The sequence below is a fragment of the Pithys albifrons genome, chromosome Z (genome assembly GCF_047495875.1).
Source record: "Pithys albifrons albifrons isolate INPA30051 chromosome Z, PitAlb_v1, whole genome shotgun sequence".
In the NCBI taxonomy this organism is placed as follows: domain Eukaryota; kingdom Metazoa; phylum Chordata; class Aves; order Passeriformes; family Thamnophilidae; genus Pithys; species Pithys albifrons.
This window is the reverse complement of record NC_092497.1, coordinates 74,174,218-74,318,396: the sequence shown is the minus strand read 5'-3', so window position 1 is coordinate 74,318,396 and position 144,179 is coordinate 74,174,218. Positions and strand designations below refer to the sequence as shown.

The 144,179-nt window shown below is 38.2% G+C and overlaps 1 protein-coding gene and 1 pseudogene across 7 annotated transcripts; both read left to right on the top strand.

Annotated features, from left to right (window-relative positions):
• The first annotated feature begins 28,640 nt into the window (after positions 1 to 28,640).
• LOC139685125 (5S ribosomal RNA) lies at positions 28,641 to 28,756 on the top strand (annotated as a pseudogene).
• A 3,138-nt stretch (positions 28,757 to 31,894) lies between these two features.
• LOC139684612 (transducin-like enhancer protein 1) lies at positions 31,895 to 108,262 on the top strand. Of its 7 annotated transcripts, none has more exons than XM_071580730.1 (22): positions 31,895 to 31,970; positions 32,082 to 32,398; positions 32,506 to 32,908; positions 33,536 to 33,636; positions 35,383 to 35,446; positions 35,540 to 35,584; positions 55,526 to 55,588; positions 56,484 to 56,558; positions 76,532 to 76,733; positions 77,436 to 77,452; positions 85,158 to 85,274; positions 87,994 to 88,047; positions 89,610 to 89,762; positions 90,579 to 90,723; positions 91,437 to 91,627; positions 93,009 to 93,085; positions 99,599 to 99,848; positions 101,518 to 101,765; positions 104,021 to 104,168; positions 104,557 to 104,707; positions 105,144 to 105,220; positions 105,379 to 108,262. In XM_071580730.1, the coding sequence occupies exons 3-22, from the start codon at positions 32,885 to 32,887 to the stop codon at positions 105,484 to 105,486; spliced, it is 2,310 nt and encodes a 769-aa protein (XP_071436831.1). In that variant the 5' UTR covers positions 31,895 to 31,970; positions 32,082 to 32,398; positions 32,506 to 32,884; the 3' UTR covers positions 105,487 to 108,262. The 7 variants fall into 7 exon arrangements, with proteins under 7 accessions (XP_071436831.1, XP_071436830.1, XP_071436828.1 ...); XM_071580729.1 differs by having other exon boundaries at positions 76,529 to 76,733; XM_071580727.1 differs by having other exon boundaries at positions 56,484 to 56,588; positions 76,529 to 76,733.
• The last annotated feature ends 35,917 nt before the right edge of the window (positions 108,263 to 144,179 follow it).

Here is a 144,179-nt window from a genome sequence, read left to right as displayed (position 1 = left end):
CACTGTGCAGGCTGGAAGGGCACACCCACGTGGGGAGAGCCCTTCCCAAACCTTCGTTTGCGAAGCCGAGCCACAACACACGTATACTATGATTCAATATATTCTTCTGATTAAAACTCCTAAATTTCAAAGCTGTGGTGATTTTGGGGGAGGCCCTTCTTTTCTGGTCCGTATAAATATCCTAGTTTTCTTCTAAACTAAGACACCTTCTGATGTCAGAGACAGCATGCCTTTGGAAAGCTACTTCTCCTGCCATCACACCTGCTGTGGTTCTTTAAAGTCTAAAGCTCAACAAGTTTGAGTAGCATGCCTGTTTTACAACTTGCCCCTAAGGCACTGGACTGTGGTTCTATAGACAGCTTGATTTGCGTATCTTGTAGTATTGTGAAACAACAGTCTGGAAGCCTTAGAAAACCCATCAGCTCAGCAGAAACCTTGGAGACCTCAAGAATGAAGGCTTGGACTTTTGATCATGTGGTTTCCATGCTTCCTTGCAGAACTGAACACTAAATCTCTTCTGTCTTCATGTTTGCTACACAGAATATTTTGATTTATTAAGAATTAGTGTATTTTTATGGGTTATTTACACAGTCATGTTTGAGTTTGTGCCATTTTTTTAAATAACTATGTTACTTTTCAGAAATTGAACTCTGTGTGGTTGTTTTGAGATTTAGCTTTTATTTTTGAAAAATTTCCAGAGATAGAAATGCTAATTTTTAACAGTACATTTGTAGTTGTTTGACTCAGTGTGACTGCACTGTTAAGTAACGTTGATTTCTTTCAGTATCATAACAATCAGATCTTGTTCGGTATTCTCATGAAGGCCAGAAATGGGAATGGATGCTTACCTGTAACTAGTTTCCCTCTTTGCTTACTACATATGGGATGAAGGAAGATCCATAATTTTACCTTAGTGTGAAAGCCAAACTTTATTTGGAGAATTACACCTGGAAATTATACCAAGGTTAAAGACATCAGTCCATGGGGAAATCTGCCCTGTAAAGCCTACTTAGCTGCACAGGCTGACATAAAATTAAAAAACACACTCTCATTATAAAAGTGGTTTATCAGAGAATTGGAGAGGGGATATATGTTTAGACCTTTATATTTACCATGTACATCACACAGTCTTGCTGTATCTAACAGAAGTATGCTAGGATAAAAACCATGACTGACAGCCAGCACCTCTAAAACAAAGCAAGTTGAAAACCTATTAGTCATTATAGAAATGCTCTTTGTATGAAGTAGTGTGATAATAGGAAAGAAAATTAAGGTCTTCACAACTTTTACCATATTTTATTCCTACTTCCAAGACCAAGCGTTTTGAATGCTCTAAACCCAAACATTTATATAGATACAGTAAAAATAAATAGAACCCTAACAAAAGACTGTGTTTTAAGAAGAAGGCTAAGAGAAAACCACAGGTAGCAGATATCACTCCTGGCTGTTTAGTGACCCGTTGAAGGCAACTAATATATCTAAGGATAAAAGGGTGTAAGAACTAAGTGCAGAAGTGTTAGGTCATTTCTCCAGCTCCGTTGACTGTATCCAGAAGCTTTCTCTCCTTTGCATCAGCACATTGGTGTATTACAATGGGTAGGGCAATCACGACCTGCAAAGTATGAAGCAGTGACAAGCAGAGAAATTGTAGCTGGAACTGAATTGATGCAGTGTCATCACTTCCTTGCAGCACAGCCTGTGGCTATTCAAGTTATCTTGCAAGACATCATATTGTGGTATGTTGGTACAACACATCTTTGATGGCACTGGTTCTCTTTGCATGTCTTACTATTTAAGGATTTCAAGATACCAGAGACTTTTTGCCTGAAAAGTACAAAAATAGTACTTATTTTACTGTTTTTCTCTATCCTATATTTATTCACATTCCAATAACTGAAATTTGGAGAGTTCTTATTAAATTCCCAGTATGTCTGAACTGCATCCTCACCACAACGTTAACATAAAAATTATCAGGCAGGGCACCTGATTCTTCCTCTTTCCCATAAATGTCCATATAAAAGACATATGGTATAAATTAAACAATATTTCATGTTCTGAAATATATATACATATATATAGATGCACACATATATTCATTATAAGAATATATTTTCTATATTGTATATACATATTACATATATATAAACATTTTTTTATAAAATATCCTTAATTTTTTTGGAAAATGGACTTTTCAAAACAGAATACCAGGCTTTGTCAATTGTTTTAGCTTTTAAAGTAGAGCACCAGCAATGTAAAAAATTTCCCCCTTTCAAGGTCACCAAATAGGCACTTTCAAACAGCACACATAGTAATTATGCAATGAATAAAATGTAAATTCAAAGCAAGCATCTCCATTGATATCAGAAATGGTGGTGAATACTACTTAGGACCTACCCGAGCAATTGAGAAAACCATGAACTATGCCACTACTTTTCAAGTATTTTTCTGCAGGCTAGCCTTGAACTCCCAGCATACTATTTATTGTTAGGCTCTATTTTCATTTTATTAACTGTATTTCTGCTACTGAAGTCAGTGAGTTCCAGTGTTCTCAATGGATGGGAATCATGCTGCTTGGGTGCTAGTTTAATGGTAGTCTTTTCAGTTATCTAAACAAATTCCTTTGGAGCTGTAGGTCAGAACTTTTTGAAGGTGTCTAGATTCCTAAAAATATGGTAGGAATAACCATATCCTAGAGAGATCCTGTAGCAATGGGAGTACTCTGTCCAACAAGTCTATAGATAAGCCAGTTTCCCATGTTTACCTTACAGCTGACACAAAGAAGAAATTGTAGGTTGTCATTTCTCTCACCCTAAGACTTTCTTTTCCTTTTTTCTCTTCCCCCCTTCCCCATTCTCCCCCCCCCCCGCCCCCCCATCCACCTCAATAATTCAGATGAATCATGTTTTAGAAGTGACAGCTTCATTCCGTTGACCCTCAGAGGTTCCTTGCTAAGACACAGACACTGCTGCTGTAAGGTATCTGGGTGAAATGTATTTCATTCACTGCTTGTTTGCATCTCTTGATATAAAAGAAAATCTACAAATCATCCCACTGTGCTTACATACTCATAAATTCTGAGTATTCATGTACTTGGAAAAATTGTTGCTACCCTCCAGAGTTCCCAATTAGACTATTATCTGAATCAACATAGTGATGTTCAAAGTTTAAAATGTATTTTAGCAACCTATAAACACATTCTTGACATATGCTTCAAAAAACCTTTCCTAGCAGACCCTAATGTAAAAGGGCATTTGTAAAAAGACATACTGTGTTATTAAAAAGAAATATATCTCCCAAATGAAAACACAAATTGGAAAAGAAGTCATCAAAATAAAATTGGATCACATTTTGTCTCTTTTTGAAATGTGGCCAGACTAAACCATTAAGTGTGGATCTCATTGCACAAAGTCTGCAGAATTCAACCACTAAGCCACTACACCAAGACTGTTGTGCCAAAGAAAACATATCAAAACCAGTTATGGTCAATAAAATCTCAAAATCAAATGAATGTTCTCCATGTTTAAAACACTTCCTGATGTCAGGGAAAATACATGCTTTTTTCTTAGATATAGGAAAGTCTTTCAGTATTCATCTAGTAATTGAAAAAACCCAAAGCCGCAATTCAAGATAGAAAAAAGGAAAAGTAATCCTTTATCCAGCTTAATAAATTTTTAGTGAGTAAATTTGCATCAATTAAGATACTCACAGGTTTAAGGTTTACTGTTGTGAGCCCAGAAGCTCCTTCATTTCTGGTGAAACTTGAACGCAGGGATGCAGGAATTATGAGAATTATTACTAAACAGTTGCATGAATATACACACACACACACACACACACACACACACACACACACACACACATATATATATATATATATATGTGAAGTATGTGAAATAAATATATATATATATATATATATATATATGTATATATATATTTGTGTAAGGAGAAGCCATATAGGCTCATGTTTGAGAAAGGAATCAGGTAATCTTCATGTGGCATGATTTCTCAAAAATAAGGAGAGGTAAAGAAATACTGCTAATTATTTTTTTTCCTGAAGTATATTTGTACATTTAATGACTCAGACAGTCCTAGAAAATTTGAAAAGGAGCAGAAACTCTTGGATCTGTTATTATCTCCCTTTTGTATGTGGAGGGAAAACAATTCAAATTGCTTTCAGAACAAACAATCACTTGAGCATTTTTCTGTAAACTTCCATCACTCTATATTAGGTGGTTTTGTGATCTAATTTGTCATCTGATCATAACTTCACCATCTCTTAGCACTGTATTCTAAATTTTAAATGACTGGAATATTTCTTTTGATTCCTCAGTGAAGGGAGCTGGGTGTAAATCAGCCCTCTCAGGAACCCATAGGTATTGCAGGTTTTTTAAATCCAGTTCTTGCCCCATTATTCAAATGTAATAAGTTCCTTGCTGTTACATTAAACATTGTAAATAATTTTAGTTCTTTTATAGTAATTGGAAAAGTGTGCAATTTTTTTGCTTAATATTGCATATGTAAATACAGGTTAATTGAAATTGCCAACTAATAAATGTTCCTAATATAATATCCATAACCCCAGGTTACTTCATACAAATATTTGGTCACATATGAGATATCTGAATTAAATTTTGCTTTGAATTAAATAAAAATATTATTGACTTCATTTTATTGAATTAGGCTTAAAATGTCATACTACACATTGGAAAAGTGAATGAATTCATGCAGCAAGATTAGAGCAACTATGAATACTAGAACATGCATACTTGTATTGCTCTTCTTCAGTCTTATTAACAATTTATACTATAAAAATTATCTCTCTATAGGAAAATTTGTGATTAGTAGTTAATGTCAAAACAAAATCATATTTTTATGTCAATGTTCCTAAGTGTGTCTCTTTTTCAGTGACTGTCTGGTGCATTGAAAGTTATGTCCTCAGTTTGCTCATGGTATATTGCTGCTCACAGTTTTTAACAAGCAGCAGGTGCAACATGGGACACATATAGTAAATTTGCTAGTCAAAATAAGAATTTTTTAAAAGTAAAAACATAACCTCGTGAAAAATGTAAGCAACCTTTTGTATACCATTGTTTCATGGCAATATCAGGCAACTTTAACGGTAACTACAAAAAGCCCCTAACACTAAACACTAAATGTGCACTAGTGCTACAGTCAGCCTTTCTGACTGAACCACTGCCTGCGGGCTGTGTGATGGGTAACTGCTGGTGTCTTTCTCTGAACTGACAGCCCCAGGTGACTGAGGTCAGGCAGAATTTTCATAAAAGTACTAGCTAAAATACCTGGACTAATGAGACATTAACCAGCCTGCTGAAATGGAGAATAGGGTCATGGGGGAATTAAACAGAACAAAACAAAAAAGTATAAAGCAGAGTCATATTTGTCATATTTGTCTCAATAGAGTGCTATTTATAAAGCTGAAGGACTGCTGTGACATCACTTTATGCATTGTTCCCCTACTGTTTCTCATGGCAAAGTAGCCTGCTAATGTATTGAAGGGTAATAGAGATCCTACAGTATTAATGTAATTACCAGAAAAAAATTAAACGTTTTGCTACTGATCTTGAAAGCACAGACATCTGTGAATCAAGAGCATATGCTTTTATGCAGTATTTGGTGGGTAGATACTTTTAGTGAACGAGTCTTTGATGTCTGCACTGGGATGTAAACCATGGTTGGCTGTGAGTTTGCAATGGCACAATGTTTCTGGTCATACATCCACTGTTTCTGGTCATAATTGGTCATCCAGTATTTCTGGTCATACATCTTCTCCATAGCCATCAACAAAGTGGTGAAGAAGTTGTATGTGATATCGCTTTTCTCTGAGACAGTTTCTATACCTGTATTATCTGAATTGGAAGTACTTCTTGCTCTCAGGCCACATAAAAGATTAGACTTATGTCTGTAATGGCATGGGGGTTATCTGTGTACACAAATTTTTTTTCATGTCCTTCCCAAACAGCCTGACTTTTTCCTTTAAGATGTCAGCAATCTGCCAAGAGATAAAGACTTGGCCAAGGCAACTTTGGTTAGCAAATTAGTCAGCACGTGTTTCCTCTGTGTATGCTATTGGCTTATTTATGTTTAATTAACAAGTATTTTAGGTCTGTTGCAGGGGACAATGGTTATCTAGTGAAGGCTTATTTATTGGCACCATATGGTATTCTGATGAATAATTATCAGAATAACTACAATGAAGCATTTAAAAGAACTTGTTCAGTTCAAACTTTTGGAATACCAAAAATGTTTTTCAGATATCTGCACAGTTCTTATTTCTTTGAAAACAGATCTGGTCCTTCTTTTCAGCATGTTATGATCTAAGGAGATGGGAGGTGGGAAGAAACTGTCATAATATTACATGATTTAAAAAATAAAACCAAACCAAACCAAACCAAACCCCTAGCATAAAAACCAACAGATGTGTCTGCAAGAATATGTAATAATATTATTTTAAAAAAATACTAGAATTTCTTCTTTGTATCCTAACACAGTTGTGTATGCCCTACACTTTACAGTGACAACCAAAGAAGTAGGATCTCCATTTCAAATGACATAGAAATTTAGCATAAACTTTGAGTAACTTGTAAAGTAGGACACAATTGGAAATGTATACAGCTGATGGACTCTATACAACCACAGATACTAACACTAGTTAAAAGGATTTGCCACTAAAATATATATAATTAAAAAAATGGGCACATCCCACATCATAAAAGACACTGGTCTGAGCAAACAGAGACTGTGCAATATAATGCTTTTTAATGGGATTGAACAGTAAAAGCACCAAATTCAGGACAATGGTTTGCCATTAAATTTAATTGTCTGATCCAAAGTTGATGTGACTGCATTTCTGTCTGGATTTTAGCTCATTGGTATTTTAACTATCTCCAAATAAAAATCTTTATTCTTTCATGGAATTATCTTGAATTTTGCTGAAAACAATGGAAGTGGGTACTTTTCATCAAAGCTCTTTTCTTTTATTACATCTTTGAATTTTGCTCTCAAGACTGTACTTGCAAACCGGAAATGGAAAAAATAGTCACACCAGTACTAGCACTCTTGTGGCATTAAGTGGCATACGAATTAAATTTACAGGCTTCTGAGGATCTTGCCTTATAAATGGAAATTACCAGGAGAAAACTTTCATTCTGACTTAGTCTTCTCACCATCAACACCATCTCTAATATTACTGAGGGGACTCTACAACATGCCCTTTCTCATACCTCACAGAAAAAATGATAGCTCTCTCCTTGGGTTGGCAAAGTTTGTGGTCTGTCTCTGTGGCTGTGAGGCACAGGCAAATCTTGGCATGCCATCCATAACTATACAACTAAATTTACTTGCCTTTGTTTTCACAAACTTCAACTTTCTGACTAGCCACAGCTTAGGTATGGTGCCAGCACCTTTCCCTCTTAATCATTAAAATTTTCATATACCACTTTCCCTAAGATCACATTGACAGTCCTGTACTACCGCAGAAGGTATCATACTTCTGAGTTTACTTTTAAGAGACTTATAGAAAATCTGGTCAGCCTCATATGCATATCCATGTTTGAAAAACTGAAGTTAAATCTTCCCACAATGAAAAATGCTTGTAGCTTGTTTCATGCTAGTTGGACTTGAAATTCATCACCAACACTATTCTTACATCTAATTTGAGCATGATTTAATACAATGACGTTAAATGAAGCTGTATCTTCAGATTATATTTTGCTATTGATTCAGGCTCCTAAAGGGGACATTTTTTATTTGTCCCGTTGAATAGTTTTTTCAGAATTGCTCTTTGATTTTGCTACACAAATACAGAATATTGCAGGTCATCTTTCCTAGAAATAAAGAAAAGTCTTCAAGAGGTTTTTAAATGCCAAAATCTTTTCCCTTCATTCACCCAATATTATTTTAAACATAATAATATCCAAGTGACATAAACATTTGTTTGCCTATAAGAAATGGCATACTTACAAAGATAGATTTTTGGATGCCAGAAAAAGGAAAATGATTGTTGCTGTTTTGCGAGGTGAGCAGTCAAGATTCAATTCCCAGCTGTACCCATCGAGTTGCCTATAATTTTTTCACTTGGATCAATAGAAGTGTTCCCATACATCTTCTACTTAATTGTTTCAGGTAGCTTCCACACACAAAAAGCAGCTTGTATGCGTGGAGTTTAGCAAAGTTAAAATGGAGTTCAAAGTAGTAACAAAAACAATTGAGTACTTCAGATAACCAGCAAATATCCCTAGGAGGTAATTAATAAACACAAATTTTGACCGTGAAAAACATGCTGTATTCTTAAATTGTGAGTTCTTTCCTTTCATTTTGCAGAACATAATAATAAATTCCTAGCAGATGAAACTAGTGCTAGGTTCTCCTTCAAAGGGAATAGTTGTGTGGTTTTGTTGGTTTTGTGTTTGGTGGTTTTTTTTCTGCTTGTTCTTTACATTGTTTCTCTTCTTTACAAATAATCCCACTAAAATTAGAGCAGCTATTTAAAGTTAATATTTTCATTCAACATGGGGAAGGGTAACAAAACTGGCCCAGGACATAGTCTACCATACTGTTATGTGACTCCCAAGAGCTAAACATTATCAAATATTAAAATGCACTTATAAATGACTGTCCTGGTTCTGGCCAAGACAGGGTTAATTTTTACAGTATCCAGGAGAGGACATGGCCTGGACCCGAAGGTTATTCTATACCACTTCACATCATTACCAGTGGCAGGGAGAAGGAGAAGGGTCCCTTCCAGTTGAGTAAGCACGATGGACAGAGTTGGGCAATACTGGTTTTTGAGCAATCACATGTGATTTTTTTTGCCTATCTTGTACACTTTGTCATTGATAGTGTAGCTTTTACAGGTTTTTTCTTTTCTTCTCATCTCATTGCTCTTTCCAGTAAATTGTTCCTATCTTAACCTGTGATCTTCACCTTTTGTGCCAATCATTATTCTCTTCATTCACCCACAAGGAGGAGGGGGAAAACGGAATCGGAGGGAGTGGGCAAGCAACGAGTGGTTTCAGTGGTAACACTAAACCGGGGAATACAATTCCTAAACCACAATAACAACAAATAAGATGTATCAATTTTAAGGGACTGTATTGTTCAGGTTGCTGGCAATAGACAAATATACTACCAGTTTAAAGATTGCCGGTTCAAGTGTAGAATGTCATAGGATCAGAAGTCCTATATGAATACTACTGTGAAAGTATTTTATCAGTATGTCATTTATGAAGAAATGTCACAAATCCGCTAAGCCATTGGTATTTAGCCAAGACTGGATGAAAACTGACGGAATTTCAGCTTCTTGTTCTGAGAAAATACTATAAAATACTTAGGGTTGGTAAAAGCTCACAAAACTGATTTTTATAATGCTGGAAATATGCTTTCAAGAGGAAAAAGTGGAGTTATTTTCTACTAATTGGAACACTATTACTTAGATGCAGTATGTAGGGCAGAGTTGATTTAAAAACTACCTGTTAGTGCCTTAATAATTCACATGAAGCTTACATATTCAGGGCAAATGCAGCCCTAATACAGCCCCAAAGAAGTCAGTGATACTTATAGAGGTTGAAATGTACCTAGGACTTTTTTTTTTAGTCCACTTCAAGGAAAGCAAGGTAGAAAGAAATACATATAAAAATTATACTTGGAAACAACAATATACCAACATTAAAGTGGAAATTCTGTTTTTCAAAAAAATAAAGAAGCTCCAAGTCAGGCTTCTCACTGTAAGCATGATGATGTCCCTTATCATTTCTGAAGTTTGTGACTGTTTTAATGAGTTATATTTGTCTAATATATACACTGAGTGAAGTTTCATAACTTAATAGTTGACAAGGAAAAAAAGTTGTTCCTTACTACCCTATAACCTCAGGGACAATGTGTTACACAGGTCTTTTAGGTGTGCTGGAACAAAGAAGCTAAAAATAAACTATCCTCACATGAGAATATGTTTGAGTTCAAGATGAACCATTTCCCTGGAGAGTATTCTGACAATTCCGTGCAATTGAAATGTTGCTAGGCTGGAAAAAAAAAAGGGAAAGAAATTCTACTCTTTCTCTCTCCCCTCTATTCCTTTGATGCGCTTAAGAGACTCTGGCTTTCCCAGCTATCAAAGGAAAAGGTAATGTCCTAGACTGCAGGTGTAGATGCACCTTGTGAGAAATACACATGTCCCATGTCTACAGTCCCATGCCTAAACAGTGGACTGAGATAGAAATTAAGACATCACATCTCCTGAAATTTGCTTTTATCCCAGTTTGAACAGCTGTTTTGCTTTAGGGGTCTCCATGGACCTCACCCTTCACATATGCTGTACTTAGCCTGAATGCATAACACAAAACTGCACAGTTGTCATGGAATATGAGGGCCTAAACCCCAGTTGTCAAAGTCCTAAACCCCCACATGAACTACAACCTCAGCTCAGAGCATGGTAATATCTCTGCCCAATTCAATAAAGGATCAGACTGCAGGATGGGTAAGAGATTAGTTTCACCTGAAACAGGAGAAAGTGTAACTAAAAAATATTGGAACAATTTTTAAATTCAGAAGGCTCTTTAAAACATCCTCCTTCCTAGTCTTCAAAATCCCTGTAATTGTGGCCTTCTCTTAACACTAAGCACTACATTGCACAGAGCCAAGACTAGCCTTGTCATAGAGAAAAATAACTATCTGGCAATGCTGGTACAGTGTAACAGTGTACTACTTAGAAAAGAAACAGTGCATTTCAATTATGGATAATTAGTCTCATATATAATGCCATTACTGTGTTTTAAAGTAACTTTAATTATTGTCACTTTCCCTAGGAGAATCAATAACATTTCTCCTTAAAAATTGGGTGATGACAAAATTGGAGGCATGTGTGCAATGACATTTAAATTTTTTCTGTCTGTTCAAAAGTCTCCTCACTTGCAGAAAATGATAAAAAAGTATCTCGTATCTGCCAGGAATTCTTTCCCAGGTGTCAGATTTCTGATTCAGAGCAGTATTTCCATTTGCCACTCCTCTTCTGAACCTGTCATGCAACAAGAAAAGCACTATTGTTTATATGACCCTGATAGGCTGACATATAAACAGAAATGAAAATTATGATGTTCAGTCTCCCGCTCATTGCCAGAATGCCCCTATAATGAAACTATTCAGACTGAGCATTTAAAGTAGGAGTTTACTCTGTATGTCGTCTATGAGACTACCCTCGCATTTCCACTAACATAAAGTGACTTTCAAAAGTTGTTTTAAACAGGAATAAAATTAGGAAACTAATTTCCTTCTGCACACTGAGAGAAATCAAAGCTACACAAGAGAAAAACCTCCTCAACATTCTTAAAGTAGTTCTTGTCAATGGCCAAACAATGCAAAAGCATATATGTGCCAATAAAAAAAAGAATTACTGAAAGGGTAATTTATGGTATTATTCATCAGATAGTATACTGTCCATCAGTCAGCAATGAAGGTAGATCAGATTTCATTTATCTGTTAGAAGAGAAAACATCTTCTAGGTGGGAAGAATGTAAAGTCTAATTGCAGATTTTCTGAGGCAGGGTGTGGCCTGTGTTTTCTTTTTGTTGTGTGTATCACAAAGGGATCCAAAGCCTCACTTGTGGTCAGTCAATACAATAAAGAGATGTTAATGACTTTGTGTGAAAGGCACATAGAAGCACAATAACATACCACAGATTCTGCAGCATAAAATGTTTATCATCCTTGTAGGAATGCCATTTTTTTTTTACAGCACTAAACAGCGTCTATTTTTAGAAAACAACAAGAGAAACCCATGATGCAGAACATAGTAATGTTGACAAAATTTGCACAACCACTGTGAATTAAAATGTGAGCAATTTCAGTATAAATTAATATAGGTAAAAACCATGAAAAATGGTTGCATGTAATGAAAATGGCAAACATGATGGTCTAGTAATAATCTTCAAAGACAAGCCAAAATTGAGTTGCAACATTAAAAGGAAAAGTATTTTTAAAAATCTGACTAGGAAAAAATATTTAAGGTAAAGATGAGCCTCATCAGGAATAATTTATTTATTAAATTTTTATTCCAAATTGATTAATCTTACAGCTTCAAAGACTTTCTTTTTCTTTTAAGTTGAAAAACTTACTTTAAAGATCAATCAAAACTCAACTGTAATATAACAAAATGAAGTCCCATGCTATAAAAGTGATACTCAGAACTGAAACATGCATGCAGGCACTTTGTTTAACTATTAAATATAGAATTCTCAAAACAGACAATTTAATCTTATTATTTGTGTAAAGTTTCTCTACTATGTGACAGAAGTGGAAGCAGGGGACTGGATTTAGTGATTCAGGCAGTCCCTTTCCACCATTTTCACCTTCCAACCTTTCTCATTTCCTATTCCCTCACCTCACCTCTCCTCGTCCTCCCTATCTCCCTCTTTCTCATTTTCTCTCTCTCTCCACCCCTGGGGTGAGTAGAGCATCACGCCTGACAGTTCAGGAAGGCTTTGGATGATAGTCTCAGGCACATGGTGTGACTCCTGAGGATGGTCCTGTGTAGGGCAAAGGGTTGGACTTGGTGATTGTATTGGGAATTGTAAGTGTTGACATTTTGGTCTGTGTTTTTGCTCATGCCACCTGCAAAAAGGTTTACGCTTTTCCTGACAAGTTTTAGGGAGTAAAAGCTGATAGACTTAAGGCTTCATCCTTGAAGACAGAGTTTATGTAAACTAAAGTTATTTGGATCTCTCCTATTGGTTGACAGCCTTTGGAGGAGAGCTGAGGGAGAGAGAGCAAGGAGAAAGAAAGAGCAGAGCCTGAGACCTCTACCTGGACAGTGCTGGCCACACCTCCCTAGGTAGATGTTACCAGCAGGCTTAATAAAGGCGCGAGAAGACTTGTGCCATGGGGGTTGGGTGGCTTTTTCCCAAAAAACACAGTCAGGACACCTGCTGTCTGCCTGCACCTAAAGGATGCAGTCCTTGCCTTCAGGGGAGCATCCTGAGTTGGTGAGACAACCTTACAGGAGTAACCTCTTGGTGAGTGGGGTGCTTACACATTTGGGCTTACTGCTTTAATCTGTTTTTCTTCTTTCTCTCCCTTCTCTTTGGGTTCCCACTATTTGGTCAGTTCTGTTAATAAAGATACTGTGCTTTTTTGAACTCTTAATGGTGCTCAGCCTCACTTTTCCAGCAACTGTAGAACCCACCCTGTTACAGTGATCCTTGTGGTTCCATTCCAACTCAACATACTCTGTGATTCTTACAACAAATCTGTGAAATATAAACAGAGATATTATTACTAATAAAAAGCTTTGAGCAGCAAGGAAGTTAATTTATTTCCCATGAAGACAGGGTTTCTTAAAAACAATGTTTACAAATAGAAGTGGATTACCGGAAAGGAGAGACAGGTAATTGTTTTTTTTAGTGATAAATATTAATTACTTCTTTGTTTCCAAGGGAGTTTCACACACGCTCTAAAAGCTGAATGGCATGTAAGGTGAAATCCAAGATGAAAAAGATAGAAAAGCTGCTTGTTGATTTTAAACTTAGTGGAGAAAACAAAGAGATAATGGAGCCATGGGCTGGCATCAGACATGCATGATGAAGGAATATTAGTCATGTAAACAAGTGAACCTGAAAGGATTAATAAAATAAATTATACCCTAGTTATCATGATCTGAAAATCTGAAAAAAATTATTCTATTGAAACAGCACAACACAGTTCCACAAAGGATAAAACTTGACAGTCTAGCTAATAAAACAGATTCTTACAGGTAAGTTACTGGTTAAAAAACAATGGAGCCGATGCTCCTGGTTTTGCAGTGGCAAACATCTCCCTGCTTGCCTACTTGCAGACATCTCTTTTTTGATTGATATATTATGATTTTCCTTGCATTAATCAAGTATTTCGGGCCAGAAATTTTAGGCACAAACCTTCCAAATTATCTACTTTTCATAGTCATAAGACCTGTGCTCCAGACCCTTCACTAGCTCTGTTGCTCTTCTCTGGAGCCACTCCAGCACCTCAATGAATTTCTTGTCATGAGGGGCCCAAAACTGAACAGAGAATTCATGATGTGGCCTCAGCAGTGTCAAAAGAAAGGTGATGATGCCTTCCCTAGTGCTGTTGGCTACACTATGTCTCATACGAGCCAAGAACCTCCTAACAGTGGCCTTAGTCCATCAATCCATTCTGTCTTGGAGCCTTCCTTTCTCCAGCAGATCAATACTCCCACCTGACTTGCTGTCATCTGTGACCTGAATGAGAGGGCATTCAATCATCTTGGTTAGTAGTCCCAGTGTTACAGATCTACCACATGAAAAGAAGGCTGTTTTTCTGCCAGCCACGTACCTCAGCACAGGTCCTGTGACTTTTTGCTGCTCCTGGGTATTCCCCAGAAGTATGAAAAATTTCACTATTATTTGTTACTTTCATGATGGACCTGAAACTTCCCTGTTGTATTCCTACTTTTTGAGGCCTGGCTACATGGTCTGCCTTTGGAACTTGCCTGACTCTTCTGCACAAACACTTCTAGGTCTTTTTAAGAAGGTGCTGGCATCTGTCATACTCCGAGTCAGACTAAGTCACAAAATGATAGAATCATTAAGGTTGGAAGAGAGCCCCAAGATCAGCAGGTCCAATTTTTGACCAAATACCATGTTAACCAAGCCACAGCACTAAGTGCCAGTGTTTCTTGAACACTTGTAGGGATGGTGACTCTTCTTCTACCGGACAGCTTTCCATTCACTTTGCCTGTAGTGCTGCATGGAGTGTTGTGACCAAAGTGAATGTCTTAGTTTGAGGGAAACCAAAATGTTTACCAAAACCAGAGGATTCCTCCTCAATAATCACATCATCCCTTATTAATTTTTTTAAAAAACCCAAACTTTTAATTAGAAAATGTATATATGTATATATAGAGGGAGATATAACTATAAACAGACCAGACCAAACTACTTCCCTAGCATGAAAAAAAAAAAAAAACAACAAACCAAACAACCTCCAAAAACTGGTAGGTTCCTTCTGGTGCAATTATATTTATGGACAGTGTCAGTGTCACACCTCAGCTGGCTGTGAGGTGAGTTCTCAGTCTTTTCCCAGCGAGGTAGAGACAAGGGGGTGTATGACTTATGTGGTGCAGGGTGGAGCCTTCCCTGAGGGGGAAGAGCAGACTCTGTCTCTTTATCCTTTGTTCAAAAGAAGGAAATGCTGGGAGTTGAGGAGTGGTGGTAATTCCCAGAAATTTCTTGCAGTTGAAGTTGGTCCCCAGGAAAAAAAGGTCTGTAGTGTGTCCCAAAGCAGCTGTGACCCTCCTCTCTCTCTGAAGCTCAGGGTGCCCAGAGATAAAGGGGGGGAAGATAAAGAGCAGAGCCAGAAGGAGCTCTCAGCAGCTTAGTAAACAGTGGCTCTCTTCCAGCAGCTGCCCAAAATGGAGTGAAGCCAGCACACAGGGAAAAGCCTCTCCCCCTCCCAGGTGCATTAAGTCTGTTTTCTCACCTTGTCCCACCATTCATTTGGAACCTAGAGCCATCAACCACTCCTTTGTTCTCAGTCCCGCCACTTCAACTCCCAAAACCTTTGTGTTGGTAGGGTGGGAAAAAATCCCTGAAGGAACCCTTTGACACTGAAGAACCCAGCACTTTGCCTTGTTGAACTTCATACAATTGGCCTTGTCCCATCAATCCAGCCTGTCCAGATCCCTCTGCAAAGCCTTCTGACGCTCCAGCAGACCAACATTCCCACCCAGCATGATGACATCTGCAAACTCACTGAGGGTGCCCTTGGATTCTTTTGTTGAGGTCATTGAGAATGATATTAAACAGGACTGGCCCCAACACTAAGCCCTGGGACTTCACACTGGTGACTAACCACCAGCTGGATGTAACTCCATTCACCACCACTCTCTGGGCCAGCCATCCAGCTAGTTTTTACTTAGCAAAGAGTGCACTTATTCAAGACATGGGAAGCCAGCTTCTCCATGAGAATGTTGTGGGAGACACAACAGAAGGCTTTACGCAAGTGTAGATAGGCAACATTCACAGCCTTTCCCTTGTCTACTAGGCAGGAATACAGCATGCTACTTAAGAAACATGGTGTGCTCTCTCATAAATACCTTACTTTACTCTTTCTTTTGTTGCTTCTTAATGCTTTGCTCTTCTTATAATAATAAGAAAGACCTTTTTGACAAGTTGTTATGGCTTGAGCTGGCAAAACGCCAACTGCCAACTGCCAACTGCCAACTGCCTAGTATCCAGTCAAAAGACACAAGTTTAAAACAAGTGGGCCTTCTTTTCAACTGGAAACTTTGAACAATGGCAAAGAATCCTTCAAGGAGATATGGAAGATACAGAAGTAACCTAAGATTCCAATACAAATATTTATTTCCAGACAACTTAGCTCAAGAAATGCAGCATATATTTCAACAGTTAATGTCCTTCTTCAGCTACTGCACTGAAGAACTTACAGTTTTTCTGTTCTACTAAGTAATTTCTGGGTATTTCTACATATTGATGTGTACCAATGGGGCTTGCATGCAATGAACACCAGATGACTCAAAGGTATATAAAAAGTGTCTGAAAAGTTTACCAGACCATTTTAATAAAAAATATTTTCCTTTAGGAAAAGAGGTGTTTTAAAACATATTTTTTTATTTGTAAGTACTTTCAATTACAAAATGTGCATATCTGCTGATAGGTATAGTGGAAATGTGGTATAAAGGAGCAGTGAAATTACAAGATGTAGAAATTCAATGTCTCTTCTTTTAGGCAATTTGGATGCACCTGCATTTCTATAACAAGCCATTTGAGTTTGTTGGTTTATTTTTAATTAAAATAGTCAAAATAGCTTATTTCTGAAAGACAATTTATGGTCGCAGGAATAATATACCAGGAAGTACAGTCAACATTATTGAATATTGAAAGACATGACCATTTGTTGACCAACCTACTAATTCCAGTTAAGACTACTACAAAAAGTCTCTGTCCTGAGAAACTATCATCTGTGATTGACAGAGGGAAGGGTTTTTTTCCATTAGAAAGAGCCAGACTTCCTTAGGGACAGACTTGGCCATTGCTTTTCCTCACTACACTGCATTTTAGAATTTAAATGAAGGCCACTTTGTAGAGGTTCTACAGAGTATCTTGGTAGATAGAGTACTGTAGAAGTGAAAGATAATTGAATATGATTTCCACCACATAACAGCAACTCACGGCCTTAGGGTTTTTTTATTTAAGCAAGGCTTATTAATTTTCACTAAGATACATCACAGGTCTGAAAAACCTGAGTCAAGACTTGTGGAATGGATAATATGAAAAAGCTATAAATTCCAAAAATTCCTTTTGTTACATACTTTAGGACCTGAACAATAGCACAAAGAAAATCAAAATCACATTAAATGAGCTTATATTATCTCAAACATACATATAAACCTATAGGAATGACTGTGACTAGCAGTTTATGAGAAAACTCAAGACAGCTGATTTAAAATGTAGATTGATTGATTGTTTTCTTACTTTTCACAGTTTTATCACTCAAGTATAGGTAAAAGAGAGCTTTTTAGTATCCATACACCAAGCCATGCATTCTGTATAGAAATGTCTGCTTATATTCCCCAGACAGCTATGACTTCCAACAAATAATTGTTTTAGAGTTGTTTTTGTCTAAAGATCAGGATAAACTCCACCGGAAAGAAGATATGGCTTACGACCACACATTATCAATGTAGCATGGGGCTGTTAGCATGAAATCTGTTTGTCTGTTGTCTGTTGATGTGGCTCCTTTCCTTTGGAGTTAACTGCAGCTGTACTAGATCTGCATGTTTAAGAGCACAAAGCTGTCATCCATGTTGCCCAGAGTTCTTCTCATATTGGCTTAGTTGCCAAATCTCTGGGTAAACCAGATGTCTTTTACTATTTCTTCAGTTGCATTTCTTTTCTATCAAGAATTTCTGTGTAAGATCTCAAAGCAATTATTTAACAAAAACAAATAACCAAAAGGAAAAGACATGAGGTATCTTCATGATTACTCATCCCAAATTTTTCATGAAGTAGAAGGAAATTGTGGCAGTACACAAGAACCTGCACAGAACCATTCTAAATGAACAGCACTGGCATGCAGTTACCAGGTGAAAGTATCCAGAAGGGAATCACTGGCAGCGTTCCTTGAAAGGGAAAGTTGATGCTATTCTCTTTCAAAAAGGCAACCTTCTCATCTTGCTGTTAGACCATTTGGGTATGCCTATATTTTGTAGAGAGTTAAGACAAGATTCACAATGGCTGCTGTTAGTCCTTTTTCATGGCACATTATCCTGTTGTGCTAGTGCCATTCCAGCAGTTTGCATGATCAATAAAATAAGATTGCTGTTACTGTATTTCAGCAGCTGAAAATGCCAAAGAAAAATACAACCAAATGAAAAGTTCAATATTTTGACTCATTTTTTTCCAGTGGAGTTCTAAGTGTGCTCTTTGAAAATTATTTTAATGTAACATTATCACCCAGTCACATTTCTTCAGTTCTTCAAGTTTGTTTTTTAGTTATAGCAGCAAGTTCACCATTGCAGTTGAACTACCTCACTTTTACTCAACAAGGGAAGTCAGTGTACTGTAAAATTACATGGAAACACAAAATATTCTTCCTTATAGAAATGCTTCAAGACTAGTATGCACCAGGCTACCAAGTACATGGCTAATAATGAGCTCCAAATGAGGTAGCATGGAACCTGGAAGTGACCTAACTGTGACCACTAATTGCAAAAGAGGTGTATGCCTCTTTACTGCATTTTAGCAAGCTTCTTATTCCGTTCCGAGTCTTTTTTGCTTACAACTGATAGGAGCATAGACCCATATATTTTGAAGCAGAATTTTAAATACCATTTGTGAAAAACAGTTTGGTCATATGAATCTTTGTTTCTGTCCCTTAAAAGCACACCTTTGATGACAAGAAAGAAAAATATAAATAAGTATTACTTATTTTTAGTGTTCTTAAACCTGTCCTCTGTTACTACAAAGATGATACAATAATCAGGAAAGTGAAGCTAAAACCTAGCCACTTCACAAAATCCTCCAAAGCAGTTATTAAAAAACAAAACAAAACAAAACAAAACAAAAAATCCCAACCAAACAAAAAAACTTTAGAAGTAGTATTCGGGTTTTTTAAGCCAATATGTTTACTGTATTCTAGTTGAAACAGATGCAGCCCCAAATTTAAATTCTATGTGGTTCCTTTTGGTAAAAACAAAAAGGATAAGTCCCAATTTTTTTATTGTAATTGCTTCCCTTTAATGACCTTCAACACTTACCGATGTTCTAGCTAGAATCCTGATACTTCATTTCCAAACTACAGACTTACAGTCTTCTTCCTTTTGAACTAAAAGGAGAATTCTTTTAGCAGTAAGCTGTGTCGGGACCTGTAAGTTCTTACTGAACTGGAAACAACCACTAGAGACATAACCAGCCCCATCTTTACTGACGGACACCCCTCAGTCCTTCAGATACCCATGGATAAAAGGCTGGGTTTACAAGTAGCAGGGAAATGACTGGGCCCAGCCTATATGCAACAAAGTGATTAATAACTGTATTTGACTACATTTTTTTCTTAAATAGCTCTTGCACATCAATATTCAGCAGATTTACATAAAAGATTAGTTTTACGTGGTAACACGACAGACTCTTTGAGCTAGACTAATAAAAATTTTTAATTAGAATATTTTTAATATAAGAAAAGAGTTATTTGATTAATTTTTTCCTTGCTTCACAGTAACATTTTTACTTCCCTTTAAAATTAACGGGATAGACATAAAGCCAAACTCTTTTTTCCAATCTGAAATTACAAGACTGGATGAAACAGGGTTTCACATTTGTGGTTGTATTTACCCTAAAATGTAAGGGTGTTAATTAGTATGGAAAAGAATAAATACATAAAAATAAACAAAACCAACAAAAACCCCCAAAGAGTAATTACTTTGTGGAACCAAACCAATACCACTATACACATGAAAAAGCACAGAAACCTCTGAACTGACTGACTCCAGTGAAAGCCAGAGGATTACATCACAGTAGAAGTTTTTGGACTTCCCTAATGAAGCACTGACTCTTCCATTTTGTTTTACAGCAGATAGAGAGCAAGATGTAACCCCTGAGTATGTCTTCCTGTGATCTCCTGCAGCCTTGCAAGACACTTCTTCTGCCCTCTTACCAGTACACAGCAAGAACAATGTAAATGGGAAAGGAGGGAATGGAGTTTGGAGCAGGAAAAGTATCATTCATTTTAAAAACAGTATTGGGAGCATTTTAAATTAACAGAGAAAATACAGCCATATCATAATTCCATATAAATTCTAACATATCATTCTTCATTATACAAAAATCTCAGTCTTGTCCTGAGTACTGCAGTCACTATGCTCTTGGCTATGAGGCCCAGTGTGTATCATACATGAGATAGCTACAAGGTCTTACAGTTTACCCTTTGTACACAGGCAACACCTGTTCTCATGCTTTCCTTTAACCAGACTCAAGCATGAAGTTAGGTTCACAGCTTGCTTGCTTCCTGTCTATAAATGTCATGTCAGCCTTCGATCTAATAAGCTAAAGGACAAAGTATATATATCATCTAGAATATCCTTTTCACCAAAACACAATCAAATACTTTTTATAATTTCTTCTATTCCACATATATTGATCACAAATCCCAGTGGCTTTCCATCTCCACAATCACAATGCACCTTTTGATTTGTGATGTATTTTCTTGTGTGAATGCATGTGAGAGTGCACACTTGTGTACATGGATGAAGAGAAAAAGTGGAACAAGAGTCTCATATTTAAAAACTAAATGCTAAAGTGAATGCTAACACCGATCTGAATGAACATTAGAACCTGAAAAATTGAGAGACTGACTTGAAAGAAAAAAAAACAACAAAAACTTTAAAGGACAACTTTAAATCAGTTAATATGTTAGCACTTTTACTGCTGAGTTTTCATTTAATAAAATCAGAATCTTTAATGAAAAGGAAGAAATATATTTTGTCTTACTTTTGTATAAAACTTTCATGAAAAAAGATATAGGATCTTATATGTTGCAAGAAGAATGTTAAGATCTTTTGGACTCTTAATTAGAGAATTATCTTGAGGAGCTTTTTTCCTCCTAAGCTATATACAGATACTTATGATTTAATTGAAATTATTCTTGTATTTATTTTGTGGTAAAAGCTACATTATTATGTGCAGGTGAGTGTCCTTTTCTGCTCAGCTGCTCTTAGAGAAAGCTGGGAATAACACATATATATTTTGCTATTATTTCATATGTACAGAATATTTCTAAAATTGTACTTTTCAGAAAACTTGGGTAAGCATTAACATTCCCTTTTTCATTCAAGCAACAATTTGCAACTGATACATCCTATTCACAAGTGGGAAACTAAGTCACATACTAGAAAGAAAATGAAGGTCAGTCAGATTCTTAAGGCAGTACAGTCTCTTCCATAAACGAATAAATCTTCCTGGCTTTGGCCAGAAGCTAATAATCATTTTTTTTGTAATAATCTCCCACTTATTAAGAAAATCTCCAATTAGGCACAAGACATCAAGCAATGGTTTCTCAAATGTTTTCAATGAAACAAATAATAATCCAATAAAGCAAATATCTGAAGCAGCATTTAAATTAAACTCTGTTTTTCACCTCTCATGTTTTTTAAATACTTATGCTGATAAATGCGGTCTTCACCTCTACTGGAGATTTACTGTGGATGTCTTGAAATGACATAACAAAGTTCCAGGGGACTACCAATATAATCAGCAGATTGATTTGAAGATTTATGTTTTTAAGGTTCCACTACATTAAAAATTCTGTGGAACAAAAAAACCAAAAACAAAACAAAAAAACCCCCAACCCAACAAAAAAAACCCCAACACAGAAACTAAACAAGAAAATAAAAGAACAACCCCCCCCAAACCCCTAAAGTAGGTGACAGAAGGCTATCTTGAGAACGAAGTATTTTTTTCTGAACTCAAGAGCTTCTGATAAAATATTTTCTAGTACTGTATTACAGATAAACTATGCTCTAGCACTTCTCTGTGCAAGTAAGTAAACAAGTCCCAGATGTTCTTCACAGGAAAAAGAAGGCATTCATGCAGAGCAGCAAAATTACAAAAGACCTTAAAATAAGAAAGACAAAAGGAACAAATATTCCCTAAAGTAAAATTCTACACCCAGCAACATTTCTGCAGTTGTCTAGCTTTCTTGAGAAGAAAATTTTGCTTGACAATTAGGTTTAACATAGGTGATTCTGGTTGGTTGCTTTTCTCTTCAACAAAAAGGAAAACTCTCAGTATATTTTAGGGCAATCAGTGTATATATATTAGGGCAATCATGTACTAAACATGTCAGGTACTCAGGATGAAATCCGACCTCATCTGAAGTGAATGAGATCTGTTGGATGCATAGAGCAAGATACCTACACAGTTGATATCTCTGTAGTTAGCCCTGTACATAATGCATTGAGTCTCTCATACTTCATGACTAAGGGGGCAGTTTGACTTACACTGTTACACAAGGTAGGGATGATACGTGCAGCAGAGAAAAGAAGACCAGGTTTATGGCTCTGCTGCAACTGGCAGCTCACATTCAAGGGAAATCATTGGAAGACAACCACCCCTATGCAATACTTTATAAATGACCTGTTCTTCTCCTAGGGTCTTCTGCAAGGTCTCTCACAGCTTGCAATAGAAGTAAGTCAGGAAACATGCTTCTCTTTCCTATTGTTTTTAAATGTAGGAGCAAAATATACCAGGCTTCATTGAGAAATTTGCATGTGGGGAGTTTTGTGCAATTGAAGTTGTCTTGTGGTTTGGCTGACTAGTTTGGAGAAAAACAACCAACATTCAGAAATTATTTAAAAACATATGGGACCTTGTCTGCACCATCTGACCAGTTCAGCAGGAGCCTTATGTGAACCACTTAAAGAAAACCACTTAAACACACCTTTTTCTCTTTCCGTAGAGCGAGAGGGGAGGGAAAAGGAGGGGGAGGGAAGGGGAGGGAAGAGAAGGGAAGAGAAAGGGAGGGGAGGGAAGGGAAGGGAAGGGAAGAGAAGGGGAGGGGAGGGAAGGGAAGGGAAGGGGAGGGAAGGGGAGGGGAGGGGAGGGAAGGAAAGGGGAGGGAAGGGAAGGGGAGGGGAGGTGAGGGGAGGGGAGGGGAGGGCTGGGGAGGGGAGAGGAGGGGGGAGGGGAGAGGAGCACTGGTAAAAGTCCTCTTGTATTGGCCCACCTTCAGAAGATGTGTCATTTAACTTTTTCACTAAAGTGAAACACCTTAATTCAAAAGCAAAATACTGACATTCAGCTGTTTTCTGTCCATACAGGCTCTATGAGAATATTTAATCCAATGCATAATAATGCTAAATGGTGCATATGCACATTTGTGTGCCTTGCGCTGCTTACTCTGTTTTGGGGGGATTTGCATGGATGAGATTTGCAAACTATTTTAGGCATAGACATTCTCCTGAGCTATGTTCTAGTATCACGCAACATCAAGATTTTCTTTTGCCTGGGTGCTACTTAACTCAGAGAACTGAGCACCTAAGTGTGCATAAGCTCATTAATAGACAGTAAAGCTACACCAGAAAATGTGAGAGGCTGTATAGAAAAAGTCTTACTACAAACTGTTGAATTTATAATGGTAAATTATAGATATTTTCAATACTTTTGAGCTCAGATGGGAAATCAGTCTTGTGCAAAAGACACACACAAACCCAACCAAACAAAAAACCCTTAAAAATCCCAAAACAATGTAACACAACATCCTTCCTCTGCCCCACCCTGCCCCTACCATCCCCTCTGCACCAAACCAATTCCGTTTTTCAACAGTTCACCTATAAGGTACTCATTAGATCTCATTTTCCCTAAAAATGTAGTTTCAGTGACCTTGACTGATTTTTCCTCAGCAGCCACTATTATTCTTAACTCTTCATTATGTTTTCTAACTGCTAAATATTCAAATATTTGGACTACTGGTCATGGTTACTCTACTATCTGTTCAATCATGATGTCGTTTTCTGCCGTAGAAGGTTTATTGGCATTTTGTAGGGAGTAAGTGGAACTGAATGGTATGGATCTACTTTTCCTCTTCTTCACACCAATTTTCTACTACATGATGCCACCATTTACAAACATACTAGCATATGAGAATAGAGAGACAGTTGACAGACATACCTTTTTGATGGGATGCTTCATGTGGATGTTCACTTGAGGAATGAGTAGATGATCTATATTAGTGACAATTCTATATGTATGTCAAACTGTGGAATTTATTATACCATATTTTGGAGAATGGATATGCTCTATTAATAATCACAGTCATCATTACATGTTAGCCCTTCAGGATATAAACTGAGAAACCTGCACTGAAAGTATTGGAAGGGCAATATTAAATAGGAGAACAGAGAAGTGGATAGTGTGGGATGACTCAGTTAATTATTTTCTTTTTATACTGGGAGCAATTGTAACTGTATACAATCTTACCTGAGGTTCAGTGGCATTTTTCTAAGGAAATTTCCACGTTAGTTAAGAATTGCATCACACTAGTAATGAAATGTTCCCTCCTTGTTTAATTCCTTTCTGTCTCCCTAGTTCTCTTCCCCATGACTATCCCTGTCCAGCAAATTCTTTCACATAACCTCTCCACTTCCCATTGCATCCTAAAGGACCTACTGGTAAATCCATTTCCTCAAGAATATGGGATCCTAGCGCTCTTATGGGATGGGGAAAGTTGGAAACAGACTTAGTGCCTTTCTGCCACCAGTGCTGAAAAAGCATCTCTGCAGATCTTGCGGCTGTAGCATGCCAGTGCATTACAGCATCCACATCATGAAGAGACAGCAGAACAGCACAATCTGCTCTCATCTAGACCCTACCAGACTGAAATCTGAGGTCTGGAGTAGAAAGTTGGTATAAGAACATCTTACATGGTGAATATAACCTTATTGTAGACAAGAACCTCTTTTGAAGGACTGAGAGGCAGAAGAATTACAGAGAGAAACAGCTGCCAAACTCCAGGCAATTTTCAGTTGAACCTGCTTCTTACTAGCTGACAGGGAGTCGTGGTTCTGCGCACAGTATTTCTGTACCATTTCTGTACTTTAAAGATTCCTCAAGGCTATTGCTGTCATACACAGAGAACAGATATTAGGGCAAAAGGATAAGGATTCATATACCTCAGCAGCAGCAAGCAAGTTACTGTTCCTAAGGCTGAAATGTCAGTGCACTTAGAGCTACCTCTCCTTCTCAATCCCTTTCTTTCTACAATGAAACTTCCTTCAGCCAGTTCAACAAATGCTCTGGAAGCAACTTTTCTACAAGACCACTTTCCTCAATTCTGTTTCCTTGTGGTTTTAAGTCCAAGGATCTTTGGCGATCTGCAAACTCTATGTACTGTTATTGCCATCTTAGGAGGAAAAAAAATTGGAAAGTCTACAAATCCCGTCAAAAAACAATATATACAGAACCAAAACAGGATGGAAAAGTTTTAATATTTTGCAAGGGAAGGAAAAATAGTGTACCACACCTAGTCCACTGAACTGAAATTGTTAACCACACTTCTGTGACACCCTCCCTTTTTAGGTATCTCCCAAAAAGGCGGATAAAACTTGTACACATGCATGGCTTCATTGGTAAAAACACAGGTGCTTTGCGTATGCACATCACATATAACATACTATTCTGTATGTGTGGCCCTTATCTGGTCAATTCTGTTACAAAGATATGCTTTTTCAAGGAAGTACTGTCACGGACTTCAAAGAGACTATTTCCAGGAGTAAAACTTTGTCATGTATGGGATGACAGGATCAGGGAGCTGGTACAAGCATGCAAACCCCATTTACTGTACAAAATATATACACATTTCTCCTTTTGCTGTCACCTCCTGCAGTGGAGGCCTCCTTCTTCTACAGACTGAAGTGTGACATCCTAGTAGGCGATCATTGTTAGAAAGGTCAGTGAAGTTGCCAAGAATCCTTTGAAAGGTAACATTGCACCTAGAAGGTTATCAAGCCAGAGTCATGAAGTCTACAACAATTTCTCTGACAATATTGCAGGTAATATATCTGACCTCTTTTTGGACTTAAAAAACACAGAGGATTAGAGCTCTTCTGCACTTCTTTCCCACTTCTGTCATCCATGCATACACTTTCCCCAAGCTTTGTCTTGAAGTATCCTGCAGAAGTAGTGAAGTTGAGAAAGAGCTCCTTTAACTACAAGTAGCACAGTAATGAATTCAAGTACACTCATTTATCATAAAGGGCTTCCCCATCTGTCTCTAAAGTATGCTCAAAAATGCTCTGTATTTAATAACATGAATGCTGAGAATTTAACACATTTCAGTTTTAAGCACTCCATTTTGGCTAGCCTTTTGTGAGATTGTACAACTGCATTTTGAGTGAAGGAGCAGATTTGGCAGGGGAGGGAGGGAGTGTGTGTGTGAGGGGGTATGTGCATGCGCACGTGCATGTGTGTGGTCTCTTCCTAATTTATTTGCACTTCAACCCACTGGGATCAAGCTGCAATCCCTGTAGGCAAAAGAAGATTAGGGAAAGTGACTGACTGTTTTTTCCCAGACACAGAAGGGAAAGCGACTTCTCAAGTACTGCAAGTTCTTCTGGCCACTGTACAAATTGTTCCTTAGTATGGAGAGTTTCCAAAAGACCTAATTAGCAACTCGCTACAAACATTTCTTTGCATTAGCTAATGATCCGGCTACACTTGTAAGCAAACAGTACCAACATATTTAATCAATGCAGAAAAACCAAGAGAATGCCTATTAAACATCTGGATGTAATTTTCTACTTAGAACAAAATGAAAACATATGCAGGTTTCTTTGATTTATGCCTCAACAAAGAAATTGTCGACAAAAAACCACACTGGCCAGTCAATGTGTCATTTTCATAAAGCCATTCTTCAAAAGTTCCCAGTTTAATTTGGTTGGTTCCCTGCAATTTCTAATTTTACCATACTGTGAGAAAACAAAAGGGATTCTTTAGAACTGATTTTATTTTGAGGTTTTACTGCTACACAGTTTGCTACTGACTCTTTTTTTTTTTTTTCAACTCAGGGATTTTTTAAGTTTTAAAGAATACAGGAATGGAATACAGTCAGGATGGTAAAATGGCCTAGTGCAAATTTTTGAACATTCTTCCCTACAAGGAAAGCTACTAATTAAAAAGAAATCAAGTTACAAAGAGAGTATGCAATGGCTATTAGCCAAAAGACAGCAAATAATTACAAATGTAATTGCTTTACCCTGCTCACATAATTTGCACTTCATAAATAAAAAAATATTTTGAAATTGATATTGTTTTGAATGCCCTCAAAATAATTATTTTTCTTTCAGTTGTATAGCTAGTCCCTGTTATACCACATGTACTATATAATTCAGGTATTATTTTTTCCCTCTATTTTACCTGTGCCATACTGGCATTAAAAAAACCAAACCCAAACCCAAGCCAAAAGCAAAACCAATCAACCAAAAAACCCACAGAACACAAAATCAAAACAAACCTAAACAGCACATACCCCCCCACTCCCATCATATATGCATGTTTCTTTTTCAGTTGAAAATCCAATGAACTCTCAATCTAAAACTTTGAAAGCATAAAATATACTGAATTCTAGAACTGTTTTCTCCATGGACTTGATCTCACTATATATGTAATAGAACAGCAGGAAAGATCACATATTTGCTAAATTTATATTATCCACCTGCAGCTAACTCCTAATGATTAACATTATCAGCATTTCTGTTATATGTGTGTCTTTGGTTAAGCTGGCAAAATGCCAACTGCCCAATTCAGAGTCAGCTTCCCTCCCACTGGCCAAGAAATAGGAGAAGGGAAAAAAACCTAGAAACTCAAACCAGTTTATGCTTAAACTAACTACATATATTTATGCAGAAAAGAGAAAATTAAAAGGAATCTACAATATAACACACAAGTTAGAAATAACAAGAAATAACTTCCCACTCCCCAGTGAACACAAATCCCAGCATTCTAACTAAAAATCACTCTAGAGAACTCAATTCCCCAGAGACAGACCCAAGCAGAGAGAGACTAAGAACAAACATTTTACTTCCCTAAGATAACATGGTCGTGAGTTGGTGCTGGACCTAGGCCTCCCATCCCTCCTGGGATGGCACAGTGTGTCTTCCTGGGACCACAGTTGAAGCAAATGACCAAGCCACTTCCAGACTGACTCTTACACTTGATGTCGGAATATGGTATGGAATACTGTTGGCCGGGAGAAGTCAGCTGTCAGCTAGCCCAGCCCCTCAAGTCAGCCGACAGTCCCAGGCCTATCCTGAAATCTAAAGCTTAGATTTAGGCCTACTTAGCTAAACTCATAACAATGTGCCAGTTTTCAAGAAGTTAAAAAATGTTGCTTGTAAATAGTACTGTGAACAGTGAAGGAAAAAAAACCCAAAACGCTACATTAAACAGAACATCGTACAATACATGATTTCCCTAATGAACAGATGCTACATCTGAAAACCTTTCAGTATATTCAACCTACATTTTGGACCCAGTAATGCTTTTTTTTTACACTCAAAGATCCAACTACTTCCAGAGTGAGTTTTCAGGACACAGCCAATGTAGGCACTTTGCTATACGAGGTACTAAGGCCATACCACCCTGATGCCTGATCCCATCAGATCTCGGAAGCTCAGCAGGGTTAGCGCCGGTTAGTACTTGGATGGGAGACCTCCTGGGAATACCAGGGGCTGTAGGTTCTAGTCCTGAGGACTTCATTGTCACCGTCCAAGCTCGCTCTGCAGTGGCAGATGAACCTGAGGAGTTAAAGGGTGGGGCCAGTTCTGTGCACGCTGTGCCTCACCTGAAAAAAAATCCACTGTGCAGGCTGGAAGGGCACACCCACGTGGGGAGAGCCCTTCCCAAATCTGCGTTTGTGAAGCCCAGCCATGATATACAAGTTAGGAACACCACACTAAAATGTTTAAAGTAAGAAACAACTGATTAAAAAAACCAGAGTTAAATGAATGTTTAGACAGAATGGTTGAGGGGGTTAATACTGAGGGCAATTTTTTATTGTATTTTTAGAACATGAGACAGAGGTTTAAAACCAATTATTTTTAATCCAGTTTGAGAAGTGTGTGGAGATGTACAATGTGGCATATACTGGCATATACAGATATATCTTGGCATAACAATCTGGTATAAAATGTTACCTTGATTTGAACACAGCTCTTTAGAATATGCTTAGCCATGTTTTGCCCTGCCTTTCTGTGGTGTAAATAGTGAGTATTGTCATGGAATGAGGACGTTCAGCTTTCTGGAATTAATCCAGATTTATACCCCTCTAACAAAAATGAATTTCTTATGATCTAGTCAGCCAATGATGATAAATATCAGATCATGTTGTTATCATATATTACATTATATACTACATTTATTGCATTATATTATTTATCGTATCATATTGTTTTTATACTATATAATGTCAGCAGCTCTAGTTTGAAAAAAAATTCACATCTGCTTCTGCTTTCACAACTCTTCTGTCTCAATTACAATGGATAAGATTCAAAATGCCTTTAAATATCTGATTATAGAATCTAAGTAGGTTAAAACCATTTGTTAATAAAAAACCAGGGTAACAAAGCTTTTTCTTTCTGTTAAATCATGTCTTGGACATTTTAGTGTTGACAAATACAGGTTAGAAGACACTTCAAGTTTCATGTAGGTGAGCAATTTAAAAAAAAAAAGCTTTTGTTTATGTTCAAAAACACAGTGTTGTTTTAATGTCATATCTGTCATATCTCATTAACAACTTGTGCCAGCAGGTTAAGAAGAGTACAGGGAAAGTTAGGTAAGTGTCATATTATTACAGAGTCCATAGCTACTAGGTACACACATAAAGTATATAATTATAGCTTGCATTTTTATGGCAGCTTTAATCTGAAGATCCAAGTACTTTAATAAGCACTAGGTAATGAAGCTTTCCATTGCCATGAACAGAGAGGTGAGTTGGCTTGTCCAAGACAACAAGGGAAGAGCTCAGAACAGAATGCAAGATTTTTAGCTTAGCTTTGCAGGTGGAACACCAGACAAGTTTACACTTCTATCCTGGGAATGACAATCTGTCAAAGGTCACTATCAAAGGTATTTTGCCTCGTCCCTTAAAAAAACATTAAAAGCCTACATATTTATCTGTGTGTTCCCAAAAAGGTATGCACATATCATCATACATATAAACACAAACACACACACATATGTACACCCATAGGTACAAACACCATTACATGTACACATTTACATGCACACCCGAGTTATGCACAGAGACATAAATGCTTCAATGCTCACTGTCAAAACTCTGCAGTCCCGGAATAAAGTCCAAACTTTTCACTGTAGAAGACTGAGGTAATTGAATTTTCTTTTGTTGTTTCTATGTCAAACTGGGAACACTGTAGTATGGAAATTATCACTCTGAATGAGCAATATACCTGGATATTTCAAAACATCAATTTTCCTATCAAATTTTAAACACAGACTGACTCTTTCTTTAAGATACAATTATAAGTAACCTGTATCTAGCAAACATAAGTGGACAATTGTAAGAAAATGCAGATTATAACATTACCCTTACGGTGCTTAAATGATGTGATTCAAGATTTTAAGATCACCTGTTAGGTAGCTCACAGGTTACATACTAACAACACAAGTGCCTCTTAAGGCACTGTTTTAAGTCCATAGGTATCGCACTTCAATGCAGAATTCTGCTATGAATACGGTTCTCACTAACAGAGGATATGTTTTGAAGTTTACTTTCCACTGCAAGCTGTGTCACCATTTGTCATCTCCTCAACAATCACAGACGGTCTGTGGAATTTGTTCGACCCTCATCTATCTTAAGTGGGCCCATAAAGCATTTACAACAGCAAAGTTCTTGACAGCTTTCCTTTAGCAGGCCCCTCTTAAAAGAAGCCAGAAGGCCAACTTCCGTCCGATCAGAGGGTCTTTTTCCCCAGCGCAGCATCTGGCGTGCCCCGAGCCACCCAAGCACGCGTAAGGGTTTATTCTTCCTCTCGGCGTTTTCCGCGGCGCCCTCAGCAGGTGCCACAGCACCGCCGCAGCCACCGAAGGAACGAGGCGTGGCCGGGAGCCCGTGTCAGGGGCAGCGCGGGTTCCCGGGGCAGCTCAGCCTCTTGCCTGAGCGGACTGGACGCCGCTTCCCTGCGCTCCGCTCGCTCCCACGGCGGCAGCTCCAGCGCCGGGCGAGGCAGGGCGCGCAGGCGCGGCGCGCACGACCCGGCGGCAGCCCCGCCCGCGCGGGAGGGCCCACGTTACTTTGATGGACGGCTCGGCCCCTGCGCTCCGCTTCCCGCCGCGCGCCCGCCCCGCGCGCTCCCATTGGCCAGCTCGGGGCGCTCCCGCCGCGCCGCCAGAAAGCGGTGCCCAGCCAAAGCCGACCGACGGCGGTACTCCGGTTCTCGCCATTGGTCCGTGGGACGGCGGCGTCACGGCCCCACGTTGGCGACGAGGCCGACGATTGGGCAGGTGCCCCCCGCGCGGCGGCGTGGGCGGGGCCGCGCGGCTGGTTAGCCGGCGGAGTGTGAAACCGCGTGCTAATGCAAGCAGCGGGGGCAGCGCTTCGGTCCCCTCGCCCCGGCCGCGCTCCGCGCCCGCCGAGCGCCAGGCCGCGCCTCGGCTTCCCCTCTGCCCTGGGCCGGCCAGAAGGGCACGGCGAAAAGGAAACCGGTGGCGTTGTCGTCCTCTCGGGTTCGGATTTTTCAGCCGGGTCGGCGAGAAGCAGCGGGGCTGCGCGGAGGAGGAGGAGGGTGAAGGATGAGGATGCTGCTGCCGCTGATGTTGCCGCGATGTGCCGCGCTGGTGGGGCTCCAGTAAGACTCACGGCTTCCAGATGCATTGCCGCCCGAAGGAGGCTGCAGTGGTGCCATTACACGAAGGAGCTTCCCGTCTGATTTAGCCGTAATACGGACGCTTTCATTTCATTATTTTTCTTTTCCTCCTGCCCGGGCTGGTTGCTTGGACGGTCGGGCCAGCGGGCATCTTGAGGGTTTGTTTTTCCTTTTGTCCTAGGGACTTCTCGGCAACGAACGGGAGAGCCTGTGCTGCGTGTGTGGTATCCTTTCCTCTGCCCTCCAGCGTTTCGTGCATGTTCTATTGGAGCTGCTCCGATCGGGGACGGCTGTGCAGAGCCACCGCCCGCCCCCTTCCTCCACCTCCTGCCTCCCTCCCTTTTTCATCACTCCGTGTAGTGCCGATGACTTGGCCCTTGCGTCGACGCCCGGGAGCAGCGCGTCTCTCCCTGGAGACTTTCTCGAGCCCCCTTGGCTTGCGACGGTCCCACCACTGACACTGCGTCCCGCTTCCTCCGGCTGGATTCTCCCCTTTTGGTAAGAGGCAGAAGTAGTGACAGGAGTCGCCTCCACTCCTCGGTTTCCGGCTTTACAGTCGCATCGGCCACTTGCGAGTGCGTGACGGGGATTATTTGCCTCCGCAGTGGAGTAGCTGCGGCCCACCCTGTGCCCCGTCGGGTCCCGTCCCGGCGCGCCCAGGCGTTGCGGGCGCGGCCTGCCGGTCGAAGAGCCGCCGAAAGGGTGCAGAGCAGTGGTGACTGTCCCGAACGCGGCTCGTCCACCTCTCCCGGCCACCCCCAGACTTCCCGGGAACGAAGACAACAAAGGACGTCGCGGCCAGAGGATGTTTCCGCGGCGGGGGCACTGAGCGGCACCTCGCTCCGCTCCTGCCCGCGGAGGCGGAGGGAAGGCGGCCAGCGGGTATCCCCGGTCGGGTATCCTCGGCCTACCGGCCGTGAAGACAGGGCAGGCGGGGGTCTGCCCCGAGAACCGCGCTGCGAGGAAGCCGCCGCGGCCGGAACCATGTTCCCCCAGAGCCGACACCCTGTAAGTACGGCCCAGGCCGCCGCACCGCGGATCGGCGGCGCGGGGCGAGGGCCGGGCAGTCCGGGGCGCACGCTCGGCTCCCTAGTCCGGCTGGAGGTGGGGGTTTGTGTGAAAGGCGTCCTCAGAAGTTTATCTCGTCCCGAGAGGAGCGGCGCATCCTGCCTGAGGGAGCGTCCGGAGACGGGACGTGCCCCCTCCCCTTCTCCTTTCGTGGGCAATTTACTTGTCTTGGGAACGGCGGCGGCACTCACCGCCGGGTCGGGCAGCATCCATCTCCCGAAGGCAGCCCCCGGGATGGGGCTGGCTGTGCCTCCGCGGAGGAGGCCGACGGGGAGGAGCGGGCACGCCCCGCTGTCGCGTAGACGGCGGCGGCAGGAGCGGGTGGGTCGGATTGGGAGGGGCTCCTGGAGCGCGTTTAAACTCGGCTCCTCTCCCACACCCCCGCAGATTAGGGACGGGAAGGTGGGTAACAAGTGTACAGCGACCCGGGGCGTGGGCGAGCCGGGCGCTCCTGCTCCATCCCTTCGGTCGGGCCGCGGTGGGCAGCGCCACCCTCTCCTCGCCGCGGGGCGGCCGCGCCGTGGCTGAACGTGCGTCTCTCTCCCGTGCCGGCCGCCACTTCTCCAGACACCGCACCAGGCTGCGGGACAGCCTTTCAAATTCACTATCCCGGAGTCGCTGGACCGCATCAAGGAAGAGTTCCAGTTCCTCCAGGCGCAGTACCACAGGTGAGCGCCGACGGGCCGCCATGGGACTAGGGGTTACCGCCCCGTCCCCGGCCGGGCGCGGGAGCTGCACCGAGCGGGCGCGGCCAGGCGGTGGCGTCGCGGCTGAGCCTCGCCGAGGGGTCCGGGCGGGCCGGTGGCGGGCGGTGCGGTGTCGGGGGACACCGCGGGACGGGGCGTGCAGGCCAAGGTAGCGCTGCCCGGGTAGCTGCTGAAGGGCGGTATTTTCGAAGCTGAAGTGGTTCAGCACCTGTATGCACTTAAATAAAACCCCAAACAACTTAGTATTTGTTAGGGATTTGTATATGAAGAGATCTTTCCAGTGTATCGGGAGAAGACCTGTTCAAATTCTGTGGAACGTCATGTTAAGGTGGCTACTTCTCATGTTCAGCACCTGTATGCACTTAAAAAAAACCCAAACGACTTAGTATTTGTTAGGGATTTGTGTATGAAGAGATCTTTCCGGTGTATCAGGAGAAGACCTGTGCAAATTCTGTGGCACATCATGTTAAGGTGGCTACTTCTCATGTTTGCTCATTTGTGTGTGGTGTTAATGCAAAGAGTACCGCCAGCGTCTCCTGCTTTAAAATGCTAGGGAGGATTGTTAAAGTACACAAGTACTTTGAGTAGTTACACGAAGTTCACGTGAAACCATGGAAGCCGTGGGATGCGCTCCTCCTTGCTGTGCTGGCCTCCAGAAATTCTTGGGGGGTGTGTACTTGCTTCTGAGATCTCTTCAGAGATAGAGGGTACCGGTTCTTTCATTCCCTCGGCTACCGGCGTTAAGAGGCATTAATCTTCCTGAAGTTTGTACTTATGTGCACCTGCAATATTGGTAGATAAGTAAAAGCTTCGCAGGTTTCCTAGTTAGAAATTGCATGGTTTTGATTAGACTTTTTTACCCTTTACCTACGATACTGTAGTCTTACCAAAATTCATTAACTTTTTAAAGGCATAATTATGTAAGAAATTATGTAAATTTTAAGCATTCGATATCACAATTGTGAGTGAAAAATGCTGGCTTGCATGCAAACTGTTCCATAGGATGCTCATTAGTATCAGAAAAAAAAAACAGACAACAAACCAAAAACACCAGAACAATCCAAACCCTAAATCAGTTTGACAGAAAACAAGGGAATGTTGAGGCTCTCAGTGAAAGTAGTCAGAATTATATTGCTGTTTGTGATGAGACGTGCAAATGCCAAATGCAACTTATTTTTGTTTATGAAAACAAAAATAGAAAAGAAACTTTCTAGTAAATAATAGGCAGAGTTACTGAATTCCAAGTTGTGGGCAAGGTAGCATTTGTTAGAGTGTACTTAAGGTAAGAATTATACTCAAGTTGTAACTGTAAAAGTGAATGGTGTTACTTGGCAGTAATTTAATAAACGGTGTGTACACATAAATGCCTCTATCTTACTAGTTTTACTCCTGGAAAGTACTTTGGAGAAATTCAGATCCCATTGTACTTGAAAGTTGTAGCACTTAGTAGCAGCTCTTTGTCAAAGCATGAAAAATGGATATGTTTAGGTTCTGAACGCAGTTTGGGCCTCCTATAGCACCCATGAAATGCCTTTTCAATTTCTTCTGCAGCTGTTGTATTTAAAGTATAATTTAAGTTTTTTTCTCTGTGTTGCAAGTTAGTTTATGAAGTTTTTTTAATTCGTGGCTTCTGTCAAAATACAAGTAGAATGGGTAGATGTGAAAACAAATGACAGGAGTTACATTGAAGTATGATCTGTTTTGTAGCCTTAAATTGGAATGTGAGAAACTGGCAAGCGAAAAGACAGAAATGCAGAGGCATTATGTAATGGTAAGTATATTTGTTTTATATTTATTTCAGTTAATATCTCCTAATACAATGGAAGTCAGAATAAGAAAATTATGTATTCTCATTTATTTGCAGTATTATGAAATGTCGTATGGATTAAACATTGAAATGCACAAACAGGTAAGGCATTTTGTTTTCTAAACCACAAAATCTGCAGTTTGTCTGGTGCATTTAAATGTAACTGTGCAGTTTATGTTCAGATGATTGAACATGTCTGAACATATGAACATAAGTGTGAATCAATAACCTAATTTGTAGCCGTGATAAGTAAAGCTTGACCTATCTCTTCTCAAATGTGGTGTAGAATAAGCAACAAGGCCTTTTTGGTATTGGTCCTGAAAGACATTGGCATAAGTAGAAAAGGTCTTGTGTCTGTGGTTTTAAAAATATAATTCAGTACTTTACAAATTTAGGGATTTTTGGGGAAGAGCGGAGTTGTTTTTCTTTATTTAGTGGTAGAGGCTCTGATTTGTAGAACTGATTTTATGCCTGTGTAGCTATGTAGCAATAGCTGCTCAAATCTCAAATGAAGAGATTATTGTCTTGGAAAGCTCTAGTTATGACTACAAGTTTGCAAGTTCCCATAAAATTCACACTTTTGGCCACTGTAGTGGTGAATAAAAAGAGTATTGAACTGGAACAAGACACTAAGGACCTCATAAGAGAAAAAAAGCTAAATGATTGCTCAGCCCAGAGGACCCTCAATTGAGTAGTCATTGTCTGCCAATAAAGCATTAATGGCAGTGTGTAAGTATTCTGTAGATATGCTGACATTCACTTTTTCATCAAGATGCTAGTACAATAAGTCTTTCAGAAATCGATGGCCTCTTAAAAAAATTATCATTAGATGAAGTTGCACAGTTGGACACATTTCAAAGTGCAACAATACAATTCTTTCTTGGTGCATATGTGCTATTTCATCTAAAACTCTTGTTTCATTAAATTAAAGAGCATGGCTGACCGGCGAGGGCACAGTGAAGAAATTGATTAGTTCAGGCTTCAGATCTTCAGTATATTCAAAGACACCCATTAAGCAAGTGAATTACAGAGTTGAATTTTGCTTTTGTAACTCTTCACTCATTGATTTTTTTGTTTTGTTTTCCCCTAAAAATATTATATTTGAAAAGGTTGCATTGTAATTTCAAGATAACTTTCTGTTTGCAAAGCAGAGTAGATATGATTTTGATTTTTAGAAGTATACTTTTTTCAATCCAAAATGCTATTAAAAAAGAAGTATCATGACGTCTTTTTTTTTCCTTTTTTTCTAGAAGTAATGCGCCGAATAGATAGATGGAGCAGCTAGCACAGTGTTTTGCTTGGTTCTCTGTTGTAGCTTAAGTCATTTTTCTTTGTCTTGTGTTTTAGAAGAATGTAAATTTTTCTTTGTGGTGACTTTTCCTGGTTTTGTGATTTGGAGTTTTTTTTCTTGGATTTATTCTTTTTAGCAACTTCTTGGCACACAGTAACCTGTGAAAAAGCCAACATCTGTATAGGAAGCTCATTTCCTGCAAAATGGATGATATTTTCAGAAGATGTTTGAAGAGAATTTGTGACTTCAGTCAGTGTAGTAGGAATTAAATTTAGATAAAATCAATTAATCCAACAAGATTAAAGTGTGTGAGAAATGAGGTTTCCACTTTAACCTTAACATATGTGTATTGTAAGGGTTTAATGTTCTGTATGTACAGCAGCTATAATTATGTACCCATTAGACAGTGATACTTCAAAAGCTTCTAAGATTTATGACAGCATTATACCTATAGTTCTCAATGGGGAGAGGAATGCATGCTTGCTCTATGTATGCTATTAAGAAAAGAATAATCTTTTGAATGCATAAGGACATTTCTGTGTCTATGAGTCTCAGATACCATTCTTTTACATGTTAAGTAGTTCTAATTTTTGATAAAAGTATCACCTTTATGTTAAAGATTTGATTTAGATACCTGCAGTGAGTGTGCCAAATGATGTTGCAGTTCAGTGTGTAGGTGGTCTTAGATTACAGAAAACAAAAAAAAGCCCAACAATGACATTCTTCTGAATTTCCACCACATAAGTTCTGAGGAGGCTTTTGACAGATAGTAATCATAATTCTTATTAACTGGTGAGGTCTACCCCCAAGGGTGTAGCCAGGCTCAAATTGATGCTTTTTGCTGGCTGATCACCAGCATGGCCTAAGTGCTCATTATGTTGTAGACAGGGCCTTTGGAGCTCTCATTACGGTTGACAGGAATTCTCTCTAGGGGAAAACTGGGCATTAGCTAGACTCCTGACAGGCTGAAATTATTCCTGCTTTATGGCTTATAACCAAATGCTAGCAAGGCATCATCAGGGGACACAAAAAATTGTCATTTCTGACAACATCTTTGTTACTGGAAAGTGCAGTGATGAGGAAACTTTTCTCTGAACAGGCTTTAACATTTTTAAGGCTTGCCTCCTATTTGGATGTTGCATTTGCTCTGTGTGAAGCCCTTCAGACTCTTTGGGCTGCTGTTTGCAAAACAAAAAATTACACTGCAGCAGTGTTTATTTGTGGAGTGTAGTGTGCATATCACTGTTAAGATAAAGTCACTTATATACAATGAAGTAGTTGCAGTCAGCCTGCATATAAATGAAAAGGTTGAGTTCTTGTACTGGTACAGTTGTATCAGCCATTCCATCTTCATTTAATCTAGTAATCTATTATAATTTGACTAAAATAGGGTTAATCAGCACCTGAACATGGCTATAAACAGATTTAACTGCAATTAACTTTCCACGCACAAACAGCGGTACAGCTGTACTGTACTGAGCTTTCAACTTGACTATGTTGCATTTAAGTCCAGAAATGGCCATGGTAAAGGCTTCCCTCACTACTTCTAGCTTTGGCACTTTGTGATGTTTAATTGCATAACTGGGTGCTTAAATCGAGGTGCTGTTGCATTTCAACCTATTGGCTGAAGTGTTCAGAAAATAATCTTTCGTACATATTTGTGGCGGTTTTGTATTTGGTTTTGTTTGTTTCCTTCCATCTTCCTTCTTTGTGGGGTTTTTAAATCCCTTAATTAAGCATTTCAAGTGTGATTTCTTAGGAGGATTGATCTATGTGGACACTTCTACTGTTTTCTTAAAAATTATTTTAAAGTGAATATTTACTGACTAATTGTTGCATTCCTGAAACAGAAACAAGCAGCTGAGGATGTATTTAATTAAATGTAGGTTGATTTAGATATTGTTTTCACATGCATCAAGAAAGAAGAATGAGTAAGAATGTTTTGTGTAGTCTTAAGTTTCTTTTCAGTGTTACACTGTCCAGGTGAAATTTTCCCCACTGTGACATCTGTGGTAGACAAAGCAATGAACTACTATTGCCAAGATGTAGAGTTGGTTTGATGTTAAAAAATGCTGCTGTACTTAGTGTTGCTGCCCTTGGCTCTTAGGGCAGTGCATCTTAATTTTCACCAGCTCTGCCTACATTTTCTGTCACAAGTCAAAAGTTTTCCTGTGCATTTAATACCCAAGTTATTTAGGTGTGCAAGATAATCTTCTGTTCATTGGCAGGCAGCCAAAGAAAAAATAATTCGTCAGGTCTGAACCAACCGACAGACTTATAATCTTTTACGGTGTCTGGGTTTCTGCTATCCCAACAGTTACAGAAGGGTTTCCTGCTCTTTGGGTGGATTATTTTGATCTCTCTGACCTGCCTGGAGTCAAACCTGTCATTCAGTACCTTGCCAGTTGTAGAAAAGTACACAAACTCCAAAGCTGCATTGTGTTGATCAAATGTACAAGAGTTAAATGTCTGGTTTAGCCTGGGCTGTTTTGTGGAATCATTTCTAATACTTTACATCAAAGGATAGAATGTTCTAATGATAGCTCATTAGAACATTGGTCTTCAGGAGTGGGTTAAATAGGAGGGAATTAAGGAGCTTAGTTATCTCTCTACAGCTTCTGAGTAGGATGGCTGTGCTGCTGAAAGGGATTTAATGATAAATTAAATTTTCTTTTTTTCTACTATGGTTTAATTATTGGAATGAAAAAGTCTTTAAGGTTTTGGTGATGTGCAGTGAATGTTTCAAGAGCCTTTTACAGTTGGCATGACCACATAAGACATGCAAAAACTGGTTTTATTTTGAAGAAACAATGATAGGGTTGATTGTGACACCATATTTTTCACTCAAAAAATTGTACTTATTCTACAAATATTTGTTTTCTAATGAATACAGTCTTGCCAGATGTGTAGCCATTTCAACCACTAGAGTTGCCAGTTTGAAAAGGAGGAAAGGTTAGAGTAATGATATCAACTTTTTGGACTTTTGAACCATGTTTCAAGCTCAAGGCCAGCATTATTTTTAAGGAATTATCTGACAGATTGAGGGCACTGTGAAATAAATTTCCATGCAGCTTTTAAATACTCATGTTGTCAGACACCATCTATTATGCCAACTCCATTGTATATATATGCCAATTACATTGTATACAATGTAATTTGAAAGTGTATCACTGTGTAAACACTGTACATATGTTAAGTACTGTATGATCATCTCTCACTTGACATGGTCTACTAGATTTCAGGTTCCTCAGTGAAGCCACCAGAGGAGAGAGAAAAGGGATTCCTACCAGATACATTGTTAAACTTCCTTTGCTTTCCTATAACTTGTATTGCCACGTTTGTTGATACACTTCGTGTATGGGTTCAAGTGGAGGGAAGCAAAAATAAAGTTCTGGTAATTTTTGGGTAGGAAGAACAGTGAGAGAGATGATGCTGTGTGAATGTGCAGTAGCCTTCTGTCACAACAGAATCTGTGGGGAAAGCTTAACAGTTTTCTTCCTTCTGCTGGTTTTTATGTCAAATCAAGTGAAGCATTTGAACTGCCTTTCTTTCCTCTCTCTATTTAAGTTTTTGTAGCAAAATGATACAATTTAAGTGTCTCCTGTGCAAAAATGGAAGATAGGATCTTTTAGATTTCATAGATACCTATTGGCACACAGTAAAAGCCTTTAAAACAATTTTGGGTTAATTGTTGCTTATCAGAAGACTGCACAGTACTTGTTACTTGTAATAGGTTTGAATAGAACTAATGAGATTATCTTTCCATTTAGGGCAAGATTTAGGAATATATAATGGTAATTATGTCAAACACTACTATCTTCATCTTCTGCATCACACTTATTAGTTGGACTCTGAGTGGTGTTATTTGAACAATAGTAGTTGCTCACATAGTTCTGTTCAGAAAAAAGGAAAAAGAAAGGATGACAGGGAGAATTCAAGATTTTTTCAGTCTTTATATGTCAACACAGCTAGTTAAACAGATTAGTCCTTGTGATTACTTACGCCATGACTTTTAAAGTTCTTCCAAATTGGTCCCATGTTCAACCTGAACTGGCATCCTGTGTTCTAGTGAGCATCAAATTTGTATCTTGAATGTTTTTATAGAGGTAATATTGTGTGACATCTCAGGGTTACACTTTCCAGTGTTTTACCTACCCTTATTGTGAAGGATTTTATCCATCACTGGCTGGTAATTTGCCTTTCTGCACTGGTGACCGTTGCTTGCCTTTTGTTCTTCTATTGTGCACTTCTAAGAAGCTGACTTAGTCTTCTCCATAATCACCTCTTTGTCAGCAATGAGATCTCCACTCCTCTTAATCCTTCTCTTGAAGCTAATCAAGTCTAACTTCTACCTGGTACAATGTGTGCTCTGATTGCCAGATGGTCTTACTGGTGTCACCTAATGACTTGGTCCACTTTCGCAACATCTTCTTGCCAAACAAGGGGAACAGAAAGGGGAATTATTTCAGTCAGCCAGTTGGTTACAGTGATAGTACTGCATCCTACTACTGTAGTCTTCATTAGCAGGCGGAGGTGGGCCTGATGTGTATTCAACTTGTTCTCCAGTACACCTGTGCCTTCTTCTGCAAAACTGCTTTCTAGTGTGTTTCCACCCTTTCTGTTCTGTTGTGGGAAGAAGTTTATCCCAGATGTAGCACAAACCACAGTCAGCCTTCGTTTGCTTTAAATCTGGTTTGTACTATCTTTATTTGATGGCCCCTGGTTCTCGGAACAGAAGCTGCTGATGCCTAGCTGCATTTTCAATGAAGTTGAAATGTAACACATCCTGTAACCCATCTGTTTTGACTCCTTTTCAGGTTTGGCAGGCCCAGTCTAAACAGTTGTGTAACTTTCCTTGATGATCTTCCTTGTTTTTCCTCTCAACCTTTTTAATTTTTAACTTGGTCTTTGTAAATGAGTGGACTAGAACTATGTGTAGGTGCAGCCTAACAATATTTATAACATATTTCTATTTCCTGGATTTTTTTTGTTTGTTCATTTTCTTATTTTTTTTATTTTCTTCTTCTATAAAGTTTCCAAGTTTTTGCTTTTGAATGCCATGAAATGATGAACTGCTGGAGTTGCCTTCTGCATTTGATTTCTTGCTCCTGAATGATAATTGTAAGCTCAGAAGCCATCATTTTACATGCCTGGTGATGTCTACTCCAAGCATGTATAAATTTATATACAATTCTTTTAATTGCCAATTTAGACTTTGCAGGTATCTTTGTAGTTCTTCAGCCATTGTTTTTATTTTCTTATGGAATAGAGTGCTGTATTTCTATTTCCTTGTAGCCTTTGTATTTTCTTTCTTTCTAGTTCTTTTATGGAGCAAGTTTTCTTCCTCACTGCTTGCTGTCTTTTCCAGGCTGCACTGCTGATCATATTAAGAGATTGCAGCAAAGGTCCCTGTGAAATTTCACCAGTGAACTGTTTCTGGCATAGTGCTGAAGGTGATTGAAAGGTAGATTAGAGCTTGCTGCAATTGAGTTTAATCTTAACCAAACTCTAGTTTAAGTCAGGTTAGGCTTAAAAATCAGTTATTTCATGAGGTGGTCTCTTTAACAGAGAAAGGCCTAGTGCTCCACAGATTTGGGTACTTAAAAAAACAACCAATCAAAAAAACCCCCAAACCAACAAAATAAAAACTTAAAATACTATGAACTTATGAAATAATGCTATAAACATTTTTCCACTCCAATTTCAATTGAAAATATTGTGATTATATTTCCAAGGTAGATTATTCAATATTGTTTCCCTAAGTTTATATGGATCTTGACACAGCATCAGGGTGGGCTGTTTGTGTTTCCTTGGTTTAAGTGTTAAGTATTATTTCAGTTATTGGCAAGCCTAGTTATAAAATACACTTTCAAGAAGAGGAAAATCAGTTTAAGAAATTAATCCATTTTTTAGGTTTCACTGAACTTTTTATAATGATGGTATTCTGTGGCTAAAGAGAAACTGCAGGGCATTTACGAAAAGTTTGATACTAATTGGGAATTGGCCAAATTGCTCCCACCTTTTCTTTACATTCTTCAGATGTGTGAAGAAATTAGCACTGATGATTAAATTAAAGAATAAAATTCTTTAAAGAGTGTGGGGTAAACTTTGTGTCAGGGCTGCTTATCTGAAAATATTTTGTAATTTTTACATGGTCTGAAAAGCTGACTATCCTTTTTGGCTATGTGATAACAAAGTGGAAAACTGGGGTTAATTTGTGTTTTACTGTAAGACTTCTTAGTTGATTTGTGGGTTTGGATTTTTTTCCTCCCTCTTCTCCAGCAGCATGGATTTTTTTTTTTCTGTTCAGTCTTTTTACTCTTGAAATTCCTCTTGAAGCTTTTTGATGTTCGTGTAAACAGTTGGTCAAAGCAACTTACTTGTAAGGTGACCAGTCAGTGTATTGACAAGAACAGACACAATAGAAAACTGTGTTAGGAGTTAAGCCGTTGGGATTTGCAGTAAATATATTACAGAACACAAGTGAATTGCTGATACTGCTTGTTTAGCTGTTTGCAAGGGCAATGGTAGTATGGATTTTTGAATTAGAAGGGAAGGACTGTTCTTTCTCTTGTGCTGGAACATCTAGTTTATGGCTGAGGATAAAATTGATTCAGAGAACAAAATGCTGCCGTCTGTATTTGTGCCATTTTAAAGCCTTCTATAGATTAGCAAGCAAAAACAAAAGATAGCTTTCAGTTTTGGTGAAGGGAGGAGTAAGAATGGGTATGCTTGTTCAGCTGCATCTTGATTGGGTATTAAGTCTATGAGGGGACCTGCTTTTTTTAGGTCAAGAAAAAGAAAGGACATCTGAAACTTGGGTGGGTTTTATGATGTGTGGAAATCTGGCTATTTATGAATTTGTTTCCTAAGTGTTCTAAATCTCCTGAATTGCTGTGCTTTCTGCTTCATGATTTGATGATCTCAACTTTAGGTATTGAAACTTGAATTAAGTCCCTGAGGGGAAGGGATAAAAACTCAAAAATTTCTTGGGGAAAAATAACTTACAGAAAGATCGTTCTTTTGACTGTTGCCACAATAGTTTGCATTTACAACAAAGTTCATTTTGTTGAAAGAAAAAAAAGCTAAAACTTTTATTGCTGTGCAAGTGTGAGTTTGGGTGTAAAATTCAGAATTTCTGTTTTTCTACCTGGTTATAAGGTTTCCAGCCATTACTTTGCAGATAACTAGCTGTGGCCTCAAATGGTAAACATAATTTGCCAGCTAAGCAAAAGCAAAATATTCAACAATGTGATGCATTTCAATTGTTTCTTTGAACTGAAATATGAGCTGTAGAGTCACATCGCTAGAAAGGACTTATGCCTCCGTGTTCTCCTAGCAGGATCGGCAATATCAGTGTCATTGCTGATAGGGTGCTTGTACGATCTTTTAGCAAAGACTTAACAGTAGTGGCAAGTTCTTCAGGTAGCAGATTGCTTTTATGTTCTTGCTGTTGAAGTGCTTTGTCAGTTACAACTTCAGTCTTTTCTGTTGCAGCTTCAGCTCTTTGCTATGCATTTTCTTCACCCAGAAAAAGGAGAACAAATCATTCCCCTGCCTTCCAGAACCATGTTGCACACCTCTAAGGTCGAGTGTTCATTCTCTGAATGTTGTTGCCCACCTGAAGTACAGTGCAGTACTCCAGGGGAGGAAGTGCAGTGGTGAATAGCACAGAAGGTTTGCTTAGTGTATGGCTTACTGCAGTGGTAATCTTTTTTGCAACAGTTTATTAATGACTTATGTTTGACTTTGTTGCACTGTGACCAAAAGATTTGTCCAAAGGCCCATTATTTCCTTTTCCTTTATGTTCCTGTCTAGATATGCTGTGGACCTTTATCCCTATTCTTTTGTAAGGGGGGTACTTTTAATTTAGATGATCAGTGGAGCATAGAAGAGTGGGAAAGTATGTGCTGGGAAACTAGGCAGAGTAGTATACAAAGTAACTGTATAACACTAGATGTTCTTCATTATCAAGGCCATGTTCCTATCTGACTTGGCTACATGCGTGGGAACACAATGGTGAAGGTTGTACGAGGGGGTGGGAAGCTAATCATGGGAGGAAGAATAGGTGGGCAGGGGTCTTATGACCACTACTCAACAGGCAAGCATGCGCAGATGGTTGCCACTTATGTAATTAATAGGAGGCAGTGTTTGGCTGCCTCTCAGGCATCACCTTACACTGCGTACTGGCCCTACACAGTATAATGGACCGCTGATAAATAGGAACACTGGGAGTGGGGGAGCTGAGCAACACCCATCCTTCCACCAAGCCCGTGTTAGCTCCTCGGGAACGCCCACTAAGCATGGATGGCGTCCAGCTTCTGCCATCCTGGTAGTCCTGGCCTGTCTGCTCAAGTAAGCCAGAGATAGGAAGCAACTGCTGCAGCATCAACTGTATTTCAACTATACTGTATCCTTTTGTATCCTTTAATTAAATTTTTAAGTATTTTATTCTTTCTATTCTCTTTTGTATGGCGTATTAAGTAATTTATCCTTTTTAATTCTCTTTTGCTAGTTCTTATTGCAATAAATGCTGCTTTTGGTATTTTAAGACACTGACTACCTTTATTCCGGACATGTATCCAAAATGAACTGTTATACCTTTTTACTTTGCAGGCCATTTTTCCATTCACTGCAAAGTGAGTTCTGGAGTTATTCTCCAGCATAGTCTGTCTTTCTCAGCTTGAAACTCTGCAAATTAAGGATTAGGGTAAAGGAAGAGATTTTTATGCTTGTTAGTAGGAAATACTGAAAAATACTGAACCTATCATGCATGCAGAACTTCTTAATTTGCAGAAGAATTTATCCATACATGGTTTAATAATCAAGCAGTTTTGTCCTTGGTAGCATGAAGGTTTAGATGAGCTGTGCTGTTAGTGTTGCTCCTGACAGTGCTATGAGTGTCAAATTCTTATTGAAGATGTTAACATCATCTGCTTCCTTTTCCATTATTACTTCACCTTTTTTTGGCTTTGCATAATTTTGGTATTTACTACTGAAAAATACTTCTGAGCTGTGGTTTATATTTCTGTTTCACTTAAATCTTTATGAGTAAGAGGCTTTCTTTTTAATGCCTCAAATTTGGTGAATAGTAATTAAGCTTGAGTATCTCTGCTATTTCATTTGATGTGTTCTGCCTGTGAGGCACAGCTAGGCTCTTTTATAGATTCCAGTCCTCTTGATTTTTGAGGTTCCACAAGGTGTCCACCAGCTCCTCAGTCTTCACTAATGTGCTCTTTGTATTTTATCAGACCTAGCCATTATGAAGATGTTTTATTTGGAACCCTCTCACCTGTTCTTTTGCTGTTTAAGCTGCATGCAAAAAAAATACTGACTTTCTGGCTTTCTTGGTGTCCCTTGACCATATCTTTCCTTTTCTAATCGAGGGAATCAAACCTTTGACTATTACAACATGTAGGGCAGAAGCTTTGCTATAGCTGTTTGTTACTAGTGGCATATATGTGCTTGTGCTGTATATGTTTCTGCTGCCTCACTGGACCTGGTTTCCACTTCATGTATTCTTTCCTGTTTGTATGAAGTCAGTGCAGAATTAGAGGTTTGGTCTCTTTGCACAATTCTAGCCCTCCCATTTTTCCTCAGTCCCTTTTACATTCTCAGATATAGTAACTGTCATCCATGTCCTTAGTATTGTATCAAAAAGAGAATGTCCTTTCTGCATAATGTCATTTTATCTCCCTCCTCAGTAACAGGTCCTGTAAAGCTTATCTTACCCTAATGATCTTTCCTTCTCTCCAGTTTTTCTGGCTTTATATTCTTTCCTCCTTTCATGATCATTATATAAACTCTGCAGTGGTTGCAGTCTTAATTTTTTTTTTCTATTTCAACAGTTTCAATCAGCTCATATCTATTAGAATGGAATTTAGATGGAGTCTGCTATTTTTTCTATTCTATAAATAAACCACACAAAGCCAAAACTAAAAAAACCCAAACAACAAAAAACCCAAACCAAAACAAACAAAAAAAACCAAACAAGAACAAAAATTAAGTGAGTGAGAAACTTATGTCATGTTCCTGAAGTTTTGGTGAAAGCTTTGCAAACCTTTTTCCCACGTGGTAAAAATATCCATTATTTTCACCTTCCTTCCAAATCCCATGTGGTGGGTGGCTGCTGCTAGTTGCTATCAAAGGAGTTTTCAATCCTCTTAACTTGTTAATCATTAGTGTTCACCTGATGGCACCTAAAACATTTATATGAACACTTTTTTAAGGCCTTAAATTGTTTTTTTTCTTGTTAGATTTTTGTAACTGAGAAGAAAATGTGGTAGTTATTGAAAAATGGGGAAATTACCTTTCGGATACAATAGCACATGTGACTGAACAAGTAAGCATAATTTGGTAGTTATATATCAAGTCCTGGTTGATTTCCTGCTCCCCTTATTTTAGGACTTTGCCTTAATGTATCTCTTTTGTTGCATGGCATCCTTATTGTTCTAGTGAAGTCCTGATCCTAGTTCTACTATGGTCTTATTTGAATGTTGATAAGGGCTGAGTCCTGACTAGTTGTTTTGTTATTGACTTGCATACTGGAAACGTATGTACTTGGTTTGAGAAACTTTATGCTCTAGTTTTTAGAAACTCTCTGGTTTCAGGTGCTTCTGCTAGATAAGAACTTGGACTTTCTATTGCCATCCCAGTAAAATAGCTCAATGTGGCAAGTGCTGAAAGGATATAGGCAGAAATTAGAATATGACTTGTGGCAGTGAGAGAAAAATAGGAAGTAGTTTTAAAATAATGTTCTAAACTAAATGAAGAGTCAGTCAACAGGGCTCTTTTCTGATAGGAGTGCAGATATACTGCTTTTTATGCCTCCTTTCAACTTCTGTTCTCTTTGTTTCATTGGTATTGTGTAGTGCAGTGTTTCTCAGTTGCCCAGAATAAATGAAGTTCCTAATGTCCTCAAGGGTAGTAGTGCAAAGTGTGCTGGATAATTTTGGAGACCCCTGCATCTAGATCATGGTAATAGCACATAGGAGTGTAATCCTGTGAGAAGAGGGGAACTCATCTGATAGCTTATTGTTTCTCCCAAAACTTTCTGCTTCTGTCTTGGTTCTCCTGGTGCTTTGGACTGCTCTTGTATTGGATAGATGTCTACTGCAAGTCTAGTTAACTTGCTGATGTAGCGTCTTCTAAGCTGACCCTTTCCCACCTTTTTATAGTAATTAGTTTTCTTCCTGACTAGTTGCTGAGTTGTTGGATAAGTCTCCAAATGTCTTCAGTGTGGTTCAGAGAAAGTGTGCTTCTGAAAGCAACGGTGGCAAAGACCTCTTCTGGATTGGAGTCAGCCACTGACTCACTCAGTAGCTCATGGAATCTAAATGAAGCTGGGGACTGTGTGTGCTGGAAAACAGCTTGAAAGTAATACAAAAGTGTGTGCTTACTTCAGAGATTTAAATACTTCTGTATATATTGAAAGGTAGCTGAGCATGGAACTAAGCAATGAAACTAAAACTTGGATAAATGCACCTCTTGTAGTTGAGAGCACTTGAGCAAGATGGGCTGAATTTGGGTTAAAGGAGAAATGTGGTAACTGTCCTGTTTAGCCAAGTTTAAGAAGAGACTTGACATAGTGAAGATATGTGAAAGGAGCACTTTGACATCCTGACAACAGAATCTTTGTTGCCAGTTGGCTTTCTTTCAACAGAATTTACAGCTGTAAATGGCACGGGCAGTACAGTGGTTCATTGAAAGTTACACACAGCCTCTCTCTATTATTATGGAACATTGAAATTAGACATCTGAAATATATCCAGTCACTTGAATGAAATCCAAACCTATAGAAGATATTTGGCAAGTGTAGCTGTTGTCTTGTGCATCATATGTAGCTTAGAATGTGACCTTTCTGTAATTTAAATTCACATTTAAGAAGATCTGATAAATGCAGTTTAGGTACTGAATTAAAACCCAGTTAATTTCACTTTGGAAACTACCATTCTGTGGCTTTATTGTTTTGAGTTTTTATTCTGTTTATATTTCTGCTACTTCTACCTCTCTCCATTTCCACTTGTAATATGGTGGTGTTTTGTGTTTTATCATTGCTAAAGAAATGCCAATTTTTTGGGATCTTTTCATGCCTGTCTTCTGGGATTTTAATATCACCTTGTGGGTGACTGATATCACAGTTTAAATGAGTAGTACAAATTTGGGGCAGAGGTAAAGCTTTATTTGTTTATGATGCCTCTTGCTAAACTGACAGTTTACACCCAAAATACAGAGATCTTTCCTGTTGCTGAAGTGAATGCTACCCATTGCTGCTTGTCAGATTGAATAATAAGAATCTCTTGAGAAGAAACCCTCCCATTCTCTCCTATTGGTGACAATATTAGTGACAATTTAGAATATAGAATATAGTTTGAAAGCAAACTTCCACAGTTTGTCGCAGGGTAGTTAATGTGGTGGTAAAGGGGAGATGAATGTGTTTACTTCAGTGAGTCTGTTACTCGGGAGGCCTGTAAATTTGATTGGCTGCTGCAGTTCTTCTGGAACCATTGGATTTGAGACCAATAGAAAGATAAGATATCCAATTACCCAAATGATTTGCAGCGTTAGGCAACGTTGTCATGGAGACGTGAGTTGGAAAAACTTAAATTTTAAGCAATAAAATAATCTTAGAGCACATCTGGGAACAAGAAAATTTGGCACTGGCACTTACCTGAATTGAATCTTAGCTTGACACACTGTTGTTTGACATTGATGTACCATAGGGCCCTAACTCTTAAAATGGTGTGTTTGTTTTGGTTTTTTTTTTCCTTTTGCAGCCATTGCCAAAACGGAATGGAGTGTATTAATTTTAAATAAAAGAGCATTCATAATATGTGCATATCTCAGTGCTCAACTTGGATTCAGTAACTCAGGAATAGCACAGTTCACAGAATGCTAGCTTTAATCATTTGAAGCTTTTGACTGTTTTGACTGTTTAAGTTTTGAGATTTAATTATAACTCCAACATCACCTCATCCCAGTTCTTAGTGATGAATTTTTGGAAGTGCTAGAGTATTTCTATAGCAAGTTTTAACAAAGAATGCAGAAAGCTAACCACGGTGAAATGTTTTTTTTTCTCTAATTGCTCTGTGAGTGTGTGTGCCTTTTTTGATTTGAAGATCTTGAGCACAGAAAGAATAAAAGTTACATTGTGTAAGTGTACTGCTTGTTTCAGTGATTCTGCTATAAAAATGAAACTACTAAACGGACACTAAACTTTAGCACAAGACTTACATACACACATGCGATTTCTTACTATGTTTCAAAAGTCTTTGAATGATTTCTGTTTGAATGATGTTTGAATGATTTCTGTCTGGGAACAGGGATTAAAAAAATGGGCAAGCATGTCCCATAAAGAGGGCTTTTATCCACATGTCTGTTGGACAGATAGAGATGAAAACTGATCTGAGGTCAAGCCATTTGCAGCATTCTCATAGGCTTAAATTTTCTTTACACCCCCACCACAGATAATCTCAAATGATTTAGTAATGACCAAAAGTGCAACATTGACCTTTCCTCCCCAGTGGATTACTGTGTTACATGCTGTAAATGGCAGGAAGTCCATTTTGTCCTTCCAGAAAAAGTTCAGTGTTGTACTTGGCTTTCTATGTGCTGAAAATGTAAACGGAAGCGGAGTGCTTAAGAATTACCTTCTAGAGCTTTCATGAATGTAATTTGACAGTATATTTCTTTCTGTGTATCGAAGGGTGATTCTCTTGATTATTTTGCTTGAAAGGAATGAATTAGGACATGCTTTTTGTTATCATCAGAACTTTGGTTTTCCTGCTTTACTTTAATCATGTTGCTTCTACGCTATATTTTTCTCAATTTAATTACAAATTTGATTCTAAAAATTGGGTCAAAATAAGAGAGTAAATAAAAATGCAGTAAATGAGAATACATAAACCCATCCTTAAGAACTGGTAAAAGAGCACTTTCAAATCTGATCTTTGTGATTCTGGAAGTTCAGAATAATGAGCTTCTGACATACACAATGGACATTTTTAGCTGAGCATTGCTTTGTAAAATAAGGTCTGGATACCTTTGAAGAGTCTCAGCACTAGTTCTTGAGCAGCTGTCTCAGCTCCACGATTACTAAAACTAATGTGTTTTTGTAAGACTCAATTTTTGCCTTAAATCATCGTGGATTCTATAGCTAAAATTATGGCTGGGACATGTATTAGTAGGCACTGATTGGAGCAAAACCAAAATTATTACTCTTGAAACCTCTGAAACTGAAAGGTGATTAACTAATTTTCCTCAAACAAAGTCTGCATTCTTCAGTTATAAGTGAGAATGCTTGTTCCCATTAGGTAGGGCTTCCAGCATTTGTACTTAGAGACACATGGGTGTTTGTTAGGGTACAAAATAGTTTAGATACTTGTATTATACTTCCTTCTTATCATTCCAGTGCAAAAATCTGTACTTTTCAAGAAATCATGTTGATTTAAGTATACTATGTGGTGATTTGGAAAAGTGAAGGCAAAATTATCTGGAATTGACTACTGCAAAGCAAAACACTTCATTACTTTTTTTCTAACAATGCAGAAGGAAAAATTACAGTTCTATATGTAAGCTTTCTTAACTGCTTAGTGAAATGCCTTCTTTAAGTAAGTATTATATTTAGTAACTATTCTGGCTCCTTTGTTCTTTGTCATTATGTTAAGAATTCACTGTACCAAGAGACAAATTAAAGTACAAACACTTGAGTTGGTTAATTCTTGGGTCAAAGCATTTAGGTCCTTGACTAAATGTAACAGAGACAAAAAAATTACTTGAGTGAGGAGGAAAAAAATCCATCAGCTGAATTTTATAAAACGCAGTTGAATTCTTTCATTTCATTTTATAATGATACTTCAGAGAGGAGGGTATCGCTTGAATCAGGGGTCTAACAAGCTTGTCATTTGCAAATAAATCAAAAGACAATCATTACAACAGCAAGAACCAATGAATGATGTAGTTTTGTTATATTTTGTGATGGGTCCAACGCTCAAGTACTCTATTAAAAATGAATGTATTCAAGAGGCTCTGCATTAAGAACACGAACAATTAAGGGCACTTCAGATGCTTTGCTAAGAGCTGCCATAATATTGGGAGGACTTTCATGAGAGATACAGGATTCTGTAGTCTGCTTTACCAAGGAGCCAAAGCACATGGGTGATTAGTCATGTTTGTCTATATTGGAGCAGCTTTCTGCAAAATTTCTTTTGTTTATTCAGTCTTCTGACCTCCCTATATGTCTGCAGATCAACAGTTAGATAATAGTTTTGTTATATTGGGAAGCCTCTAGAAATAGGCCATAAGTACCTTTAAGACTCAGATTCATGAGCCCCAGATCTCGGGGCTTACTCTAATGACACAAGTTACTGATGTCTAGTCTTGATTAATGAAACTCAGAAAGGAGTTTTGCTTTCAAGAATGAATGTGTACACACTGTGTGCACATGTATACTCAAAGGTATTTCACCTTAAAAGGTGAATATCCACTGCCTTTTGAACAGTTAGATTTATATTTAAAGTAACAAATGTTCCTTTTCCTCAATTCTGAAAACAACCTCTTGCAACTCTTGATTGGCAAGATTAGGTGAATTGTGCTTTAAAACCTCACTTTCACAACTTTCTAGACAACAAATATTTAACATGTTGGTGAATAAGAATAGTTTTTACTGAATGTTTGAGGACAGCAAACAGAAGATACATGAAATTGAATCATGGATAAATAATTTTAAGAACTTTATTTACATATGTAAAATAATTCTATTGGGCAAACTGCCTTCTAATGTAAGCAAAGTTTTGTTTTTATGCTTAGAATAGGCATTTCAGTTACTCTTCAGTATAGATGTCTCTTATCTGGCACTTGTAACAATAGCAAGAAATCTCAAAATTGACTTATTTTATGACATGTACATTTAAGTTTACCTAGCACTGTGGATGAATTAAGGTTGCTGCTCATATACAATCATCAGTGATTTCTGGCTTTCATAAAGGCAAACTAAGGTAATTTTTTTTCTGGTCTGATATTAAGTCAGGCATGATAGTCCCGAGACAATAATTTTGAAGTAAGAGTGATGTGGAAAGGGGGAGTGTTGGTTGTGCCCTCTTTTCTAGAATAAAAATAAATTAAAAAAAGTCTAATTGAAATGTGGTGGGACTCGTACTTATCACATGATTCACACGATGCAGCATTCTTTTGTGTTTACTATGAGATGATGTGTGTGCTATGATATTATGGTGTTACTACAGTGAAGCTCAGATATTTGGGACATGGACAGAAAAATCCAATAATATGGACAACTTGCTCATTTTATAGGGTTGGATTTTTTTCTTACACTGACAGTAAGAATAGTTATTGTGTACTTACTTTTGTGTAGGATATACAGGCCACAGAACTTTTCAGTAGATACCAAGTGAGTTTCTTACTTTATTCTTTCCCCTCTGTCACCTGCTATGATTCATTCTGGCTTCTATCCTGAAAAACAAAAATAATCCAGCTGGTCTAGGGCAATTAACATCTTGGATCCTAAACATCTCAGCTAAACATGCCAAGCAAATTGCTGTGTTGCAGACTTTCTTTCCATAGCTGACTTAACCTGTTTTCTGGAGAGACACAGTAGGTATATGGGAAAATGTCCTTAGTATGTGTGATTTGTTTGTTTGGTGGCATGTGTGTTTGGTGGTGTGTGGGGTTTTTTTGTTTGTTTGTTTTGTGGTTGTTGTTTGTTGGTTTTTTTTTTTTTTTTGTTGTTTTGTTTTTGTTTTTTTTTACTTAACAAAAAAGTACCAACAGATTTTGTAATAGTTAAGTCTGATAACTGATAATAATTAAGCTGGTAACTTCATAGTATTGACTTTGCTTTTAGGAATGTAATACTAAAACTAAAGACTACACATGGAATTATTGGTATTTTATAGTCGTGGCCCAAGCAGAATAGAAACAGACCATTATGGTACTCTGAAATGATAGTTGCTTCAGTTTAGAACAGAGATATGTTTACGTTGTTGCAGGGAGGCAAAGGTTTCCTCTAGAGTTACTGTTGCTTCATTGCCCTTATTTAAGGAAAACCTATTTATCCTAGGAAGAAACTATCCCAGAATTGCTTTGGAGGCTATTATTTCTACAAAACTTGAGTGTGTCAAATACCAGGCTTTGGTCAGGTAGAGTGCTTCATGTCACAGAGTTGTGATGTTTTACAAGTCTTGATGATTGATGCTATCATCTATTTTCCTGGTGTCTGACAGAGGTTGGGAAAGAGGTGTTAAAGCTTGCTAATTTAGATCCCAAATCTAAATCTGTCTGCTGAAACATAAAAGGAGAGGTTGGCTTTTGTGTCCTAATTATTGTGTGACTGATCTATAAGGATCATTACATCACAGTGTCTTAAAAAAACCTCAGAATGATGGGGAGCTTCAGGAACAGGCTTGGCAGAAGAGTTAGCAACATTTTAGTTTGATTTCTTTATCTTTACTCAGGTTTAATACATGCCATCTCATGGAAGGCCTAATAATTCACAGCAGCAATCTCTTCTTTCTGCTGTTTTAAAACATAAGAAAAACCCCAGCTAACCAAGAAATACCATTATGGGTTACTGATATGACAGAGTCTGACAGGAGCTGTTCAGTGTCTTGTATATAGTCTGAGTTCATGTCTGGATGCTAACTTTGGTTTTGTCCAACTGTGCTACAGTGACTGAAGGAGATGTTTTTAAAGAAAACTACACGAGCTGTCTAAAGTACCTTGAGGGTTAATTTTAATGGTGGTTCCAAATGATAGGTGAGTCACAGACTTCAGTCACAGAATCACAGACTATTCTGAGTTGGAAGGGACCCAACATGGATCATTGAGTCCAACTCTTAAATCAATGGCCCACATAAGGGATTGAACTCATGACCTTGGCATTATTACAACCAAGTTTTAACCAACTGAGCTAATTTCAGGGTCTATGTGTAGGTCTGAAAAGCTGTAAATATGTGTAACACTGAGTAATGAGAGAAAAAGATCCATTTACTCCACCAGAAATCCTGTGTTTATGTTGACATGCTGAAAGTGGAAGATAAGAAGTGGGAAATACATAAAACTCTTGAAAAGTGGGACTCAAGCTCTTTGTCCTCCTGTAATCTCTGTTGCTTTCAATGAAGGATTATTCTGTTCTTTACTCATGCCTAACCTGGTTCTCTGTTTTCTGATCTGACTTTTTTCTTGCCTGCATTATTTTAATTCTCTTTCAATACAGATTTTAGAAGTCTGTATTTTTTGTCTCCATTCTTCCCTAGTTCTGTTTTGGTATTTCTTTTGTACTCCTAATGGTGTGTTTCTGTTGATTTAAAAAAACCTTATTTCCTAATACACAGATAAAATTGATCCTTATTAGAAGCATTTTTATTTTGTGCCTGTCATCTTCATGTTATGCTGCTTGATAATTTGAGTAATAATACATTTACCTTTTAAACGGCTTTAACTGGGACTTAATGGATTTCAAAAATGCTTTACTTTTTAAAGAACTTTTTACAAGTACCAGATTTGTGCCCAAATGTGTATACAGATTAGGTGCTTTAGATATGGCAGATGTACTAGAGTAGCTAACCAAATCTCTTTCCTCATGTGGCCTTATATATTATTTACACTTGCAGTAGTATGAAAAATGGGTATTTTTTGTTACTTTCTTCACTGTCTGAATTTAATATAATCCTGCATATTAGTTAATGTATGTCAAAACCCCTAAAACACTTTTTAATCAAAATACTTTTCCTCTGTAGACAGAAATCGCCAAGAGATTGAATACAATTTGTGCACAAGTCATCCCATTTTTGTCTCAGGAAGTAAGTAAAACTGTTCAGCTGTTAAAGTGCAATTATGTTGTTTTTCTGTTTGCAAATTAGCTAGTTTTAAGATGTTAGTTTTATGTTAATACACAAGTGTAAGGAACATCTGTTAGACCTGAAGTTGCAAACCCCCTGCTAATTTGGTCTAACAAATCTGTGTTCAAACTAGTGAGAATGGCTTGGCCACATTCATTGCCTGAGTGGGAATCTGTAAAATAGTACCAATAAAAGAACATGCTTTCATTTCTGATCATCGTGATTGCTTATTAGATATTCAGTTGTCAAATGATCTAATGAAATAAGCATGCTTATCTTCTCTATATAATTTGTATCAAACTTCAGAGTAAAGGTGAGTATTTAGCTTAGATGCAAAACAGTTTAAGGTTATAAACATACATCTGGTCTGAATGACTGTGGTGTTCGCATATTGTGGGCAGCTGCTGTTACCTTTTGAAGCTTGTTATTTTCAAACTCTGCAGTTTGTAGAGAGTGTTTGTTATTCTTGAGTACAGTGAAGCCCTTTTGCATGTTTGAAATTTCAGTAAGTTCTGCTTTGTGGGCAGAGAGTATATACATGTTAAATTTGACAATGTTGTGAAGTTGACATTATTGTCCTGTCAGCTCAATTAGAAATTATTATTCATTTGCCAGAAAATGAATAATGAAGTGGCATGAGTAAGTGATAATCTGTGTGCCTTCAGTGCTCTTGTTTCCTTCTGAACAGGTGAGAAATAGGGCATTGATAACTTTTTCCTTCATAAGATGTCTTGCAATAGGTAGCCTGGGCTTCTGCAGACAAAGTGGTTATTCAGGTGTTTGTGATCCTGGTTTGATTTGGTGCAGTCAGTACCTTAACATAAACTCCTCTCCACACCCTTTCTTCTTTTAATAGCATCAGCAACAAGTGGCCCAAGCTGTAGAACGTGCCAAACAAGTGACCATGGCTGAACTGAATGCCATCATCGGGGTACGTGGCCTTCCAGGTCTACCTCCTACAGTGTGTATAACTTGCTTTCATATCTTACCACTTTGATATTTTTAAAATAAACATAATGTTTTGATATCTAACACTGTTTTGATATCTAACACTGTTTGATGTCCAGTGTTGCTGAAGTGTTTGTGGTTCACACAGATTTTAGCAGGAATAAAGGTACTAGTTTACTTTGTCAAAACATCATTTTTTCAGCAATTCTGCATGTAAGACTTTCCTTGCAAGAAATATAATTATTAGGAGAGTTGCTTGTTTATTTATAAATCTTGAATGTCAGTTGATCTAGTTACTTTTGCCTTAGGCTTTTTGTGACACTTGAGTTCTTGAAGACTTTACAACTATCCATTCTTCTTTCTTTCCTTCTCGTGAATCTTCCATGAATTTTAAATTAGCAAGCTATTGAATAGAAACTTCACTTGCTTTTGAAGTACTATTAATTGTCTGACACAGTGTTCTAATAGCCTTTCACCAAGAATGTTCTTTTAAATATGCTAAAAAGGTTAATACTACTTGCTTGTGACTGGTTGTCAATCACAAGTAATTTGCTTTGTATTAATGAACTTTTTGGAAACATACATTCCTTCCACTCTTGAGTTCATTTCCCCTGCCATGAAGTCTAGAATATTTCTCATGTTTTATGCCTTTCCATACTAAGTGAAAGAAGTAGCTGAAACAAGAACCTGTTCTTTCTGATTTTATTCATAAAATTCATCCGCCTTGAGCAGATGCAAATTACTCATTTATCAATTTATGTTAATTGCTTTTGAGAAGATGCCCTGCTGGTCTTTATGGTTCCCTCAGACACTTTGTAATGATAATTAGACATGCTGCTATACAGATTAACAGTGCCATGGTCCAATGACGTGTACAGACAATGGAACCAGTTAATCCATCTGTGCTTAAAATTACATCCCAACTGGAGATAGAGAAAAAATAGGAGTGAGGGAGGATTAAAAGAATGAGCCCCAGCTTGAAAATGCTCCTTTCATCAGTTTCTCAATTGCAGATCTGCAGTCGGTTTGCCTGTGGTAAGCTATTGGCAGTCAATTAGGTGAAATAAACAGGGAGGGTGACCTTCATTTCCTTTTAATAGCTTTTCCTCCCTGAAATGGGGAGCTTCAGTGGATTTTCAGCTTAAATTTTATTCAAGCTGCTTTATTACACTTGACAGATTAGCTTTGCATAAACATACCCCCCCTTCAAATCTGTGCTGTTTTTCCTTTGTAACAAATTTTGACTGTTACTTAGTTGACTTGCTAATCACATCTTAGAAACCCAATACAATTACATCTGTATTTGTCAGACTCTCCTCTATGCTTTGCTTGTGTAATGAATTACTTTATGAATACCTGATTTGATCTTTGAAGTACAGCATATGTACATTTGTAGTATTTTATTAACAAAGATTGAACTGTACTTTCTTGCATTTTTAAAACAAATTACTTATTCAGTATGGAAATGGAATGGAAAACCTTTCTTAATGAACTGGTTATAAAGAAGAGTTTATGCAATAAAAGGAAATACATATTAAAATATATTTAAAAACATTCTTGCTCAGCTTAGGATAGGGCTACTTAGACAAACAAAATTTTTCTCTCAGGAATGTCATCTACATCTTTTTAAAGTCTGAAAAACATAGTCTTTTAAAAGCCATAGGATTTACAAGTATTGCATGCCATTAACATTTTTTGGGGGGAGGCAGTAGGGACGTTCTTTAGAAGTAGGAATAGAAGCCTCCCCTTTTATTTTTTTAATTGTCTATGATTTCATCTGAAGAGATACTTTCTTTTGTCTTATGAAAGACTTCAGAATGATGTGATACAAATCAAAAATGGTGAATGAGGAAATTAACACATTGGACACAAAATTTGTTTGACCATGTAGATGCCTGTGTATGGTGATGTTTTACAGTCTTATTAATCAATAGTTATCTTGTGCTGCGTAATAAGTTTCATGCTTCAACACATGCTTGGTTTTGTTTGAAAGGGATGGTGTGTGTCGTGGAAAATCTGAATAGCATAAAATCAGGTTGACAATTCAGTGGACCTTTGCTCCCCCTCACTGAGGACTCAGGGTGTCAAGCCCTTTCCCCAGAGGGGAGGACACATCAGAAACCTGTCAGTTCCTACAAGCGGCAGCTGCACTGAGGCTGAGCACAGCACAGTTTGATAGCAGCTGTCAGTATTGTTCAGGGACCCAACTTAGTGTGAAGAACTGTGGAAGGGCCGTGCTGCTGAAGTGCAGTGTCTTTCAAGATAAGAAAAGATACAGTAATTTAATGGTTTAGACACATATTATGAGCATGAAAGATCATGAAACTTCTTTTCAGAATGCAAATAGGTTGGGCCAATCTGTAACAATAGAAGATGAAATTGAGTGTTGTACTACAAGGATACTTATATTTGATAAATTTTGAAGACAGGAGGAAAGTTTAATTTTCCTAGCTCATGTTCACTTGCATGCTTTGTCTTGACTGAATAAAATTCTGTATTTTTGTCAGGATTTGGCTTTTGTGCCAGCTTTTTCCTTTCTGTCCTTATAGGCCATTGTTTCTTGATACTAGATGATTCAAGAGTTTCCTGTCTGGCTTACTTCAGTTAGAGCAATTCTTAGTGCTGCTGCACTGTGTGTAAGTTCTGAAAGGGAACAAAGAGTTGTTACTGGGAATAATGTTTTGATGAAATACAAAGTGATTTGGAATGATATTTATTTTATAGTTTTTTTTTTATTTACAGAGCAAAAAGATAGAGCCCCATTAGAGGACAGACTGTGAGGATAGAGACTTAAGAGTCTCACAGGACTGAGATTTTTCAGAGAATATGCCTACAAAGTCAAAAGCTAGGCTTTTAAATTGCTATATATTAAGTACATACTAAACAAAAGGCATAAATTGACACATTTTTAAAAAATAATAATAATAATATAGATGGACTCAGCTTGCAGGCAGTGCTAATCCTCTGTGTTGATAAGAAATTCTTGCTTTGGGAAAAAAAAAGTGGATATTTGGTTATTAATAGTCATATCTCTGGCCTTCTACTTATCCTGCGTGTTCTTGAAGGCTTTAACTTTCAACCATAGGGCAGCAGGGTGGCTAAACAACCTTTTTCCAATTTTTTAAATGGTGTTTATATTAGAATGAAGTAGGAATTTCATTAGATAAATAATGAACGAAGCAGAAACCTTTGACTAAACAGATAAGTACACCCATTAACTCCTTGGCATTGCTGCAGCTGGGCAGTGCCCACTTCAGGGGTTGAGGGAAAATCCAGATCATGGTATGAAATAATTAGGTCGATTGTTTAACTTGAATGGTTGTTTTGGTTCCTTTGTGGGTAGCTTGCTATGTTGTTTTGTTCTTGTTGTTTGCTTGTTCAGTTGATTTATTTTCGTTTTTGTGTGTGTGTGTGTTTGTTTTGGTTTGGTTTTTTGGGGGTTTTTAGGGGTGAGGGGCTTGGCTTATTTTCTTGATAAGTTCCATCTAAAAAATCACAGGTACTCAAAGTTCATGTTGGGAACTATAAGGGACAGTTAAATTGGTATGTCTAGTTGTGAACAAAGCAAAATTTACTAGATTTACTTTCTAACAAATAAACTAGTTTTATGAGTAGAATATGCTGGCATCTGAATGAGAAACACATGCAGCAAACTGAAAAGTTTCTTTAACTTTACATTTTTGATGCATGATTTAAGTATACCACTGAGAAGCCAGGTATGTCTTATTTTTGCCTTTTGAGGTGGGTTGCTAATGATTCAGTGCAATATGTATTTTTTGCATTGACAGTGCTCCTGAGACAAATTGAGTTATTGGCCTCTGAGAGGCCTCTCCACTGTTGCATGAGGTGATTGGTTAAAGGATTAGCAAGATGTGGGATTATTTTTTCTCTCTTGGCTGTGGTTGCCAGCTAACTCTGGGATTGTAGTGTGTGAAGCTTAAGAGGATGAGGTTAACCTCTTGAGGGTTTATTTTTGAGTGTGTAGTTAATCCTTAGAAAGCCTATAAATAACTAGGCTGTATGTTTCATTATAAAATAGAAATACAGACTAGAACAGAAATGAATGCAGAACTTTGTGGAAGGGAAGAGCTAAGCAGCTGTAGCATTACTTTAGGTCCTTCTCAGCCATGATCTGCATTATTTCCTGAGGGAGGGGAAATTGCCTAGTGCTTTTAAATTAAATAAAATGAGATCTGCTGAGCACAAGAGACTCTCCTCACTTTTAGCATAAACTAGCTAATCTCAAGTCTAAATTACTAAACTCTGGCAATAGGAGCTTTATTTCATGGCAACATCCTGGGTTCTCTATTTTAAAATACATAGAAATCTTAATTATATCCTAGGATTTTGTCATGGTAGCTGCTTTTTAGAACACAAAGACTCCAGACTAAAGCAATGGAGGAAGATATTTGTCCACATGACAGCTGGTATTCTCAAAATACCAGTCCCCAAACAATGGTCAGATTGTTACTGTTAGTGCCAATAAATTTTGAGGAAAAAGAAGAAAGCATTATTGATGTGTATTGGTAGTTTGACCTCCTAAAAAGAGAATCTGGTAGAAGGTGTGTAAAATGTGAACGAATAAAGGAATAGTGTAAACCAGACTTGGTATCCACTTGACATCTGTTCCCTCTTCCCATCCACTAGGGATTGATGAGAAAACACAGAACCTTGAAGCAGCAATATAGAGGAGGATAGTGTCTAAATGAGACAATGTCCTGCAGAAGGTATTCTCAGTTTTTCTGGAGAGGTTCAAATTGCATCCAAAAGTTAAATGGAATTGAATTGCAGGCCAGACCTCCCTTGGCTTGCAAGGTTTCCTATGGTTTGGATGGAAAAAGCTGCATCTTGGATCTTGTCCAAAAATAAAAACAAAAGATCTTTAGGTTCTGTCTCATCTAGAGCTAATATTGAAGCTACAAGTCAAAGCTGAGACCAAGTATATGGTTACAAATTTGTGAAGCCTAACAGCTTTCAGGGAAGGAGTGAAAGGTTGATGGTTGAATTAAAAATACGGTTAGCTAGAGCTTAAATTTGAAGATATCCAGCTTCAATTGTGAATGCAGAAAGAAGGCAGATTCTGAAGAGATAACTGTGAGCTGATACCACTTGGTAGACTGCTTTCTGATGAGCAGTTGTTGGGGATGTGGCATGTACAGACTGAAGGGCGTAGTGCTCTAAGCTGCTCTGTTTTGCAGCAGAATAGAAGTGCAGAGGAGATTGATAGAATTAGAAAAATGTGTATGTAGCAATAATGAATAAAAAAAAACTATTGTCAAGCGGAGAAGATTGATATTGAAGAGATGATTGATTCATTTTGTGAACTTCACTCCAAATCATTCTGTTAGACTGCTTTGGAAAGAATAGTTTTAGTGGAATGGAAGGGACTAAAGTTGGGTCCAAATGCTGAAACAGTACAGTTTAGGGCAAGAATTTGCAGCAGATGTGTTCATGAGCTTTAATACTGACAGTATGGGAGGGCTACTGGAAAAACAAATGGGTGTTAGGGATGGGTTTGTATTTGAATGTGGTTGGGGTAGTGTGTATGTATGTGTATATTTGTATATGTAATTGGCACACATTTTAACATTTAATCCTAGAGCAAAGGATTAATTCCTATAGATAGTGATTCAATCGACCTCTATTGATTAAAGCATATACTGGCAGTATAGCCTTTGATGCTAAAAGATAGGGATAACGTGGGTAATATTCACAAAAATTAGGTTATTCAATAAGTAAAAAGAAACAAACTGAAGAGATTAACATAAGTTCTTCTCTCACAAACATCTGCTTTGTGTTCATATTTCAGGTGAGATAAGTGGGGGAGTTTGAGCAGGTGAAGAGTCAATAAGCTAAGATAAGAATGTGATATGACTTGCAGTTCTTACCTGAAAAACTGTGTGACATACTGTAGGTTTGGAAGTGGAAGGAGCTGTGTGGGAGGAGCAAATTGGTTGGTCCACACAAAAGAGAAACTCATTTAGAACTGCATATGGGGAGAAATTGAATACAGATAAGTTAATTGAATAAGGATTAAGTGTGGTTATGTTCCTGGAGTTGTCTCATCCCAATGTGAATGGGAGTCAAGAGAGTTGCTGGGAGTTTTTATGTTGAATGATGTAGGGCTCTAAGTTGGCATACTTTGTGGTAGGAGAGAGGTGCAAACAATGAACCATACAGATTTTGAGAAGCAGACACTGATACACTGAAGTGAACTAATTGTCACTGTGCAGATGGGAGTAATGTGGACTTCACTGGCAAAATATACCTCTAACTGCGTGACAGTGGCAATGATAGACTCAGTGAGAGTAGGAAGGTGCAGAGAGGCTGGAGGAAGATACAGGGGAACACAAGTACTATAAGTATTAAACATTGGAAATGTGCAAGAAAACAGCAAGCTGCTATGTTTTTCAGGGGGGAAGAGCAAGATAAACTGTTGAGGTAGGGGCTGTGTGGGAGGATTAGACAACAAGCTTGTTTTTCTTATTCTTGCATGGAGCAAGGCTACTGTAGTTAAGATAACTTCAGGAAAGGCAGAGCAAAGGACATTTTTACAGCATTAAACTGTAATTCTTCAATATGTTTAAGAGTTTATATCAATTGTAGAATTCCTATTATCTAGTAACTGCATTTATTTTTAACAGCCAAGGTTGTTGTTTTGTATAATAGTTAATTGCCTGAGAACATTCAGTATTATTTATAAAGATGCTGGCTAACTAGGTCTTCCAATTGGATACTTACAAGCAGTAGTATTAAGGAAATAAAAGCAAGAATTAGCAAAAGCAGATTGTTCAAATGCATAGTCAGAAGTGATCATAGTTTGGCATGTTGAAGTTGTTATGGACTATAGAGGAAACTTGCAAGGATCTGGCCTGTGGCTTTGAACAGTAAGTAAAAACTGGGGTAATTCTTTTCTTATGACTGTCATTTTTAATTGTTTGTCCTTGAAATGTTTTTGTAGTGAGTAGTAGCTTGGACAAAAGGGTGACAAGTATAATTTCAAATCTTGTATTTAACTTCTGGATTTTCTTTTACTAAAAAGCCTTGCTGCTCAAGCATTACTGTTCTTATGTTCAGCAAGAGTTAAATTTCTGGAGCCTAAAAAAGTTTGGAAGGAAAATAGAAACTTTTAAAGATAATAATAAAAGATAATAATAAAACTCCTTAGAGTAATATCTGTAAGTCATTTCCAAGTTAGTGAATGCTTGAACTAGTTGGTTTTGGCTGCTCTGCAGCAGGAGCATGGTTTTGAAGTGTTGTTGGATGCTGGTGGTATGTTAACAGTAGCTAAAAAGGCAAATACATAGATTTGAAGTTAGAAGGTGAGTGGTAACAGGAATTTATGGTTGCCACAGAAAAGAAATGTGCTGGCAGTTTCTGCCGACCAGAAACAATGTGTGCTGGCAGCTTCATTCTGGAGTTGAGGCTGGGCATCTCAGTCTTCAGAGAAAGCAATATGTACTTTTCCAAAATGAAAGAAAAGCTTTGTTCTTGAACAGACCTACATTGCCAGTGATCAGAGGAATGTGAGTGGTTTCAGAAAATCAGCCTTTTTCTTGTTAGGATCAAGAGAATTTAAGGGTATCTTCTGTGACTTGTAGACTGTAGTTTTAAATTTGTTACTTGCATTTAGAGTCTGGGAAGTCCTTTGGTGGAGGCATGTTTTATTGAGCAAGGATTGTTTTTCCTGTGGTGTCTGATTCTACCCCTCCTGCCCTGTGACATCTATCCTTTACAAAGGTTGCTCTGGCTCCTCCATTGTTAGTCTTTTTCCTCCAGTTGCCATCAGCTTTGCTGTTCATCCCTTATTTCTTCATAATTTAGCCTTAGGAAAAACAAAATACCCAACATAATTTAACCTAAGTGAAGAAAGAAAAAAAGCTAAATTATCATTATATAATTAATACAAGGACCCTTAAAAACTTAGTCTTCTGACTCGTTTCTATTTCATCTTTTTTGCTATAAGGTTTTTGAGACAGGAACTATTTCCCTGCAACACACATTTTTAGAAGAATAAGTACAAACACACACAACACCTTTTATATTTTTAAATAAAAGTATAAACAATAAATATATATGTTAGTATGTATAAGAGGATATTTCATATATAATATAAAATATTGTATATATATCATATATAAAATAGGGGAGGGAGGGATGTACGTATATATAAGGCTATGCTAGCAAAAGGGCTTCTTTAGTTTGTGCATTGCTTATTGTGTTGCCAGTATAGCTGCTGAACAAGTGTTACTTACACTTCAGTAGGTCTGCATGTGGAACAACCTCTACAGAGTTTTAAGTTGATTTGCTGTGCCTAAAAGTACAGAGGAGGGAAGAAAACCCTTTTCTGTTGACAAAAGCCCTTGTGTGGTTGCAGCTATACCAGTGGAGTGCTAATGCATCTTGAGGAGATGATGTCACTGAACTGGAAGAATTCCATCTGCTGGCAATGCCCTCAATCCTCACTGCAGGGCTCTGCCTGCATGGGTTGGGATGATCTGCAGAGGCTTCATGGCATAGCTAGGCTGCTAATGCAGATCTACTCTGGTGAAAGCACCAGTCGTGCTGGTAGCACTGTATAATTATTCCCTGTGTGTCAATGGGATGTTAGAAATCCTGCCATTAAAGAATTATTGCTAAAAATTTGTTAAACAGTTAATTGCTGACCACTTTAGTGGAAAAACAGCTGATGTGCTTATTCGCTGGATGTAGTCACAAATGATTTGTGGGTAGAGTCATCCTCATCTGTCATTTACTGTTTACAAAATTGATTTGAAGTGTGTTATCCGTTACCTTTCTAATTCTGGTTCCTGGGCTTGCCCTCGAAAATGCCAGGAGGAAAAGCAGTGAAACATAGCTGTTTACAGCAAGATAGAAAGGCACTGCAAAGGTTAGAGTTGGTGTTCAGATTTGTGCTAAGGAAAAGATAGAGTCCTTTCTCCCTCGCGGCCTATATGTCTGTAATGTGTAGTGGTAATGTGAGAACTAATCAATTGTTAATAACCTACCTTGAATATTAAATTTTATTTGCTTTTTGAATTATATTGGGAAGCATTTAAGACCCGTTTCTCAGTTCTGTAGGTGTAAAGCAATAAAATTTACAGTACATAAAATTTAAAAATGGAATCTAAACATTCAACAATAGTACTGTGTTTGTACTTGTACTGACCATTTAATTCAAAGTGATAGCAGCCCCCTTCTCATATTAGAAGACTTTTTTTTTCTTCCTCCCTTATTTAAAAATCTGAAAACAGAAAATATCTTAGAATGCAAGCTAAAAATATATTTACAGAATCACAGATTGTGTAATGTTAGAAGGGACCACAGTGAACTGATCCAACCTCCCTGCTCAAGCAGAGTCCCAGAGCACATTGCACAGGATTGCATCCAGACATATTTTGAGTATCTCCAGTGAGGGAGACTCCATGAGCTCTCTGGGCAATCTGTTCCAGTGGACAATCACTTGAACAGAAAAGAAATTATTCTTCATGTTCGGGTGGCACTTTCTGTGTGTCTGTCTCTGCCTATTGCCTCTTGTCCTGTTGCTTGGTACCAATGAGAAAATCCTGGCTCCGTCCTGTTTTCACCTTCCCTTCAGATACTTATAGAAATTGATAAGGGCCCCTCTCAGTCATCTCTTCTCAAGGCTGAATGGGCCCAACTCCCTCAGCTTTTCCTCATAAGTGAGGTGCTCCAGTCTCCTAAACAACTTCATAACTGTCTGCTGGGCTCATTCCAGGAGCCCTATGTCTCTCCTCTCCTGGGAAGCCCAGAACTGGACACAGCACTCCAGATCTGGCCTCACCAGGGCTGAGTAGAGAGGCAGGATCACCTCTCCCAACCTGCTGGCAATGCTTTTCCTAATGCACCTGAGGATACCATTGGCCTTGTTGACCGCAAGGACAGACTGTTGGCTCATGGTCAGCTTGTTGTCCACCAGGACCCCCAGCTCCTTCTCTGCAGAGCTGATTTCCAGAAGGTACAGCCTGTACTGGTGCCTAGGATTTTTCCTGCCCATGAGCAGGACCCTGTGTTTGCCTTTGAGGCATTTCAGAGAGTTCCTCCCTGCCCATCTCTCCAAACTGTTGAGGTCCTGAAGGGCTGCACAGCCCTCTGCAGTACCTGCCACTCCTCCCAGCTTTTTGTTGTCAGCAGCCTTGCTGAGGAGGCATCTCCCCCTTCATCTAAGTCACTGACGAAAATGTTAAACAATACTGGGTTCAGTACTGAATGCTAGGGGGCACCACTAGTGACTGGCCTCCAGCTAGACCCTGTGACAAAACCCTCTGGGATCTGCTGTTCAGCCAGTTCTTAATCCACCTCAGTGTCCACTCATACAGACCATACCTTCTGTGTTTTCCTATGAGGGTATTATAAGAGATTTACTACCTATTGTTCTTACATAAGGCACTTTGAAAAAACTTTACTGTTGTAGTAATTGAAAATTGAATTTAGAGTTTTACTAGGCAGATGCAACAAAGGTCAACTTCTTTGACCCTTGTTGACTCTGTTACCTTCTTTGGGCCTTTTGTAGGTGATCAGTTGTTTGATGGCCCCAGACTGCAATCTGTGTTCTCTTCCTGTTGTTAGTTTTTCTGTGGAACATCTTTTCTCTAGAACTACATAAATCAATAAATATATAGCTTTGTTTCAGATGAGTTAGTGTGGCAGCTTCCTGACTGCAACTAACTTTTATTTTCTTTCTTTAGATAGAGGACTTTTAACTTTAGAGAAAAAGTATATAGGGAATTAGAGTTATGCTTGTAAAGGTGCTAACTTTCTTTAATTAAGCTACAGTTAAAGAATGTAATTTAACCTTGCTAAAGTAAGGAGAAAAAACCCAGACTCTAGAGCAGAAGAAATTTAGTATTCTAAGGCAAAACTGTGTAACACATGTAAAAAAAGTTTTACAGGAAGATAGGCATGCATTACTCTTAAAGGTGTAGTGAGAACACTAGAGCATGAAGGGATATTTTTAATCTTCATGAACCACTTGAAATCAGCATTGCTTTTCATGTTTTTTTTTTCTTCTCATGAAAAACAAGGAGGAAAAACTTGATTGCTAAGGGAGGATCCCATAGTAGAGGATTGAAAGTGAATTCTAAGGAGAAAGGAATTGAGTGACCAAGTAGAGAAGAATTTAAGAAAGGAAAACAGATAAAAGACTAAATCAGAACCATAAGCTTCATGTTGTTCTTAAGTAGCTTCATGGATTACTTTGGACATGCTGCTGGACATCCTATATATGATTTTTTTAATAGTGAAAGTGACAGAAGGGCTTAGTTAGTCTTTTATAATTACTGTATCAGTGAAGCAGTGAAATACAACTTCTCAGCCTTATTTCAGTTAGCTAAGAGCTGAAGTTAACTTTGTGAAGAAACGATTGCTTGGGGAGTGTGTGTGTGTAATGAATCTACCTTTATCCTGCTATAGCATCAGTTTTCTGTTTTATGAGAGACATTTTATGCAGCCCTTTTCTGCTTAAAAGAAGTTGTGCAATTGATACTTCTTAGTGTTCTGTTGTCTGAACAAGTGAAAACAAGAAATGTGAAAAACTTTGAAGAGCTTTCTGTTCAAAAATTAACAGACTGAATTTGACCTACATCTTCTATTTGAATTGGATATTGCTTTCTGAAAAATTCTCTTCCCAGAAAAATTTTGGGGGTTTGTTTGGGTTTTTTGTGTGGGAGTGGAAAATTTGTGTCTTGTGTTGAGCTGGCAAAATGCCAACTGCCCAAAGAACAGAGTTAGCCTCCGCCTGAGAAAAGGGAAAAGGGGAAAAAGGTCTCAAACTAAGTTTATGCTTAAACTAGCTACATATATTTATACAGAAAAGAGAAAAGTAAAATTACAATATAACACACACTTACACAAGCTAGGAATAACAAAAAACCCCACTTCCCCGCTCTCTAGTGAAAACAGATTCTGTCACTCTGGATCTGTGAGCACCCCAAAAGACACCCAACAAGAAACAGAAAGAGTAACAACATATGTTTCTACTTCCCTGAACTCAAACAAAAGGCAAGTAGCGGCAGCAGCAGGAGCAAGGCCTTGCACAACAAAACAACTCTAGCACATCTTGCTTGTACTTCAGTCATGGTGGAACTGACCTAACACCTCCCACACACCCGCTCTTACCCCTTCTGTGAGATGATGTCGTAATATGGTATGGAATACAACACTACTGGCTAGAAGAAGTCAGCTGTTAACTAGCCCAGCCCAGCTCAAGTCAGCTGACAATTCCAGGCCTAGTCTCCACTTTAAAACCTAAATTTTAGGCCTATCTGGCTAAACTCATAACAATTTGTTAAGACTTAAAGACGCTATCCTATGCACATTCTGTAACGAAGCATGAAAAAGAAACAGGATTTTTCCCATGAGATAATTGAGGCTTTAAATAATAATCCACTGTCACACAAATTCTGTTATGTGTGCCATATGTCTTTGAGTAGCTTTTGCCAATATTGTCCTTTTATGGACTTAAATTCCTGTAGTACAATGACATTTCATACGGTTTAGAGATGGAAGAGACTTGCTGAAAACTCTTCTTTGTTTCTGAAGCAACTTTATATTCCCACATTAGACACTGTGTCTTGATCACATAAGGATAGTTTTCAAACAGTTTCTAGAAAACCACATTCCTGACACATTAGCTAGAGATACAGTGGTAGGCACTTGAATTTTGTTTACTGTCTAGTGTAGCTTTCTATCTGTTAAAGGATTCAGAAGAAGAAACAAGGAAATCAAATCAACCAAAATAAACACATACTTCAAAGGAATTGGTTAGGAAATTAAAAAACTGTAGTAGTACCTGACTCTCATTTTTCTAAGACACATTTAAACAAGAAGAAAACAGTAAGGAATAAAAATTGCCACAGGGTCTAGTGAGATGCCTGTCATTAGCGGTGACACCAACGGAGGGCTACGAAGATGGTTAAGGAACTGGACCATCTCTTGAGGAAAGACTGACAGACTTGGGCCTGTTCAGCCTTGGAAAGACATGACTAAGAGAGGATCTTATCTGTGTCTATAGGTATCTGAAGGGAGGGTGTCAAGAAGATGGAGCCAGGCTCTTCCCAGTGATCCCAGGCAATAGGACAAGAGGCAACGGGCAGAAACAGGTGCACAGGAAGTTCCACGTGCAAATGCTGAAGAGCTTCTTTACTGTGTGAGTGACTGAGCACTGGAACAGATTGCCCAGAGAGGTTCTGGAGTCTCCTGCACTGGGAAGGTTCAAGAACCATCTGGATGCAATCCTGTGCAATGTGCTTTGGGCTGACCCTGCTGGAGCAGGGAGATTGGACCAGAAGCCCCACTGTGATCCCTTCCAACCTTATCCATTCTGTGATTCTGGGATGTCATAATCACAAAATGCCTGAGATTAGGAAGGGACCACTGGAGTTCACCTAATTCACTTGCCTCTGCTCAAACAGGACCACCTAGAGCTAGTGTGCAGGACCATGTCCATGGGTCTTTTGAGTACCTCCAATGATGGACACTCCACGACATCCCTGAGCAGTCTGTGTGTGGGCTTGGTCAAAAATAAATGTGTTTGGATGTTCAGGGGGCTCCTCCCATGTTTCAGTCTGTGCCCATTACCTTTTGTCTTGTCATTGAGCTGTCCAATGATGGGCCATAAAGGTAGTGGACTGGAGCATCTTGCATATGAGGAACAGACTCAGAGGGCTGGGACTACTTAGGCATCTCTCGGCTCATTGGTGGATGCTCTCAATTTTGTCCATGTCAATTTTGTACTGGTAGGCCAGAACAGAGTACTGTCATCCAGGTATGGCTTCAACAGGGATGAGCAGAGGGGAAGGATCTCCTCTCTTGACCTTTTAGCATGTGCTTTGCCACAGGGGCACGTTGCTGGCTTATGTGCAGCTTGGTCTGCCAGGAGCTTGTCTGCAAAGCTGCTTCCTAGCTGGGTAGACAGTATCTGTATATGAAATTGTTCCCGTTGTAAAAGATTTTGCATTCCCCTTTGTTGAACTTCATGAGTTTCCTGTGTGTCTGTTTGTCCAGCCTCTTGAGGTCTGTGGTAATGGTAAGACCTAACATAGAATGGTTTGCATTGGATGAAACCTTCAGACATCAAGTCCAACCCCCTGCTATGACCAGGGACTTGTTCCACTAGACCAGATTTTTCAAAACCCCATGCAACTTGGCTTTGATGGGACATCCAGTCTCACCACCTACATCATAAAAAATTTTGTCCATACATCTAATCTAAACTTACCATCTTTCAGTGTAATACCGTCGCTCCTTGTCCTGTCACTACAGACCCTAGTAATAGTCTCTTCCAATTTTCTTTTTGTATTTGTATTGTCTTTTCCATTTGCACTTTGTATACTGAAAGGTCACAGTGAGTGTGCCTGGAGCTTTTCAGGCTGAACAACCCCAGCTTTTTACCTTTTTTTCTTAGGAAAGCTGTGCCAGCCCTCTCAAATGATTTTTATGGGCCTCTAGCAGATCAGTGTCTTTCTTGCACTGTGGACCCCAGAGCTGGGCATGGTACTCCAGGTAGGCGTCTCCTGACAGAGGAGTAAAGGTGGAGAATCATCTCCCTTGGTAGACTGGCCACAATTTTTTTGATGCAATGCAGGGTACACTTGGCTTTCTAGGCTGCAGATGCACACTGCTGGTACATGTCTAATGTTTTATCCACTAGCACCCCGAGTCCTTCTCAGCAGGGCTATTCTCAACCTCTTCATCCTTCAGTCTGTACTGATGCTGGGAATCACCCCAATTCAGATGCAAGACCTTGCCTTTGGCCCTGTTGAGACTTCTGAGGTTTACATGGGCCCACTTCTCAGGCTTGTCAAAGTTCATGTGGGTGTTATATCTTCCCTTAAGTGAACCAGTTACACAACACAGCTTGGTGTTATCTGCAAAATTGCAAAAGATGCAATCAGTCCTATTGCCTGTATCATTGATGAGTAGTGTTGGTCACATTGTGGGCTCCTGAGGGACACCACTAATTAATGGTTTCCACAGAGACATGGAGCTATTGACTCTTTGGATTGAATCTCATTGACTCCTCAGATGCAGTTATCCTGCCAGTTCCTTATTCATGTAATAATTCATGTCCAACAGATAGAGTCACTCTATTACAGAAGAATGTGAATATATTTTTCAAGGAGATTGCTTATTGTCCTGCAGTATATTCTTCCCTGTAGCTGAAATACTCTTTGAAAAGTACGTGCAGGAATTTAAATGCAAGTGTTAATTAATGTCTTAGGCTGTCTGATGAGTTTCCACCTGCCAGATTTGACTGTTGGTAGTGTGGGTGCATGCAGGTTTTTTGGCTTTTTAGGATGACAGAGAAAACTGGATGCAACAGAAGCATAGCCTTGACTTATTTCCTTTTTTGGAAAGTTACATTTGCAATGTTGGTTTTACGAATATTTCTAAACAGTGAGGGAAAAGGTTATTCCTTGGCCAACTACCTGTGTGTGCTCATACAGTGGTCCTCTTATATTTGTTGGCTGTAGGCATTTGGTGCAAGCTCTCACTTCCTTTTGCTATTTAAGCAAACAAATGAAAAGCTGTAGATTTCCCATTGGGAAAGAAGAGATTTTGGCAACGAAATTGAACATAGTAATGCATGTTTTTCTTGCATGTCTTTCTGCCTGCTTCAATTTAACAAAATCACATTTCTTCAGTTTTACAGAAGATAACATGAAACCATCTTTTACATTTTGGGTCTCTAGATGGCTTCTGTACTTGCCAGCTATTTTTTCAGAAGACGTACATGAAGCTTGAGGGAATCTGTTAATAGTATTACTGAAGCTAGTGCTCATAAGATTTTGGAAAATTTTCCTGCTGTCAGGTGTTTATTTAAAAGGATACAAGAGAAGGCAGCTATTGCAGCTTGGGACTAGTCATAACATTTTTTACACTGTTCATTTACAATCACATCTGAATTTTTAGTTTAGTGCTTTTCAATAGATACTGAATAGTACATCACACATCTGTTTAAGAACAGAAGAATGCTACAACTGTTTAATTACAGGAAAACCAGATTTTTAAGTAAAAATGTGTTAAAATAAAATTAGGTGTTTGTGACCTCAGCAGAGCTACCTTAAAGTGGGGAGTGGGATTGTAGAAACTTGTACTCTATCTTGATGAGCAAGGAGCCTAAAGGAGCCTTGTCATTGTTTAATGATAGGAACTATGTTTCACAGAAATATACTAACTCTGTCTCTAGAAGTCTTTGTCAGAGATTGAAAATGTAATTCCAAATTTAAAGTCCTCATTAAAGATCTCTTTATAGCTGGACTTTGCCTAGAATGTTAAGAGATTAAAAGTTGTACTACCTTTAAAATTGTAAAGAGTTTCTTGCTCAGAGAAGCAAATGCTGTAGGTTTTATATGTTGATTTTTTAGTCTTTATGGCTCAGTTAAGGGGGTACTAGGAAAAACATCTGAGGCAATAAAATGTACATCTAGACAGCACAATAATATGAATTTTTAATTCCTTTTCTCCCTTTGCAAATATGAAGAACTTCTGGTTTTGCAATAATATAGTGAGTGAACTACTGATGTTTTTAAAATCACTGCTGTGGTTAATTATCTCAGTGCAGTTTAAGTATGCATCATTGCACTTTTCTCTACTTTCCCATTTCCCTCTGAAAGTGGACACAGCCTTTGCTCTGAAGTAATGATAATAATTGGTAGTAAGACAGACCTGTTACTCATCCTTTTTTGAGCACATTTCTTACGGCAGATGTCTAGTTTTTAATTAACTGATAATGAACATGCCTAGTAGACCATGATACTGCTGCCAACTGACTCCATTTTATATCTCACTGCTGCTTAGCTCTTCTTAAAAGGTTACAGAGCAGGCATTAGTGTCTTTGAAATGATGGGAAAGTGAATATATGCATAGCATAATTGTTTCCAGGATCTACTATGGCAAATGTTTTGTCACTAAATACATCTGGGGAATACTGCTGTTATCCATCTCCCTGGTCTTTAGTTTCTTCCTTTGTGTGCAGTGCATATTCCTTTCACTCCTTTTAGAAAGAGAATACAGTATATTTTTAACAATTCAAGTTTATTAAATAAAAGAGTATGAACTTCTGGAAAGTATCATCTTTACGTGTTAGGGAGAACTTTAAACTTGTTATGAATACGTACTATATAAGCAGTAAATCAATATACAAAGTCTTAAATAACAATGAACTTCAAATAATAAACACAAAGACTATGGTCAGAATTTCAGTCCCAAGTCAGTTTAATTTAGTGCCATATTTAAGGATCTTTGTGTACTGTGTCCCAAAGTAATCATTTGGAAAACTACGAAGGTGTGTAGAGCAGCTTTGCAATGCACTTGCAGCTCTCATACATTACACTGAATAGTATTCACCTCTGTCCCTGGGCAGTACTGTTAGAGAACACAAGATATAGCCCTCCTCAGTATATGCTTTCAGCTTCAGAACCTCTTACAGTCGATTAATCTGTTCCTCATTTCTCAGACTTTCAAAAGGCACGGTGTTAGGCTACAAGGCAGAGCCAGGGAAATGGTAGGTAATGTGCCTGTAACATTTCTTAAAATGTTAACCTATACTTCCTGAAATCAAGTGGATTAACTTGTTTGTTAATTAAATGAAGTAAAAGAAGCATGAGTAACAGGAATCCTCAAATACTTCCTGAACAAAATGGAAACACTTTTTTCTCTGTTTCAACCTTCCCATGCTCACACAGCAAAAAGAAGCTAATTTGAGCTCACTGTTAGAGAAAGGAGGGGTCTTTTCTCCACAAAACTGATTTGGAAGGAATAAATCACTTTTTATTCTTAGGCAATTGCACACTACAGCTGGATAACCCAGAGTGATAGTGCTGCCTGGGACAAGACCTGCTATCAGTGGTGCACATCTCTGCTTATTCATGCTGTCTCAGAGGTAGAGTGCAGATGATTGACCTGGCTGAAGTGGTCAGGAGGGGAATGACTACGATATACCATCTTTGAGGGAGCCTGCCAAATCATTGGGTTATCTCCTGTTTCGAGGACATGTGCTAAAAATTACTGAAGTCTTGATAAAGTCTGTGAGAAGAGGGATGTCTTCTTGTTTTTTGGATGCTGGATCAAAATAGCAAAACAAAAAACCAAACCCCTGCAAGTCCTGTCAGACTTTAGAGTTGTTTTACTGATAGCTCTTCAGTTAAGTGAAGCTTCACTAGCAGTAGCTGCTTGATATTGTGTTAACTACTTGAAATAAAAATAATTCTTAGAACTTCCTTCAAAAATGTTACTTGTTGTAGCAAGTTGTTGTAAACACATAAAAATAGAACTACCTCTTTTATCATGTTTTTTAAACATACTAAAAAGCTGACAAAGGTTGTGATCAGATGTATATATAGCAATGAAGACCAGTGAGGATTTTTATGCAGCACTTGAAAATATATTTCTGATGTATGATGTGTGGTGAAAGATTTGGTAAGTATGTGGCCTTGAGATTTTCTTGTATATCAAAATAAGTAAATGGTGGCTACATGACAGCTGGGACAGCAGAAAAGTGAAAGATTAGCAGGTCCAGTCCATAGTTCTTGAATGTCAGCCTCTGTGTCTGCATTGTTTTATAAGCAGCCTGAGGCATGTCTTGGGATGGGGTTCTGAGAAGTAAAACTACAGGAGTGCAGTAGTCATTTAAATACTAATAAATGTATTCATTCGTATGCCAGTAGATGTTGTGCAGGTATTGTTGGCAGTTTGTCTTGAAGAATCTTTGGACTTATAGAAGAAGATACAATATTTCTACATTATTTTGAGTTGAGGATTTTTGTGGTAACTTGTGAAATTGTGAGCTGTAGTCTAGGCATGATTTCAGTAGCTGTTGGCAGTACTGCAACAATTTTGCCTGCTCTTAAAGGACCACTAGCATTTACCTGGTCAAACTTGATGTCTAGCTGAGTTTGTCCAGTTTGGACATGGATTTATCTATCTTCTTTTTGATCCCATGATTTGAGTGGGATCTGGCTTTCTTCTGGTATCTGCTTTCAACAGAGGGATAGTGGAGAGTGGCCAAGGTGTGGAGGCTTCTTCTGTCTTCTACTCACATGCCCAGTCAAAAGGAAACAAGAAAGAAGCAGAAAATCTGTTTACCTGTAGCAGACTATAGGGGAGCTATGACTAAGCTAAGGATGGTTTTGAAGCTTCATTTATAAAAACAAGTGTGCTGAGCATTTCGAACCAATTAAATGGATAGCTGAACTTGAAAAAGTTAATAAAACCATAGACTGAATTAGAAAATATCTTAATATTTAAACTATGGGTAAGGCATTCTACTATAAGAACTCTATTTCTAAAATTGCTTACAGCCATACAGGGTGTTATGCCCATTCCATGGACAATGGACAGTGTAAGGTTATGAACAATTCCCCTTCACATGCCCTCAAAAATCCTTGGCTAGAATAAAATACAGATATAACTTCACTAAAGACAAAATTGAGCAGTATCTTTTGCACTTTTTAATCTTCAAAATAGAAATGTACTTGCTGTTCTCAAACTGGGGGAAGGTAAGGATGTGAGTTTAAATCCATGTTGACACTGAAACATTTTTTTATTTTCAGAGCAGTGAGATACCTTTCTGTAGAAAGGGAAAGGTATTTGGGCCTTCTGCTGCTGCTCTTTGTCTCCAGTGATGCTGTGGCAGGCAGTTGCTGCCCAAAACAACCTACAGTAGTTGAATTTATTGCTCAGGTTGGAAAATGGGTACCCATCTATCCTTTTTGGGTAATGGGACATGAACACAGTGGTCCAAAGACAGCATGATATAATGCAAGTATATATAATGTGGTGGGACAAAGGGGAGAGGCTAAATTTAGAACAAACAAATAAATGACAAAACCCACTGTTGATTCTCAGTAATTAACCAAACTTCTGCCTTATCCTTCCCAAACTATGTGCTATACATTGTTCTTCTGGGGATGATGATACCACTGGGAACAGCAGCAGCAGTTGCAGGCTCAACATCTCTCCCATGGCCATGGACCTCCAGTGCCTCTAACGCCGCATCCATCAGGACTTCAGCCTCCAGGAATCCCGCCACTTGGAAGCAGTGCTGGCCTTCTTGCCCTTTCTAGTGCTTTGGGTGGGCAATCTCACTTGGCAATAAAAGATGACAAGAAGCATCATGATGCAGACCACCACAGAGGTGAGAGGCATGGCAGGCCTGATTAGGACATTGTCAGATTTTCACATTGCTGCAAATTATGTGCATCTCTAAAGAATTCAAGTTATACAGAATGAGAAAAAACGGTTGGCAACCTTTAAAACTTTTTCACTATTTTAAAAGGGGATCACTGGGTGTCACCTGCTCTGTTCTTTGCAGGGTGTTTTGACATCCTAATAAATGCTTACTTATAATAGCAGTGGCCTGCAACATATTGTGGAAAACTGTTAAACTGCATAATGGGTAATTTTTTCAAGGAAAGTAATGTTGTTAAATGGGTGGGTGGGAAGGTAGGGGGAACAAGAAGTTAAATTCTGAAGTGACTGTGTTCAAATGAATGATTTAGATAATTACATCTGTTAGTTCAGTTTCATAGGCTTCAATTCGAGTACTCAGTTAAATATTGGGCATAATTGCACTTGACCAATTTTTGAAAGAAAGTAATTTATTCTGTCATGGAATAAAACTAGGCTTTGTGTATGGTTAAACTGTAATCATGTTTACAAAATACTGTAATTTTCAGGAAATCACTGTATTAGGAATGTGCAATGACTTCAAATAAATAAAAGCCATTTTAAAACTGTTTACGGCTTGTGTTCTAATTTTTCCCCCCTTTTTATTTCTGTTCTTGCCTCTGTGTCTGAACGGGCATGTCTGTCCATTTCTTGGTTACTGCGGGAGCAGACAGAGAGCCAGGCACAGTGAGTACCAACATTCCTCTGAATGTTTCCCCTTCTAGTATTCTAATAATCAACTGTTGCACTGTTTGTCTGTTTTATCTTCCTTTTAGCTATTTTCATGGTAGTAGACATGTGTTTTCTGTTCAGATATCTCGTGGTTTGTGCAGAACACCAAGTCTAGACTGTATGAAGGAGTTTTATTTCTAAGCAGAATGATTTTAGGCAAACTTGAACTTTAGTTTGCTTATGAGCACATGACTGGGGGAGGTGGAGGATGCAAATCAAAAAGAACATTACAAATATTACATATTAGTAATCTCAATATATTAGTCAGAGTTGAGATTTTTCCTCTAGGATTTTCAGGATTTAAAGTTGCATAACAGGTGAGAAATTTAAATGTGAGAATTTTAAATGTGTCATGATGTGTCCATGGCCTTAGGAGTTTTATTTATTGCATGACTTTAAACAATTTGTAATTTGTACTTCATGTGTAACTTGTTTCGCAATTCTATTTTCCCTGTAATAGAACTGCTCTAAGACAGTCTTATCTACTAAAAAACTTTGTTACAGCTTTTTATACAGTGTTGATTTGAGTGATATTGCTATATTAATCTGTTGGAGCTGGACAAGTGCAACTTCTACATCTTTTCAAGTAACAAAGCTAATTCTTCTTGTTCATGTCATAGGTGAATTTGAGCTCTGTTTTGTTCCTTTTCTCAGAAAAGCCAGACTAGGAAAAGCGATCTGACAGATAGCTTTGTAGTACTAACCTTTTGATGCTTATTGCTGCTTTTTTAATATATATACTAGACTTGCTTGCAATTATTTACTGGAAACTGTCTGTATCTCTTTTGTGGCAGTCTTTTGGTTTTAGATTACTAAGCAAGAAGCATTCCTTTCAGCTTGCCTAATGTTATTAATGACAGTGTAACTGCATAAATAATTTTAAAGTCAGTTTTCATTAAGTCTCAGATTTATTTAGGATGTGTTCCTCTGTGTGGAACATACTTCTTTGAGTGATGTTAGTCAACTTCAGGAATCTCATTAACTCTTCTTAGGAGCTGAGGATGGAGGTTTGCAGTGTGTGTCTGTGCACATATACATGTATATCTGGTAGTGATGGCTTTGTGTTTTGATTTGGTTACATTTCCTTTGGTTGCCCTGTTGCCATCTTCTCCTGCCCTGTCCATCATGTAATTTGCTAAAAGGTTTTTTGAATTTAAAATCAGATGTTTCAGTGTTGTGAAATTTAGACTCTGAATTGTGGGTGAGAATAGTTTTTGCCTATGGAAGGAGAACAGTCAAAAATTAGACCAGGCTTTTTTGTTGTGGGAGAATTGAAGTATTACTTGCTTAATTTACTATAGATGTAAATTTTAAAAACTATGTAAAATTGTTGCTGCAGTTACTTTTGTCTTCATATGTGTAAACTCATGATTGCTTGGTTTATCTGAAGCAGACTGGTTTTATGCTGCATTTACCACTAAGTAACCTTTAAATAATCTGAGGCTTAGTTTCATACAGGAATTTTGCCATGTGGACATATTGAGTTCAGGATATAAGGACATCCTTGTTCCTTTTTGGTATCAGTGGAGGATAATACTTCATAACAAAATTAAATCTTAGTAGCTGAATACACGTAGACTTGAACTTAAAATTTTTTAAATGCAATGTTACATTAGAATCTTTGCTTAACCCTGAATGATATCTTCAGTGAAAGAATCATAATTTAAGAGATGGAAGTTCAAATCTATAGCTAAAATGATGAACTGGGAATTATTTGATCTTCAAACTTCTGTAATTGACTTGTATTCTTAATGTAAAATATAAGGATTATATGAAATTGATCTCAAGTATACAAGGCATAACAGCAGGTCTGTTTGGTTATTATGTGTGGTTCCAACTAGCAGTAGGCTCTTATGTTTCAAATCACTTTGTAACATCTGGGTCATCAAGATAAATCCAATTTGATTTTCTGAGTAACATTTTAAGAGTGATGGTGCTGTCAGAAATCCTGACAAAGGCATGCTTTCATTGTCCAAGACACCAAAACCCGTACTGTTTGTAAGTTATCTAAATTTACCATGATGTTTGGTATTACTATGCAGTTTTACAGTATGACTTCCATCAAATATGTCTAGCTTGACTTTGAAGTACCATCAGTAGAATCTGACAGCTTTAAACATTCAAGTTTGAAAAATTAATACCTATTTGGTTTTAAATTGAGTTGTTGTGGCATAACTTTGAGTTGAAGCATATTGTGGCACATTTGAGCATATTCATTTTTTTAAAGTCTTAGAGAAAAAAGTGGTCATGAGCTTTGGTGTATTGTCTGTTTAGCAATACTCCACAATATATTTATAACAATATGATTAAAGTATTTACAAAGATGTGATTTCATTATTCTTCATTTTGACCACTGCCCTTTTTAAATGCTTTTGCTGTTTCTAAATAGCAAGAGTTATGTTTTCTTTTATATGTTATCTCAAGTTTCAGGAAGTAAAATGAAAAAACTTTTTTGTTAATGCATATTTGTGAAATACATAAGTAACATAAAAGTTAGTAATAATAGTACACTTAATAGGTGAATGCTAGAATTATTTTGCCAAAATTAAATTGCAGGACTACATAGGTAATGGCTGGTGGGTTTTGGCCGATGTAGCTCTAACCATCCCAAACTGGCTCATGTTATTTTGTGGGTGCAGGCATCTAATGGGACACAGTCTGACTGCAGGTAATGAAGACAGGCAAAGTCAGCAAGTTTTGCAACTGAAGCTTGAAGTTTTGAGAGAAGACATGAATACAAAAAAAGTTATCTTTTGCCCTCATGAAAAACATTGAGCTTGTTTTCTAAGACTTAAGAAAAATTAATGAATTTTCCAAGACCTCCTCTTGCCATTGCTATTGAGTATAAATGTTACAATTGTTTTGGGAAACAAATGTTCTTTTCTTAGAGTAGAAGAATACTCTGTACCCTAAGCTCTCTGCCCTGTTCTTCCACTCCGAGTCATGGAGAAAGAAGATATGAACAATTGAATGCTACTTTTTGGATGATATTATGTGCAGGCTGGGGTTTTTTTTGTGTTTTATTGCTTTTAAATGGTGGAGAAAACTTATAAAAATTGCTCTGTGGAAATCTAGGGTACTCATCAAGTAGTATAGCACAGATCGAAAGCACAGTCCATTTCAACAGAAGTTGATCATACACAAGAGCTGTGGGTTGCTGTGTTGTAGTTAAGTTTGTAGCGATAGAAAGCAAGCAGCATGAGATTAATGGCAAAGGACAAGGAAATTGGGGTGGTCTGGTGTAAGTTTTTACAGATACCCTGATTCTAACAAACATTAGCTAGAAGATACTGAAATCAACAGAAGTCTTATTCCCTGTTAATGTCTTCTGATTGTAAAATCAATGTGGAGAGAGACTCAAATGTATTTAGGTGTCTAGATTTCCTTGTTCTGAATATGAATGTAGTAGTCTAAATATAACATAAATCAGTGGTCAAAAGGAAGGTGAAGTCAGTAGCTTTCTATCACCAATAATTTAAAACAAAATCTCCTGACTTTTTAATTCAACTTTTGAGTTTTTGACATGTGTGTTTGCAATAAGCATATTCAACAAATTGTAGTTAATGATCCTGGAGTAGAATAACTTTGAGCATAATCTTCTTGTGCCTTGCTGTGGGATAGTTAAGTCTGTCTTCTACCTGTATTCTATTATTGAGTCCTGGCAATGAGCAACTGAAGTTTTGAGCATAGATATTAGACTTCGTCCTATTTTACCTACTTAGCAGGGGATTGCGCCTGTTACTATCTGTATATGCATCTCTGTAGATAGCACTTTTGTTTGGGACAGCAGTAGATGTCTAGTGCAATGGTTAAATAAATAGAGGCTCTGCTTAATGATACAAGCAAGGCCAAGTGTCAGCTGTGGTAACTGGCTGCAATGGCAGGTGGCTGCCGTTGGCTTGGGTATCAATCAGGGAATGACCTAGCACAGAGCAAGCCTATGTGTGGGCACATCTCTGGAGGAAAAGGAATGGGAGGGCTAAGGATCCCAGCACTAGAGAAGGTCTTATCTGGGCCCAGGTGCAGGTGAACTGTGAGCACACATGTAACGTAAATACTGTTATTTAATTGCTGTAATGATCAGCCTAAAGTAAGTTGTCAGTTCTGTATGTACTATTGAGTTGTACGTATTGTATTGTAAGTGGGGCTAAATGAAATAGAGTGGGCTTCTCGGCCTGTACCTCTGGCACATATACTTGTGGTTTGGAAGTGTTTCCTCTGGGAAATGGCATGGCAGTTGAAGAAAGTGCATTTGAATAATGTACATTATATTCCTAATAGGAAGCCTGTCTTCTTTCTATGCCTCACAGCTAGATTTTTGCTTTACATTTGTCTTCTGATGGTGTTTAACTTTTGCTGGCAGCAGAGTTGTTTTAGGATCACAAGTTGCCTTTTACACAGCCCTTTTGCAGTCTGGTAACTGACAGGAAGCAGTGCTGCATTAGACTTTTGTCTTCTCTTGGGGCTTATTTGAAAAAACGGGTTTCATGTGTATAAAGTGAATTAGTGGAGAAAAAGGAAAATACTTACATGAAACTGATTTTGGAGCATTTGTTCTGATCTGAGGCTCACAATTTGCAGTGTTGCATTGGTAATCCCCAATAAATCAAGCTCCTATGATTGAAAGCAAGGATTATCCTCAGTAATGCATGAAGTCTGTGTAAATTAAGACAAAAACTGGTACCATGCAGTTTCTCTTTAGGAAACCAACTATATCCTTTTTGTACAAATTGATTTTTATTGAAGATCAATCCCAACTAAAAATTTCAGTAGTATTACTAAAAAAAAAACCATTATAGTCAAAATAAAAATTCTTGTCCTGTTTTTGAAAATTAGTCAGTTAGTAGACCTAATAGAAGAACTAGAGAGATTATTTTTTTTAAGAGAACATAAGGAGACTCTTAATATTGTGAAGCTGTTGCTGCTGTCTTCTGGTTGGCCTCATGTTTGATAGTGGACATTTAGCAAATGTAAACTACCAGAGCTAAGTATACTGTTCCTGAACCAGGAACAGTGAGTAATTACATGAGTAAGAGATATCAGTAGTCCAAGGCTTGTATGATCATCTCTTTCCCAGGTCTTGTTTGTATTTTCATTTATTTCCTATGTTACTTCAGTGTTCTGGATCTACCATATGTACCACTTTAAAAGATTCATATTTTTGCATTGTTGAATGAAGTGTTATGCAGTTGTTGATTTTAATTATGATAATAAGTTATAGTAGCAGGCTATTTTTTCATTCAGAGTTATACTTTACCTGATTTTGGTCACAGTTTTTAGAACCTTATTGGATTCCTATGGGAAACAAAACAGGAACTTTTTAATTTTTGAGTTTACTGGTGAATTTTGTCAGAACAACAGCACAAACCTACTTGCAATTTCAGATGTAGCTATTGTGAAATAAGCTGCTCTATAACAGCTTCTAACATGGATGCTCTGATTGCAGGGAATAGTGCTTAAATTATAGTTTCAGGTAAGTTGTAGAAAAGTAGTGTAAATACGACCACAGGAATTATGTTTTGAACAGTAGACTTATGATGTAATAATCTAATAATGTTTGTTTGGCATTTAAAACACAGAAGAAGCTGGGAGTTCCTACATATGTTTTACAGTTTTGAAATTCTGCAAGACTAACAGTACAAAATATTGTTAGTATAGTCTAGGTAGACTTTACAATAAAACAGAAAAAGAAAAGTCAGCCATTATAGTTACACATAGTGGTTGCCAAAATTTGCAAGCCATAACTCCCAAATAGCAGGGTTGCTAAATTTGTCCCAGCAGCTGCCCCTTTGCCACTTTTCTGCTCTTCACACTTTATTTTGGCAAATTAAAGCAAGGACCTGAGTTTATTCGCTTCGCTACCTTTACCTTGATTGTTTTTTCTAAACTCTTTAGTAGTAAAATATGTATTTTTAATTATTTTTGTTAAGGAAAGCATGTCAACTAAAATACTTTTCTCCTTTAAAGAAAAACATCTCTGGTCAAGTTTTAATTCACAACTTGCTTCCTAAGATGTTTTTATTTCTACAAATACGATGGATTCAATATTAAAATGTTGAAAATGGGTTTTAATGTTTTTTAAAATAGTGAATCTCTGAGTTTGTTTGCACCTGGGTGGAGGTAAGGGGTTAACTTCCAACTGTATTTGTCAAGGCAGTTAGTTTAATGGTCCTACAAGCCCACCTTTTAGCTGCAAAACAATTGGGTAAAGACATTATTTTGAGCTTCTTTGTACTAAATTTCAATAGACCCTCCTATATGCTTTATGTAAGCCCTTTGACATTTGTTTAGCTTGAGTAGTCATGAATAAAAGATCTTAGCCTTGGCTTTAAAGTGCAGTGTCTGAGTCAGTTAAAAAAAGGATTCAGATTGCCTTATGTACCCTGTTTCATTTCCCTTCTCCGTGGGGCTAAACATTTGTGTCTGCGCAAAACTATGTTTTGATATATTACGAGTAAATATCTGGCTCTTGGGTAATTAAGTATTGCCATTGAGGGTTTATGTATGTGTCAGTACATAGTATATGAATATATCATGCTGAAGTATATATCAGTATTAGCTCTTCTCTTGAGAGAGACGTGTGTGTGTAAATGCTTATTTACTTACATATTTATTTGAGCATATATTTATCTATGCATGTGCTTCGTTTTTAGGATCTAGGCTTACTAAGTCTTTTTGAAAAGGAGATTTTTTTTCCTCAACTCGTTCAGTATTGTTCACAGCATTAACACATCAGTGAACAAATTGCCCTCTTGCATATGCTAATCCGGCACTTAAAAGAACTCATTGTAGCACGTTTCAATGCTTTAGTTGGAACGGGGTAGGTGGAGATGGGAATCGAAGGGATGTCAAATTGTCATGTGACTGAAAAAATGTCTAAAATGCTCTTTGGGTCAACAGTTCGTACTTAGCATAACTTAGCATGAATTAAAGCAGTCCCTGTAGTTTGAGGAAAAGATTAGTCTTTGCTTCTGTCTTTTGTATGTGTATGTTGGCCTCAGTTTTTCAGATCAAATCTGATTAAGGACTTCAGCCTTAATTTCACACTGGTAGTGAATGTTATGCTGGAAGTAAAATATTTGATCTTTGTTTGAATACATTTGTTGAAGGAATCCAAATGGAGTTTACCACAGCTAACAATTGATTACTGCATCACCTTATTCAGAAAATATTTGTTATTTTAACAGTTAAAAACAAACAGCCATTTTTCTGTCCATACCTGCAGATGTAGGCATACCCAAGCCTCAATTGTTTATGATGGTCTAGAAGTGAGTAATCAGTCAGATTATATTTAGTGAATCTCTTTTATTATATGGAATCTGCATATTAAAAAAATATAAAATAATAGTTATTTGCTCGTGAGTAAACAGCAAGCCTACTTCACCAAGACAATAAAGTCATTTGAATTAATTAGTTAAATAAATGGTGACTAATAAATGAACTAAACTTGATAAGTTTAACAATGAGAATCCCAGCTTCTTAGAACGAATGAAGCTCTATATGTTTGCCTGAAGGACTTTTGATTTGAATTAAATTGAATGAAAGACTAAGTGGTTATCATATTTCTAAAGCATCTATCAAATCGAGTTTAAAGTTTTAAGCACATGTGAAGCAATCTTAAAAAGGAATTTTTAATTGACCTTGTATTTTATCTTTACAGAGTAATTCTCTGTTGGTCCCAGACAGTCTACGAAGCACAGATAAACGCAGGAATGGCCCTGAATATGCCAATGACATCAAAAAGAGAAAGGTGGATGATAAGGATTCCAGCCACTATGTAAGCAAATCTGTGTCAAAGAAGTGATTCATTTATTTGCACATACTGTGCTTGTATGAACAGTAAAAGAGCTGTGAAGAACAAGTAAAAGTGTTTCCAAAGACTTAAGTAGTACATGAATATATGTGCCAGAAAGACCACTGTTTGTGTTGTGGGAAGAGCAGTGACTCAATAGTCTGGGATGTTGTTAAATAATACTCCTCAACAGGAAAAATGGAGCCAGGAGTAGCTATTTGTGATTCAGAAGTGTTTTTGGACTCTTAGAGTTTGAACGACATCCTTTCTGAACTGCTCTAAAACCTGAAAGTTTGTTTGAAATGGAGGATTTTGTTATTGAGTGTTGTAGTAAATTTGTCTAATAATTAGCTATCACCATGTTGAGTGATAATTACCACTGCAAATTGCATATATTATAAGGCTGTACCAAGTTACTAAAGTTTACTTTTGGCTTATATGATAGTTTCAGCAGAAAGCAAATAGAAATTTCAAAAATTCACAGTTTTGTGTTTTGCATTTTTGACTAGCTTGCTTGTTGCTTGATTTCAAGGAGACGCTTCAGTACAAGAGTGTAACATACTGTACTTTGAAATAGCAATAATATGGCAAATTTTTTAGTTCATGTGATTCAGATTACTAATTACTTCTGGGTTACTGAAACCTAAGAGAAAATAGAAACTTTATTTCCTCAGTATTTCCTCAGTATTTGATAGGGTGATTGTTCTCCATTTGGAAAATATCTTTCAGCAGGTATTGGATAACTTAGTGCTGTTACAGTCTTACAAGTTGTATTTGTACTTAACTTTCTAATGATGTTTTGATTACAGAAGGGTGTGGCAGACTTCTGCATGCTACTTTCTCTCAGCTTTGAGGGTTTGGTATTCTATTGGTATTTTTCATTCTGAATATTTGAAGATTAAGCATTCTTAAGCTCCATTTGATATAAAAAGAACAGAAAGAAAGAACTTGCTTGTTTTTCTTGGTTTTCTTCTGGAAAGAGATGGAAATGGTATTATTGACTGTAGAAGCAGTTTGTTTTAATCCATACTTTTAATGTTGTATTGCCTGCTGCTTTTTTGAATTTTACAAATTAAAGCAGCATCAAAACAAGAAATAGAGCAAAGCAAGGGTCTTTGAAGGTTCCAGATTTATTCTAATTTTAAAGATTTTTTTTAAGGTTCCTTAATTCTAGGGACAAGGAAGTTCTGCTTTTGTCAAAAGAACATAAATGATTTGTAAGAATTGTTGCTCTTGGAAAAAAAGATGCAAAATGGTTTTTTTTCTTCTTCTTGACTTCTGACTGGTTTTTGTGCCAGAGCCTGTGTAGCTGCAATGGGTGTGTTTACTAGTTAGGAGAATCTTCTGATATTATTAGTACTAACCGGAGATGCCTTTGATAATCCCATTAAATTTTTGTTTATCAAGATAGCAAAGTTAGTGGAGTTGACTTAACCATTGCTTGTGGCTAATTTTGCCCTCCTTCAGAGTAGTATTTCTGGTGCACAGGTGTCCCATCTACTCTCAAACGTGTTCTTACCTATTTCAGCACAGTAGGTGCTTCATACTTCTCAAGATGTATCAGATAACTGGACGTAGAGCTTTCATCTCCATGTTTTGCACCTGTTAGATGGCTCACTGAGCAGCAAAGTGAGACACCATTCCTTCTCCAGTGGCACACACCCTAATGTATTTGTGGTATTTCTTGGAGCAAGATTCAGCTGTTAAAAGAGAAGGAAAGGGTTGAAATTGCATATTGGTTAGGGGGTTTTATGAAAGGAAGAGATGGGGGACAGTTGAGCAATCTTGTATGTCTGATTTGTTTGCTAAAACTTCATGACTAGAAGTACTTGTATTAAAAATGTCAAACTTGCCCTCACAAAAATTTAAAGTTTTGACATTCACTTGATTTTGTTTATTTGATTTTCTGTCAAGACTCACTTTGGGATTGAAGCACCAAGTTACACTGCGGTTATCAATAGACCACTGTGTTTTCATAGAATGAATGTGTCTACCGGGGCATCCCAGCCTATATTGGAGATAGGGATCAGGAGGCACTCGAGTAATTGCAATCATGTGGCAGTAGAGCAGCTCAGGTGAACATAGATCTAAGTGAAATAGTCAAATTGAAGCTTGACAAACTGCAGTAGAGTATTTCTGTTTAGGTATGTCCAAGTACTTTGGTTTTCCTAGGCAGAAATATTGAAATGTCTTGGCATTTCTGAAGCTTTTTCTTTCCCAGATAATTCATGCAAAACTGACCTTACTGGAAAAGGGAAAAAAATGATCCTATCATTTGGAGGAAGATGATCCATCAAAACATGCCTAAAAGATCCTTTTTGTCTGAGATCTGGGGGTTTTTTTAGGTATGCGCTTAACGTTAGAGTAAGTTCTCTAACGTTAACACATAAGATTAGTGTATCAACAGAGTGCCTTTCTCTTTTAGGAGTAGAGGTAATAGGAGGGGTTTGGGATCGTCTACAACTTGCACTGATGGTGATATCAGCGTCTTTCAACTAGTTCTACTTTATTTGGGTTTTATTTTTGAAGGAGAACTAAGGTAGTGTGTTTCTGTTTTCACTGGTCTCCCTATTGCTAATAAGTAATGAAAGGCCATTTGTCTTTTTTTTTTTAGGAAAATCAAAAAATGTCTGAGTAGATGTGTACTCTTTTTCTCTGGGCTCTTATTGTACTAACTGAAATGAACACTATTTATTTTTAATAGGACAGTGATGGGGACAAGAGTGACGATAACTTGGTTGTAGATGTGTCCAATGAGGTAACTTTTTTCATTTTTTATGTGTTTGCCCAAAGGTTAATGGAAAAGTGCACTTAGATTCTAAAAGAAAAACAATACTGTGTGGATATGTTAAAATATTCACAACATCTCCTTTTTATTAGTTCTGCAGTTATTATGTCTTCCTCTGAGCTTTGCCTTCTCAGCTTTTCCTTCTGCTGCTTTGTGCAGGTCTGTGTTCCCTCTGCAGTTAACATTCTGAGGCTTCACAACTGCTCTGTAATGTAGAGAGTTGTAGTGAGATGCATGTGGAAGGCTGAGGTTTTTAAACTACTGTTTTCAAAGGAAAAAGGAAGACATTATCTAATGTTCTGTTTAATATAGGATTGTTATTAAAAAATGTTGCCTTCAAAATTGGTTGTATTTTAACATCCTATGTTAAAGACAATTTTTCCAAAAGTGCTTTTTTTAGAATGAAGGCAGTCAGTTGAAAAGATTTTTCAGAGATTTTAGATGCTTTTTTCTTCAGGTCAGAGATTAGACAATGGTGTCAAGGTGAAGGCATGCGTGATCCAAGGTTCTTCATCTTTCATTTTCTTCAACAAAGTGATTTAGGAAGTCTGAATATGGGATTGAGCTTTCTTGGCTCTGTGAAAAACAAAGGGAGAGAAGCTGGTAGAGAAGTGTCTTCAGCAGCCCCAAGTGCCCAAATTATGTTAGCCAAGTTAAAAAATATATCCAACTAATGATTTTAGTAATCCTTCCAGAAGCCCTGCTTACAATGAAATTGCTCAATAATTGGTTAGTAGACTTGGTGCCCTCTTGTGAGGTGTGTTTTCTCCCTGATGCTAATCTTATGAGCCAACAGAGCATGGAGAACCTGCAGAGCTCTGATTTTAGCTTGCAGGGCTGACTATTTCACGTTAAAGTAAATGCTGAGAGTACATCTGGAAGAGAGGAAAATAATCGTCTGAGAGGTGATTTCAATTTTTCCTGTAGATTTAAGTAGTGAAGCAATTGCAGATGGTGTTTAGGAAAAAAAAGTGACAGATAATTATGGCGTATGAAGATCCTCATATGGACTTTTCACTTAAGAGTTGGACTCAGTGATCACTGTGGATCTCTTCCAACTCAGAATATTCTGTGAAATCCCTGAAAGTGTGCACTTTTATCTCTTCTTCTGAATGTAGAGATGAGCACGGTCTGTTTATTGTCACTAGCAGAGTGTGGAGAATGTACATGGAAAAACAGTATCAACTTTACTGCAGTTACTTACCCTTAGTTTTCCTTGCGCTTATCCCACCGTTAGTGCACTTACTCTTGTTTGTCCTTAGTGTGCTTGGATTGCAAGCTCTGTGGTTGGAAACAATTTATGATTACATAATGTAAAATAAAAACAGATTGCTTACTATATGATTTTACTAGTGTCTCTAAATTGATGAAAGAATTTCACCTTTTTAGTCTATAAAAATAACAAAATATCTTATTTGAACTTGCTGCTTAAATTTTTGAAGGTTTTTTTTTTCTCCATAGACTCATCAGTGGTGCTTGTGTACCAACCTATGACATGGTTCTGTGCTGTTCTTCCCTTCCCATTGCTTTAGGATCCTTCTTCCCCAAGGGCAAGTCCCACGCATTCACCACGTGAAAACGGTACAGATAAAACTCGCCTGCTAAAGAAGGATGCCTCCAGCAGTCCAGCATCTACAGCCTCTTCTGGTAGTTCTACTTCCCTCAAATCCAAAGAAATGGGTCTGGTAGGTAGCAATCTGCCTTCCAGATAAATATTCTTCTTTCTTATACATTCTTCTGCAATTACTTATGGCACAAAGTACTTGGCATTAAACATTTGAAGCTGAAATCAACCATTGTTTTTCCAGACCTTTGTAGTATTACTCAGCTTCCCTACTCAACAATTTTTCTGCTTTGTTTTGACTTCTTATGTTTCCTACATGTGTCAAATGAATTGCAAATTTATTACAGAATGCAAGAGTTGCTTAAACATTTTTTTTATTTTTTTCTTTTTCCTGGAACAATAGCTTATGGTTTTTAACATAGTGTGTATATAGTCACTAAGAAGTTTTTTTCTTAAACTCCTCTAAATAAGCTGTTATTCTTTGAAAACCTTTTCCTGCAGATTCACTAACAGTTTGATCAGATCCTCTGTAACTTTGTGTCGTGGTTTTTTTGATACTATCAACTAAGATGGTATTTTATTTCTGTACTTAGATTTGCTGTATTCAGTAATAATTGAGATATTAAGGATTTCAAGCTAAAATACTTTTGGTAATGCATATGGTATTGTCCTGAAAAAATTGAACTCATGCATTCTTTTTGTTTTATTAGTGGAACAGGAAAGATATCTTTCTGCATTTCTTGTTTTAATATTGGCAGCAATCAAATGGTCAGCATTTCTCTCTCACAAGTTAATGTTGTCAGCATTGCATGGATTTATGAAAATTGGCTGAGGGACTAGGTAGTAGGTGCCCAACATCCCAGCTGCTGTTGTGATAAATTGTATAATATGGCCTGGATTAAAAATAATACTCTTTTAATTTCTTTAATGATACCAGCATGAAAAAGCCAGCACGCCTGTTCTGAAATCCAGCACACCAACTCCTCGATGTGATGTGTCAACTCCAGGGACAAGTGCAACTCCAGGACTTCGTCCAGGTCTTGGCAAACCTCCAACTATGGACCCTCTGGTTAACCAAGCTGGTAATGCATTACCTCATGTGTTTTTATGGTTCCAGAATTAGTCTTTTTTTACATATGCAGTTCTTTGCAACTGTTAACTAATTATATTGCTTTTTTCTTGATACCAAGAGAGGATTTGATGAGAAGCAGATGTTTGGATTATCAAGAGTTTGAATATCTTTCTATCTTTTATTCTTCTTTGTTTACTTTTGTCTTTATCTTTTTTGGAAATAATCCAGAGACTGAATGTGATATAAAAAGACTTCTCAGAAGTTTCTGGTACTTGTTCTATGTACAATCCCTTCTACATTCTTGGAGTCTACTAATATTTGCTGCAGTGCACAGCTTGACAAATGCTGGGTGAAGTTTACTTTTGCTATCCAGGCTGGTACACACAGTTGCTTCAGACATAAGCTGTGTAAATCATGTCTGTCAGCTTTGCTGCTTAATTTGGCAAAAAGAAGATTAATGTAAACAAGGGAATATTACAGAAATGGAAATAGGTAATGCTAGAAGACACTACTAGAAGTAATCTCAAAGTTCAGACTTCAGTAGATCTTATTTACAGTAAGTGAGAAGAGCTGGTGGTGCAGACAAATTATGGCAATGTTTCTTTACAGTGTGTGTATGTGAGATGGGGAAAGGTTAGGTATTGTAGGGGAAAGAAAAGGGCTGTTTTCTTCCCTGTATGCAGGAGTATATAAATGAAAGTACTTAATTTCATTATTTTGTAGCTGCGGGTTTGCGGACACCATTGGCAGTACCAGGACCATACCCTACTCCATTTGGAATGGTACCTCATGCTGGCATGAATGGAGAGTTAACCAGTCCAGGGGCAGCCTATGCCAGTCTGCACAATATGTCACCCCAGATGAGTGCTGCTGCAGCTGCAGCTGCTGTGGTTGCCTATGGAAGATCTCCTATGGTAAGCCATACGTTGCATGCAATCTCAGTTGTGCGAGTTGTGGTTCACTGAGAAAAGCTACATGCTTCATTTAGCACTACTGAATTCCCGAGTTGTATCAGTGCCGGAGGCTTGATAGCTTTACTGCATGTTTCATTTTGCTGTGTGGCAGGAGAAACAAATTTGCCCCTTGAAAACAAAATCTCTCAGTATTAATGTATGTTTCCTTTTTTTTCCTTCTCCTTCATCAGTTCTTTAACTGATGAGTAATGCCAAAATGAAATGTAAATGAAAAGGTTGTTTTGGTAGCCAAAGTATTTCATTATAGCTGTGGACTACACAAAGCTGTGGCTGTTTCGTTACTGAACTACACTTGTGTTCCATGCAGACATAGGAAATTAATCTTGAAGCATGCAAAAGCCTTTTTATTTGTGTCTCTGTCCTTGTATTTTGTTCTTTTTTTGTGGAAATCAATCTGCAATGGATACCTATCTTGAAGCTCTTTGCTAAGGCGTGTTGAGAATAGTTGCTGTTGTGGATGTAGTAAGTAAATGGGGCATAGTAGTTATACCTGCTCTCACACAAATAATCTAGGGACCTGATTCTGCAAACGCAAGGTTGTCAATGGTTGTTTTATGCATAGACAAACTTACCAACTTGTAAAATTGGATTAAAGCTTGTAGTTTCATTATTGTAGGTATGGCTACTTTTTTCAAACTGGTAAACAGGGCTTTTGTGTAAAAATGTGGAAATTCTAAATAGTGTACACCCTCCTTTTAAATCAATAACAATTTGTACTCAGGCATAACCTTCAGAAGAAAAACTAAAGTATTTTGTTCTGCTTGGATTATTTGATGTATATGCTTAGGATGTAAAAATTTAGGGGAATTGCAATCTATTTAAGCTGTATACAAATTTGTTTGCACCCTGCAATGTGGCTCCTTGAGAGATCTCTCAGCTCATGTGCTCACACAGAATGCTGTGGAGCCATATATAGATCCTATTTGGGGCCCAGAGCTGCTTTCCAGCATTGCACTGTGCCAGCCTCCTAGCTCTCCCAGAGGTAAAGAGCACTGGTGTGGCTTCATGCTGACATACCATGGACTTAACACAGGAATCTGATACCCTACTAACGCAAGGATGCTTGTGTTAGGCTCAGTGGTGTGAATGCATGATAGATGCTACTGGTTTTGTGTTTGCATATGAATGCTTTTATCAGAATCATGCCCAGGGAAAGCATCTTGGTTTGCTCTCCAGTGAAGGATCATGCACTTATTTAGTACTGTGGGTAAAAGCCACCTTTTGGTTAAATGCATAGTATTTTAGGAGGGAAGAAAAGGGTCTTTTCTTCTCTCTTGCTGAGAAATTTCAAGTGTGAGACTAATTCACTTTTCATTGTCAGGTTGGGTTTGATCCTCCTCCTCATATGAGAGTACCTGGAATCCCTCCAAATCTAGCAGGGATTCCTGGGGGGAAACCGTAAGTAATTTTTGACATTTTGGTAACATCTACAATATCTAGAGAGAGTAAAATTTTATTGTGTCTTTGAACAAGAATTTCAAAGGAGATAGTGTCTGGATGTTCTCAAGAGATTGTTTTAGACTTCTTCTAGTAAAAGAAGAATAAAGATGCTCAAATGCTATTTGTCATATCCCAAAACAGGTATGCATGTACCTATTTCCAAGGAGAAGCTGCTGAAGGTATACTTGGAGTTTTTTTATTTTATCCTTTCTGGGGTAGATGCTGGTTAAATATGTTAATAAAAATATATTGAAACTAAACTTCACACTTCACTGAGAATAAATCTGTAGTGCAAGCTTGCAGACTTCCTTGTCTGGCACCTGTTTCATCAGGCATGAGAATCTGCAGATGATGACAGTGGATATCTGAAGCAGTTGCTTAAGTAACAGATTACACACACCCTACATAATGGAGCAGCCTATTTTGAACTTCTGTGTGACTGTGCAACTAGAGAGCAAAAAGGTGATGAAGCAGTCATCAAACAGGTGGCACATAGATGTAGAATAGCTTTCACAACACATTATTTTGATGTAAAATTTTTAGTTATTGATGAAGCAGTTGTTAAATAAAATACTTTTGTGGTGCTGTGGGGTTTTTGATGTTGCTGTAAAATAAGTTCACCAGCATACCCTAAATTTTTCAGTAATTTGACTTTGGTAGATTATTGACACTGAACTTACTGATAAGCAGTTAAATATTTTAATACTCTTAAAATATTGATTATTTTTTGAGAGTTCTGGACAAGTAGGTCTACACAGGTACTGACAGAAAATTCAACTAAGCTGTTTTTCAGAATGGGGCAGAGAGAATTATAATACCTTTTTCAATACTCTATTAGGACGCCTTCTTTGTCCCTTCATGCTTGGTTGTCAGGCCTGTCTTTCAACAGGAAGTTGCAATTAGAGGAGTTTTTCTCTAGCTAGGTGCTTACATAATTTTGAAAATAACAACATTTTGCACTTTCTGTGCTCAATGTTCATATTATATGTTTGTAATGTCTTAGGAACCAATCTACCTTGGTTTAATGTTTCATTTTGAAGTTTCATGAAAAATTCAGAAATTATTACATTAAGGATACTGTCTAAGTTATAGAACAGACTGTGGTGAAAGTTATATACTTACATATTTCTGTTTGCTTTCATTCTAAACTTCTATTAATTAGTGATATGGTGTGATGTCAGTCTTACAAACATCCTAGAAAATATACCACATTAGAGGCAGAAAACTGCATTTTCTTTTCTTTTTCCTGTAACAGTAGGAAAGCACCAGACTTTATTTGAAAAGCCATCCTGAATGTGTTTTTGTTGTTATCCACCACACTTCTGAGAACAGGCTTATCTGTTGGCAGTGTAAGAAACCTGTTAAATCTTGGTTTTACTCAAAGTTAGTAGTATGTTGACAAGATTACTGAAGTGAGTGCTCAGTGAGTTGGTGTTATGTATCAGTTTGTGGTTTGTTTAAATTTAGTGCAGTAAGGATCAGGCTTTTTTCTCAAAACATTCTTCTATTAGTTGTCAGACTCATTCTTGCTGACTTTTAGTCGAACTTTGTGTACTTACATGAAATACTTTTGGAGATTGCATACTCCAGTGGCTGTACATTTTTACTTTTAAACAAGTATATTCATAAGTTTTCAATTACTTACTTTGTTATGAATGCCTGGCGATTTTTTATATCAAAATCTATTTTTGTTCAATCAGAAATTTTCTGTGGCTGAGTTTTAGTTGTTGCATTGTTCAAGACATAAGGACAGCACATGCATGCTGCTCTACTTGCTATCCTGGTATTTTACAGCAAAGTTACTGTCTGTGTTTTGGTTTTCTTGTGTGTGGGGGTGTATTTTTGTTTTGTTTGGTTTGTTTTTTAATGTTTTAGCACTTTATTCATACTGTTTCCCATATTGCCTACTTTGATACATGCTCTCTACTCTCCACTTGATTTAACATCTTCTGGAATGTTTGGGATTTTTTTGGTTATGTTACTAACACATTTCTTCTAAAATTACTTCTTTGCTTATCTTAGTAAGGCAAGCCTAAAATTTCATAAACTTATCTGTTATTTTGCCATTGACAGCTTTAGAGTTTTAGTCTTGATTGGATACAGGTAGCTAGATGCTGCATCATCTTTGAATATCTCACCTTTATGAGGTTTGTCTCCGATATTTTATTTATGGAGTACATGAGTGATATAATCATGCAAAGTGGTAGAGTGTATCTCATTTATTTTCAAAGTCAGCCATTTCCTAGACTGAAGTTAAGGTGTCACATTGAATTTATTTTGTGAGATGTGGAGCTTTGATGAGTCTTGTTGCAAGTAGTACAGAGAATTTTCAAATTGTCCTACTGAATCTCTACCCATATGTGTATGCTCAAGGCTGCCCATCTTTATCAATGGTTATGTTGATATTTCTTTTTCACCCAGTTCTCCTTCCAAGAGAAAATTAAATTTTCTTCTTTCTAGAGGACAGATATTTCTGATAGCACCCAGGTTTCTTTAACCCCTGTGTATTCTGAGATCTGTTAATGACTAGCTTGATAGAAAAATTGGTAGCCTGTTAAGAACTCACTTGAACATGGAGAAATAGTGTCTGCGTTCTGCATTCCATTGTTTTGATGCATGTAACTATGCCCTGGACTATAAATTTGTTGTGTGCTGCTGTAATTTGTTGTTGAGGGGGGGTTGTTTGTTTGTTTTTTTGGTTGTTTGTTTTTTGTTGGGTTTGTTTGTTTGTTTTTGGGTTTTTTTTGCATTGCATAGTCTTTCTAGTGAGGTACTTAGTTGGTCTTTAGTTTTTCTGGTTGATGTGAATCATGCCTTCTAATAGTTGGACTGTGGACTGAACACAGATATTCAAGATTAGTGGTAAGATTTATTTCCACAGTACTGCTTTCCTGGTGTCTAAACTTGTGAATTAATGGTAAAATGGAGGACACATATATTTCTCAGTATTTTTTCCCAGACATTAGAAAGAGCTGAAAATACATGCTTCTCATTTTAGTAGGAAAGGGAACTTTTATGTGGTAAATGTTCAGTTATAAGCTGACTTTTTGTTGTGGTTTTGGAGAGGTGTAGTATACTGTTTAGAACTGAAATCAAGCAATTCCAATTGATCTTCACACTTGTTCAGTGAATATACAATGAGAGTTATTGTAAAGGAAGACTAATTTTAATGTATTGAAGGAGAGTAAGGTCTGTGTGTGTGTCCCTGCCATGTATCTTTGGGTAGAATTATTTGATGACATGTATAAAGTTAAACAGTTATTTCTGTACAAATACAGAAAATATTTTATGTTAAATTGTAATTGCATTTGTGTGAGACACTTTTCTTTGTTTGCTGTGTTTGTTAGCCCAACACAAGGAAGGGATCTCTTAATGCTAACAGTCATTTGACCAAAGATGGATATTCAGGGAACCCATCATTGGGTAGCTATCTTTCATATAGGCAAAATTCTTGGAAAAGATACAGAAATCTGTGCTAGTCCTGAGTCTGAACAGGAGTTTCTGGCATACACTATCAGTTCTACAAGAAAGATACGTGGTCAATTGGTCCCTGTTAGGAAACTTCTTAAGCTTTAGAAGACTCATGAATTTGCGAGTTTTTCTGACTATTGGCTCTTTTGAGGCAGGACAATGAAAATGCTCATCAGTTTTGAGAATTCAGGCCTGTGAATATGTCTAGTGCATTACAAATTGAATCTTCTGTAAATGTAGCACTATGAGTACATTCCTTTCCAGAAGTAGCATAGCAGGCCCTCTTATCATGGTGACCTGTGGAGAGAAAGCCAAAGACAATGGTGATTGAGCTGCAAAGAGTCATTTGCACTGCTGTCTCCAGTACTGTGTTCTTCTGGAAACAGAGGCCTTCCTTATCTGAGGATAGTCAGTCTGGCAAATGTTGCAAATTTTATCAGTTAAAAGGGGTGTAAAAAAAAAGTTATAATATATAGCAGATACAAATCACTAGACCACCATACCATAAGTATGCTGGCACTGATGATGTTAGTATTACGTGCCACATACCTTCAAACATTACTTTTTTGTGTTCTTGGCTTGGCAGAGGGATTTGGCAAGGTGTAGCCATTTCTTTTTACAGTGGATTGCAGATAACTTACACTATAGAAAAAGCTCTTTTGGCTTGTAAGAAACTATTGCTGGTCTGTTTGGGCTGTCAAACTCAGTCATCCTGTGTCCTGATCAACTAGTCTCAGAAGCTAATGCCAGCCCATGATGATAAACGTAGACTGTTTCTGTGATTGATATAGCCACACTTTAAACACAGGCACATTGATAAAATTGTACATGATGAAATCTATACTGGGTAGGTCTGATGTTTCAGAGCACGAGAGTCATCACAATTCTACAGTAGCACAAAATGCTTGAAAAGTATTCTATTCCTCACACCTCATCTGAGCAAGAACTGAAAATCTCTCTGTATGTACCTAAACATTTCAAAAAACTAATTATTTAGATATTTTGAACTGAACAGAGCATTCAACCTGTAACCTTCCATTTAAAAAAAAAAAACAGTCATGGACAAGTAGATTAACCTGCTTGAACATGCTGAAAGAAATTGCCTAATACTTGCTTAATTGTTTTACTTCAGTCCATGGTAAAAGCAAGGGCAGACTGCAACTTCAAAGTTGTGTAGTTCTGTGTACTCTTCCTACCAACAAATATTCTGCAACTGACTTTGATTTGGAGCCCAGAATGGGGCTCAGCTTTTCAGTGTCTTAAGTGCTATAACTCTTCAGCTGGATTCTGTAGATGAACCTGAACAGTTGTTCAGCCTCAAGTAGTCTTGTTGCCACTTCTGTTGTGTTTCCTCTCCCACCCTGTGTCTGATCTGTTTAGTGAATAGCTACTTTGGGACAGTCTTGTCTCTAGTCCTCTTCACAGAAAGGGTACAGATTTCTACTTAAGCCTTTATCATTGCTATAATTCTTCATTCAAAGAAGAGAAAGGGTGCCATGGGACAAAATATGTTTGATACACTGTATACCTTGTATACATGTAAGGAAGTGAACTTCGCATTTCCTTTCTTGTCTTATACTTCCTGTTTCCGACATTTCTGTGACATAAAAGTTCTGTCATCTTTTGTGCTTGCTCATCCTCAGTATCCTCTGAGCAGGTTTTTCACTCATATGTCCAACCATGAAACGTGAATGAAGTACAGGAATTGCATGTATATGCACTATTAATTTCTTCTCTGTTTTAACAGAAGTTACTGTTAACCAGGTTTTACCCTTTTCTTGAGAGAAAATTGTGATATTTCATGGAATGACTGTTTCCACTGTTATCTCCTGTATAAAAGAACTGTTCAAGTCTTTCATCTCTCCTCTTCTCACTCTTTTTCAAAGCAATATCTTCTTCTCTGCTCCTGGGCACATTCAGTTGCTTTGTGATGTCTGTTGCAGATCCAGGCATCTTGCTTGTTCCTTCATTTCAAACTGTGTGATACTTGGGAACATGTATAATATACTTTGAAAATACTAGCTTATTGTTCAGAACAAGAGATTATAGAAATACCTATTGTTGGGTTCTTGGAAGATGGATGCAATACTAATAATTGAACTACAGTGACTGAAGTTTTCTGAGGAATAAAGTAGATTTGGATAAAAGCTTTATGAGTTGGTGTTTGTGCCCTTGTCCTTGAGTAGAGCTCAACAGTGACCAAGAAGAAATAATTTCTTCTTGATACTTCCCCTAAGGAGGAATGGGTTTTTTTCAGTGCTGGGATTTCACTTCCTCAGCCCTCAATTTCTATATGCTTGAAATCATGCACTGAATACAAATAAAAGGTGTTTCAGAAGTACCAAGAGTACCTGGAAAACTGAGCCGTTTAGCTTTTCCCAGATACTCATTCAGGAAAACAATTATGAAAAGATAGTATCAGCTTTCTTGAGGAAAAATGTGAACAACCACTCTACATGTTCCTATTTTCTCCTCAAAGCACTAGCTACCAGATGGAAAGAGTGGCATGTGAGCATAGCTAGTGGTGATGTTAAAGCTAAGGTGCAGAAATCAAGCAAAACTTTATTGTTAGCTAGGGCTACTGCAAGGCAATGGGTGCAAGCCTCATAGAAAAAGGATGAAAGAGTACGACTAATGCTGTAGGACTTGTGGTGGGTGCTGAGACTTGGAACTGCTGACTAGAAACCAGGGGCTGAAAGATCTTTTGATTATCCAGGTGGTTGAGGGGATAGCAGCCATGATCTTGGGCTGTAAATTTAAAGGTAAAATTTAACCTGCTTCCCCACTGCACAAATACTTTTAAGTGAGGCAAGCTGATAATTTCTATTGTGAACCTTTTTCTCACTATAAAGTTTTATATGTCTGTATTACTTGGCACTATATCTCTGATGTTCATGCTAAAAATGATTGACAAAGAATGTGTTTGTCTTGCGTTGCAGTACTCTAATGGTTGATTTTTTTGTTTGCTTTATCTTCTCCCTTCTTTCCCTTCCCCAAAAGAGCCTATTCATTCCACGTTACTGCAGATGGGCAGATGCAGCCAGTTCCTTTCCCTCCTGATGCCCTCATTGGTCCAGGAATCCCTCGTCATGCACGTCAGATCAACACTCTGAACCACGGGGAAGTTGTGTGTGCAGTTACCATCAGCAACCCCACGAGACACGTGTACACGGGTGGGAAAGGGTGCGTCAAAGTCTGGGACATCAGCCAGCCTGGCAACAAGAGCCCTGTCTCTCAGCTGGACTGCCTGGTAGGTGAAGAGGAACTTGTGCACTAGTGTAGCTTCTCCTTGGAGACTCAAAAGGAAATATCTGTCCTTGTCTGGATTTTGTTCATATGACAAAGAAATAGCAGGTAGATCTATTTTCTGGTGTCTTTTTTTAGCATATGACAGGTGGAGTTAGAGAATAGTTTTAGTTTGTTAAGGGATAAATATCATCACTAATGGTCAAATAACAGATTAGATCAGATTCCTGAGTAGAATGCGCACCTGTTTTTTTTCATCCCCTTTCCCTCCCTCTCCAGTATGCTGATGATTTTTGTGCTTAAGTTTAAAAGGAATATAGCTTGGCTTATGCAGAGCTGCACAGAACTTTCCTAGGTCTTTCACTCACACAAGGAGCAGCAACCTCATATTCTGTAAGATGGTAGCAAGGAGATAGTGAAATAATGTGACAAGGTACCAAGGTTACTTTTAGTCTCACTATGCTTTCATTCATGATCCACAAGTTATACATAGAGGTTGGTTGTTTGCACACGTGCAGGATACAAAAGGGACTGAGTACAGTAGTAGAAGTACCTGAAAAGATAACTCAAAAAAGGTAATGGCTCACTAGAGATGCTTCTCTACAGAGCCAGTGTAGATGTTTGTGCAATGTTCATTGAGAAGACTTAATGTCAGAAAGCACAGCAATATGTGTTCTGATTGGAAATAATTCTAGCTTTAACGTTCATTCAAGTAATTGAGGTGGGGGTTTTGTTTTGGATTTTTGCACCATTTACCCCTATTTACTGGTATCCTTTGTTAATTGCCCACTAGTAACAGTGCAGTTGAATAGGTATTCTTTTCTGTGTCTGGATACAGAACCTTCATTTTAGTCATGGAACGGTAATGATAATTAAGCCAACATTTCCACTGCTTTGTTTACTGCTCCTTCACAAAAAAATAATGTATATAGGAGTAGGAATGCTGTTAGCTACTTTTTGCAGTGCTTTTTCCAATGTTTTGAGTTACAGATCTTAACAATCCATTTCCTGAAGAACTGCTGCCAGTCAAGCAAGCTGGTAGTAAGTGAGGGAAGGAATATCTTCTGTTGCTAACTCTGCCATAGTACTTCTCAATTAGCAATAGTATCACGAATGTGAAATTGATAAGTACAGTAAGAATCATGTTGAACAGCAAAGGACCAACATAAATACAAGACCAGTATGTGACTACTTAAATTTTTAACTTCAATACTGTAAATGCAAAATAGTATTTGAAAGAAAAATTCCACAAGCTGAACGGCAAGAGATGAACCACATTTTCATATAAGGTTGTCTAAATGCCAAACTAAAAGTCATTTGCTTTAATATTTTTACTGTTGGTGCACTTCACTGATGGAGTGTATTTGCAGAAATACAAGTTTATTTCATCTCTTCTTTTGTGTAACGACATAGAAAACTTGCCATTCATTAGGTCTGAAACAGAGTAGACTGTGGCAAGAGGAGACTGCAGTTTTAATTTCTGCAGCTGCGGTCTCTAATTAGTGATGAGGAGAAGGTGTTCGAAACATTTTAAAATCTGCTGGTTCCTCTTCAGTGCTTTGGTAATGGAAAAAGTGGCAAAGAATTTAAAACTTTGAAGCAGTCAGAATGATATTAGTGGTCATTACTGGAAGGTATCTATTGACATAACTGAGGTGATTTGTGTTGTACAGAACAGAGATAACTACATCCGCTCTTGTAAATTGCTGCCTGATGGATGCACCCTCATAGTTGGCGGGGAAGCCAGCACATTATCCATATGGGACTTGGCAGCACCAACTCCTCGTATAAAAGCAGAGCTGACATCCTCAGCACCTGCCTGCTATGCACTGGCTATCAGCCCTGATTCCAAGGTGTGTTTTTCCTGCTGCAGTGATGGGAACATTGCAGTGTGGGATCTGCACAATCAGACATTGGTCAGGTGAGTCATTACTTGTTTACTGAAATTTTTAATAGAAGTTACTCTTTGGACAGCTACACAAGTATTTATCTCCCTGAACAGGATTCATGATAGCAAGGTAAAATAGCATCTCTTATTTAAAGAGTGCAGTTTGCACACAAGTTTTGGTAGCTTCAGCTTAGTCTTGAAATATGTGCTTTCAGGGCCTAATGGGTTGGTCTGTAACCTACTTCAGTCAATGTAAAAGGTGCTGTGATTTCAAATAGTTGGGATTGGTCTTCAGGTTTCTACAAGCAGCATTTCTGCTTGTTTGTGATCGGAATAGACTGAACATAGCTTTTAGGGAACTCCTTGAGGCTTGTTCTTTTCCTTTATCTTAAGCCTTGTTAAATAATAAAGAGAATTTTCAGTTCTTATTTAGTGATGTCAAACAATAAAATTAATCTTACAAAAGTTGTTGAAAATGTGGATCTTCACAGTTCTTTAGGAAAGCACATGTGCTAACTATAAGATAAATATTACAAATTTTTACTTTCCAAAGTAGTAGTAGCTTACAATATTTTGAGAAGAGTGAGTCTAATTTGGGAAAGTCCTTAAAATTTCTGAACACGAGCACTAAAGAATATGCTTAGTCTGCTGTGTTTCAATTAAGCTTCCTGTATACCAGTAATTAGCTTAAAATTATATGCAGAAAATTGTGTTAATGTGAGTGCCAGTTTTACTTTCTGTGGAATTTTTGCATCAATATAAACAATTTCAGTTATATAAAATCTTCAGTTTACCCTATACATGCTTAGTCCCTGTAAAGGTGCATTCTCTCCATCCATGACTGTCTTACTTTTTTAAGTGTTTCCTGTAGATATTCCCACCACTTGCTGGTTGATCTTGCTGACTTATGGAATTTTGAGACCAGAGCTACAAAACAAAATGTGCTGCATCACCTTTGCATGGCAGCTCTTAGTGATTAATACCCTTCATTCTCAAGCTAGTTGTCTTTTCCCCATCTGCCCTCCACCTTTCGCACTGAGGCACAGGACTTTGCTAAAGTTGATTGCTGATGAAGAATGCAGGAGTCTCAGAATACTTTTGGCAAAGGGTTAAGAAGACCTTGAGGTGACATTCTGGATACTGAAAGCTGAGCTTTGCTAATGGGAAGGTTATAAAATAAACTGCACCATTCAGATTTTTCTAATCTATTGATGCCGTGAATGACCCCTCCCCCCAAAAACAGGACTCTGAGCACGTTAGTGTAGGGTAAGATAAAAAGTAAAGGTCCTTTAATAACACAGGGCCTACAGCCCACAGGAATACAGGATGACATGCATGTGCCCCAGTTCTTGTTTCCATGGCTTTTATAATAAGATCCCTCCAATCATTGCTTTACACATTTCTCAGTCCAGACCCAGTCCCACCCCTGGACCAACCCCTGGAATTGGGTCTGGGGTCGTCAAGACCCTCTGTCTTCATCAGCTCTTCTTCCTCAGGCACACAAAGGTCTCTTGGAGTTCATCCAGTTTTGACTTCTGGGTCACTCTGACCTATGTTTATGTTTCATTCTGTAGGCCTTCTGATATCCTTCAGCTCTACCTTGGAAAGGAGTCTAAACAAGATTAATTAACTAAAGGAATTTGAGCTCCCTGTTCTGGGACAGGGGTAGTGATAGAAAGGCATTAAACTTAAACTGTTAGAAATATTAACCTTCTAAAATTCTACAACTCCTGTGTTCCTAAAATCTACAAAATGTGAAAATCAGAACAAAATCCCCTTCGGCATCACTATCACAAACAATGCAAGTTTGTGACTCAGCAATGTTTCTGTTTAACTATCTGGATGTCTATCTGAATTCCTATCTATTAATATCTGCTTATTATTTATCTTCTTGACTTTTGGCCAAAGAAAAGTACAGAAGCTGATTTCTGAAATGGAAACTTTTGCTCCCCAAGCACTTGATTTAATCTGAGCTGCCTTTAGTGGTTTTAAGTATAATTACTGTGGTTTAATATTCTCATAAGGTGTTTTTTTTTTGCTTTTCAAAACCTGATGGAAAAGATTTGACTTCATTCAGCTAGCCATGATGCAATTAATTCCTCTAGCACCTGGAAAATTTTTCTGTAATACTGGTATTCAATGCCTAGTAAGAAGGAGGGGCTGATTCTTGCTCACTGGCAGACACGATAGAGATGGCACACATGTACAGAGTCCAAAACCAGCACCACAGCAGTGTTTATGTTCAACTCTGGCAGGAAATCATTATTCAATCTGGTTTGTTTTATCAGGCAATTCCAGGGCCACACAGATGGAGCCAGCTGTATTGACATTTCTAATGATGGTACCAAGCTCTGGACAGGTGGTTTGGATAACACTGTCAGATCCTGGGACTTGAGAGAGGGGAGACAGCTACAACAGCATGACTTCACATCACAGGTAACAGGATTTTCTTTTAGCTTGGAGGACTGTATGCATTGGGAAAGAAACATTTATGATGAGAGGTGAGATTGAGCCCAGTGCAACTGGCAAATTGTTCCCTCTCTTACTTTAAGCTGCTCACAAGACAATATTTTCATATTCTTGTTTCCAGAACAAAATTATAGCCTGGCACTACTCTCTTTTCCTAGTTTTCTAAGTTAATAGGTAAGAACAGGAGTTATTTAGTTACTTCAATTTTGAACTGCAGTCTTTCTATTAAACCATGTCCATTTGTCCTTATCTCTATCTCTTTCTCTCCCTCTCCTAATTAATTTTAACTGAAAAAAAAAAAAGAATTACCTTTAGGAAAAAAAATTAAAAAGTGTAAATGTGGTTTAATTTTCAGATATTTTCCCTTGGTTATTGTCCTACTGGTGAATGGCTAGCTGTGGGAATGGAGAGCAGCAATGTAGAAGTGCTACATGTAAATAAACCAGACAAATATCAACTGCACCTTCATGAGAGTTGTGTATTGTCACTCAAGTTTGCTTACTGTGGTAAGTTGCCCTGAACATAGAACTGGAGCTCTGGGCTCTAATTTGTGTTTTGCTGATTAGTTATTACATAGCCATAGCTCATTTGATGGTCAAAACTTACTTAGTATTTCAGTTTCATAAGTAACAAATATCTCTGCTTTTTGAATTTAAATGCACTTACCTACAAACAACCATCTGTTTCTCTAAAGGCTGCTGTGAGGATCGAGTCATGTAAAAACCTGTTTCTGTTTACAGAATGTAGGGATTTCCTAGTATGTAACACACTGCAAAAGCATGAGTGTCCACATTGATTGTGAGCAAAAGTACTATGTTGTTTAGTGGTGAGAGCTCTTATAACAGTAATTGGTTGACAGATTTCAGTGATGTGAATTGAAAACACAGAATTTGTAAAAATGTCTGTTTCTTGTTTTCATAATCCTTCTGGTTTATTTTCTAGGTAAATGGTTTGTGAGTACTGGGAAAGATAACCTTCTTAATGCATGGAGAACTCCTTATGGAGCCAGTATCTTCCAGGTGAGGATGATGTTGCTTTTAAACTAAAAAGTAGAACAGTTAAGAGTCCCCTGAGTGGACTCAGATATCTTCACATATGTGATCTACCCAAAATGGGATGCTTAGATGAGATTAACAGCCTCTTTTAATGATGTAATGTATTTCTATTTTTCTTCTAGTCAAAAGAATCTTCGTCAGTGCTTAGCTGTGACATCTCTGTGGATGATAAGTACATAGTCACTGGCTCTGGAGACAAAAAGGCTACAGTCTATGAAGTTATCTACTGAAAAATATCATGGGGATATAACTTTTAGAAGTTGAACTGGGCCCAAATTGTTCTTAATTGTAGAAGTAGGAAGGTTTTGACTTTTAAAAGGAATGAAAGTGTTGAGGTTCCAGACATTACCATGAAACTACTCTGATTTTTCAAAATAGAAGGCAACGTCCAGCAACTAAGTACTGGCTACATGGACCAGATGGAGGACAGAGGCAAGATGAACAGATGTAGCCTAGATTTTTGACATAGTTTTTAAAAGCCAAGTCTACTGAAGAATGTTGCAGCCTTTTATTTTTTTCCTTTCTTTATGACCTCATGCAAATTGTTGTCATTGCCTGAATATGGGGGATAAATACCTTTCTGTTCCTTGCGGTTCAAGTTGCATTCTGTCCTGTGTAGAGCAGCAATGTCTAAGAAGAACTTGTTTCCTGGTTTTGCATCTTGTGATACGTTTTTGTATTTTCGTTGAAGGTCAAACATTTGTATAAACTGTAAATATATCTAGTTTACTACAGTGAAAGCTTTAGTATCAACAACCAGTCTTCCCCCTTGCCCCCTCCCTGTCCACCCTGTTTATTTAAAATTAAAAACCTTTTGGGGATATAAGTACCTTTTTAGAAGCAAAAGCAAATGCTATGTATAGTTTGAAAAATGGTGTCTTATACTTTATAACTATTCCTGGATTCCTTTATCATACTTCAAAGTAGTTGTTTGAACATACTAGGGTAACAAGTCCGGGAGATACTGTCTTGTGCTACAGAAAACTTAAAGGCAATTTTGTACTAATTATAGTGTAAATATAAAAATGGAACATTTCATAAAGCTGTGCAGTTTATTTAAAGTTTATTCTGATGTCCCATGTATATTTTCTGTGGCAGAAACAATAATATGTGTCTGATCATAACTCATATTTGGTCATTTGCATAGAAAAAGAGATGACGTCCCTCTCCTTTTTCCCCCAGTTGAACAGAATTCATGTGAGACTACATTTCAACTAAGTACGTCAGAGCCTTTGTTTGTTAACTGAGGATGTCTGTGGTTAGATAAGTTGCACATCATTTGTATTTTACAGAGAAGTGGTAGTTAATGACCATTTCTGTTTACAGTCTTGTCTATACTTAGGTACTCAGGTAAATTTAACTAAATTACCAAAAGTGTGAGTTTTACGGGGGATCACTTAAAGATGTTAAAGTGAAAATGAAGTGGATTAATCTAAACTAAGTTAAATTTGCTTCTTAATTTCTTAGAAATATTTTGATTTTTAACTAATCCACTCTACAAATTAATTCAAATTAATTTTCCTGAGTGTCCCATGCTATTCAGGGCTATAGGCTGTATGTATTCGTACAGAGCAATCTTTGAATCCTTTCCCCTGTGACATCAGTGTGTGGCATCTGTGAAGAACTGTGCTGAACAGCCTGTTACCAAAGCTATTCATCTTCAAGTTTTCTTGATGTATTCAAGAGCAATGGATGAGGCGAGAATGTGTTCACTTTAACTGTTTTTTCTGATTAACAGTTCTACCACTTGTGTGCTAGACAAACCTAGTTTTTGGACAGTGAGTGCCATACGTTTCCTACATTCAGTAAATTTAATTAGAATTTCTATTGCTAATGGAGAGTACAGATGAACAGAAGGATATCTTTGAACAAACAATTCAAATTACACAAACTGACAGGTTAAGACTCATCTGTAAAGAGCTGCTTTCTCATTTTTCCAGCATTTGACAATGAGCTGTATCCTTGCTCTTTCAGACAGGCATCTAGATAAAAACCAGGTTTGACTGACAGGTGCATTGACTGGGTAAGGAATTTCTCATCTGGGGGCAAATTTTATCTCAGTTTCCAGTCTGAAGAGACATTGCTTTTCTTTTCAATTTGCATGACCATTCTACTGAAACCATTTTATAGCATCTAGAATTGTAATGGCCTTAATGTATTAACATCACATTTGAAATGTAAAATGTTAACTGTTCAGGATAATCTGGTGTCCTAGACATTTAAAATTAGTTTTCTATCCATATATATCTACATCTTTGACAACTGCTGTGATGTTGATATGTATCTGTATGAAAATAACGGACCAGCTTGGACGCTGGCCATGTTGCTTTCACACATGGTGAGGCAAAAAGCAGAATCATCAGGCTTTTCAAAGGATTGACTATATTTGCTATATTGAAATACTGTGAAGTGCTATATAATTTTTTAAAGGGATATTTTTAAAAAACCCCAATGTTTACTAGATTGTTTGATTTTTAAACTGAAGTTTCTCTGAACATTTAACTTTGCTAATAATCATTGACTTTAGCAGTAGTGGCAAATTTGCTGTAGCTAGGAACATCTGGATTTTTTTCAAACTGCTATCACCTTGGTTTTTAATTTATAGGTCTTTTGCTCTTCTCTGAAGTTGATATTAGAGGAATCAAGAATTCAAGTGTTCTGACACATCCATGTAAACTAAAGAAAAATAACACAAGCATAATGGATCTGCTATATATTGTGACACAGTGCTTGCTAGTAAGACTACATTCTTGACAATCGGGAAGTTTAAAAATCATGGTGTTAGAAAAACCAAAAAATACCTTGTCTTCTTAGCTTTTAGAATGCACAGTATGTCCGAGCAGTTCTGGAACTGGGTATTATTTATGCATGTGAATGAATTTAATCATATTTGTGCCATATGTTTCTTGATTGTAATTAAGAAAATGATTCTTTTTCCCCCATCAGATCTACTTTAAACTTTGCATCTTAGAACTTTTGTATGCACCATAAAGTAGTTCTCTCAAATTGTTTTTTCAGATTTCACTTAGAGTTTATGAAACATTGGAGGTTTTTTTATTTGTCACACTGTAAAGCCTATTCCAGATGCAGATGTAATTTTTAATGAAAAAATAGATTCAGTGAAATCTTGGCATCTGTCTACACAATTACCTACGAGATTTAAAACATGTCAAGCTTAAAACTTCTGTAAGATCTTATAGCCCTGTGCAAAGTAGTGGGTGGAAATAATTGCATATATTGAATGAAGAAACAAGCCAACCAAGATCAGCAGTAACAGTGATGGCACTGGAAAAGCCACATGGAAAAAAGAAGTACACCAGTAAATATGGTGTAGGTAATTAATTTTTTTTGGTTGACTTAATTACAGTGATAAAAGATTTCTTTGCTTAGACACTTTTTTTTCCTGGGTCGCCCTCAGTATTCAGAAATGTCTAAATGCCACTCTGGCAAATGCTGGTGCTGGATAAAAGCAGAGAGTCCTTACAAAAGGCATTTTGGATGTCAGTGCAAACAATAACTGATGAAGAGAGGTAATATCAATTCAACTAAACAAAATCCTTTGCTAGCTCTAACATTTTTCTGTATATATGCAGTAGGCATAAACCTTTTATAAAAATTATTCCACACAATGCATTTGTCAGTGTGTTGGACTATCTCTTTTTGATTATAATTTCAAGTAAAGACAATTCCACATGTCAGTCCACAAGCCACTGGTCCCAGAGAGAGAATTTTCATCCCCATTAGTTCTTTTTATCTCATTTGGCATTTCAAAAGCTTTTGTTCCTTCAAAGAGAAGAGGGAGCACTAAACCAAGATGAATTTCTTTGACTGTTAAAACAATAGTGTTGTTTTTTAATATAAACATCAGCATAGAATCTGTCATCTAGTCTCATACATTCAAAAGTATATATGAGACCAGATGACAGTGTATAAACAGTTGACCATAACTTTTCTGTCACATTTTTGCACTGACGATAGATCAAGTTGAATTTTCAGAAGTGTTTCCATTACTTAAGCAACTTAAACTCAGATTTACAAATTAATTTTTGGTTTTGATATTTAATTTTTGGTGGGCTTTTTTTATTTTTTTGTTTGGGTTTTTTAGTGGGAAGACTGGCCCACTTATGAGCCTGTGGGATGATGTAACATAGTTAGAGTAGTCCTTCATATTTTCTATTGTATTGGTGCAATTTGACTTGATGGGGGAGCTCCACCATTCTAGTAATTAGGAGGGGGATTTTGATGTTTTCAGGATGAATACTGATTTCAGATTTCACACTACTGAAAAAATTTTTACCCCTTAAACCAATTCACTGGAGAAGCTGGACTGACTCCAACTCTGCTGCTCCTTGAAGGATTTAATATTTTTATTTTGGTACATAGAAGAATTTAACAAGTGCATAGAAAGAATATGAGAATATAGGTCTGTGCAACAGTTCAATCATGGTGTCTTGTATTTTATTATGTAATGGGAAAGTTGAACCAACACAGAGTAGAACCAGATGAACCCAGAATGAGAGAAATTGTTTATGGTAGGGAATGCATGGAGAGACAGAATTACAGAATCATTTAGGTTGGAAAAGCCCTCCAGAATCGAGTTCAACCTTTGACCGAACACAACCACATGAACTAAACCCTAGGACTATGTGCTGCATCCAGTCATTTCTTGAACACCTACAGGGATGATGACTCTGCCACTTCCCTGGGCAGTTCATTACAATGCTTGGCAACCCTTTCCATGAGGACATTCTTTCTGATGCCCAACCTGAACCTCGGTACAGCTTGAAGCGATATCCTTTTGTCCGATCACTAGTTGCCTAGTAGAAGAGACCAAAACTCATCTGGCTACAACCTCCTTTCAAGTAGTTGTAGAGAGTGATAAGCTCACCCCTGAGCCATTTTCTCTTCAGCCTAAACAACCCAGCTCCCTTAGCCACTCCTTGAAACTTGAAAGATTTATGCTTCAGACTCGTCACCAGCTCCAGCGCTTTTCTCTGGACATGCCTCAATGTTTTTCTTGTGGAGAGGGACCAAAAATGAAGAGAGAATTTGCAGTGCTCCCTTGCCACTGCCAAGAACAGGGAGGATCCCTTTCCTAGTCCACACTATTGCTAACACAAACCAGGATGCCATTGGCATTCTTGGCCACCTGGGAACACTGCTAGATAAGATAAAATGGGAACATAAACACAAAAAATAACATTTTAGGGGCAATCTAACATGTAATCTGCAAAATTCACTTAGAATGAGATTCCAGTATGCAATTTCACTACTTCTATTTCTCTGTAAGGTTGTTCAAATGTTTCTGCATAGCAATTCAAGGACACCTGAGCTGTGTGTCGGAATTTTAAGTGGATATTTCTTTGACATCCATAAGCAGTCATTAATCCTAAGAGGAAAGTGAGTTAAATCACAGCCAGGTCTCAACATTTCCTATTACCTCACATTTTTGTAGCTCAACATCCGCTTCCAAGCAGTTGATAATCCCAGATGTCCCATTGCAATTTAGTGCAACATGGTAGATTTTGCTAGGGAAACCAGACATGTAGGAATGGGATGCTTGGAAAATCTGCCCAATGGTTCTAGCTCACTGATATTTCTGAGAAATTTACTGTTCAGCTAGGAGAGCCTAAACAATCACTTTAACATTTTGTAAACCAGCAAAATCTGAGCTTTTTCAAGTATTTGGTGGTTGTGTTTGTTAGTTTTTTTTCCCATGTTTCTTATTGGTGGGTCCCACAGTTCACTCGTGGAAGCTGAACTACAGTCTGTGTCCTTTCTGGCTGGCTCTATGCTCTCCACTATGCCTTAGTAAGTGTTTTGTGACTATACCAGCCTATTGGTGGTATGTAGACTACAGGAGAATCTGACTGAATATTTTAGTGGATATCTGCATAGATTATATGAGCCAGTGTATTTTGTAATAATTTCTCTTACTAAGGCAAGCACTCAGAGATAAGATAGCTGCATTGTTCCATACTCATTGTTTGTGAAATTGCTGGTCAGTGTAGTTGACTCTCCACAGAAAAATTCTGTGGTGGCTTCTGATGTAAAACTTAAAATTTTGAGATCTTCTCTTTCCTAAAATTTCACATGTGATTTTGCCCACAGCAAGTTTATGTTGGTTCACAGAAAGGCTGCTGCAAGGAACACTAAACAGTTCTATTGTGTACAACTCAGCCAGGATTGCCTTTGCTATGTTCACAGTACAAAGGTATACTATCTCTTAAACCCTGTTTCTATATGTTTTCTGCCAAAACTGAGTTAGAGGCAAAGATAATGCATGGTTTGGAGATTAATCAAACATACTGTTATCATGATCTCTCTTGTATACTCTAGCATTAGCATAGAAAATGGAGATGATAGTTTGTAACTGCAGACAATAAGTGCTGTTTTTTTCTCCCAAGCACTGATTTTAATGGCAATTTAAAGAAGTTAACAAGCAAAATGAAGGGTTCATAAATGCAAGTTAACCCATAGCACTGGGAAACATAGAAATCACTTGTTACATTCCTGGTAATGAGCCTAATTAGTTTAAAATAAAATTCATCTGTTCATTTTACAGCCTTTGCCACACTTCCTTCAGCAGTCTACATTATTTACAAAATTGGTTGCAATTATGGTAAGCTAATTACTCTTATTTTGTGTAGCAAGATATTTTTGTGTAGCAAGACATTTTGCAGAGCAACGAAGATTCCCTTTATTCTTAAAAAAATAGCTATTGAGGTTTTTTTGCAGTTGGAGCAGAGTATGTTTTTAATTTGATTTCAAGTAAATCTACAATCTTATGGCTTTACAAATTTGAAATATTTTTAACTTAATGAATCAGCAAAACACTGCTGTTAAGTATGTAAATGTCCTTAATGCCAGTTTGATATTTCCTTAGCATGCCATGCATGCAATAAAATTTTGAACTGATTCAACTTTTGTGGCCATGTTAAATTTACTTCCCGCAGTAAGTTTCCTTTTTCACACAGAAACCAGTTTACTACCATGCTACCCTCTGTTTCTCCCTCAATATATATATTAGACCTTTACAGATGTTTTAATGAGTTATACATACAAAATGCTTCTACCTTTCTATCTTTGTTAATTATGTGAGATGTGTATTTCTGACAGCAATTCAGTGAGTATTCACAAATCTATTATATAATTGATTTTTTGAATGTGTACGTCAAGAAAGTTGTACACTTGTATAGATAAATCATTAATTTTTGTTTGTCAGATTCAAGATTTTCAAACCCTGATACTCTTTTGTGTTTTTATCAGTGAGTCTGTAAAAGGAAATATTTCTGGGTTTTGAATGGTTTTCATAGTTTTATTATTTGTTTATGTAGACACTCTTCTTTTTGAGTGCAAGTTATTGACCTAATACTCTTATAATTCTGGTTCTTCAGTATTTTACTTAGCTGTAACTTATTAAAAACCACAAATATTTAATGGGGATATTAATGACAAGTGGTTTAAATGTGACAGCTTCAAAATGCATGTTAGAATATTTCAATACTTTGTTCATTGTAATTTTACATTTTTTCATTACTTAAGTAATTAAAAAAATCCTTAGGGTTGAATTATAGTGAAATTTTATACATCTCAGTACTAATTTTGTCTCCCAATAGACAGCAATAATTTAGATGGGATTGTCTCTACCTAATTTATTCTTGGGGGGTGGGGGGAAGGGGAAAAATATTAACTTAGCATATTTTCCTAATTATAAGGATTTCCTTACTGTTGTTGGTTGGTTCTAATAATATCCATGCCTTTGAAAACTTGTTCTTCTATATTTTGAAGAAAAACATAGAGATATACAGGGTTCTATAATGGAATGTGTTTACAGTATTTATCCCCAGGTTAGCTGTAATAATAAGGGGAAGTACAGTGACAGATATAACTTGCAATAGTTGCTAGTGTTATGTGCCTTTGAATCATTTTCTTTAGTTCATTAATTTATTTCTCTTTTTTGTATCTTAGATGGGGCTTAGCAGCTTTAAGTCAGTTTCATTTCTATCAAAGTGGATATAATGATATATTCTTGGAGCTTTACTAGTCTTACTGACTTTAGATAATTTGAAATCTGCAAGGTAAATGTTGCATGGGTGGTTTTGAACTGTTTTGACTGTTCAGGTTACATTTTTAGGTTTCAAAACCTGCCAGAGGGAGAATTTACCAGTCATATTTAGGTTTTTTATGCTTTCCTTTTTGTACTGTAATGAACAGTGACACTTTGTTACCACAACATGTGTGCTCACTGTTGATATTTTTAGCATTCCCATGTTTGCTCTGTCTGATGCATTTGGATTTAGCTTTCAAATTAATCCTGTTCCATAGACATCTGCTTTGTACCTTAACAAGTATGAAAATAATCAAAATACTGCAGTGTTAGGCAGAGAGACAATATATGTCTGTTTCTGAGTGTGAATAGAATTTAGCAGGGCTTGTCTAGTTAAAAGGCAGTTAAACTAGTAATCATACATGATCTGTGTCTAACTGTCGTTCATAGAAAAAGTGCAACAAAGTGATGTGTGGTTATAACAATTCAGAAGGAAAAGAATATGAAATTCATATAGCAGCTTGAATGATTTGCTGTTAGCATGGGGCCCAATAACACTACAAAGCTATAAACTCTGTCTTTCTAGATTGCCCAGTTAGGTGGCAGAGATGCAATTTGTCTTTTCTGAAGCCGCCTGCTGCTTGCCAGCTCCATCTCCTGTCACAGCCTATTAGCTTCCCAAGCAAATTGGTGGGAAATTGCCTGCAGATTGTAGGAAATTGCATCTCCAGGCCCTGGAAAAAATGTAGGATAGCACAACACTGGTCCTTCCAGAGCAGCTAATAATACAGCAAAATCTCACCTTTGTCATGGTGTGAAACAACTTTGCTGAATAAAGACTGTATTATATGTGGTTGAAGGAGGGAGCAAATTACTATCCTAGCTATGCTTGTAGTCAGCCTGTTCCAGGAAGCTTAAGCATTAGTGATAGGTTTTGCTGCCCCCAGTTCATTTCCATTGGAAGAGCCTTATACAGAAGTTTCATTGTAAATTCAAAGGTTTAATGACAAAGCTGAAAAATAATTTATGAAGCTGATCTCAAAAATATTCATAGGTGCCTCTGCTTGGTCAAACCTTGGTCAGACTAGAAACAGCTTTTTGACTATTTTATTCTATGTGTATTTACATTTTATTTTAGAGCAGTTACAGTGAAATTGAACTGATTTGCACTGTAACTGTTGGGATAGACATTAGTTCTGATAGATTTTGGCATTAAATTTCTTGCTACTAGGAAGCTCACCTCTGCCTTGTTTAAAAAAATTCCCATGTGTTTTTTTATGGTGTGGTATACATCCTCTGTCATTTCTACTAGAGCCACCTTTCTAATCTTGTACTTTACCTCAGTTTTGATAGAGCCTTTCAATAAGAAAGTCGACTTTTTCTTGAGTCCTGAGAGAGGGCATATGTAAACTTAATTTGCAACATAAAAATAAATGCTAACATTTTCTTTGAGCTTGCAAGATGTGTGTGTGAATCAGAATGATGTGTTGATCAGAAGTGAGTATGAGGAGGGCAGCAGGAGGGAAAAAGTCACTTTGCAATTGCTGTTTTCAAACTCAGCTGAGATCTCTTGGTAACTGGCAGCTGGCCAAGGACCCGAGTTAAATCAATATGTTCATTTCCTATTGTAGTAGTGTCCACTGTTGTAAATGAGCTGACAAGGCTTATGAACACTCACACCGCTGATTAGACAAAATTAGTGGCCTGCCTTATGGAGCTGAGACAGAAGAGCAGAATACAGTGCAGCATGGCAAAACAAGTATTGCTTGTGATTCAAAGCACAGCTGAAGGGGATCAGAAGAACTTTGTGTTATGGGGCTCTCTGGGCCTCTGTTTTGAATTCTTGTGATCATGAATACACACATATGTCAATCTGAAATGCTAATTTATTGAGGCATTGTGTTTCTAAATTAGTTATAGCACTAAAAGTATGGAAGTTATGGAGTTTAGTGTTGTGTGTCTTTTCTTGTGAAACACAAATACAGGAAGAGAAGAGCTGTGGTGCTTGAGCCTTTATTCTGTATTTACAATAGTTGTTCATCTTCCATGGTATTACGTATTAATTGCATTCTCAAAATAAACCTTTCCATTTAGTAACTAATGTGGGTTTTTGTATAGTGCAATACGGGATGAGGAAAGAACATTTAGAGGACAGGGAAAATTTGCCCCATTTAGAGGATACAGAAAATCTGCCCTTGATGATCACTGTATTGGCCTTCTCTTGTAAGAAACAAACTAAATTGAGTGATATGAAATTTAGAAGTTCATTTTTTTTCTGCTGGTGGGACTATGAACACTGTTACCTGCTTGCATACTCTGGCGTTAATGAGGCCAAGCCTATCATTCTACACGGAGGAAGGAGATAACACATCACTCTCTATGAAAAGTAGGAGCTTATCCTAAATTCAAAGCTGCAAGCTCTTGCTTTGGTGTGGAAAGAACCAACATTCAGACTGGGCTGTGAGGGATTTGGAGTACTTTAAACGTCACTTTGCATTGTTGTATGGTTTAAGAGAGGATTGGCAGGGGGTGGGAAAAATAACTCCTGACAAACCAGTTTTTGGGCAAAACGTAATGACTGGAAAAGATGTGCAATCTGTAAGTAGCACCTTTCACCCTAGAGCTGACGAGCTTGCTTCCTTTATTTTTTTTGTAGTTATTTCAAAGCAAGTTTGTTGTCAGTCTAAGCTCTGGTCAGTCTGAGTTTGGCTAGACCATATTTTTCATGATGCATAAATACAGCCAATAACACATCAGAAAAAAAACAAGATCTGATTTTTTTTTAATCAGCGTGACTTGATTTAGTTTTAATTCTGTCTTCCTGTGTAACGCTTATCACTTGCCACACTAGGAAAATGCAACTTTTTTTTATCCATCTCTGTTGAAATTGTCAGTATACCAAGCTGAAATAATAAATGGTTCTAATTTACTGCAGGATGCACTAATGCTTTTGCTGGTGACATTTATTTCTAGCCCCAGCAAAAATTTTTTAAGTAAGATTTTTTTAACTATTCATTGTACCCATGGCCATATTCACAGTCATTCTTTGGAACAATCCACAGTTGGGTTTTTTTAAAGTTCCAAATCAATGGCTTCAAGTGGGTGTTTGATTTTTATAAAATAGTTGATCTGAGCATTTCTGTGCTCTGTGAAAATATCCTTCCTACTGGATCATACCTTTCTGATACTCAAGATGGGAGTAAACCAGCCAAGTGCCCACCATTTGCTCTGAAGGACTCAACATTGTGAAACAAAATCCAAGTAGTGCTTGGTCCATTTAGCCAAAAAGCTTTTCTTTCTAAGAAATACCCCAAAGTTTTTATTTTACTCTAATAAAGATTCAGCTTTCTGCTTATAAAAAGGCACTAAGAAGGCATAAAATTTCTGCAAGCCTTCTAAAGGCTTTTAGTGCTGTGATGGTGTAGGGGCAGCTTGAAATAGCGAGGAGGGGAGGAAGATGAAGAGTAAAGCCTCCCTTTTGGTCAGGCTTTCCTTCATATTGTACTGTGAGGTGGGAGAGGCCAGTGACTTCCAAGACAGGGCCAGCAAGGGTTTGGAGAGGTGTGGGGGCCAAGTTCTGGTAGACTGCCATTAAATTCATGTTGGGGGCTGTAAGCAACAGTGTGCCTACACGGTGGTAGCTGTAGTTTGGCTTCCAGTTTGCCTAGCCAGCCCCAGTGTGGAACTGGTGCTTGAGGCCTGCTGGGAGAAGGGTCACTGGGAGAAATTCAGGAGAGAAGAGTGTGAGAAGTGGGAAATTGAGGTCAAAAGATACAACATAAACAAATCTGTAGATGAAGATAAACCAAAAAATTCTGAATAAATTATTTACAGCCCCATCACTAAGTGTTGTTTGGGGTCTGGGCATGTCCAAGATGGTCCAGGCACAAGTGAAGAAAAGGGTGTCTGGGGTTACATTAAGTCTTTGGTTCATTGTGGTTGCTTCCACACATGGGGTGTCCACTAATATAACAGTGAACTTCTCATTTCCCTCACCTCCCTGCAGCAAGCTGCTCTGCAGCAGATTCAAAGCATCTGAGGGGAAGGAATTGCACACCCTGGCTCTGCTGCCTCTCTCCAGCCAGGGCGAAGGACTGCTTTATGTGGGGCTTGTTTACTGGAAAGGAAGGTGACTGTGGATTGGAAAAGAACATTGTTTTTCTACCAGCAGGGAAGACTTTTCCATTTACAGCACAATTGAGCAGCAATGCAGATGCAACACCAAAAAGGTAAGCCAAGACTTTTTACTTGATTGAAGATATCTGAGTGGAAACACTACATTTGTGTTGAACCAAATGTAGCAAAGCCAGGACACACTGTTGGTTGTTCTAAATTTTTCTTAGTACTCTCAGGAAATAAGGCAGTGGAAGAGCAAATAACCAAGTAAATGTTTAGCTGAGTGTTTGATCATTTCCTGAGAAATGGTCTCATCCAACTAGGCGATGGCTAACCAGTGTGGTTAAAGTATAATATGCTTTTGTGGGAGACCTCAGCATTCTTGTATAAGACCGCTTACTGACAGTTGTTATAATGAAAGTAGGCTGTATGTAAGTACCATCAGAGGTCCTTCTCTCTGTTTGCAAGAAAACATCTTACTTCTCGTGAATTTAGCCTTCTGGTTCAGGAACACAATATCTAGAAAAAAAACTAGAAATGCCCAGGACAAGTATACTGATTATTAACTCATGATCAGTCAAGCTGAAGACTTCAAAATCTGGATATAGTGCAGGGAACAGATAAAGTATTTGCCTAGATGAAGCCTCTGCCTTTTTCAGCATGGGCAACTACAGTATGACATTAGTAGCTCCTGTTTTGGAACTAATACAGGCCAGTGTCACAAAGTTCTGAACATGGTATGGCATTTAGGTCCAAAAAAAAAAAGCTTTGTCATTCTCACTGAAAATACTTTGCTCTTTAATTTTTTGAAATCTGGCAAATAATGCAGAAAATTGCAGGTACCATTCAAAATCACTATTGCTTTTCTAGGTTTGCTATTATAGAAATCCTTAAAAGTGAGTTTTATATTTATGTGAGTGAGTCTTGTTATTCTCATATACAGTGACAGAATAGTGTTCTGTAGTGCTGTTTTGAAATGTTCCACAATGTTGTACTGTACTGTCTTCCCCACTACACTACTTTTAAAAGTCTAACACTTATAATAACAATTTCCCATGCTTTCTTCCAAGCCTGAATATATACCTCAAGCAAGACATTCAGTCAAAAGTGAAACATTGCCAGTTATTTGTTTGTCCAGCTCCTTGCGAGTTAGCTTGCTGCTATGCATGTGAAGAAACTTAGGCTACAAAAGCAAAACAAAACAGAAATTAAACAATAAGAGCTGCTTTAGAGCTGAGCAATTGTCTGAATACCCCACAGCAATCAAGTTTTCCCTTCTAGAAGAGTGCTTTAATTTGATCTTACTTTCACTGTTTTATTTTCTGATGCAGTTTTGAGCTTTTGAAGGGAAGCATTTTTTTTCCGTATCTCTTTTTGGAGATGGGGATGATTTGAAAGACCTTCCTGGCATCTGTAACTCTTCTTCTTCTTTTTTTCTGCTTGATTTTTGTCTTGGGGTTTCACACAAACAAAATATCCTTTTGTCTCCTATCGAGTCCCAAGAAACCTGTGTGGTGAGCCGCTTATGCTGCTGGACTATTCTGCACGAATGGGTAAATCAGGATTGATCTCTTTAGATGAAACTGGTTAGAAATGGCCCCAAATCCCAATCTGCTGGGCATTGGCAGCTTAGGAGGTTACAGTGGTTAGTATCTAGACCTACTGGAAGAAGGAACTTCTGTTATTTCTGTTAGCTTTGCAATGAATGTCATATTGTGCAATCAATATATGCTTTATTTCCTGCTGTAAGTGGAGGGAGGTCATCTCATGACTACCAATTCAGGCATCCAGTAGGAAATTTGTTTGGGGAAAAAAAAAAGCCACAAAACCCCAAACCAACCACCAAAATCCCCCCAAAACCAGAATAAAACCACCACAACCAAAATGAACACTGGTTGGGAAAAAGCTTTTCTCTTTAGACCTACTCGCTTCACCAAGGGGAGCATCTCAGTATAGGTCTCCTCAACTATATGTCAGTCTTCTCTAAAATCTAGTTATTTTTCAGGCAATTTTCTTGTATTTGTCCCATAACACTATCTTATTTGTTTAGTGTAGTCCTCTACTTTCATATCTTCATTTTCTTGCTTTCTAGCCTCTATTCATGACCGCTTCAGTAAAACCAGGGTCAAAACATAATCCTTATGCTGATGTTTATCATAAATGCTTCTTGCCTCCTTCTAGCTCCTTTTCAAAGTTAAGTTGGGTTGCCTAGAACCTGTATATATTTTGCTTAACTCCAAGAATAGAGATACCACAGGTTTTCTGGACAACATATTTCAGTGCCTAATCATTCTTGTCATGACTTTTTTTTTAATGCTCTTTTTATAAGGACTGTTGCCTTTTCTTTGGGACTGCTGCCTCTTCTTTGGCTATGCAGTCCAGAGAGCTGTGCATTGTCCTGTCTGGTAGAAATGGTTTGATGGGGCAAAATGATTTGTGGACTATTTTTTTCTGCCTTTTAGGGAAAAAAAATAAGTGGTTATTTTAACTCCTTCCATGGTTATGGCTCAGACTTGAGTAGACTGTGAAATCATGTCAAGTTTTTTTCCCCTTATATTATATAAAGAAGAAATTTTTACCTTGAAAATGCCATTGTGGTTTCCATCATTGAAAACTGTCGAAAATCTTCTGTATGTAAATCATGCCCTCCCATGCAGTAGCAGAGATGATTTATTCTTAACTTCAAGCACAGCACTTGCATGCAGCACTGACTTTCTGGAGAAAGACTTATTCTCAGGTGAACTGCAAAAGCACTAGAAAACTGTTGCATGTCTTCTTGTGTCCAAGTTGTCCCAAAAGCTCCTTATACAACTTGGGCAGTTACAGAAACATTGAAATGAACTTGGAACACTGGAATGAGCTTGGCTAGTGAAAATGCAAAGTGTGGATTCAAAAAGATGGCAATCTTTTCACAGCCATCTTCCTCTGGGCATGCTTAATGGGCAAAACCTGGGAGTACTCAGCTCTACTGTTGGATGCTGTCACATATGATGCACTTGTATGCAAGATGCAGTGTGATGGACCACTGAAGATCCTAAGAGAGCTACTCTTCTTCTTCTTGCTTCTTATTCAGCAACTTGTAGCTTCAGCCTTTGTAAAATCCACTGTCTTCTTGTCCAATTAGACATCACATACTCTACCACGGAAATGAGATGCACAGTTTGTGTTTGCTCGTTATCAAGTGTAAGGCAAAGTGCCTGTGATGCAGAAACACTCTTTTTCCAGCATAATGACCACAGAATAAAAACTATGGGACAATATCAGTGGTAAAATAAAATGTGACTTACCAGGTAAAATGTGGCTTGTAGACAGAGCTGAACAATTTGCTTCAGGAACTTCAAGGTTCACTTCAATGTAAACAAAAATCAGGGGTGACCTATTGTGTGTCCTCAAGACATAATAAATACATTCTTTTTGTTACTGCTTGCCTTCAGATGAGTCAGGTATTTTAATGCACTATGGGATTCCCTTTCTGGGAAACTTTGAGTCTCAACTTCCTGTATTTCAAGCACAATTTCTTTTTGTTTTCCTTGAAAAGTTTAATTTATCCTTGAAAAGTTTAATTTAAATGTGTTTTAAGCTGTGATGTCTTTGTTTAGTAAAGTGTAAGTAATGGACTATAAAATTCTGGGGTTTAGCAGCTGGCAAATTAAAGTTTACCCTACAAATTCGAGGACAGAAGTTAAACGGTTTTTAGAGAGATGAGCCTGCCCTGCATATAAGTTGTATATAATTTTGTTGTGCTTTGTAAAGAGCAAATACGTTGTGCTGAATGGAGAACTGGGCTACTTCAGAAGCTGTTGAACCTTTTCCTCCCACTTAGCACTTCTTATGTGCTGTCTGTGTACTTTCAGTTGTTTATTTCTGTGTTGCTGTTTATTAATTCCAGTACAGAAAGTACGGCTCATCTGTTCCTCCTTCCAGTTGAGTAGGAATAAAAACTGAAACATCCATCTATCTAGAGGACAATGGAGAAAGTATGATAAATTCAGAAAAGTTATTCTGAACTATGTGTATTTTGCATCCTTAGGAGCTCAATAACATGGGTCTTATGGGGAGGTACTCGTTTTGTCTTGGGTTTTAATGTAAAACATAAATTTTAGGCACTAAGTGGTCTGATATACTGACTTGGTTGTCTGTAGATGCTAGTTGCTGTATATATGTTATGGCATCATGAAAAGAAAGAGCAGTAGTAGTGGCTATATTAAGCAAAGGAAACTGCAAAATGAGGCTTTTCTTCTCTGTCATTTGTCATGATGATTTCCACTCAATTACACAAGTTTGGAGCAGGCTTTCTAAAGAGCCATGGAGCCTATGAAAGGTTACTGCTGGAAAATATAATGTTGCTAGTCATACATGTGGGACTAAAGGAAGAAAAATACTCAGCAATCTGCTATAACTTAATCCAGATGGTCAAGTTTATGTTTTCTTTAAAATGCAGACTCTCTCCAGCGAATTCACCAGAACCATATTGTAGCTTTCTTTTCCAGTATAATTTTAGCAGCTCAGTTCAAAACCTGGGGCTGCCAAACAAATCTCAAGTGCCTGATTATTTAATTTCTGAAGGATTTAAACTATTCAACAGTTCTTTTTCTTTTCTCCCTCTCTGTTTTTCTTCTCTAGTTCCCTCCCTTTTTTTTCTTTTTTTTTTTTTTATTACACCAGTGTACAACACTGTGAATTATTGGCTTAGGGTATCTAGAGATAGCTAATACATTGTGTTTTGTCTGGGATTAATCTAGCTGTTTGAATAACACGGAGCTGTAATTGTAATACATTCAGCTGGAGTATCTGCCTTGTTCCTATCATGGGTGGGTCACTTATTAAATAAAAATCATTGGTCCAAAGGATGCTAGATGTCTTTATTTACTCATGTTTCCAGATTCTTTCTTCCTGTACCTTTTTGTTGTTTTGAATTTACTTAATTCAAAGATTTGTCAAAATTATGCAAACTTGGGACAGATGTTCTTATTTAGTTTTTTTAATCAAAGTAGGCTACAACTGAAGCAATTCTGAGAACTTAAAAACAATGTTCTTATGCAAGTTGATTCTAATAGCATTATATCTTTAAAGAAACTCTAATACCTACCGCTATTGAAGGAAGAAAGTTCCATCTGAATAAAAAACAAAACAAAACAAAACAAACCACAAAAACACTAGAGGATCAACACTGATGCATAATTATGCTTTGTTTTGTCATATGTATTAGATTATTATTAAACAAAACCTTTTCTGTTTTCTAAAATGCTTCCACTTCTATAGTGAATTTGAACTTAAGTATTCACTGACCAGTGTTTGCACATGAGACAGTGAGATGCAATCAAGCATAGTAATGTTTGTACAGTGTTTACTGCACCTGGTACAGTGGGCTTACTTACTTTACTGAGATGCAGCTTTCAATATTGCAGTCATGTCCAGTAGGAATAAGCACTCCATTAGGTTCCACACAAAAAGGCATGCTGTGGTAAAGACTATAGCATCTGCTTTAGAAAGCATAAATGAAACAAACTGGACAAAAAGTGGAGAGGGAGCCTAGGTTAAGCACTCTAAGTGCTATTCTGATTGGAAAAAAAAAATAAAAATTGAAAGACTAGCTTTTCTATAACACAAGGGAAATAGGCACTGAGGCTTCCAAAGGTTTTTGTCCTTACTTGTGAGGCAACAAAACACTCAAAGGAATATATCAATGTTGGTCCAAGAGAGCAGTGCAGGACAAACTGATGTGTAATGACACTCATATCCAGCCTGAGAATTTTTCTCTTGTGTGAGAAATGGAACAAAAGTTAGAGGTTAGAATCAAGGTGCTTAGAAAATTGTCACTTGTCCCAAAATCTTTACCAATACATTTCTGGTATCATGGGATGAAAGGCTCTGGGATGCTACCAGTAGACCTAGGAGCACAAGATAGACACCTGGTATAGGTTGCTGAAATCATTATAGTAACACATATTCCGAAAAGTGTGTGGGATTTAAATTCTGGACACATGATGAAAAGACAAGGGGCTTTTTGTAAGCTTATGAAAACACAGATACATTGAAACTTATGGAAATATTGCCACTGACTTCAGTTAATCTGGAATTTTATCACATTTTCTATGCCATGCTTCTAAAAGCCAAGTCTGCCAGACAAAACAGCTGTTTCCTTTTTCCAAATCTCTTTAGGGGTCTGTTGCAGGCCTGTCTGAAATACTCAGATTTGCATCTCAGAGCTTTGTAAAAAGATTTGAGAAACTTTTTTCTTTTATTATAATTTTTTTTGTTTGTCAGAAAATGCTTTGTGATGATGAACTACCTGAGGTGGTTTAAACCTGTTGGAGCTCTTGTCAACTCACTCACCTAAACTTTCAGTAGTGCTTTTTGCTGGGAATGCCAGTATTTCCCAGGTCTCATGGGAAGCATGAGTCATAAAACAAGATCATTTCCCTCTAGCTGCTACTTCTAATCTCAACAAATCATGCCTTAACCACAGTTATTGGACACAATGTCCAAAAACCAGTACCTCTTTCTGTGATTTTTCTGACAAAAGCCAAGGACTCTTCTAGGAAAGCTGCTGCTTTCCGAGGGACTGTAACCAAAAAACTGAGTAAAGACTAGGTTTACTGTATGCCAAGGGATGCCCCTAGGCATCATGAGTGCTTTTCTGCACTTAATGAGCTTCAGTTTTCTCTCTGGCTTGATAGCCTGCAACTCTTTTGTGAAACAACAGTATAACAAATACCATGACAGCCCAGCTAACTCTTTTAACTTACAACTCCACCCTACACAACTTCATCCTTCTGCTTTTTTTCTCTTCTGCCAAGAAAAAAACTCACTGAATAGCCATAATTAGTGCTCTTTGAATACCAGTTCACTTGCCTAGCAATTTCATCCAGAAAACACATGGTTCAGTATGTGAAAGAAGGCTGGTAGGGACCTCTGTGTGAGGTCCTTGGAAGGGTAATCTCATTCCAAAGATCTAGGTGGCTGGAATTCCCTCGCCCTCCTCTATAATGCAAATCCTTAAGTGTTAAGTCAAGCAGAAAATTATTCTAGTCTACATTTATTTTACTGAATGCCAGTCAACTCCCGCCTAATCTTTCAACATGTATTTGTTCAATGGATCAACAGATTGTGTAAGCAGCATGACGGATGGGTTTAGAAAAGTGTCTCCTTATGTTTGGTTTGTACTGAACCATTGACCATTTTATTTGTGAATCCACCAAAAATTACATATCCAGGTTACTCAATATGAGTGAGGTGGGGAAATGCTTGTTCTTCCTGTATTGAAAGGTGTCTTACACAGCTGTCAGCCTCCAGAATAGAAACTGAGTCACATCAGTACTACTTTAGCTGTATTTTTTCAAAGCTTGATGGATATGGCTCTGCTTTCACAAGTTTTTTTGCTATTTGCAACTGTACTTCTCATTGAAGATAACAAAAGGCAAAAAGCAAGAACTGTTATTGTGCAATAAATATGTATAACTGGGGAACAAGTGTATGATAGTAATTGTGTTTATTATTAAGCTGCATTTCACAAACCAATGGTAAGTAATACCCAAAATATATGCAATATTTTCAGTAATGGAAATACATATTAAAATTTTATAGTTACAACCGATGCAGTAAAGATCTTCATTGGTTGTATTTAATATCTAAAAGCAAGCCAGGCATGTGCCACTCACAGCATCAATAGGAGTGTGGACTGTGTAAACACTTCAATTAACTCTTCCTAATCTGAAAATTGTTTTTAATATACTCATTATGTGACTGCTGCTGCCTCACATGGGAGACAAAGGAACAGGAGGAAGTTCTAAAATTCAGAAACTGTTCTTCTCTAAATGGAAACAGCTTGCCTGAAAATTGCTAAGAAGCATGGGGCATTAATATGAGAGTCCTGCCAACCACTCCTTCCCAGAGGCCAGGAAGCCAAGATCCATTTCTGCCACTTTTGGCAATTGCATTGGCTTTGAAACAGTGCCTAGCCAGGGAGCATAGGCACGTGGCACCAAACTTCTCTTTAAGGCAAGGAGGCCCTGCAGAGACCTTGACAAATTAGAGGACTGGGCAATCAGCAACCACGTAACGTTCAACATGGGAAAGTGCTGGATTCTGCAGCTGGTATGGGACAATCCTGGATTGTGGGGGACAGTTTAATGTAAAGGGATTGCTGGGGTGCTGCGTCATAGTTAGATGCTACATTTCCCAGAAGACTACAGTGGGAGAAGCAAGCAGTCATGCACGCTGCTCAAATAGGTTTGAGCTGATTGGTGGAGATTGCGCATGTAATACCAAAATGTAACTGCCTCCTGGGAAAGGTATAAATGCCCACGTCCAAGTGTTTAATGAAGTTGCTTTGTTACTGCACACAAGCCAGGGTGGGTCTGTGGCAGTTCACTGCCACAAATGGTGCCTGATACAGGGACTTAGAAAGGGGATGTTGAGAACTAGGGGTTAGTACCCGCTGGGACATCCAATGGTGGCAGTCCTTGACCCAGGCAAGGAAAGGGAGGTCTGAAAACTATCACGTACACACAGCACCTCAGGGTCTACGAGGACATAGTATGGCCAAACTTTGCGAACGAAGATTTGGGAAGGGCTGTCCCCATGTGGGTGTGCCCTTCCAGCCTGCGCAGTGGATTTTAGGTGAGGCTCAGCGTGCGCAGAACTGGCCCCATAGTTAAAGTCCTGAGGTTCATCTGCCACGGCCGAGCGAGCTTGGACAGTGCCAGTGAAGTCCTCAGGAATAGACCCTACAGCACCCAGCATTTCCCAGGAGGTTTCCCATCCAAGTACTAATCCGGATCTGACCCTGCTTAGCTTCCGAGATCTGATGGGATCGGATGTCAGGGAGGCATTTAACTGACGAGGATATAGTAAACTCTAGGAAACACAAGGAAAAGGAATTTAAATACGAAGTGAGGGGTGGGGGACAAGGAGATTTATCCCAACAAGAAACAAAGCTGCGTGTCAAACAGGCACATAAAAAGAACTAAAAATAGCCAAAATGGCAATCTTAGTTTGGATTACGTTACACACACTTGGACTCTTGTGGGACAAGGAGTTCAGACTGAGTGCTTCACAGAAAGACAGACAAAAAACTCTGTAGAGAAACGAGATCCAAGACTTCGGGACTGGTGTAGCGGGCGCGGTGTTGAGGGGATTCATCCAGTCCTGCTGGTCACATCAGGGTGGATGAGCCAGCTTGGGCAGGTAGGCGGCAAACATGACACTCTCATCTGCTGAAGCTGCCATGCTGGGGAGTGACAGGCAAAGGCTTCACGAAGGATTGGGATCTGAGGACTCCACGGTTTGTAAGTGCTTAGTTGCAGAAGCAGTGGAGATGGCTGCTGCCACATGGGGTGAGGGCAGGAATACGTAGATTCGGGGAGACAAGAAGAGAGGTGGTGAGCTTTGCGTATGGGACCCCAGCTGCAGAAGCTGAGAAAGCCACGAACAGCCAATGCAGTGCCAACATGGCAAAAGTGGGGTGAAAGCTCCAACAGCAGGAAGCAGTGAATAAAAGCTGTCAGCACAGCGGGGCTGGGCGCACAGCGAGGCTTGGCGTAGGTGTACCAGCGGCCGTGGGTCCAAGCTTGGTGCAGCAGCAGCGGCAAAAAAAAAACGGAGAGGGGCACCTCGGGAGTGGCGGCACTGCGAGCCATAGAGACCAGCACAGCTGCAATGAAAAAAGTAGCCGCACTGTGGTCCCTGGGCTGGCACAAGGCACCTTGTGGCGTGACCCATTGCCTTCCCCAGGTGGCGATGGGCGTGTAGCTGGCGCACCAGCAGCTGCCAGGCGTGTCTGGGGATGATGGAGGGACTACATGCCTGGTCAGGGTAACGTGGAGTTACCTGCCTGAGACAGCCAGGCAGCAATGACGGGCGCAATGCATTAATGGGTTGCTGGTGGCACAGCGCGATCACGAGTTGCCTTAAAAGGCATTTACGATGCGGAGCACGGGCAGGAAAAGCCACGGCATGGTTCGGGAGCCCCAGCAGGTGGGAACCGCTGCCAGCTGGGCGGGTGTGATGCGGTGAGCCCTGCCGGGACAGAATAGGACAGTGCAGTGCCAAAGTTTGAGGTGGACCAGCACCACACTACACTGCCCAGGTGGCACCGCGGGGCCCGAGCTGGGCTCCCTGGGCTGTCGGCCCACGTGGTGGCGAGAGCACACCAGAAGCCAAGCGGCAGCAGCAGCAGCCGAGAGCGCCAGGATAGCCACAGCTTGGGGATACACCGAAAGCCAAGAAGAATAGCCCAGTTCAGGTCTGGCTGTGCAGCGGTGGCAGTGGCTGCTCGAAGAACTTGACTGGGCTGTGCTCCAAGAGCGAGCTGGTGGTGACCCTGTGGGTTACCTTATGTGAACAAAAGGGGTTTTTTTTCCAGCAATTCTTTGTGTCAGTGAGTTTTGAAGGTGTTTCTGTGTTTTTATCAGTGTTTTGAGTTCCAAGTTCAACTTCGTCTTACTTTTCTAGTAAAAGCAGTTAAATATAACTTATTATAAGTACAGCTACAATTTTGAATGATTTTGAATCATTTTGAATGGCTTAAACTAGCTTTAAAATGTGTTACCAGGTTATTTCTGCTGCCATTGTATATATTATTATCAAACCAGTATTTCATATTAGAAGCCTTAAATACTAAAATTGCAAAATAAGACAGGTTTCAGAAAGCATTCGTCCAATTCCTTCAAAGCATTTTTCTTAACATGTTCTAGCTATCCCAAAGATAAGTTTTGAAGTGTTCTGTAATTTTTTCATTATTCTAAATTCCAAACTCAAAATATTAAGCTCTTGTTGTATAAATGGTAATCATTTTTTGGTAAGTTTTGCAGTGGCTGTACCAAGATTCCATCAAGTCAAAATCAGCAAACACCAACCAACAGCTCTCCTCCTTTGCAATGCAAAAACAGAAAAAAGGGTGAGTCTATCTCTGGTATATAGGATATTTATGAGGGATATATATTTCTGAATCTTGAACATGGGAAAGGGATATGTCTATGTTTAACGGGTTTTCTGTTACAGTTGTCACTTCATCAGAACAGTAATTCAGGCATCAAAGAAAGGAATAAGAATGATAATTTCTCAGCTTACAACCAAAAGACAGCAAAATAAATTTTCAAATTCTATTGTGTGAATGCATGAATGACAGGGCTCCCTGACTGAATGCATGTAAGTGTATGAGTATGTAAACATATGAGAATACAACTACTGATGAAACCTACCTAATTTATTTACCCACACTACCTCAGTTATACACTCTTGAACATAAGTTTGACATGCTTTACCCCAGTTACACCTAGACCCTCAGATAAAAGTTAAAGATAGCTTAGAGACCATGAATTCATCATGATTGCTCTTTCATAAAACTGGTTAGCTGTAATAATGGGTTTTTAGGAATAGGCCCTGGGTTAAACAATTACTCACAATAAAGTCGCTTTGCATTGAGAACTGTTTGGGTTCTGGTTTGTATTGTTCTATTCATGGAGTGTAGTATGGTTTCTCCTTTGTTGTAATTTAATAAAGAAGGGAGAAATGTGGGGGACCGTTTAATGTAAAGGGATTGCTGGGGTGCTGTGTCATAGTTGGGTGCTACATTTCCCAGAAGACTACAGAGGGAGAAGCAAGCAGTCACGCACGCTGCTCGGATAGGTTTGAGCTGATTGGTGGAGACTGCACATGTAATACCAAAACGTAACCCCTCCTTGGGAAAGGTATAAATGCCCATGTCCCAGTGTCAATAAAGTTTCATTACTGTGCACAAGCCGTGATGGGTCTGTGCTAGTTCACTGCCACACTGGATGTTTGTACAGACTGGGGAATGCTGGAAAGCAGTGCCACAGAAAGGTACCTGGGGAGTCTTGGGCAATGGCAAGCTGATTGTGAGTCAGCAGTGCCCTGTCAGCCAGGAGAACCAACCGTGTCCTGGGGCATCAGACAAAGCATCGCCAGCTGGTCCAGGGATGTGATTGTCAGAGGAGGCCAGGGCGACCAGGAATTCATCAGATGGCAAATATATTACAAGAGATGGGTCGATGAGGATGCGGAGGTCCAGAACCCCGGCACCCTGAGCCCAGAGACCCTGCAGCAGCTCGATAAAGACTTTGAAAGATTTAAAGCATATGTTGACTTTTCCCCAGTTAGATGATTGTACTGTCAAAATGTCTAACCTATGTATTTTTCCTTTAGTCATTCCCTGTCCAGCTTTTTCTTCCCACAAGTCCCTCGGCCACTTTCCCACCAAGTCTTCCCCAATTGGCCCCAGTTCCACCGCAATGCATATATTTTTCTATATATGGTTATGGCCTCATCCCCTTCTCCCATTGGTCCCTTTTCTGATCCCTCATTTGCATAAGTTTGGACCAATGATAGGTGTCCCCCCTCCCCTTTTTCCAGACCCTTCCCCAGTTGGGTTATAAAAAGCTGGGTGTCACAATAAGCTTTGCTTCTCGCTGTGGACTCCTGACTCATGTGACTGTCTTTCCTCAGGGACTAGAGCCGGTCAGGAGCGGGAGGAGCCTTCCTGCGCTTCAAGGGGCTTGTATCTAAAAGATCTGTCACTGCTAGAGCTATTATCACTTGCCCCTTGGAGCTGAGAGCTCCCTTCCACTATATCAGTGGACCTACCATCTGCTGATATGTGAATGTCCTGCTCTGCACTGCACTGAGGCGACCTCACCTTGAATATTGTGTGCAGTTTTGGGCACTGTAATTATAGCAAAGATATTCAACTCTTAGGGAGCATGCAAAGGGGGGCAACAAAGATGGTGAATGGTCTTGAGGGGAAGCCACATGAGGAGTGGCTGAGGTCAAGAAACTGCAGAAGATTGATTGTTGTTGCCTACTTTGCTGTTTTAGGTGGTTACCTTCTCATAAAGGAAAGCTTTTTGATTCATGGGGTTTTTTGTCAAATTTGTGTTAATCGGGTTTTTTTAGTATCCAATGCATTGAGACTGTTTAGGATTGGTAGGAACTGATTGATTTTTTTTTGTTTGAAATTTTGCACTTCAGTGAAAGCATGCACTGACCTTTTTTTTTTTTTTAAAGCACAGGAAAAAAGCATTTTTGGCAAACAAAGTGCATATAATTATGTTTCATTTCTTTTTTTTCTTTCTCTTTTGTGGTGGAGAGTAAATTTGTCATTTCTGTATGGAATAATGTGTCCAACTTTTAGTTGAACTGAAAAATAATATCTTTCTAATCATCTCAAACAGGATTTGAAGAAATTGATAAGGAAAGAAATGAGCAGCCTTGAGAGTATGAAGAAGAAACTAGGAATGAGAAGTTGGGCATTTTTATGGAACTGGATTTATGGCACAGAAAGGAAAAGGAAGCTTGTAACTCAGCTGGTAGCATGAATTTTATCCTGTGAGCCTGAAACCATTTTTTCTTAACCCTTATCCTCTAAGAAAAAAAAATCCAGCATCTATTCAGTATAGTGATCCCTGGAGTATCATTTCAAGAATTTTACTTACTGTATTTTTGTTACATGGGTCATAATGCTGACTGAAATTTCCCTGCCCTCTTCTGTCTTGCAAAGATACAGAGGGCTTTAGGAACTGCTTCTAGAATAAAGTATTGTCCAAATATTAGCTCAGGGATGGTTGCAAGCCATGAGATGTCTGTGAACTTCTGCGTTTGCTGATATAAATAATCTTGCACCATCCTTATGAATATATCTGTTGTTTTTTCCATTCTCTTTAAAAAAAAAATGAAATTGAGTGGGATGGTTCGAGTACCCTCTTATGTGCTATGGAAGATTATGAATGTCATTTTCTTGCTTTTATCTTCTGTTTATTTTCAGCTCTTCTTCTAGACAATACAGAGAGTTTCTTAGCCAAAAACTGCAGCATTATTGCTAATTTCTCAGCTTTGAAAAAAATAAATTACATTATGTAACTGAAAACAAAAAGCCCTTTGCCCAGCAACAAATGCATAAATTTACCAATGCACAGATAGAAATATCAATAGGTATTATTACTATTTCTTTGACAGCTACTACTTAATATAAGGGTGGTCCCATGGTGTAATGGTGAGCACTCCGGACTCTGGATCACAAGGTCGTGAGTTCGAGTCTCAGTGGAGACCGTACAGGGCAGTTCAATGCCTCCCTGCCATCCGATACCGTCAGATCTCGGATGCTCAGCAGGGTCAGCCCCGGTTAGTACCGGCTGCTGCAGACAGTCCTGAGGACTTCACTGTCACTGTCGAAGCTCATTCGGCCATGGCAGTTGAACCCTAGGACTTAAACGGTGGGGCCAGTTCTGCGCAAGTGGTGCCTCACATAAAAAATCCACTGCACAGGCTCGAAGGGCACACCCCCATCCACGTGGGGAGAGCCCTTCCCAAATCTTCGTTCTCAAAGTTTGGCCATACACACATACATACTACTTAACATAACATACTGGATACTCTGGCTGTGAATGTGTGATTTATTGAATGATTCCATTTATCCCATTTCCGTGTGTGTAAAATAGAGCAAATATCAAGGTTGAGACAGAATTACTTGGACATCAAAATCTGTAATTTTCTCTCAGTGTGTATTGTTTCTCAGACTGGCAAATTGAAAATTCTCGTGCAAGAAATATATTAATATGCTCATTTGCGAAGCAGTTCCTTTAGAAGTGTATGTTACTTCTGTATCACTGTCTAACTCAATAATTTGCCATTTGTTGCGATGATTCATTACAGAAATTTGGTTAGAATATGTTCTGGCCTTGTACCAATAAAAAAGGAGTTGCTGTTTGCAACTAAGGCTAACAATAAACAAGGAATTGTTGTCTGTAACTAACGCTAATTGAAAATGTGATTTTTTTTCAAAAATCCTGTTATCTCCACAGAAAATCTGTTGTTGAAAATATAACTCCTTCTATTCTCACATCCTTCAGTGTCCTTCTTCCTAGAGCTCAGAATTCCTTACTGGGTTTCACTGTGGGGAAGCCAAGCTAGGGAATACAACCATTATGAACACAAATGGTGGATCACAAGAGAACATGAGCTAACTGGGAAGACTTACCTACAAGGAGAATATGAACATGAAATCTTCAAACTAGAAGCCTCATGTAATATCATTATGAAATATTGTTTTTCAAACTCTTTTTTATCCTTTGAAAATTTATCTCCCTCATGCTCCTTTCTTTGTAATGCTTTGAGTAATTTTAAGTGGGAAACGAGTTTTGTTTTGAACTCTGCCAGGAAAGTCCAACAATTCAAAAGTAGATCTCTAAATGTTTTTCACTCTGTATTTTGAGTACTGTACTCTAGATTGGGAAATTACAGTGGAGAACTGCTTTTCTCTTGCAGGCTTTTTAATCATACTGTCTCTATTTTTTTGTCTTCTAAGTGGCATGTTACAGTTTTCTGTAGTGTGCTTTGAGATTCACATCTAAAATGCCATGTAAAAGCTAGGTAGCACTAATATATGCTGGCAGCTTGTTAAAGTGTGATAGTTTTCAGTGATGCATTTGTAACCACTCTAATATAAGATAAATGTGATAGGTGCTAATTCTAAACACCCATGTTGTTATTGAAACTGAGAACAGCTTAGCTAAAGCACTTTGAATTTCTTGAGGACATCTTAGGTCTATGCTTACAGTATCTCAGGCTGCTTTTACCTGAAAAAATGAAAATGTTAACATTAAACAAAGTGAACAAAAGTGAAGGAAGCTGTAGATTAAGAATATGTTAGACTTGCCATGGGGAAAAAAAAAAAAAAAGATAAAACCGAAGCAGCAAGACCTATGCATTAGCACAATTTCAGTTTTGAGTGTTCCTTGCCATGAGATTTTCCTGTTGAGTCTGTGTCATGGACACGAGGGGTACCCAAAGGAGGTCAGTCTGAGGGAGGAAGAGAAAACTTCAGTCTACATGTTATCAAAATTAAGTAAATGATTTTCTTTTGTAGCTCGAGTGGGCAGTTTTGTGCAACAGTGCTGAAAGGTGACACCAATCAGTCTCCAGTGAAATCAATGGCCTTTGCCAGGATTTTTGAAATCTGATTTAAAAAAGAGAAAGAGAGAAAAAGGAAAACTGCGTCATTCTCAGCTGGCTTCTACCTATGAGATTTCTGCATGGAAGATGGGAAAATAATGAAATGCCTGATGTCAAATTAGAAGAAATTGCAAGATGCCAACCACTACCAAGTAATCACTGAGCAATGACTCCAGAAGGTGAAATGTGCTTGTATGACAGACAGTAGAAAGTGCTTGGGAGGTGGTAATATCATTCAGCTGCAGAACAAGGCTGGGAAAATTAGAGAAAAGAGAAAGATCAGCGGTCTGTGAGCAGTCTACAAACCACGACACAGGCTCTCAGCTATACTATTGGTGTTTAGAGGTTAAAATATTTTTTACATGTAAGAGCTGGAAGAGTGCAAAGAAGGCTCTTTTGCACAGAAAAGGAAGGAAGCTTATACTAGGGAAGTGTAAGTTGCATCATCTGGGCATGTATTTCTGCAGATACTACAAAACCTTCTTTTCAACAATGAAACTGTGCAGATGGGATTCCTTTCCCATCATAAATTTCATACATTGATATATTTCATTCTCCAGCAAAAGTAATATAAGAAGTCTCACTAAAAGGAGAGTGATTATGGTATCTTTTTTGTTGTTTTTTCTTAGTTATTTTATTGTGAAGTGTTTTTCCAGAAACTGCCATTCTTTGTGCATATTTAGACACAGAGAAAGGTTTCTGGATTCCAGATAAAACACAGTTCAAAGTTGTCTACATGTAAAATAACTACAAAGAAGAAATGAGAGAGATAATGAAGTTTTATCTTATTTGTCAACAATTTCTCAGAATTTCTCTCTCTCTCCCTCTCTCCCTCCCCCTCTCTCTCTCTCTCTCTTCACCCTTTATTCCCTTGTTCGTAACCTAGAAAAATATTCTAAAACCAGTGTTTCTTTTCATAGAGAGTAGTATGGTGTTTTTTGCTGTTTTCCTGCTCCTCTGAAGTACGTAATACAGTGTGCTGGTTTAAAGGTGAACCAGCAGGGGAAATGAACTCACCACGAGAGAGATTATAAGTCAGACCTAAAATTTAATAATAATATTACAATAGCAACACTGACACACAAGGGAAATTGCTTTCAACTCACAATACCCCAGCAGTATAACCCAGTGTCCTGGGGCACAAACCCAAGGGGGTTTGTTTGCCCTTGTGCTGAGACCCCTGTGGTTCCCCCAAGTCCAGAGCAAAAGGAAAAGAAAAACCTGTTGGTGCAGGCGAGGGCTGTGGTCTGGGCAAGAGCGGGGATCTCCTCCTGTCAAGGTCCTGCTGCTGCTCTGGATCCGACGAGAGGTTCCCGAGGTCTTCTTACCCACCCCTTATGTACCCTCAGGGAGCTCTCAGTCCCTCCCCCTGGGCGGGGACTCACACAATGGGTGATTAACTCTGGGAGCCAGGGGGTGTTGAGCTGTTGATGGCCCATTAGCAGCTCCGCCCCCTCAGGCTGGGTGTGAAGTGATAATGGCTCCCTGGGCAGCTGCTGCTAATGGCCCATTGACCTTGGGGAATGAATAGAGGGGGTAGAATACACAGCTTTGATCACCCCCACACAGGGTTAGCTGGTCCCTCCTGCTGAACTAGGACATACAGTTATTTTGTTTATTTACAGCAATTTTCCCTGGCACTCCAGCTACATCTTTCTTTGGTTTTTGTGCCTTCGTGTGATATGTAGTTTCCTTATGGAAGTTATAATGAACTTATCTCCATGAGTCACTAGAGATTAGCCAGGCTAAACTCTCAGCATTAAAGTCCACCCAACAGTGATGCTATTCACTATAACACAAAGTTTAACTGAACATACAGCCTTATACTACCCAAATGCAAAAATAACTACCTAAACCTGACGGATCTATTGGAATAATTAACTTATTTTTATCATAGAATAATAGAATGGCTTGGATTGGAAGAGGCAAAGATCACCTATTTCCAACGCCCCTGCCATAAGCAAGGACACTTCCACTAGACTGGGTTATTTACAGCCCAATCCAACCTGGCTTTGAACATACCCAGGAATAGGACACCCACAGCTTCTCTGGGCAACTTGTTTCAGTGCCTCACCACCCTCACAGTAAAGTATTTCTCCTAACATCTAAACTATACCTACTCTTAGTTTGAAGCCATTCTCCCTTGTTCTGTCACTCTCTGCTCCTGCAAATAGTCTCTCTTCAGCTATCTTGTAGGCTCCCTTCAGGTACTGAAAGGCTGCAGCTGGGTCACCTCCAAGCCTTCTCTTCAGGCTGAACAAACCCTATTCTCTCAGCTTTTTCTCATAGGAATCATGATGCATCCCGCTAATCATCTTGGTGACCCTCCTCTGGACTCACTCCAGCAGGCTGATGTTCTTCCTATGTTGGGTCCACAGAGCTGGATGTAGCACTAAAGGTGAGGTCTCACAAGAGCAGAATAGAGGGGCAGAAAGAATCTAAAAAATGGTTAGAAGCTTATATTTTTCTCTCATGCAACTATTTGACAACTAAAAATGGTGCAAACTTTTAATAAATTTCAAAAGTACTAGTTATATTGAAACAAAGCAAGAGGTTGACCCCTTAAAAGCACAAGGAAAATAATTTGGATCAAAAAATCTGAGAAACACATCTGGATACAGTTTATAAGGAAGGAAAAGAGCATGGAAACTCTTCTGCATACATTATACTTACTTTGACATTGTATAGTTCATATGTAGCTCCTTCTCATTTTACATGGTTTCTAATTGTGAAGTGAGTGGGACAAAGAGAAGTGTTTTCCCTTGGATGTGGTGTAACAGTGGAAGTTAGATCCTGTGTATCTAGAAAATGAGCCTTTTGGCCAAGTTTTAATGCATTTCTCTGTAGCAAATACCTTCTTCAGGGTTAATATTCTGTTGGAAAACTGGATTTCTGAGTGCTTAAACTTGCTCTTTTGAGAGGGAATTTATACAGTGAGTTGGCAGCTTGTTCTTATAGAATGACATGTACTGTCAAGGGCAGGAGTGAGGTGGAGGAATTTGAAGCAATGGGAATGCACTCAAAGGCCTCACTCACTTCTTAAAGCCCTACTCAGGTCTACTTTTAAAGGCTAGAGAAGCATGAAAACTCCTGGGAAGCTATGTCCAGGATAATAAAAATCTCTTAGCAAGATTACCATTAAATACTTCTTTTTATTTGTAGTTCTTTGACCACGGCTGTACTTTTGATGTATTTTTCCTATGTACTTAAGCTGTTTTCCGTTCTGCTTCAGAGTATTCAATGTGGTACTTGTTTGTATAATCCCCTGAGGTTTTATTGTGCAATTAGCCTGCAGGTTGTTCTGAAGCTTAAAGGTAAATCTGTTCTATAATATTTCCCTTCTCTTATTCTATTATTTGTAAACCCTGGAAATGGTCATTGGGGTTAGAAAGAAGCAGTAGAACATGATCGTCTATAGAGACTCACTTCTGTAGCGTTAGAGTTATCAAGGAGACAGATGATGGATGACTCTATTTTTCAAGTTGTGGGATTTTAGTTTTATGCCTTTGGCTGTAGGCTTTGCTGTGGACTTTGAGCAAACAGCTTAATCCATCTGTACCTCTATAAAATGGCTATAACAATTCCTTACTGCTTCAATGTTGTGAAGAAAATGAAGCAGTGCTTCTAAGTGGAGGTAGTGGGGCTGTGAAGTCAGGCAGTGAAAGCTAGTCCAAGTACAACCTGATTTGCTGACAAAAAGTTATTTAACAGTAGTAACAGGAGACCTTGAATTATTATGCACAACATGCATTGTGTGGGGAAAGTGATGTAACTGTAAATCTGTAGCCGATATAGTTTGTACGTGAGGGAGAGGGAGGGAAGTGCTGGGGCAGATCCTTAGGCTGCATGGAGAGGAGAGCACTGATGAGTCATGTCTAGGCAAAGATGAAATGTGTGCATCTCCTGCTTCAAACCTGGATTTATTTTTATTGTTTTGGCCTCCACAATAATCTTGATCTCTCCCCTTTCGGCACTGTTTGTACCTCTGAGTAATGCCCATCACAGACATGTGATCATAAGCACCAAAATTATCTTATGATTAATCTAGCTAGTCCTCGATCTTCTCATCTCCTCAGGTGGCAACCACAGGCTGTAAGTCAACCTAGTGCCAGCTGACAGCTCCCTCATCTCCTCTGGGATGCACAAGGGACATCAGCAGTGAAGCAGCATAAAGATTTCCTTTTGCAGAAAATAAACTGGGACCAGAGTATGTAACTGGATGTCTCTGCCCTACAGTGAGGTGAGCCCATCCATGAGGTGACTGCTGCCAAAAACACCCCGTCAAGGTTAGAACACTGATTGCATCAGGTACTTGTGACCAGCTATGGGAAGCCTCGAGGAGGGGTGCCACCTGTACCCCAGGGGAGCCAAAGGGGAAGCAGTAGAGCAAGCAGATGAGCTAATTGTTTTCCTTCTTCTAAGGGCTAAGCTGTGCAAGTCATCTGCAGGTCCCCACTGGTTATGATGATGCTGGTGGCAAATCCAGTGCTCGCTGCCTGAGCTGCTGCTGACTTTCCCTGGGCCAGTTTGCCTGAGCAAAATCTCCCCCTTTTCACTCACACGGGGTGTGCAGTGTGAGACTGGGTGGCAGATCAACAGGTCCCAGTTCCCCTTTGCATCAGGTGTCTGCTAATGTCTAAGCTGCCTTTACCATTCAGGTATACTTTAAAAGGAAGTAAAGAATATGGCAAAAGTGCAGTCTGACTCCCTATGTTAAAGTGCTGATGTTGAGAACATCAGATGAAGCCACGTGAGAATATGGGAAGGTAGTTTGCACAGAAAGTGCACCTCCATGGTGTGGGTTGGTTTTTGGTTTTGGTTTTTTTTTTTTTTGATGATGATGATTTGTCTACTTCAGACCACAAGATAATAGAGCTGGTCCAAAAGACAAAATTCAGGCTTTCTGAAATAAAGTAGAGATTCCAAAATTTCCCACAGAAAGAAAATGTAAAGATCTTAGAAAACAACTGGTGCCTTTAGATAGGATAATTCAGGATGAAAGGGAGTGAGAGCACCCAGCTTCTAAGTTATCCTCTAGACAGCTTTTGCCTGCCTTCAGTTCATGTAGAGTCATAAAGTGCTTGTGGTCCTGGCTGAACAGGGTGGCTTCTACAGTTGCTGGAAAAATGAGACTGAGCACCATAGAGAGTTCAGAAAACAGCATCTTTACTAACAAGAGTGACTGAATAACAAGAACCCAAAGAGAAGGGACAGAGAAGGAGGGAGACTAAATCACCAAGCCCAAACGTGTAAACACCCCAGTCACCAAAGAGTTACTCATGTAAGGTTGTCTTGCCAATTCAGGACACTCCCACAAAGGCAGGAACTACATCTAAGCATTGGCAGACAGCAGGGATGCCTGCTGTCTTTTTGAGGAAAGAACCACCAATGCCAAGAGCATGAGCCCTCTCACCCTTCCCACTGAGCCTCCTGGAGACCTCTACCTCGGGGGATGATGCCTCCACTTCCCCCACTCTCCCCACCCTCCCGGAAGAGGTCACAGACCCTGCTGCTCACTGTCGCTTACTCTTTCTTTCTCCCTTCTCTTTCTCCTTGTCCCACCCCCCCAATCAGCTCTCCTCCCAAGGCTGTCCAACCAGTAGAAGGGACTCAAGTATCTTTAGTTTATGCAATGTCTGTCTTCAAGGATGAAACTTTCACTGTATCAGCTTTTGTTCCCTAGAACTTGCAGGAAAAGGATAAACCTTGTCACAGGTGGCAATGGCAAAAACGCAGACCAAAATGTCAAGTTTTTAATTCCCAACACAAGGGTTAACACCAGAAATATAATTTTGACAAGGCATTGTGATATACTGTTAGACCTGATCCATATTTCCTGTCTCCCATCCCAGGAGAGCTCTCAGCTATGTGAGCTGTTGTAGTGTACTGCAGGCAGAGAAGTTTCTGTAGTTCACAACAACAGATAACCTGTTACTCATGTTCTGTGCTGTTCTGTCTTGCATTCCCTCAGGTTTTTTTGCCCTATACTCACTCCACTCTGTTAGTATTTCTACTTGCATTCTGTTGAGAAGAATGCTTTTTCTGCTTTTGCAGTTTAATTTTCCGTAATGGAGTACACATATATAAGAACTTAGGACCTATTTAAATGTTAGTGAAAAAAAAGTACTATGTAAGAATTAAACATTTAACAATTTCTATGACTGGCTTAATATTTTTTGAGAATATATTGAAACTGTCCTTTGTGTAGGGCAAAAGCAAATCAAAATTTTGTAAGTGAAACCTTGGAATGTTTTTGGAAATGACAGGGTTCTTGTATGTATCTTCCTAGTGAAGTTCATTGTCGTTCCTACAAAAGACTGGAAGAGAGCTGTTCACATTAGATGAGAAGGCATGGTAGTTTAAGTCTCAAACCGTTTTGCACTGAGAACCATGAATATTGTGGCAGCATTACCTACAGCTGATTCTGTAATTTCTTTTCACTTTCTTTTTCCCACTAACAGGTATAGGAATAAGTGTTGTTTTTACTGCTTTCTGAATCTAGATTTGTCTTCTGATGTGTGATATAACATCTTACAAGTCAAAAAAAAGTCATTGTTCTTGGATTTGATGGCTAGTAGATATAGGAAAACAAATCAAAGTATCTGCTAGAGTAAACTGAAATTCTTTAGCACAGAGCTTCTAACAGGCCTTTACTGCTCATTCAACATTGAATAATTTTGTTATTTTTCCACCCACTTGGATTTCTAGCACTCCATATAGTAAATTTTACAGGAACATTACGTATGCTGAATACTGCCTTGTGATACCACAGTAGCTATAGAGGAGCAAATGAGGTCTTTAAAACCTGAAGGAAAAATATTGCCTGTTTTTCTTTTCTCGGTAAATTTGGCCATTTAACAGATGCTTGCCCTATCTAGCAAACATGAATCATACCTGCTTGGCCTGAGGAACAGTGAGAATGGTCACAAGAAAGTGTGCTTGTATCTGTGTATCTCATTCTTTGCAAAGAACTTTCTTAAGCGTAAGAAAGCATTGGATCTTGAGCATGTTATCCAACTGAGTAGTGAACTTACTGTGGGAGCATGCTTAGTACCTAAATGATTTAAGACAGATGGAAGAATCATCACTTTTACATTCTCCTGGATGGCCTGTAAATTTCCTCTGGCATTGACTCAAGTGGATGTGTCTGAAAGAATGGGCATTTTTCTCACTTAAGAGGCTTTAAGGAAGTCTATTGTCATAGTAGTATCAACAGGCATGAGTTGTCATTCAGATCAGTGCCACGTGTACTAGCCTTCTGTGGGAAAATTTGTTCTCAAAAAACATGTCAGAAACCTGTTGATAAAAAGATCACTGACCTTTCTTATAGTACAAATTGTTGATGATTATTTAATTTCAGTTATACCATGCCAGATTAACTAGGAGAGAATTTGGCCTGAGAGAGCAAGAGACTGTGTTTTACACCAGATGACTTTTTTGCTGTGATGCGTTGTAGGAACTGTTACAGAAGGGTGAAGAGGACTCTTCTTTCTCACTTTCACTGTAATGAACATCTTACATTTTATGTGACCAGATTTGCATAGTACAGAGGTGAAATATGTTATCTCATTTTTCTTGATATTGTTGCCAGAAAGATGACTCACAAAATGAAACTATTTTTGTTAGAATAGTAAACTCAATATGTGAAGCTGCTCCTTCTAATCTCTTTCCAGAAGTTTGGAAGATGGCTAGTAAAGTACTGGAAGGAATCCTTGGTAATTCATATAGAGGAGTAAAAACCTGTACTTTACTTAGTAATGTTAAGACTTGTAGTGCTTTATACTTTTAGAGCGGCTGATTACATACAGTAGGTACTGCATAAGTTACTTCTGGTATTCAACCTGAATTTCATGCCATGTTATAGTTTGGGCTGGCAAAATGCCAACTGCCTGGTACCCAGTCAAAAAGTCCACTCCCAGAGCAGAATTTACAAAATTCATATGTTTTCAAAATAAGAAGAGACTGTGAGATCAGATATTTTAATAAGCACTAAGTGGGACGCTGGTATTCTCAACTTTTTCTATGCAGTTTATTTTGTGCTGGAAATTTAGAAGGGCAAGAAGATAAACAATCATACTAGTTGATGTTTTTCATTAAAGCAGAAAAGCAATCTTTTGCTTGAAGGGATACTGCTAACATTTAAGCCCATTCATAGCCCTAAATGGATGTGAATTTTTGTTGACTATAAATAAATTTTACCAGAATAATGACCTTACCTACAAAGATATCTTTATATTATTCAGTCAATTATTCTATTTGTAAGTGGTCTGATATGGCAGTTAAAACAGGTACAACACCAAATCATATCCTTAGGAAATCTAAATACATTAATATTCAAATTACTAAAAGTCTATTGTTACTTTTGTTTCTTTTCTATGAGACTGTCTTTATGTTGGTTACGCTGCTTCTGATAGTTGGCAAATGTAGGAAGGTAAGTTTCAAATGGAGGAATGTGTCAGAATGGAAGCTAGATATACTGCATGCACAATGGTGTACAGAGATGACAGTGGAATCTGTTGTTTGTCTATAAAACAGCATATTATTTCATGTGATGGGATTATCTTGCTGCAGAAAGTATCTTCTGTGCTGTTAAGAACTTATAAAATTTTCTGGTTTTCCTTACTTGAAATGCATCTAGTTTTAGTGTCATTATTATGTCCTATGTTACAAGTAAATATCCGTTGATAATCCCCTACCTCCTGAAGTGGGATAAGACTGTGCTTTCTGCAAATATATGTTGCATTTGCTGGCTCTGCTGTATTTAGTGGTAAACAACCCTCACTTTAATTGTGGCAGTTGGTTTAATTCTGATCTTACATTAGTGTGTCCAGTAATTTCACTTGTAGTAACGTGGTTTCCCTGTAGTGGGTGATGAGAATTCATCCATGTCTGTTGTTATATTGCTCATGGGAAGATGATGTGCCTAATAAATTCCTCATAAGAAATCTGCATTCTCAGAAGTATTATAGTGCTCTGAGTGGTCAACCTGTGCAATGCAGAGTGTGCCCTGGAATTTATGAATGGCACTATAAATTAGACTATGAGAGCCTTTGGTTCTCTTCCAGCTATGTTGATGATTAGGTAAAATATTTTCCTCCATACCAGCAACTACAAACAGAGCTGCAGAATACACAGAGTCAAATACTAAGGACCTAATAAGATTTTGCTTTCCAGAAATATAAATAATTTAATCAGATTAATTACATTCTTCTACCTGAGGGATTCTATAATTAGTAGATTATTGAACCAGCATACAAGTTATCTACCATTAGCACCTGGAGGAATTCCTGTTGTCTTGAAAAGAGGAATCAAATTATATGAATATTCCTGTCATACAATCTGTAAAGTTAATAAGCCTCTGGCATTTTTTAAGCTATATAAATCCATGGATTTCACATTAAATATTTAAAGCACAGGAGGTATTATTTTTTTGAATACTGCAAAAAAATTGTTTAGCCATTACAGCTGCCCTTTCTATTTAGTAAAACCCTCTTTCTTTTAGTTGCTTAAAAGCCGCCTTAATTTTTTTTTCTTTTAGTGGCATATTTTTCCAGTTCCTGTGGGGGTGTTTTTTAGACTTTCTATAACAAACACTCAAAATATTTTTAGAGATGTGTTCACTCTTTTGATCCAGGGAGTGTATTCAAACCAGATATATAAACAGATGTGAAGCAGGAAGATCTTTTTCAAACACCAAAGAAATCTTGCTTGAAATACTTGGAAGAAGGTGCCTTTTTTTCTGAATATATCTACAAAGCAGAAGTTTCCTCCCTGATATATACACCATTCTAAGAGTTGGTTTGGGATAATACTGGAGATAGAACTCATCAAGGTCAAATATACATTGACATATCATAATGAGGATATTGAACAATTCTTAAGTAATAGAAGCCAGGGGGAAGATGGCTGGTGAGATAATAGACTGCAGATTTGAACAGAAGCTCTTAGAGATGATAAAAATATGATAACTATGTGATTGAAAGTGACCTCCTAACAGAGTCAGTCCTCTGGCAATTTAAAGTGAAAAACTTTGTTGGGAAATGTCTCTCAATTTTTAATGGGTTGGCATGTCAGGCTGGAGCTACAGCCAGGATAACTGATGACCTTTGAAGTCCTTAGAATAAATTATGATTTGTGTTCAAGAGATGATAATGCAGTTAAAAAGATTTATGTAACAGTTTTTCAAAGAGCTTGAGGAATTAACACAGGGTCATAAATTAATAGGATTTACAAGAAAGAAATTACTTTACTAGGAGAGTCCTTTTCATCCCATATGGTTTTGTTTCCAGGCACTTGCTGATGTTTAAATGAAGGGATACCTGGTGAATCCTCCATGCAGCTGTGAAATTACAGGAACACCTGTGTTGTTAACAACCCATCCAGCTGTAATAGCAGCCAAGTACTTCCCCTGTAGAGAAGTGAACTTCTACTTGTAGGACATATGTCATAACCTTGTCACAAAGTAGCTTTAGACCTCAGTCTAAATGACAGACCTAAAGGTACTTTTACTCTTCTTGGCTTTATGGGTGGCATAATTAAAACATTTTTAGCTCTTCCAACGTATATTAGGAACTCCACAGGACTTGTACCTGTCAATACATAGGTATTTCTTTAGTCTGAAGAATCTAATATTAAGTATTAACAGTGTTGTTTAGGAGGAGCTTGACACCTATGTAACAAATCCATGACGATTGATGATATTACTCCTACTGATAGTAGATATCTTTCAATATATTACTAGAAAGAAATTGGCTGTCAGGGAAAGAAAAGAAAGGAACTTTGGTACTG

What these genes read in the sequence shown, in the direction of transcription:
- LOC139684612 (XM_071580727.1), top strand. Translation starts at nt 32,885, where the DNA reads ATGTTCCCCCAGAGCCGACACCCT. An exon ending in TCCCATTTTTGTCTCAGGAA is followed by an intron (nt 55,589 to 56,483) that starts GTAAGTAAAACT and finishes TTCTTTTAATAG; the next exon opens with CATCAGCAACAAGTGGCCCA. An exon ending in ACTCAAGTTTGCTTACTGTG is followed by an intron (nt 104,708 to 105,143) that starts GTAAGTTGCCCT and finishes TTTATTTTCTAG; the next exon opens with GTAAATGGTTTGTGAGTACT.